This window comes from Camelina sativa, chromosome 5 (genome assembly GCF_030686135.1).
Source record: "Camelina sativa cultivar CO46 ecotype springtype chromosome 5, ASM3068613v1".
In the NCBI taxonomy this organism is placed as follows: Eukaryota; Viridiplantae; Streptophyta; class Magnoliopsida; order Brassicales; family Brassicaceae; genus Camelina; species Camelina sativa.
The window spans coordinates 19,532,166-19,671,951 of NC_141884.1; the positions used below are offsets into that span (position 1 = coordinate 19,532,166).

A 139,786-nucleotide genomic window follows, 5' to 3' on the forward strand; every position below is an offset into this window, starting at 1 on the left:
CATGTTTGAAACTTGTTTATAATGTAACAAAAGTTGATGTTAGATTTGTAATGTAAAACATTGGTTTTCCAATTTGGGGCTATTGTTAGATTTGTTGTAAATTTATTTTCTTATTTGCTTTTGGGTTTATCTGGTTCTCCTTTGTTTTATTCTACTAGAGTTGGATTATGTTTATAACTTATGGATTTAATGGTTGAATCGAGCTATAGAGATTAGGGTTTTCTCTAATCTGCAGTTTTGGGCACAAGTGGTATAGTTGATACAACAATGGTACAACTGTGAGAAACGGACAACTGTTGTAATGCTGCCTTTTCTTCGCGAATAACCATGTGGAGTGGAGGTAGCCTAGGAGAAGAGAAGCATTATTTTGACCGGAAAATCTAACAGAGACATTACTGTCGAGATTCTGACCGAAAAATTAGGCTAGTTTTTTTTTTCTATCTGAGGGGGAAATGAATAATAATCGTCATACATTCGTTTATTAGGAGTATGGGAGATATTATCTAAACAAAGGAGATGAAATACAATGGATTTCAAGAGAAGATGTTCGACACGTTCTTTTGATGAAGGCATTTATTGAGGAGGTTACTTATTCTGCACTGGTTGATAAAATACGCAGTAAGATGATGATGCAGCAACAACTGAGATGAAATTTAGTTACATGGCAGTTTCAGCGAATCCGAGGAAACCTATATATATCTTGGATAATATGATCATTTGTGTTATTCTTTGGTTGAATAAATTTTGCATGTGGAGCTGGAATACGAGGACACAAAAAATCATTAGTGTGAGAAAAATTGAGCTAATGGGGTTATCATTGGTGAAGTTTATGAAAATGGTGAAAATTGTGAAATTGGTGAAACTGGTGCAACCAATGAGAGATTGATTTCAAGTTTAAGAACCCGTAGAGTTGATGATGGTATCATGAGTCTCTATGCAGGTGAAACGATTAAACATCAGCTGGTTGAAACGGTGAAAATCTTGCATGTGAAGAACAAAAAGGCATGTGTAACGATGCTATGCTTCAAGGTACTAAGGTAAACGTGGAATGGAAAGATGGTGTGAAATCGAGATAGAAAGATAAGGATCCGGTTTTAGTGGATAACAGATGGGTAATCCAAATACTTGGTTAAGTTGGTAAATGAAGGAATTTGTTAAAGTTTTATGGTCTTTTGACGAATTTTTTTATCAAAGAAAAAGAGAAGAAAATCAATTATTATAAGAGGAAAATACGAGAAATGATTTTTACAAAAAGGTGCACAATAGAATAACATCGTTAATTTTATACAAAACAGCTTAATAACACTTAGGGTCGATCCTAATATTAGGGTTTTTAGAACCATAAAGGATCACATGCGTGTGAAGACATGATTGGCTGAGAAAAAAAACTTCTTTTTTTGTTATTCTTCGTTGTCGTAAGAAACAAATCGCGTCTATCTCTCTCTCTCTCTCTCTCTCTCTCTCTCTCTCTCTCTCTGTATTTGGCAATTGGATCGAAGGCAAAAGGTTTGGAAATGATCCCGAATTGAAAGGTGAAACAGTTAGAAATTGACTTTCTCCGTCGTCATCATCATCTCCACCAACGGTGACACTATCGACAATTTCAGTTCATCAAATCAGAACTAATTTGGTGAATCAAATTGGAGATTCAAGTGCGCAAATGTGAGATTTTCGTTCAATGATGCTTCAATCTGTTTCTCTTGGTAAGAATCTCTCTAATTTCATTTGTCGATCAAGATGAATTTATTTGATGTGATTAGAAATTAGGGTTCAACGTATTGGGAATTGATGTTAGCGAAATTAGGTTTCAAACCTTGTATTTGCTTTAGAATAAGAATCTAAGTTTTTGATAATTGTTTTCACATCCAATTGGAACAAAGCCAGATTGAATAACGAAATTGGCTTTTGTTGCAGATTAAACGTAACAACTTCACCCATTGTGATATCTGGTGGTGGTGCTAAACATTTCCATAATGCTTGACAATAAGGAGAAATGCATCACATAATCTTTGTATCCAGATCTTTCCACTCCTGAGCTTGAAGTTTTCTAGCTGAGGTTTTTTCATTTCCTTTCAATGTCCCTTTTCTTGTTTAGATAAAATATAGTCTCTTGACTCCTCCTTGACTGTATTTCTCTTCTTGTTGTGAGGTGAGAAGGATGTTGTGGTTCTTGTCTCTGGTGATATAATCATGATCAAGCTTGGGAATATTCTGGTTTAACATGCACATAGTGAGAGAAGGAAGCATTTGTTATCGCAACAAGGTACTCTCTATTCTCAATGTTGATCATGATTTAGATCTGTTATATTATTTGCGCTTTTATTAGGTGAATGACTTATAGATAAACTTTGAATTTTCCTTCATCATGATCCATCATCTAAAATTAATCTCAGGAGCTCCATTTTCTCAATTCACCATTAACACAATTGTCAATGCTTATTGAAGGCTTTGAATGGGTTTTTTGTTTAATTATGTACTCTTTGTAGCTTACTGTCAAATCATTATTAGTGCACCATTATACTAAAAGACTTTAGTGCACCATTGATTGCAAGTTATGTGACCTTTAACCATAATCTTCAATTGAACCTCTTGTTATATAGATAAATCCTTGTTGTTATTTGTTTCTCTTCCTTCTCCTTTAAACAAAAACGATTCTTGTTACTCTTCCTTCTCCTTTTAAACAGAAACCATAAACTCTCATTCCCTCTCTTCCTTCTCCTTTAAACACATCCGAGAAACTTAATTATGGATCCATATAGTCAAGCTTCATGTTTTATGGACCTGTTAACTAGTCAAACCACAATCCACACTCTTGAAACCAATGACTATGATGAGGATCCAATCGCAGGTGAACACAAACCAAAGGATTGTCAACAAAGAAGGAAATGGTTTCACACCAAAGACGTGGTGCTCATCGGTGCTTGGCTCAACACTAGTAAATTGTTGCAAATGAGCAAAAAGGTAATATTTTTTTGTCACGCATTCCATCTTATTATGCTGCAAGTCATAAGCTTGTTGGTCTAGAGAAGAGAGAGCCCCTTCACTATAAGTAAAGGTGGCAGAAGATCAACGAGATGGTCTGCAAGTTTGTAGGATCTATGAGGCTGCAAGAAATGAGAAATCAAGTGGTTAGAATGACGATTATGTCATGAAATTGGCTTACCAGATCTTATTCAACGATTACAAGGTGAAGTTCACTCTTGAGCATGTTTGGAGGGAGATTATCATGGCTCGTGAACTAACTGAGAAGGATAGGTGGTAAGCAGTTTGATGCGCGAGCACGGAGCCTACAAACACTAGCTATCCGATAACCACTCATATGCCGAACGTTCAATTAGCCCAAATTCACCAATCATTCAACCTACTCTTCCAAAGTATTCGGTCGAGCAGAGAGAAGACGGACGAAACCAGGCCAAAGCCGCACAAGCGCGAAAACCAAGCCGGGAACATCAACGTGAAGGTGAATGACGCCTAGGCAAAACATCCGAACGAATCAACTCGAGAGTCGAACGCCATCAGTGCATCCTTGCGGTATTGCTAACCTTACTGTATCCAAACCTAGCCGCAAGGTGGATCGATGCCCATGGGAGACATTCTCGCCTTGCTTTCCTCGGGACATTTCCTCGGGATATTCTAGGTGGGATCCATGCTTTCCCATGAAGCACGCCCATCCAACCTAGGCGACAAGGGTTCAAACTACAGTCTTCACCCTTGGCCAACTGTCGAACAGCTGGACTCCCATCGAGAGATGGTTGCCGAGAACATCAACGTGATGGTGAACGACGCCTAGGCAAATCATCCGAACAAATCAACTCGAGAGTCGAATGCCATCTGTGCATCCTTCCGGTATCGCTAACCTTTCCGTATCCAAACCTAGCCACAAGGTGGATTGATGCCCATGGGAGACATTCTCACCTTGCTTTCCATGGGACCTTTCCTAGGGATGGACTAGGTGGGATCCATGCTCTCCCATGAAACACAACCATCCAACCTAGCCGATAGATTGCGGAGGGGCTCCGGCTTATCGATAAAGCCACTTTCCAAAGCCTGAGGGTCCAGCCATACGAGACAAGCACAAGTGCTGATGACCGTCTCGACACCGATGAGCACCACGTCTTTGGGCCAATGGTGTGGGTCTTCTTCTACGAAAGGTAATAGAGCATCAAAGAGAAGCAAGTGTGGTGATAACCCTTCACGGTGATCAAGCTATGTGCCAGTTATCCATGAAGAGGATGAATCTCGTCCTCCTAGTTTTAAGGCAGCAAAGGCCAAAGGTAAAAGGCATTTGAGCAAGCCAACAACTAGGGAAGAAGATGCAAAATTTCAGACCAAGTGGGAGATAAGACAAAAAGACTTTGTATTGAAAAAAAATCAAAGTTTGTGTAAAGAGAAGCTTACCAAGCATAAAAATCTTGATAGTCTACTTGCAAAAGCATAGTCACTTACTGAAATAGAAATGAGTTTAAAGGATAAGCTAATTAGTGACATGTTTTGAAATTAGTTGTATGTTTGTGTTTCTGTTTATGCTTGAGTTGTAATATAATGGAATCACAATCAGTTGTAAGTTTCTGACTTCTTGTGTTATGTAATGAATTTCAGTTATGTTCTATATTTCATTTTGACTTCTATGGTTGTTGTTTTGTGATATATCATCTGCCACTCTTCTATTACTCACTCGATTATAATATTTTGCATGCAGTGTATACCAAATTCGAGAGGTGACCCAAAGTATGGGTTATATAATTGACTAGTATAACATTATTCAGAACCACATATTGGTTTAGAACACCATGCGATATGTAATTTGCTTTGATAGGAACCACATTTATTACAAGAGATGTACACCATAAAGTAACTTTGCATTTGATATGTACTTTGTTTCTTTATAAACCACATATATTGCAAGAGATGTACACTACAAAGTAGCTTTTCATGTGATTGGTACTTTTTAATGTAAAAAAACACAATCCTTTATACGATAACAAAATAAATAAAAAGGGATTGTGAATTCAAAAAAAAAAAAGGACAGTTACAACTGTAAACAAATAAAACAAAAACCAAAAAGATGAAGAAATCATAATAACTGTACAATCCCTTTTACAGATTTTTACAACATGTACGGCCAAACTGCCAATCACCCCATACAAAATATTGAAACAATTAATTAAATTATTATTGACATAAAAAATATTAAAACAATCATCTCATTTTAAGAATGATGATTATATCATGAAATTGGCATACCAGATTTTCTTCAACGATTACAAGGTGAAGTTCACCCTTGAGCATGTTTGGAGGGAGCTTCGCCATGGTGATATAGAACACCATGTGATATGTACTTTGCTTTGATAGGAACCACATTTATTACAAGAGATGTACACCACAAAGTAACTTTGCATTTGATATGTACTTTGTTTCTTTATAAACCACATATATTGCAAGAGATGTACAACACAAAGTAGCTTTGCATGTGATTGGTACTTTGCTTCTTTAGGAACCACATATATTGCAAGAGATTTACATCACAAAGTAGCTTCACATGTGATATATACTTTGCTTCTTTATGAACCACATACATTGCAAGAGATGTACACCACAAATTCTGAAAGATATAGTTTCACCACAAGCGTATTTATATAAGTCACAAAAAAGAGACAATATACAATGACCAAATATTTATCTTCTTCATTAATTTCTAGTTTTTTTACCACAAAATAATATCAAGAACAAACATTTTACTCTTTATTCCTAAAAAATGGCATCTTCTTGTAATACTTTCGAAGAATGATGGATGACTACTTTGATCAATCTTTCGATCAAGCATTCGAGGATCATTTCGAGCAAGCATTTGGTAATCGTCAAGAAGCAACCAAGATGAATAAAAAATGAGCCTACATTGAAAGAGGACCTGAAGATGGACACAAGCACTTATGGAATAATTATTTTCATGAAGATGCAACATATCCTCCTCAACTCTTTCGCAAGAAACCTTTATTCATGAGTATTGTTGAACGACTCTCCATTGGAATTTCTGTAACATCCATAAACCAAAAATTGGTTTTTCTGGGATGGGTGTCAATCGACACCAAGGTGGTGTCGGTCGACACAAATGTTATCTGGTTCGATCAGATTGTTTTAATCATCGATTTTGGTCGGTTTGGTTTAAGGAGAACCATTAAACCGTGATATTTAAGTAGGAGAACGACCTAGGTCGTGTTTTGTTGTTGTCTAGCCGCTGGAAACAAAGAGAAAGAGGAGAAGGGAGAGTAAACTTGAGTGTTCAAAGCAAAACGAACAGAATCGTCAGGATTTGGGAGAAGGAGGATCCGACTGCTCAAATCGTTTTGAAAGGTATTGATATTTGGTATGATTGTACCTAAGAGATGTTCATACACTCTCCTTTTTACAGAAGTGAATTTGAGTTAGTATTGTAAGAGATATCGGCAGTTTGGTGGGGCGTTTCTTCTCAGACGCGGTTTGAGACCAGCGGGTGTTTCGGGATCGATTGCGGTTTCATCTGAGATCTGATCGTGCTGAAATTTTGTGGGAAGGTTCGTGACGTCTAGGGATAGCTTTTCACCGGAGGGATTTGATAGTTAACGGTTGGTTTTCATTTTAGGAGGTGAGTGCATGACCATGGCTAATCTAAGCCTTTGATTCCCTTGTTCTTGCTTGTTGTTGCTTGTTTGTATGTTTTTTCTTGCTGTGATTGATTGATACAGGTCCCTACGGATGTACAAGGTTTGGGTTCTGAGTATTGGACGATTTGGTGGTGATTTGGGAGCGAGATTCGACTCTCGACTTCGCGCAGATCGCAGTTGCAGAGGGAGTGTCGATCGATACCACTTGGTGTCGGTCGACACCAGCAAGTTGGGCATCGATCGACACTGTGAGGTAGTGTCGGTCGACACCAAGGCCAGTGTCGGTCGACACTAGGCTGGTGTCGGTCGACACTAGGCTGGTGTCGGTCGACACCTCCCTTCCAGCGAGACGATGTCTGATTTCCCGGTTTGTGTGTTTTGTTTGATGCTTGTTTGGAACTTTGGAATCATTGTTGCTTGTGTGTATAGCCCAGTAGATGGGAGGATTGCCTCACTGAGTGTTTAAATACTCATGCATCTCAATTTTTGTTTGTGGTGCAGGTAAAGGCAAAGTGTGATCGTGGAATCAAGGCAATGAAGAGGAGGATATTTCAGGGACTCGATTGGATGTTGTCCGGCATTGCTAGGTTGTTAGAGTTGAGTCATTAGAAACATTGCTAGGTTGCCGGTTTCATGTTTCTTGTTGTTTGGTATTGGGATATTGCCTTTGCTATAATATTGGATTGCTATCGGTTATTATTGGATTATTATTGGATATTGTTATTGGTATTGTTATTCTGCTGTTGATTGTAATTGTGGTTAGGTGGCTAGTGGGTATGGGACCACTAGTTGTAGTTTATTTGTATATATTATTATTTATTATTTATTTATTAAAAAAAAAAAAAGGTCGTGCCTTTCATTTTGGTATCAGAGCCTTTACGGTTCTAGGTTTGGGTTCACTAGGCTTTGTGCTGTAGATTTTTGGGATTTGCATACTTTGATTGATTATGTGAGTTAGTCAATTGTGTGTGGCATGGAGTCTTAGAACATCCTCTTCGAGCCTACAGTGTGATTCCACGGTGAGTTTGTGTTTTTGTATTTTGTGTTATGTTAAGATTGCTTGTTAGCCTCTGTTCCTCGAAGTACAGTGGTTAAAGGTGTTTGAGTTGTTGGTAGTGGACGGGGACGTGGTTGTGGTGATGGTCGGGTGAGTCCCGAGGCCAGTGAGTGTGTGGTCCAAATTTCCACGGGGAGGTACGTCAGAGGGTCGCAAGCGTATCAGGAAGGACCAGGGAGGGTTAGCCAGTGAGTGTGCCGGGGGTGCTGGGAACCCAGTTTTGGGGTTGCAGCAGGTGGAGCCCAGGGTCGAGATGATCATTTGGTGGATCTGTTGGCGTGCTGTTGGAGCGGTTACCGAGAGGGGTACCAGTGCAGGCTCAAGTTGTGCCGCAGGTGGCGGGGTGCAGCTGAGGGCTGCGGATGTTGAGGACTTTCCATCTTATGTTAAGAGGATGGAGCGGTTGTAGATGACCGGTATGAGATTATTCTCAAGGGGTATCGGGCCTAGAGAGGCGGATAGGTGGACATATGCAGTTGGAGCAGATATTTCTCTGCTTGGTGGTTAATTCAGTTGGATATTATAAGTTAAGTGGGCAGGTGTAACATTGCAATGTTATACTCGGACCACAGGAGGTAGTTGTGTCAAGAGATGTTTATAGTCGTTAAGGATTGTTGCTCCTGAGGGGATGGTGATTCCCCTGAATACCGATAGCTTGAGGGGCTGAGGGCTCCGAGAGTGGCAAAGGGGATGTTGTTCTCCTGAGGGGATGAGTAGTTCCCCTGATACCGAGATCTTGAGGATTGTGGTCCAAGAGTGAGACGGTATAACTCGAAGACGCTGGTCTGAGAGTGAGATCGGTATGACTCGAAAGTTGCGACCTAAGAGTGGAAGAGTTGGGAGCAAGCAATTCCTAGGGCGTGAGTATAAACATAACGATTGAATGTAGACCTCGAGAGATTGACGGTGGTTTAATCTCGGGTTTTGGATGTGTTGACCTTTGGGACAGGGTTTTATGACCAGAGCGGTTATGAATGTTTGGCTGTGCGCCAGGATTTTGAGGCCGGTGGTGCTGGAGTCCCGAGAAGGGGAGTTACAGCAGGTTTGAGCCGGGAAAGGCATGTTTGCCAGATACATAAGTTCACGAGAAGCCTTCATGGCAGGATAAACTAATCGTTGCGATGCTGGATGAAGTTCATTGGAGATGGACAGGGTTGCTAGATTCAAGGTTTTGGTAAGCTTGTTGGAGGGAATAAGTCAAGTGGTTTGAGTTAGCTGCCTGCAAAGCATTTGACGCGGTGAATCAGAATATGCGAACGTATGGTACTTGTTTGTTTTATTACGCTCATATTGATGATTTACTGTGGAGAATTGCCAAGTAGAAAAGCTATTTCTGGAATAAGTTAACTTGTGGAAGTTTTCCTAAGTGGCAAGTTACTAGAGGTTCTTGGACGAACAAGAGGGTTGATATTTAGGTGGCGGCGAGTTGATGTCGGCATACTTGAGTATTTGTTTAGTTGAGTTGAGGAAGCAACTAGAGGATTTATGGAGCAAGGGATTTATACGTTCTAGTGTATCACCGTGGAGAGCACTGGTGTTATTTATTAAGAAGAAGGATGGGAGTTTCCGCTTGTGCATTGACTAATGGGGTTTGAACCGGGTCACTGTCAAGAACAAGTACCCTCTTCCCAGGATTGATGAGTTGTTGGATCAACTGGGAGGTGCTACTTGGTTCTCCAACGTAGGTCTGGTGTCGAGTTATCATCAGATACCAATAGATGAGGCAGATGTGAGAAAGACGGTTTTCAGGACGAAGTATGGGCATTATGAGTTCATGGAGATGCCTTTTGGGTTGACTAACGCGCCAACAACGTTTATGAGATTGATGAACAGTGTGTTTCAGGAGTTTCAGAACGTGTCTGTCATCATTTTCGTTGATGATATCCTGGTATTTTCTAAGAGTCCTGAGGAGCATGCAGTGAATTTGAGGGCATTTCTGGAGAAGCTGCGAGAGCAGAAGTTGTTTGCTAAGTTGAGCAAGTGTAGTTTTTGGCAGCGTGAGATGGGTTCTCTGGGTCACATTGTTTATGCAGAGTGAGTTTCTGTAGATCCGGAGAAGATTCAGACTATCAGGGATTGGCCTAGACTACAGAATGTCACTGAGATCAGGAGTTTCCTTGGTTTGGCAGATTACAACATGACCAGGAGATGAAGTCTCTGGTAGGAGAGATCAGTGCGTTGAGCTTGTGTGCGGTTTTCTCGAGAACCATTGGGTTAGGTGGCGGCTTATAGAGCGGATCTTCTGAGCAGGGTGTGGTTGGCTCAGGAGAAGGATTTGGGGCTGGTGAATGTCTCTAAGGATGTTGATTCAGAGTATCAGGTCTCAACTAATGGTACTATCTTGGTGCACGGTCGGATTTGTGTGCCCAAGGATGAGGATTTGAGATAGGAGATCTTGAGGGAGGCTCATGCAAGCATGTTTTCTATTCATCCAGGAACGACTAAGATGTACCGTGATCTCAAGAGGTACTATCATTAGGTCGGGATGAAGAAGGTTGTGGCTAGTTGGGTCGCGAGGTGCGACGTGTGCCAGATGGTGGAGGCTGAGCATCAGGTTCCAAGCGGATTACTAAAGAGTCTACCCATTCCAGAGTGGAAGTGGGATATGATCATGATGGATTTTGTGGTAGGATTGCCAGTGTCACGGACTTTTGATGCTATTTGGGTCATTGTGGACCGGTTGACTAAGTCAGCATATTTTCTGTCCATTAAGAAGATTGATGGAGCAGCGGTCTTGGCTAAGAAGTATGTGAGAGAGATAGTCAGATTGCATGGGGTGCCAGCGAGCATTGTGTCTGACAGGGATTCTAAGTTCACTTCGGTGTTCTGGAAGGTATTTCAGGCAGAGATGGGCACTAAGGTGCATATGAGTACAGCTTATCATCCCCAGACAGATGGACAGTCTGAGAGGACGATCCAGACGCTGGAGGATTTGCTGAGGATGTGTGTGTTGGAATGGGGTGGCCATTGGGCAGATCACCTGAACCTGGTAGAGTTTGCTTACAACAATAGTTATCAGGCAAGTATTAAGATGGCTCCTTATGAGGCTTTGTATGGGAGACCATGTCGTACACCATTATGCTAGACTCAGGTGGGGGAGAGGAGCATGTTTGGTGGTAGTTTCGTTCAGGAGACCTCCGAGAAGATTCGGGTTCTCAAGCTAAACATGAAGGAGGCTCAGGATAGACAGGGGAGTTATGCTGATAGGAGGAGGAGAGATCTTGAGTTTCAGGTAGGAGACAGAGTGTACCTCAAGATGGCCATGTTGCGGGGTCCGAACAGGTCATTATCAGAGACTAAGTTGAGTCCAAGGTATATGGGTCCATTCAGAGTGATTGAGCGGGTTGGACCATTGGCATATAGACTGGAGTTACCCGAGGTTATGCGTGCATTCCATAAGGTTTTCTATGTGTCTATGTTGTGAAAGTGTCTCCGTGAGGGTGAGTAGGTGTTGGCTAAGATTCCTGAGGATCTTCAGCCTAACATGACATTGGAGGCGAGACCAGTGAGGGTTCTCAAGAGGAGGATCAAGGAACTTCGGAAGAAGAAGATTCCTTTGATGAGAGTCCTGTGGGACTGTGATGGTGTTGAGGAGCAGACTTGGGAGCCTGAGGCGAAGATGAAAGCAAGGTTCAAGAAGTGGTATGAGAAGCAAGCCGCGACTTGAGCTTGTTTAGCCTGGTCCCATCTGTAATCTGTGGCTGGAGCGGGAATGGAGTATTCCAGCCCATCTCTCTTGTTACTCGGTCGCTTGGGGTGGTTGGTTGTGCGACTCAGTAACAAGATGAGGTGGTGTTTGGGGTACAAAGTTTCCGTGAGGCGGGGTTTCTGGAGGAAAGTTTCCTGAAATAGAAGTTTCCAAAGTGGAAAATATCCAGAAATGGAAAGTGCTAAATATGGAAAGTTTTTTGGGAGTTTGAATTTGTCCATTTTAGCGGTAAATAGCCTTGGAGGGGCTTGTGTGGCCTTAGTGGTGGACTTTTGAGTCAGTGTGCCCGTGTGTGGCGGTCTTTTTAGACATTGTGTGGCCTTTGTGGCGGGCTGTTTAGCCGTGTGTGGCCTTTGTGGCGGGCTGTTTAGCCATTGCGTGGTCTTTGTGATGGGCTGTTTAGCCAGAGTGTCTTTGTGACGGTCCTTCGGGACAGATGGTCTTTGTGATGGTCCTTCGGGACAGATGGTCTTTGTGACGGTCCTCTTTAGGACATTTGTTTGGCCTTGGTGGCGGTCCTCTTTAGGACATTTTGTTTGGCCTTGGTGGCGGTCCTCTTTAGGACATTTTGTTTGGCCTTGGTGGCGGTCCTCTTTAGGATATTTTGTTTGGCCTTGGTGGCGGCCCTTGTGGCATGTATATGATCCTTGTGTGGTCATGAGGTATTCCAGTGAGGGAATATGTGGTTGGTAGGACATTGAGATGTTTTACGCGAGCCACGGGAAGGAAACCTGAATAGGGATAGGACTCAAACGTGTTCAGAATTGTTTGCTTGCGGCTCTTGGAGGACTTAGGTTCTCCTAGTACTGCCATATTCAGAGACTTTGTGGCTTGGGAGTATGGTTGGTATATCGAGTTCGGATGACGATCCGGGGGCGCGCTGTAGGGTGGCAACCCGAGAGACGAGTTTTGGATTTTTCCTTATATATATATATATATATTATGGCATGCGGGTCTAGGCCCGATGAGGAGCCAACATTTGGCATGCAGACTTAGGTTTGATGAGGAGCCAATAAAAATTCAAGGTTTAGGCCTATGAGTAAAGGAAAATCCAAAAAGTCGAGAGCAAATAACGCCTGGAGCGTGAGTCTATCGCCTAGAGGTGACCTTCTGTAGATCGGTCGGAGGAGTGTGGACCGTGGGGACGGTTGCACAGGAGTCCTTGACTGATGGTTGTTTGAGATTCGAGGACGAATCTATGTTGGTGGAGGAGAATTGTAACATCCGCAAACCAAAAATTGGTTTTTCTGGGATGGGTGTCGATCGACACCAAGGTGGTGTCGGTCAACACCAATGTTATCTGGTTCGATCATATTGTTTTAATCGTCGATTTTGGTCGGTTTGGTTTAAGGAGAACCATTAAACCGTGATATTTAAGTAGGAGAACGACCTAGGTCGTGTTTTGTTGTTGTCTAACCGCTGGAAACAAAGAGAAAGAGGAGAAGGGAGAGTAAACTTGAGTGTTCATAGCAAAAGGAACAGAATCGTCAGGGTTTGGGAGAAGGAGGATCCGACTGCTCAAAGCGTTTTGAAAGGTATTAATATTTGGTAGGATTGTACCTAAGAGATTTTCGTACACTCTCCTTTTTACAGAAGTGAATTTGAGTTAATATTGTAAGAGATATCAGCAGTTTGGTGGGACGTTTCTTCTCAGACGCGGTTTGAGACCAGCGGGTGTTTCGGGATCGATTTCGGTTTCATCTGAGATCTGATCGTGCTGAAATTTTGTGGAAAGGTTCGTGACGTCTAGTGATAGCTTTTCACCGGAGGGATTTGATAGTTAACGGTTGGTTTTCATTTTAGGAGGTGAGTTCATGACCATGGCTAATCTAAGCCTTTGATTCCCTTGTTCTTGCTTGTTGTTGCTTGTTTGTGTGTTTTTCTTGCTGGGATTGATTGATACAGGTCCCTATGGATGTACAAAGTTTGAGTTCTGAGTATTGGACGATTTGGTGGTGATTTGGGAGCGAGATTTGACTCTCGACTTCGCGCGGATCGCAGTTGCAGAGGGAGTGTCGATCGACACCACCCTAAGCTGGCCCTGCAGGGCATCGATCCTAACCCCTCACCGTGGAAACGAACTCACATCCAAATCCACCAGTAGGTTATTGGTGCGCCAGGTGTTCCTCGAATCCTGGTCCCCATCCTTTAACAACCCTCCCACAGGACAAGCTGTCACCTGCAGATCAATTGGTGACAGCTTGTCCTGTGGGAAGGTTGTTAAAGGGTGGGGACCAGAGTTCGAGGAACGTCTGGCGCACCAATAACCTACTGGTGGATTTGGATGTGAGTTCCTTTCCACGGTGAGGTGTTAGGATCGATGCCCTGCAGGGCTAGCTTGGGGTCCATGGGACGGCTAGCCGGGATTAGTGGGGTCTACGGGACAGGTTGTCACACAAGATTACAATTAATCGTTTTGTAATCTATTTTTTATATGTTTTTATGTCATGTTTGTTTAAAATTTTATGAAATGCAACCATTTTTTAAGTTTTATTAAATATATAATATTTAAAAATTTAAACAAAATAATTCTACTTAAAATATAATACTTTCCAAAATAATATTTTTGTTAAAGGACCCCAAATTTAGGATTTACCGTTGGACCCATGAAATTTAACATTTTCTTAATAAAGTTCTTAACTTAACTTTTTAAAAATTGATAATTAAAATTTGCTAAACAACTTTGTTAAGGACCAAGCAATAGAATAGAAATGCTCTAAGTATCTTGCAGACAAGAGGGCAGACCCAATAAGCGCTGAAGGGCCAGTTGATCCCACAAAAACTTCAAAATTGTGTTATTGCTTTTAGAGTTTTTTAAAGTATTATAATAATATAATTTTTACATTTTCTGTTTTTAAACCCATAAAATTCCAAATATTTGTTATTATCTTTGTAAATTTTCTATACTTTTATGTTTTGACTCTATTATATAAATATTTTCATAGATTTCTTTTAGGGGATGTTACTTGTTTGTGATTTAATTAGATTTTTAAAGATTTTAAATGTTATGTATGAATTAAGATTTTGTTAAAGTTTAGTGTTATTAGTTTGTGATTTGTAAAAAAAATCATTTAAAATCTTAATTTGGGGCTATTGGATTCAGATTTTTGTAAAGTCAATAAAAATTTTGTTTTACTCAATTAAAACAAAAGAATATCTAGAATTGTTAATAAATTTGATTATTATGTTATTGGTTCATGATTTTATACACTTTCTTTTCACAAAATAAAGTTATGGAAAATATCACTAAAAATACATAGATTGTTTAGAAGACTTTACAAAATTTTAGAAAACTAATCAATAAAACAAATAAAGACTCTCTAGCAATCATTAAAAAAATTTCACTTATTCACTTTTGGTGATTTCTTTTGAATTTATTCTTTAGGGTACATTTCATATTTATACGTTTGTGTTGCATATGTTGTATCATTAAGAGTTTACCAGTTTTTATTCGACGTGCGTTTTAACTTGGTCTTTTGATTCCTTATGATGTATCTCTAGGAGTATACCCTTTTTACACATTGTTTTGGGTTTAAGTAAAGCTTTTAGATTTAGGGTTCAATATTTTTAAGTTAAGGTCGATTTATGTAAATTAGTGAAAATAATATAAAACACTGATCTTTATACTTTTAATTGAAACATCAATATAGTTGAATTACTAAACCACCTGATTTAAAAGAAAATTTCATAGAATCTTTAAGAAAACAGACTGGGGAATGGAGACTGGTCCTACTAGCGTTTGAACCTACTCAAAGTTAAAGACAAATATGATCTGCATTTATTTGGCCATCTCTTATTCTCTTAACATTAAATATCAGAAATATTATATCGCAAAAATGGGGTAATACTTATTTTGGTTTAAACACTCATAATGATATCAGATTTTTATGCAACTTTTTTTTTAATTTGTCCTAATTAAATGAGGATCTTGGTAAAGTGAGAAAGCATGCTTATTTCGTTTTTTGTTCTTGTTTTATGTCTCGGTTTCTCTTAGGGGAGTCTCTAGATTGAGTTTGCTTCATATATCTTCTTAGCAATATATATTCTCTTCACGGAAAGTTTAATTAATCTCAAATGTTTTATGCTTCCATGTTTTTTGAACTTTTGTTTTGGTATGAGACCATCCTTTTTCATATACAAACCTAAAATGCCATTTCCTAAATGATATTTACATTCTTTATAATAAAACAGTGCGACAAAAAACCATAAGGACTAAGGAGAGCCACCGACGGTGAAATGACAATTGCATGAAAATAGAGTAAGGAGTACGGTGGAACGAACGCAACAATTTATTGCTCTTATTAAAATCATGTTGACTAGTATTTTGCATACTCGGACTTCGCTTCTGTATTTAATTCTTGTGACAACTATAATACTGTTTCATTTTGAGATTTTATTTTTCCCACCACAAATGTTACTACTTTTACTTTTTGTTCAAGAATATAATTTTACTCTTACGCAAAATATTTTAATAAGTTAACTCTTATATCATTCGAATACTTCATATGAAAAAGTTAATAGTATTTTTTCCTGTTATATGCTTTTGTCAATAAAATTAATCAAAAACTGGACTAGTTCTGCGATGTACGCGAAGATAGTAAATTAGAAAGTTTTATGTTTTCTATCGATGGCTTGCAATCTTTGAACAACTTATACTATTAAAACGTTAATTAGCACCAACAAAGTTTTATTTCCGTCAAATTTTCCTAACTTATTAACTGACTAGAATTCCCATAAATTATCATATACCAAAAAGTTATACTATTAAATTGAATTGCATGGAGATAAGATTTTAGATACACGTTCATTTAACGCCAAGCCAACTACCATGCTCGTTTTTTGGGACCCATTCAGTAATGAAGCAATTGTAAAACTTGTGACTGTCCTTGTATCGTTAAAATATCTCTTTTTTTACTTATATATACACACACATCTTCTACATAATGTATTCCTCAAGTGATTTGTGCCTTCTCCAATGGCTTGGCAGTTAAATTTCTTATCTTTGTTCCTTTTCTCGGCAGCGCTCTCATCTTGCCTCGTGGTATATGCTTCACACGCACACGTCGAAGGAAAAGTCTCTTGTTTCGACTGTCCCAGCGATTATGATTACTCAGGTAATTTCAATACAGTACCAACTCTCTTATGGCTAAAACATCGTTTTAATAGTATACACTTATCTATACTCAAAACAACTCTTGACTAGACTTTATATCTTCGTTGTAGGGATTACGGTCAGGGTTAGCTGTAGCCACAGAAACACACGTTTTACCGTCACAACTGACAAGAAAGGCGAGTTCATGTCAGAACTTCCCTCTAGGGTAAAATCGAACTGTGAAGCGGAACTCCAAGGAAGCTTCAAGCAACTCTATGCTTCCAAAAATAATGTTAAGTCGAAGATTGTTAAGCTCGGGGGTGACAAATATGGTCTCTCTTCAAAGCTGATCTTCTTGAAGTCATGCCCAAGAAACCTCGGCTCTTTTGGTTCATCCAAGACCGTTGATATTCCTGTTCCTCCCGAGTGGGGGTTGGCTCCTACCAGTTATTACGTTCCTTTCTTCCCCATCATCGGTATCCCATAAGAACCCACCGTTTATAATCTTTATATTGTGTCTTTCATGTAATATGTAATATAATATATGTGTGTAGAGCCATCTAACTATATAAGTTGTTCTTTTCAAGTCCATGCTTGAACTGAAGTTTGTGTGTTATCTTAGTGACTGAAGATGGTTTATGTTGTCCTTTATGAAGCATAATTTAATGTCAAATTATTTAGGATTTGTGTTTACTTTTTATTTTTTAAAAGTCTAATAAGAAGATGAGACCAAATTTACTAAGGAGTTATAGACAAAGACGACAATACCCCTTCTCGTTGCAACATTGATCCTACAGACAACCACCATGACTCTCATGTGTTCATTTAACACCAAAATACGCAAAATCGTCTGGCGCTATCCGAAGCTGCTCAGTGCTTAGAGTATATCAACATGAATTCCAACAAATCTCCTTGAATTTTTTCTTGGAATTTGGTCGAAAATTGCCCAAAAAAGTTTTAGTTACTAACTCACAAGATATACCTCCTTGCAAATATTAAATAGTATTATATATATATATAGATATATATATATATATATATATTAATATAAGTGGTTCGCTTCATTTGGTGTCCATTCTGTAATTCCATCCTCAAGATGACTTAAAGTTTGGGTCAGAAATGTTTCGTATTTCTTCAGATAATAATACAAATTAAACAAGGAACATGTTCTCTTTATCATACAATTTGCTACTAAACCATACGAATATGCTATTCATTATAATTTCAGAGAGGGGTGGAGTAGTGTTTGGTAGATACTGAGTCTGATTTATGATTTTTTTTACTGTTAAATTAAATATATATATATATATATATATATATATATATATATATATTAGAGCAGTTAAGTATAGAGCTGCCAAAATTGTTCTATGGAATTCAAGTTTGAACTTTAATTTATAAAAAATCAACATAGTTTATTTGAGGTTGATTATCTTAACACAAAACTTACTTTCGTTGTTAAAAATTTTAGAAAATGCGAACATAGATAACACTTCAACTCAAAGTATGGCATACCATTCTAAGATATCAAGACGGATCTCGATTGTAACATTTTTATAAACAACCAACTATAAAACTTTCTTTATTTTACCACATAATATGCAGTACCATATGTAGCTTTAACTTACACATCCTCTGTGATAGAAAGCCTTTTTGGCCATAATTTAGGAAATATCTATATATTGTAACTTGTTTCTCTAATTGCTTACATCTATAGGATGCAATACATATGCATATGGAGGCGGAGTACCGTATCCACCTTGTGGAGGCGATGGAGTAGTAGGTGTTGGAGGCAATTGTATTGGTGGTGGTTTTACGGGAGGGCTGTATGTTGGTGTTGGAGGCACTTGTACTGGTGGTGGTTGTACAGGAGGGCTGTAAGTTGGGGTTGGAGGCACTTGTACTGGTGGTGGTTTAACAGGAGGGCTATAAGTTGGGGTTGGAGGCACTTGTACTGGTGGTGGTTTTATAGGAGGACTATAGGTTGGAGTTGGAGGCTTTTGGACTGGTGGTGGCTTGATAGGTGGACTATAAGTTGGTGTCGGAGGCTGATGCACTGGTGGTGGCTTGATAGGTGGACTATATGTTGGCGTCGGAGACTGATGCACTGGTGGTGGCTTGATAGGTGGACTATATGTTGGCGTTGGAGGCTGATGCACTGGTGGTGGCTTTATAGGTGGACTATATGTTGGCGTCGGAGGTTGATGCACTGGTGGTGGCTTGATTGGTGGACTATAAGTTGGCGTCGGAGGTTTCACTGGTGGTGGTTTAATAGGTGGACTATAAGTTGGTGTTGGCGGTTTTTGTATTGGTGGTGGCTTGACTGGTGGACTATATGTTGGTGTCGGAGGTTTCTGCACTAGTGGTGGTTTAACAGGAGGGCTATAAGTTGGTGTTAGAGGTTTTTGTATCGGCGGTGGCTTGATTGGTGGACTGTATGTAGGTGTCGGAGGCTTCTGCACTGGTGGTGGTTTAACTGGTGGGCTATAAGTTGGTGTTGGAGGTTTTTGTATTGGCGGTGGCTTGACTGGTGGACTGTATGTTGGTGTCGGAGGCTTCTGTATAGGTGGTGGTTTAATAGGTGGACTATAAGTTGGTGTTGGAGGTTTTTGTATTGGCGGTGGCTTGACTGGTGGACTGTATGTTGGTGTCGGAGGCTTCTGTATAGGTGGTGGTTTAATAGGTGGACTATAAGTTGGTGTTGGAGGTTTTTGTATTGGCGGTGGCTTAACTGGTGGACTGTATGTTGGTGTCGGAGGCTTCTGTACAGGTGGTGGTTTAATAGGTGGACTATAAGTTGGAGGTTTTTGTACTGGCGGTGGCATGACTGGTGGACTGTATGTTGGTGTCGGGGGCTTCTGCACTGGTGGTGGCTTGACCGGTGGGCTGTATGTTGGTGTAGGAGGCTTTTGCACTGGTGGTGGCTTGACTGGTGGACTGTATGTTGGGGTCGGAGGCTTTTGTACTGGCGGTGGCATGACTGGTGGACTGTATGTTGGTGGCGGGGGCTTCTGCACTGGTGGTGGCTTGACTGGTGGGCTGTATGTTGGTGTAGGAGGCTTTTGCACTGGTGGTGGCTTGACTGGTGGGCTGTAAGTTGGTGTCGGAGGCTTTTGTACTGGCGGTGGCATGACTGGTGGACTGTATGTTGGTGTCGGGGGCTTCTGCACTGGTGGTGGCTTGACAGGTGGGCTATATGTTGGTGTGGGAGGCTTTTGCACTGGTGGTGGCTTGACTGGTGGGCTGTAAGTTGGTGTCGGAGGCTTATGTACTGGAGGTGGCTTTACAGGGGGACTATACGTTGGCGTGGGAGGCTTTTGAACCGGTGGCGACTTGATTGGGGGGCTGTATATTGGCGTCGGTGGCTTTTGTATTGGCGGTGGCTGTATAGGGGGACTATAGATAGGAGTGGGAGGCTTTTGAATTGGTGGTGGCTTGATAGGAGGACTATAAATTGGTGTTGGAGGCTTATGCACCGGTGGTGGCTTTATCGGGGGACTGTAGGTTGGTGTTGGAGGCTTTTGTACTGGTGGTGGTTTGATAGGTGGACTGTAAGTTGGTGTTGGTGGCTTTTGCACAGGTGGTGGTTGAACAGGGGGACTATAAGTTGGTGTTGGAGGCTTGTGCATCGGTGGTGGTTTGACCGGAGGACTGTAAGATGGTGTCGGTGGTTTGTGTACCGGTGGCGGCTTGATCGGAGGGCTGTAAGTTGGTGTCGGAGGCATTTGCACCGGTGGGGGTTTAACAGGTGGACTGTAAGTTGGTGTTGGAGGTTTCTGTATCGGTGGTGGTTTAATAGGAGGACTATAAGTTGGTGTCGGAGGTTGTTGTAATGGTGGTGGATATATCGGAGGACTGTAAGTTGGTGTTGGTGGTGTTGGGTAGCTGGGTGGGGCACCATAAATTGGTGAAGGAGGTGTGTAACCGTAGTTATCAGTTTCATACCTATTAAAGTGTTGCCTCGCCGTTGCATCTGCAGAAACTAAAGGGCCACTAAGAGAAAGAATGAGTACTAAGAATCTCAAGAAATCTATTAGTGGGACTCTCATCTTGTAAATGACTTACTTGGGAACAAAAGATACACACCCGTTTTAGAGCTTATATAGTTGAAGTTGTGAGAATAGCTTGCTGAAACGACGGGCCTTGCTTGGTATGAATGTTTTATTTCTACAGAATTTGCGGTAGGTTCAAAAGACTCTTTACCCTCATATTTTGGCATGGGCGGTTATGGTTCGTGTCAAGAGACCCTTGAATTACTATGTCCATCTTCTGCTCATCTTCTAAACCCGTGTAGGATCTTTTTTCTAATACCGGACATTTGTCATGTGATTTGCCTTAAAAACGTTTCTGATTATGTATTTATTTGTCTTGTTATATTGATTAGATCCCTTAATGGCAGCTTTTAGTTTTTGTTTTGTAGTATGGATGAGACTGGAACGAGCTGGATCCTTTGGTTGCTTGTACTTCACTCTTAGGTATATAAGCCGTGTATGATAACGCCTACTTTTTCAATATGATGATTTTATTTTCACTTTTAAGTTTTTTATTTAAAGTTTATTCGTAATTTTTTTTTTGTTCACAGTTTAGAATAAGAATAAACATAAATATTTAGCAGAAATAAAACAAGACAAATGTAATATTGGATTCACTGGTTGTATCGTTATGTTATCTTTATCTTATAGCAATTTATTGAGTGGAATAATATTTCCTACTGTCAAGAAAGTAATGACAAAGCTCAATATCATTGAATAATGAAGACAAAAATATTATAGCATTTGTTAGATTATTCTCATTTGTTCTATCATTCATCATTTCTAAGTTTTTTTTTCCTGCCGACTGAGGGAATCAAGGAACCAAAAACAAAACTTAAATACCAGATTTTTTGCAGGGAACCTGTAACAGTTCAAATAATTTCTTCTATATATGTACAATGAAGCTGTTTTACACCTTTAACGTGTCTTTTAAGTTTCGTCGATCATTTTCACTCATAAGCTCGCTTTTTCTGCCACACCTATCGACTGTCGTCATCTGCAATCTGCATGTTTCATAGTCATTCCAAGTGTACTTCCATATTCGTATAGAGATTATCAAACTTTTTTGGAAGTGAGCGTTACGTTTCCATCACAAAAAAGGTTATAGATTTAATTTGAAGTTTTTGTATTTATTACCACATATACTGTATCTTTGTTTTGATTGAAAGGCTTTCTTACGATTTAATCTTACAACAAGGTTTAGAGCACTTTTTTGTTGTCGAGCACTTTTAATTGTCACGTTAAGTTTGCCTTGGTCCTTCACACTTTTGATGACAATCAATATATTCTTGTACTTCCTATACAATACTAACAGTGAGACAGAAACAATAACATACATACATATATGTTTTATTGATTTTCTGGAAGAGAAATTATATATATCATATCTTAATTTATATATTTTTCATAATAAAACAACACATTGAGATTTTAAAAAAGGAAAATAAGTCTAGTAGCCAAAAAAATTTACCAAAATTCAAGGAAGTAACTATACAATAGGCCAAAACTACTAAACTAGGTTAATGACAAATTAGACGAGTTGGTAGAGATTTTTTCTATGTTATGGCATTTTGCTTCTATGCCATGGTTGTAGGTGACACAAAAATTGACCTAAAGCGTATTTCACAATTGACATGGTCATTTCTCTGAAGTTCTACGATATACTAGCATATAAAATTCCATGTTATCTTTATTGAATGAAATTCTATATTTAAAACTAATTGAAAAAAATAAATCTTATTCAACTTCGTTCATAAAAAAGTTCATATGCATATTATAACCATATTGTGAAATCAATATAGTATAGTTGCATTTTTATATTAAGAAAATAAACTTTATTTTAGTATAATCAGAAAGCTTAAAACTCATTATGGAATTTAACGACAAAAATGGATTCTACTTTCTACACTATACAGTTCGGGATCGACTACACTATCTACAAAGACCAGGTTACAAGATCATGAAGGATGGGCTAGCTAGCTCATCGTTCTCTGGTTTGGATCACGTACCTGATTCAAGCATTCTCTGTTTCATTATAAATGTTTGGGGTGATTCCAATGCTAATGAGCCAGCAAGCTTCCTTGATGATGGGTGGAATTAAACTTTTTGAGTCTTGTACCGCTAGATTTTATTTGGGTCAATTAAGTGTCCAACACCAACAAATGGTTCCAAAAAAAGCAGAGAAGATGTTCACAACTAATCTCACTGTTATAGCACACCACCATCATTGCATGGATTAATTCATGTCTCGGAAGTCCTTAAGTCAGAAGAAACCTATGGATTTACATCACAATTTTACCATTACGGTGCCGTAATGGACACACATATGCAAGGATGCAAACCCCATTCCACATGCAGAAGGATCTACACATTTTATTATTAGGGATATGCTCATCATTGGCCATTCAACGCAATACTTAAGAAACGAACACCAGTTAGAAACTAGATTGACAAAATATATTGAAAACTTAACAGAATTAAATTACAGGGATAAAATTAACATTAAACTCAATCTAAATAAATTATAGGGATATTTTGTTTAAAAAAAACCACTTGATACCAAGCTCAAACTTCAATCGTGGCAGAATGTTTTTTTTATATTTTTATTTTATGTCCAAATACACTTTTTTTTTTTATGTCCAAATACAGTTAACTATGTAGTTTTCCATATGTGATGAAAGAGTCTTACGAAGATATGATAGAGGAGAATGAGCGCCATAATTCTTGATATTAAAAAAGAGCCCACAGACTAATTTGGAATTATACAATTTTGCTCGATTGTCTTTGTTTCTCTCTCTCATCTGTAAAACTTCACAAACTTACCTTCGCTTCAGTTTTTTCTTCTCATACTAGGCTTGTATGCAAACCGTGACTAGAAAAACTTAATATATATTTTTGAAATCTAATGTTAAATAATATTCAAAAAAATAGAAGAAACTGTTTTTACAACATTTTTAGATTATATCCTACCACCCTGTCTAACATTTCCAAATTTTTAGATAAGAAAATATACAAATAGATTTGTTGCCATCCATTTAAATTATTATACATCCATTGTTCAATATAATATTATTATTTTGTAAAATTTGTTCTTAAATGTTATCTATTATATATTTATAATTATAATTTAAGTTTAATGTATCCATCTTTAGATATGTTCATATATAAAAGAATTGGAGGAAATGAGATGGGTTCATGTTTTATTGATGTGAGATTGCAAATTGTTACATTTTTACAAATCCTGCTGATGGAGAGTTTTTATGGATAAACTTTCAAGAAGGTCATCTTCCATACACCTTCCTGAAAAAGACCTTGCAAAAAACTCAACAAAGAAGCACTTAAAATTCGTTTTATTGTCAAAAATTCATCATTTGCTTCTGTGAAAATCATGTCATATTCAAAATTTTAAGTATAGCCATCTTGTAATCCCAATTCAGTAACGAACACACACATAGAGAGACTTTGTCTCCTTCTTCTCACTGCAACCAAAAGACAAAAATATAATTATCCATCTTAGCATTTAATAACAATAATCAATGAGCAACTAAAATTTACTTACACAGGAGGCAATTCAACATTGATTTTGTAAGCATTTGTGCAACTCTGCCACTAACCTTTTATCAACATAGTTCCTAAAAATCTCAAAGGACCATATGCATATGCAGTTACATCTTTCGATTGGTCCCGCCAGATACAAGCTTGTCTTTTAACACGTTTTAATTTAATAATACTGAAAAAGATAATTAGATAAACATATATCTATTTTTAAATGCTTGTATTTGGATGACACGTTTGGAGCTTATAATATTGTGATGTCTGTTGGTTGGCTAAATCATGTGATATCTAGATAAGTTTGATTAAAAGGATAAAATGATCTTCTAAAAATGGAATACTTTGAGTTAGGTTACAGATAATTAAAATATTAAACAATCCCCTTTACAATAAAACGGAAGTACACAACATTATTTTGTAGACTATATAATTTTTATAAATTGATCACAAATAGGGTATAGATTAATTGGTTACAAATTAAATAGTGGGTGCAACCTTAATTTATTTTTGAAAGATTTTATTATTAGAGCATGTTGTTTCCGAAAATCTTAAAAAGAATATTCTAAAAAATCATTTGATATCATCTAACTTACCATATTAATTTCTTTATTAAATTATTCATCAAATAAAATCCTTTGATATCTAACTTAACATATTAATTTGTTAATTATCATTATACATCACCTCTCATTTTTATATATGAGTCTATTTTGTGAACAAATAAAATTATCATATTAATTATTATAATTAAAAAATATTTTTATTTCCAGATATACCATAAGTTGAATTCTTAAAACAAATATAAATTGTTCAATCTATAAACTATTCAAGCTTTAGTAATATTATTCTTTAAAGATAATATATATTGAATTAAAAATTTTACTGAGTAACGGATCAAAATTTGAATATTTAAATTCAATTTCATATTTTTTTTCAATTTTATAATTTTATATAAACTTTAAATAATTTATTTTGAAATATTTTTAATATATTGAAACTTGATATAAAAGTTATAAACTATAAACACTCTAAATTGATTTGTTATAGCAATGTCAATAATATGTCACTATAATATGAAAGAATTTCAAGAAACCAAGTACATTAAAACAAAAAGTATAACAATATATTAAATTACTCATAATATAATAACTTATCTTTTTAAAAACCAAATTACAAAATTATGTCTTAGAATGACATTTAATTCATGATGTAGAATATACATTGTTGAAATAAATTCACATACATAAACTAATACAATATATTAAAATTTTATTTTAAATTTTTATTTTTGTAAAAAATAAAATTTAACCAGTGTTATAACACGGGTAATTATCTAGAATCATTAACAATATAAAATTTACAAAATATGTGTCTTTTTTTTAGCCATCATATTTAGCATATGATTTTATTGCATAATGTTCTATCCAAAAAAACTTTTAAAAACAATCATATAAATTATATTTTATATAAAAATTACAGTATAAATAAACGAATTTATATCCGTGCTCTAGCACGGGTCTTAATCTAGTTAATATGATGAAATATCAAATGCAAACTAACAGAAGAGGTGGACAGATGATCAAATTTATGATCTCAACCCAAAATATCTACCAAATACCATATAATTAAGCACGCAAACATTATATTTTAATTCTCGATATGGTCCTAACATGGCTATATGAATTTTCTAGGTTTTTTTTTTTGTCAACCATTAGGCCACAACTGGCCGGCCCATTAGCCAAATTCCTACATTCTTAGGAGCCGGGACTCGATCCCGAGTGTGATGGTGCCTTCTACAAATAGACTTACCTCCTGCCACTGCACTAAGGTCACTTCACTGATTTTTCTAGGTTTTGCGGGCTTTTCTCCAAAATAGAAAAACAAACTTATAAGTTTGTAACATCTTTTGGAAATAGTGAATTTACCTGTAAAATGAGCTATTAAATTCACAAGTATGTATTAAACAATTTAATTTAAACGCAAAAATCTTAAGCCAAATTAATTGTTTCAATTCTAAATTTTTTCTCGTCAACAAGTTCTATAAACTGATTCTGATCAAAAATTATGTAAGAAAATAAAAACTATGTGTGACGATAGAACATTGATATATTTTTTTTGTTTTCTAGCACAATGAACATTGATTTACAACATTTTTTTCATTATACAACCTGAGCACAGCACAACAAAACCAAATCATACATAATAACAATTTAAATTTCACACAAATGAATATCAGAGCACATTGAAATTTAATCGAGAGGATCAATCCAAATTTTCAGGTCGATCTCTTGAGAGCAAAAGCAGAAAGGATGACGAGGAACATGAGTAGAGTCGCTGCAATAAAGGACGCCACCACAGCGCCACTCGTTCCTTGGCAAAAGTCACCAAACTGCTGGCAAACTGGAAGCCAGTTCGAGCTGGAATTCCCGTTGTGCGCCAAATAAACTATGGCGGCAGAAGCGGATGCCGCCATCATAGTGAGACCCATCATCGCCTGGACCATAACAACCGTACAGATTAGTTAAAGAGATATGTCAGATTAATTAACATACATATTCATTGTATTTTGTGATCGAAATATAAGTTCGTTATAGATTATTGATACTTCAATATATTCAACCATACTGTATGCATTAACGAGTATCTAGAATAAGCCTAATGAAATACAACCGTTGGAGGTTAATTTCTTTTCTTTAGCGTTTGTGTTAGTGATTCGTTTAACTTTTACTTTCTATCGTAAGGTTCCAAGAAATTATTGTTTGTACATGTTTGGCATTTGCGTTCATGTTTTAGTACTATGTTAAAAAGTATTAATTTACTGGAAAATAATTAATTACCGTGTCACATAAGATCAGGAAGAGCCTAGGAGGCACCGCGAGAGGACGGAGGATACATACAATTGAAAAAGGCAATGAGAGGGTTAGGTAGCCGCCCACGATTGAGTTTACTATCACAAAAGATCTGCAAAACAAACAAAAGAAATAATTAAGTTTGAATCTTCATATAATAAAGTATTATGTACCTAATTCATGATCCTTCATATGTACCAAACTAGTATTCGTATGCCTTATAAATAGGTCGAGAACATATATATTTCTCTCTTGGCAACTAGTGCTCGAACATAGGAAGTAGCCAGCTGAAACCTTCAAAAAAGCCTACTACATTCTTGGCTTAATCTATATTAAGACTAACGTTTGGGGAGTAACTTACGACATAGTTGGTAGATCAGTGTAGTCAGCTTGGAACTGCAAGAACTGAGTGAAGAAAGGAAGGGTCTCTTCCGTTGTCGCCATCTTTGCTGCAGCAGCCATGGCAGTGATGGCTGCGATGAGTCTTAGAACAAAGTCCAAGATCGCAACACCTCTTTTCCACCCGGGGGTGCCCACCTTTTCTTGCTTGTGTTTCTCCATGATCCGACTGTAGTTCATAGGAGGAGCAAACACATGAGCTTTGCATTTGCCTTTGTCTAGCTTTGGCCTTTGGACAATGGGTTCTTCTTCTTCTCTTCTGCTCCCTGCCTTTTCGATATCCATAGAAGACAATTCAGAAGAAGAGGAAGAGTAGATGTTACGGTACGGTTATCTCTCTTTTGGAAGTTGAATTTGGAAAAGATTAAACGGAAGAGCTAAAGATGAGAATGATGAAGTTTTGCAAGTAAGATATATATGCATACTTGTAATTGAGTTGTTGTAGTGGATATGGAATGGTTTTAGGGTTGGGTGTGTATATTATTATTTCTTTTATTTTACTACTCGCTGGTTAGCAAAAATATAGAAGGCGACTTGCTCCATTTCCTCATAAAGCTGTATTTGACTATTAATAGTTTATTTTACTTAAAATTCTCTTCCAAGTATAAAATGTTTCTATGTCAACAACCATGTCCCTTTTAGTTATAACCAAACTAGTTCATTATACAATACATAGAGAGGTTCTGTTAAAGAATTAATACTTTTTGACCACTCTGAATGGAACATTATACTTTTTATGTAGGATTAGGTCACGTTGAATTGTTTACAAACTTTGCTTTAGGTTCAGTTATTGTTAGGTTGACGTAGAATATTAACGAAGATATATATCAGATATCTCTATTATATTATTTAAGTAATGTTCTAAACAATTAACCCTACTCTCATGTGGTATATTATACAAAATGCCATTGTAATTAATTACAAAATATAATAACCGAATCTTATTATTAATTTGTTGTAATCAGAAAATGGTTACTCAAAAAAATAGCAAATGAAACATAACTTATTGTGATAAAACGTATGTATTTATAAAATGTACATATATATAAACGTTTTCAAGTACATGGAAATGTATAGTCCATCCCCATATGCATTTATTTTATATTATACACAAAAAATAATTAGTACTATATAATATGACTCAAAAAAATATTATATTATATAATATATCAAATAATTATAGTACATAATAATATAATTTTATAAAAATAAAACAAAAAAGGTTATTTTCCCGCACTGCAGCACGAATTCATATATAAATAACAAAATGTATAAATAACAATCATTTTCTATTAAAAGTAAAGTTAAGTTGAACTTAGGCTTTAACTTTTATTCTAGAATATATATATATAAATTATTAATAAATGATAATACTACAAAATATTAACGGGTATTTACAGGTTGGGTAACAAAACGGATAATGAGACGGGTAATGGCACGAGTATCAAAAATTAAATTAATACCCGATACTCGATCCTTACTCACAAATAATATAATAATAATTCTTTTACTCGACCCTAAAGCTGCGGTACCCTTTTTCGGGATGGATAAGAGCTGAGTAACGGATCGAATATGGGTAACGGTTATAGTTTCCAAGCCAACCTATTAGTAGTTTAATATGACTCAAAACTCACCATATAGTACTATATTATATAACATGTAAATGAATGATACAACATAATCATAATCTGAACAAATAAAAACAAATAACGAAAAATAAATTCTCCGCAGTACCAGCGCGGATCATTATCTAGTATCTATATACTTATTTAAACAATATTATTAGAACTTAGAAGTTTAACTTTGTGGCATATTACAAAAAATGCAATTGCATTTTAATTAATTTAATAATATATAAAAGAAATGTTTATATTGGTTTATAAAATAATAAAATAATATTTCTAAAATTATTTAACAAATTCTATTTATTATTTCAGAAATCTTAGGAAACAATAACAAACTACTTAGAGTAATTATAAAACTTAATTTTATTAATAAAACTAAGATTAAATAGAAATATTCTTAAATGGTTTAATAATGACATTGACATATATATTTTAAAACTAAGATACAACATTGCTTATATTTTAAATATATAAAATATTATATTTAATTTATTGAATACTTTTTTGCACTGCATATTAATGCAGTGACATCTTATTAAAATCTAAGAAATTACAAATATTATATTTCGTTTGGCACATATCATAAATATTTAAAATATTTGTATAAATATACTCTTAGTTAATATATAATGATTAATGATTAAGAAGATAAATTATTTAGTGTTTGGTTCATGGCGTACACGTGGAACTGAGATTGACTAAAACGACATCGTTTTAGTCATTTTTTTGGTGTGTTGTGGTTACTATGAAATAACTAAAATGACGTCGTTTTAGTTAGTCTCGGTGCTATGTGGACGCTAAAGGTCGTCTATCTCAGCAACATTAAACTCTGACTTAATACCGTTAAAATAAATGTTGAAATTGTCAACATTTCATATAGTTCAGATAGCAAATTTGAATTTTAACATTGTTCAGATTGTTATTTGCAAAATATTAAAGTTTATGTATGAAAAAGTTTTTGGCAAATAGTTGAGGTCGAATTTGGTCATTTTCCCGATGGTCTGCTCTCTATTGGTTTCACACTAAAGGCACCATAGGACTTTAACTTGTTTTGAGAATTGAGACTGTGTTTTTCAAAACTTATACTCGCTAAGCTGCATCTAATGTAATAAACAGTTTTTTATGTGGAATAGATTTTTACATTCATACAAAGAAAAAAAAAACGAGGTGTTGAACGGGAGGTGGCAATGGAGTGAACCTCTTTAGTGTTTCCCTCTCGCACACTATTTTGGATATGGGCTTTCTTTTAAGTTTGGCCCAACGATTAAAATCCACAGATGAGAAAACAACATCCGCAACGATGAGAACACGTGGCAACGCAAATGATGAAAGTGCGTCGCTGAGTCCACGTCATCACCTTGGCCGTCTCGTCCAACCCCAATGACGGTTAAAAAATTTTAAGAAACAACAAAAAAAAAAAAAAATCATCGTTCCAGTTTTATATTTCTTTTTTATCTGAGAGCGTCTTCTTCGTCTTCTTCGTCTTCTTCGTTTTGCGAAACCCTAATCTTCTAGTTCTGCTACATTCTTCCGGGAGACTTGTACTCTTTCCGGTGGGATCTCGAATCTGTATTCTCAGCTGCTGAAATCTCCGGTAAGTTTTCCTTTACTGAGGTCAACTTCTTAGGGTTTCGATTATCGTTGTTTGATTATCGTTTCGTCTGATCCCTTTCTTTGATTGATTTTTAGGTTTAAAATGTCAAATTGATTGCTTTTTAGGTTAAAAATGTCAAATTGATTGGTGTTTCTTTTGTTTCGTCATGTTTATAGCCTCGTACTGTATCGTTTCCAAGAAAATATTGGGGGAAAAGAGGGGAGTTTTGAGTTAGAATTACCGCAGCTTGAGTCAGTTTCATGTTCGTTTCGGGGATTGATTCGTAAAGTAGAATTAGGTAGAGGTTGTTGTGTTTTTGGGGAATGTTTTAGATCTAATTTTCCAAGAAACTAGGAGGTGTTGGATTGTTTGAAAAAACTTGGGGAATCTTGATGATTGGTAGGGGAATGCAGAGAACGTTTTGCTGCGAGGTGGAGAACGGTTGGAAGGAGTCCCTCTCTCAAGGGATTGTAATCGTAGGGCCTAAGGCAAGAACAAGGGACAAACCTTGGGATCATCTCTAATCTTTGGTATTTGATTAGTACAGAAGCAACATGACTCGGATTTTGGTTCAACGTGGTTCATCCGGCAGTTCTTCCAACTCAACCCGCTCTTCTTCTTCCTCTGGCTCAGCTTCTTCCTCAGAAACAGAGTCACAGATAAACAATAATATTCCGGTAACGATCGATGAAGAAATTCCTGATGAAAAACAAGAAGAGGTTTCCGTTGTTGATCAACCGGAGTGTTCTGATGCTAAGAATGTAGTTGTGGACAGTGATGTACCTGTGGATAGAGAAGATGATGAAAGTTTGGTTGTTTCAGAAAATGTTCATGTTGAGAGTGAAGGAATTGATTGTGATTCTCCAGTTAGTGGTGGCAGTAACCCTGATTCACCACCCGTACCAGCTCCGCCACCAAAACCTTCTCCTACTGTCAATCCTGGTAATAACAGATCGGTCTTTGGAAGTTTTGACGCTATACGAATTGGACCAACACGAAGAGGTGCTGGGCCTCGCTCTCTTGTTAATAGGAGTTCGCCAACTGGATCACATCCTTCTTCTCCAAGATCACACAGTGAGAACGAAGGCTATAATAGTTCTGATGAGCATATGCCATGCTATGTGTCTTCTCATCTTGGCTCCAGCTCTGGCCCGGTAAGTTTGTTTTAAATTTCTTGACTGTATCGATGCCTAGCATATTTTATCTGGCTCTATTTTCAATTAATTAGTTTAAGTACTATCTCACAGGAAAGAGAACACCAGTTTGAAGCAGAGATTAATGAATCAAAAGGCTTTGAAATTAGGCGGATGTTGGAAGATGGAAATTGTCTTTTTCGGGCTGTTGCAGATCAAGTATATGGGGATTCAGAGGTATATGACCTGGCTAGGCAAATGTGCATGGATTACATGGTAATATTTCTTTCCTTTCCGAACTAGGTAGCTTTGACGATATCTTAGCATTTGAGACCATTACATGAGCTAGATTAGCGAACTGACTTGCATCTGAGAACAACACGCGAGAAAGGTATACTAAAAAATCGATAAATTAAGTAAACATGCCAAGATTGTACTTTATGGATAAGCTATTAACCATGTTTGGTAGACTGTGTGTTACCTTCTTAAGTTTCTAGCCATCCAGCCACAGTCTTAGGTAAGTTGAGTGAAACAGAGAGTAACAACAGCATGTACTTCTTTGGTATTGTGAATGTAATCATTTTTTTGTATGTATCTTGTTTTGGACGGAGCACAGAATTAGGTTTTTTAGTGTGGTAAAAATTCGTAGAACTTACTGGTTTCACAATGAATGGTTTAGGAACAAGAGAGGGATCACTTTTCTCAGTTCATAACCGAAGGCTTTACCTCTTACTTGAAGAGGAAAAGAAGAGATAAGGTGCTTTGCTCTTAGCCATGACTTCACTTTGTTAGCTTTTGGTTCCAATCTCTTTGACGCCTATTTTGTACACTGGTGCTAGGTCTATGGAAACAACATAGAGATCCAAGCTTTAGCAGAAATGTATAATAGGCCAATCCACATTTACTCATATAGCACAGGTGCAACTTAGATTGACATTAAAAGTTCCATGCTCTTTACTGTTAAATAAAAAAATATGAAAACAAAATGTAATGTTTCTGTACAGAGCCTATCAACATATTCCAAGGAAACTACAGCACGGATACACCTCCCATAAGGCTGAGCTTCCACCACGGCAATCATTATAATTCTTTGGTGGATCCACATCGGTTGACAGTTGGTGCAGGGCTTGGATTTAGTAGTCTCAGTGGGGTAAGTATAGTTTCTTCTCTTCCTCTGTCTCTATTCAACTGATGCAATAGAGCACAACCCTAATTTGAAATGTAGCAAGCACTTCTTTGTCTCTTCACATCATATTTCTTGTTTTGAATCCAGAGACACGTGGACAAAGAACAGGTGAAAGCTGCTATAAAGGCTCAGCAAGAACATCAGATTGATAATGCAAGTAGCTCTTAATCATCCATGGACAGATTCACCAATCCGCCTGAGTGTGTGACTGCTAACATATCTGTCTTTGTTCCAGGCGCTCTTAGCAGAAGGGAGATTTTACTCTGACCTTGAGCTTACGGAAAAAGAAATCGAGCGGTCGGTAATGGAAGCTTCCCGTGCTGAGTATCTTATGGAATGGTCTAAGCCACGAATCGGTCCAAAGGAATCATCCACCTCTAATGCTGAGACGTCATCTTCTGGAGCTAGTAAGTATTTTTCCCTTTTAAATCTGCTCACCTAGAATACTGAGGACAAGCATTTTTTGTGACCTTTTTTGTTTTCGTTTATTGAAGCAGGACCTTCAGGCAGTGATTCGAAACCAGATGAGGCAGTAAAAGAAAAGGTGGTGCTGAGCAGCAGCATCGAGATGGTATTGTCGATGGGATTTAGCTACACGCAGGCCATGGAAGCTTATAGCATTTTTGGGGATGACGTTGACTCTATGGTCTGTTACGTAGTGGAGACGAGCTGTGGCGGCAACAATCGACGGAAAGGCAAAGCAACGGAATAGAGAATGTATCTGTATTACTAGTATATGAAATACCAATTCGTATTCCTACCAACGTTGGGCGATTACCCTTGTCAGAAGAATAATGAATAAACTTGTGCATCATGACATAGACATGTATTATCATGTATGCGTATGTTTGTGGCCTCTGTACTATAGTTGTTCAAGTTGAATAAGAGAGAAAAAGCACTTGCATCTTTTTGCTAAAAGTAAAACGAGCAGAAGACTTGCGAATTAAACTCGAATTTTAATTAAAACAACCAAACATAGAGAACCGGATTTATATTGTCTACTCTACCATTATCACCGTTAACGGTTAAAGAGTCAAATGACTCAAATCTCACTAGACTACTAGAGCAACACTACGGGGGTAAGTTCAGATAACTCCTACCGAATGAACCAAAAAAAAAAACAATACTAACCATAACCGGAACTGAACACATAACATGGGTCTTAAGGCACACTACTATGCCATCATATATACCGATAAATATAGACATAAATAATAAAAGACGGAATCAGCAGAGCTTGGTGTCGAAGTTGAGAGTGATTCCCATGCTGAACAGCTCCTGACACAGAAGCTTAGCTCCATAAGGAACATAAACCCTTACCACATGGTCTGAGGATTCGCAGACTCTACAGTATGGCCCTCTGATCTTTCTTCCACTGCTTGGAGTCCTCTCGATCACATTCGCATAGGCCTTACATTTCCTGCAGATGTGCATCTGAGAAGAGTCACTAAGGGTGTAATGACTAATATTGCACAGCTCACACCCAACAGGAATGACAGGTCCAGTTCGCATTAATGCGTGTAATTGTTTGGTTCCTTCAGAAGATATTGATTCCCCATGCTGTATTACAGTCTTCTTCTTCCTCAATCCCGATCAGTTCGAGAATTCCTTGGTCAAGAAGATGCTCAAAAGGATCTTGGTTTGTCTTGGTTGGTTATGTTCAGGCTCTGGTTTATTGAAACAGGTTGTTGTAAGGTTTAAGTGGTTGTTAACGAGCTGATGAGATTGACTGCAAGGTTGAATCAAAAAGGGTTTCAGGTTATGAAGCAAAGAAGATTCAGTTTCTGCAATATTTGATTCAAGTGATTCAGAAGATTTTGATCTCAGTGCACATGAGTAAATCCTAGAAGCTAGCAAGGGAATCATGTTTTGCAGAGAATTACTGGTACATCAATCACTGTAACATGCGTATGGTCTGAACAGAGTTACAGAGAGGCCATGGTTTTAGGCAAACCTTTTTTTATTTCTTAATCCTTACTATATCTATATGGTCTGAACACAATTACTACTTAAGCATAGGATAATTTAGGTAATTAATTGTAAGCTTCTTTTGTCAGTTTCTTTGATTCGTCTGCAAAATCAGAGAAAATGGGTTGATTGGTTTGTCTAATCTTCGTCTTACAGTTACATGAAAGTGAGAGAGAGAGAGGGAGAATAAAACTGATGTTAATGCTGAGAAGGACTGTTTGTGTTGGCTATGAGTACTTGCCCACATGACACTTGACTAACTACGTATTTTTGCCTTTACAATGATCAAATCCGGTTTCAGGTGAGAAGACAAAGTAATTGATGTAATGACGTGGATGGTGATCTTGATCTAAGTATGGCAGCTAATACTCAATTTAAATGGTGGAGTAAGCACATAATCTCAATATCACATTTGTATTCTTGATTTTTGGGAGAAACCATACCCTGAGTGAGTGATCCGGTTGCAGAGAAACTTCTCTGTCTTGTTTTATGCTTCACTACCATCTTACACAAAACATCTCTTGAGATTTTACTAGGGACTTAATTACTAGGGAAAACAGACACTGGTTTTGAGAAACTTGTCAAGAAAGAAAGACAAAAGTGTGGAACTAAACTCAACTTTTCATCAAAATCTGGTACAAAAATATACATCGGAACAGTAAAAAAAAAAAAACTCAAATTTTCATCAAAATTAAATCGAATACAAACAGATACATCGAGACAATACTAACAGGATGAGATGTGTTGTTGACTAACACTAAACACATCAAAAAGCTAAGAAGGTAAGGACTAATTAAGCAGTGTTTTCCTTGAGATTTTAATACATACATAAGCTAGGCCCATAGCCAAAATCACCAAAAGGAGGAAACCCAGGAACAAACATCGGAGTTAGTAGCGGAAACGGCGGTGGTGGTGGAGGTGGACCGTAGCATCTGGTCATCATCACAAGGTGGATCTGTTGTTGTTCTCTGTGCTTTAGACGATCAGAGATGATTCTACAGCCGAGTCCATAAACAAAGCCTTCAGCCTCTTGCACATCGTGGAAGATCTTAGTCATCTTAACGAAAACCCTAGCGGTTAATTCGCTATCTGAACCGGCGTGGTGAGCAGTACCAACACGGTCAAGTCCCAACGCATCTGCGAGATGCTCTAAACCTAAACGGCAACCAAGCCCTTCGTATCCACCCGCGATAGCTTTCAGATCAAAAACAGAGCCGCCGAGGGTTCTAGCTACGGCTTTCGCAAACATCGCAGCAGTCACGGGTAAAGACTCTCCACCGGTGAAACACTTCAACAAATATCCAATGTCATACAACCCATGAAACGTCACCCAAGTGATGTTCCTCGTCCTCTTCAGAATCCAAGAGATCATTGAAAAAACCGGAGATTTCAATTCCTTGGGCCCTAATCTTCTTCAGATCTAGACCGTTGCGTTTTAGGAACTCGATGGATTTCTCGTTTCTCGCGTTTTCAGCATCTCCGAAATCGCAGAAGTTGATCTCCCAAGTTCCACCGACTCTTCCGTTGCTGTCGAACAGAGTTAGACCTAACTGGATCAGTTTCGTCTGGTTTACGCTGAACATCATGTCGGTGTATCGTTGATCGTCCAAAGCGTTGTGGTGTATCCCTCAAACTACCTGGAAACTCTGTATCAAACGCTATAAATCGGTAGTTTCTTAGACAATCTTTGATTGAACTCATCTCTTCGTCACGATTCCAACTCCAAATCTCACGACAATTTTTCATCGAACTCATGATCTCTGTTTTGTTTTCTTTTTTTTTGTTCGTATAGTAGGAGGAGCGTGAGAAAAAACAAAAATAAGAGAAATACAATATTTATAGTTTTAGTATTTTTGGAGAAAAGGTAAATTTCCTTTTTCCAGTATTGTTGATTTTATTATTCCCCTTTACATGACCGTTTGAATTTTTTTTTTCCTGATAATTACATGAATGAATACCAATTTCTCTTTTTCAAAAACAGATAGGGAGGTTCGAAACTTTTTTTTAGTTACTTTTAGAGAATTTCTTTTCCATTATGGAATTTTGGACATCCTTATTTATTTTTGTTTTGGTTATTAAAAGATATAAAAGTCAATTAAACCATTTTCTCAATATATGTCATCTAACTTTGAGTGTCACAAGACATAAAACTCAATATAATAAAAACAATGCTTCAAACTCAGATTACTATTTTTATTGTTGTCTAAAATCAAAACAGAATTAAACCTATTTTTCAACATATTTCATCACTAGCTATCTTAGTGTAAATGTGTAATAATACTTACCATGTTTTTTTTGGTCGACAAAAGACTCAACATGTTAAAAGAGGCCAAAGTCCAAATTTAACTTTTGACTTTGGGAGCTGTGGGAGCTGTTCGACCAAGCCTCACATCATGTGTCCATCTCTACAGATGGTACTCAACATTTGTGAACTAGAATGTCTACTTTTCAGTGTGAATAGCCAATCATTGGAGGCTATAGATGAAGCTATATGATGCTTTACATAAAATTGGATGGTTTAAAAGTGGCGATGAGATTTTATGTGTTTGGCTTGTGGGGGTAAGCGTATCTGTGATCAGTTTGTTAGATGGGTGAGGAAGCACTGGAACAATAAGTTGCAGGACAAATCAGAACCTCTGTGGTGGCCATTTCAGAACTTTCAGTCCACTAATGGAACTGGCGTGTTCTTATTAGTTCCTGAGACTATTCTTGAAGTTGTGTATGTGTTGAACAATACCAAATCAATTCTTCTGATGCAGAAGGAAAAGAGTTTAGACTCTTGGAAATTTACATTCGATCTGCAAACAGTTCAACACATTCTGCAACAGAAGGCTGTTGAATCAAGCTTTGACATTGAGTATCTAGTATGTCCACAGAATAAAGCCTTTTCTACATGGCACAGATGGAAAAGCAAGGTCCGCAACCATTTAACTTCTTGGAGTTGTTGCAAGGCTGGGTTTTGCCTCAGGAGCTTACAAGTTGGCGTTGCCAAGTTTCGCATGCTTGAGCTTTATACTGTGATTGGCCCATGACTCGGTGCATCTGCCAATGACAATATCGCCAGTACTCATCTTCAGGAGGGGAGTATTGATATGTATTGATCTACAATGCAACAGAGAAAGCTCAGAGCTTTGTGAAAGATGCTCGTTCCGGTGGTCCCAAAAAGCTGCGACTGAGTACAAATGTTTCGTTGTGACTAACTCGGTTAAAGTCTGGGCTAAACTCAACTAGTATACAAACCAATTCATGCAGTGGGCGAAAAAGCTTTACCCGTGGCTGTGATAAGCTTCTAACTTGTAAACTGTGAATGATCTAAAGCTTATCCTGAATAATACTTGCTTAAAAACCCAAATGAAATGATCCAACAAGTTTCTCTAAGAGATGACAAAGCAAGAGAATGAAAACGTGAAAGATAAGATCGGCAACCCTCGGGTTTCAGCATATACATGTGCGTGAGTCCTGCCTCTTTGTGATGCTTCCTTTCTTTATTTATACACACTCTTAACTTCTGCTCCAAGCTCGACCTAATCTCTCTCACGTGTAAAGCCAGCCATTTCTTCAGTCAACAAGCCAGGTGGTCCTTCACACATACTGATCCCTGATATTTCTTCACTCATTAATCCACTTGATCCTTCAGAATACTCCCCTCCTGAAGATGCAGCTTGTCCCCAAGCTGAAAGTAGAATTCTTGCACCATTCCGTCCACAACAGCAGCTGTTTCAAGATTTAAGACGGCTTGTAACTCAATATCAAATGCACAACGGTGGCTGCCCTTGCGTCTCCATCGGTGCCACAGAGAAGAAAAAACTCTCGTAAATTTCCACCCAAAGGCAAAGTGCTGAAACTGCATCACGTTTTTGCTGCAATGGACTCTTCCAAAACACACTATTATGTGTTTATACTTGAAGTGCCATGACTTACAACACTTGCGCTTCCTCCACTTCTTTCTTGTGCTAAAAAACTGAAGCCAAATTGCCAATTCCAAACTGAAATTGCAGGCTCTTTATTTTTTCCTCTGTCCCAGATCTGTTTGTGAACCTCCAAGATGTGGGTGATTTGCTCCTCTGAAAGTGTTGCAGCATTTGTTTGTCCACAAAGAAAAAATGTTGCAAGGTTCTGAGAGACGACAAGAACCTCATGTTGCACATAGTGTTCTTGCTTCCTCTGAGTTTATGATGTTCAAAAATGTATGATTGTGTTCCTTGAAGAACCGTACAAGCATTTACTCCATCACTAGATGAGAAACCAGCAAAAGCAAAACTAGAATGGTACTGGAATTTATGTTTGTCCAAGAGTGCAGATGTCAAATCCCCATGAACGTATAATGATGCATCGAAACAAAATAATGTGTTCTGCTCTACTGCATCAATCTCTGTCCAAGCTTGTATTAAAGAATCACAAAGCTGCTCAAAATCAGAAACAGATAAGGACCCATTGGTGACTTAATTCTTTGCAAAAACCAGCTCTTGAACGAGAACATTTCACAGCATTTACAGTCCTTTATCAAGACTGCACTAGAAAGGAAAATTCGTAAATTGCCATACTCTTTACTTGGCTGGAAACTTATGAAAGCAACCCACTGAAATCCATAAACAATATGCAAGTCCTTAAAATTGTTCTTTCTCCAAGACAGTCTTTCACACCATGACTCTCTATGCATGTCATGTCTCAGCCTGTCCAACCAAATCCCACACAATATTGTAAAATACAAAACCTGATTGTGTAGCATCCTTTGGTGAACTCAAATGAAGTCTATGTGCACATGTGACGATAGCACCTCATCCTCTGCCCATTTAATCACAGTATAATCAGTACTATAGACAACACATATAATTAGTCCTCTCCAAAGCCACAAATAAGCTTTGTCATGCCCGTTGTATCCCTCCTCATGTGACACTGAAAATCTGTATACAGTTCCACAATCCACCTAAAGTGAGATATAATGACCTGCTCAATAAACTGCAGACTTGGTAAACATGGTAATTGGTTTTTCTTCATCTTCTTTGAGTCAAAGACAAAAGTCGCTGCTTGAAAGGTACATTGGGTGGGTTGAAGACTGACCAAGTGCAACAATTTAAGGTCTGCAACTTCCTGCAACAGCACAGTCCAAAGATGAAGAGTTGCAATAAGTCCTCTTGTATCAAATAACAATTGTTCTTGTAGCCAATCTCTTATCCCATTGATGATGATGACTGTCTCGTTTATGTTTCTTCTTACTTATTCTTCTTAGAAGCATAAGGACGAAACAGTTGGTTTGCATTACATTGAAACCTGTTGAATGTTGAGCCAACCCATCCACCTCCGAGACATAAAACATGTGTAATTGCTCCATTTTCTCCCAAAACAACTATATATATGACTCCTAGCTCTCTGCAGAAAGTTTTTCTTGAATTTGAAATGCTGGGATTTGGGCGTTTTCCTCTTTTGACAAAACTCTTGAGGCAGTTTGCTTCCCATTGACTACAAACTGAGAATAAACTCTTGTGGCTCCTCTATGTTTGAATTTGTACCACCAAGTATATGTTTTTTTTTTCCACAGTGGTATTAAAGCAAACACTTGGTGAGCAACATATTTGAGCTGTATATCTCTGTTGATTCAGAGGCTGAGGCACCATACGATTCTTCTTCCTGAAACTGTAAATAGATAGGAGGAAGGCACTGCAGATTTCAAGCACATATGTTTAGTAAGAGAGGTAACTATATAGACTCCTCAGATGAGTACAATATATACTTTGCTCCAGGTAACTATGAAAGTTAAGCAAAGATTTGCTACAATGAATCGGATGATATAAACAAGCAAAGTTGTTAAAAGACATTCATAAAAGATAGACACGAAAATTTCATACAGACAAGACAAACAAAGTTGTTAAAAGACATTCATAGAGACATTCATAAAAGATAGATACGAAAATTTCATACAGACAAGACAAGCAAAATTGTTAAAAGACATTTCAAACATACAAACAAAATAATGCTAAGGCTAAGCGACCGGTTTGAGTTCGATCAATATCCCAAATCAATAGAGACAGTCATCATACATCCCCATATCCTTCCATACATCTTCAGATTTTGTCACAAAATCATATAATTGATCAACATCAAACTCTTGATTGCACCCATCGAAGCTCCCAAGTAGACCGTCGTCATTCGCTAGGGTTTGTTCTTCATCATCAGTATTGTTTTGAAATACTTGGAGACTCACACTTAAATCATCCAAATCCAAATTCTTCCATATATCATCAACATCAAGCTCTTCATCGAAGCTCCCAGAAACCGCTAGGGTTTGTTGTTCTTCAGTGATGTTGTTGTTGTGAAACCCTTGTAAATTCACAGATACATCATCTACGTCAACGCACAGACTTGAAGAACAGGGTTGATGATCTAGGGTTTGCTGCTGATGAGTTACGTGTGAACCACCCTTCTCCTTCTCCACGTCCGCACAATCATCATACATCTCCATATCCTTCCAAAGATCTTCAGATTTCGTCACAAAATCATATAATTGATCAAGATCAAACTCTTGATTGCATCCATCGAAGCTCCCAAGTAAACCGTCGTTGTTGGGTAGGGTTTGTTCTTCATCAGTATTGTTTTGAAACCCTTGCACATTCACAGTTAAATCATCATCTACACTGTTCTTGTCTTGAAACCCTTGGAAGTTCACAGATACATCATCTAATTCAAGGCACAGACTTGAAGAACAGGGTTGATGATCTAGGGTTTGCTGCACACGATCTCTTTGCTTATTTTGCAACTCCTTCAGATCGTGTAACATCTTCTTCATTGAATCAATCGCGGCACCCAATTCCTCCGGATTCTGTGAATTTGCGAGACTCTCATCTTCCCACCAAAACCCTAACTTTTCATCATCATCATCCCGACGAGGAGTCTGATCCGCGAGGAAAGCTGAAACAATATTGTCGACAGAGGAGTGGCCAAAAGAGTAGAAAGAGGCGTGTGAATTAGAAGAAACCGGAGTCGCTAAAATCGCAATCTGTGCGTCGGAGAGAAGACAAAGCTCTGAGGCTTTGTTGAAAAGACCCTTACGACGTTTAGAGAAAGCAACCGCTCGTGGATCTTTATTCTCTATCTTCTTCCCTGTATCAATCTTCCTCTTCAACCCACCCATTATTATGATTTGTTTTCTCAATTTCACAGACACAACGAGAACGAGACAAGACTCTGAGATTTTTTCTTTTTTTTTTGCGTGTTTGCAAAAGAATGAATGTGATGGAACTCACTCTGTTTCTAATCATATATATAGAGAGAGACTTTAACCTGAAGAAACTCAACTTCTAATTAATCCTAGTTGTTTTCCTTTTTCTGACTACACTAATCAGTAATTAAAACGACTTCAGTAAAATTGTTTTCCTTTTTTGTATTCTAATTACTCAACGCTCCTGTGACCGAACCAGGTCTGGTTTAATTAAACCATCGACTTTATTTCCTTTTGTTTTCTGATAATCAGTTAACCGGTAACTAACGAATAAGTAAAATTTGTTAAAAGGGTTTAGATTGTTTACCATTTTAATAGGTTTAGTGAAAACGTCTTAATTTATGGTTTTATAGCTGAATTTTGAAACACAATATGTAAACCGAATTTGTATGGCTAAAGGTCCTCCTAACTCCTAACCTTTATTTACCTTTTATAGGTTGGTGAAGCACCGTACATTACAAATTTGAGAAGCATGCTACTCCGATGGTTAAGCAAGTGGTGACTCACTCAAGCACATGTATTGATCTACAAGGCAACAGAGAAAGCTCAGAGCTTTGTGAAAGAGGCTCGTACTGGTGGTCCCAAAGCTGCGTTTAACCATGCTGCGACTGAGTACAAGTGTTTCGTTGTGATCAGCTAGATTAAGGTCTGGGCTAAACTTAACCGGTACAAACCAATTCATGCAGTGGGGGAGAAAGCTTCATCCGTGGCTGCAAACGTGTTTGGTGACTGATATGTCTCAGATGGGTTACTCTTTGGTTGGTAATCTTCCAATGGTACCTGTTGATATATGATATTGTGAAGGCTTGTGCGAAACAGGATGCAGAGCAGAAGAAGAAAGGAGAAGATACAGCTACTGTTGATGGAAACAAAGAAGAAGCTACTGCCCCTACTGATGGAGATAAATCATCTTCTGATTTTAGTGTAGGATTAAAAACATTGTGTGATTTGGTTTGTTCGGTTTGATGACCTTAGGACCTCTGCTTTTCCTTTTCGTACGATCACAAAATTTGTTGGTAGTGTGAAAAAAGTGATGTGTGTTTCTATCATTTTTAATCAAAAGAGACAATTTTAGCAACAAAACTTCACAATGGTCATATAGCAGAACTTAATATTTCATATCAAAGATGGACAATCAAAACAACTTTACTAAAAAAGCCAACAAGTGTATTTCTCTCCCATTCGCAAACGAGTCTTTGAGCTATTATTTGAGTTTGTACCAAGCTCCCTGAAGAACAATTGGAAACAAAGGGAGTACAGTACTGAGAAAAAATAGCTTGAGAATTACAGTCTTCTTCTTCCTCAATCCCGATCAGTTCGAGAATCCCTTGGTCAAGAAGATGCACAAAAGGATACTATGTTGGTTTGTCTTGCTTCAATTTGTGGAGATTTTCCACAACCAAGAGAGGTCGGAGTAGTCTACCAGCGTCAGTGAAGATTCTCACCTCATTGTCATCTTTATTTGATTTCCATCGATCTGCAAAAAAAGTTGTGATACATATATATAAATGGCACAGATACATTTCTGAAATAGAAAAAAATCCAAATAAACAATACCAAGCAGCACAAGAATATCGAAATAATACAAGACATTTGCTGAAACAGAAGATACCTGACGAAATAAATCATTTTTGGCGCCGCACGCTTTTTAACTCTGCGACAAAGGATTCAGAATTTGAACATAATCCTACCCAATCTCCATTGAGAAGAACTTTATGTTTGCCACAAAATGGTGTGCTAGTATTATCCATCAGCTCTTCCATTCCACAATCAAAGAACTTTTCCACCACAGGCTCCAAGAAGTGCTAACAAGTCCAAGAAGAGACATGTTCTTCACAAGACCACAATTTTCACCATCCGGAGTTGACAAAAAGCATACTCTGCCCCAGTGAGATGGATGCCTGTGGCCAACATTAAAAAACAATGAAGTTAGAGTTCAGATTCCAACACGATTTAACTGTAAGTAACCAACTTGGATAAAATCTCAACGCCGGCAGCAGGAGAAATATAACAGATAAATTGGCCAAGGCACGAACAACAGAATCATCTAACAAGATGAGTATTATACAAATATTGTATGGGATTCTGCAGAAACAGTGGTACGCCATCATATAGTAGGTTGAATAAGTTAGTAGGAATATCTTGAAAACATTCAGAAGACATGTAAAATTAAGTAAATACAGACCGAACAGTTTAGTTAAAGTAGGTGGGATATATTTCAATAAACCAGGGGAGGTGGAAATTTTCACTTACAAATACAGGCGGAGGCAGTCATCCACACTTTCAGCAGGAGGGAATTTGGTGCTTTTCATCTGCTGTTCAACATATGCTAGAGACTATTGGTAATGATTATATCATCGCCATCAAAAGCAATTAGATCAATTGCTTCTTTGTCTGACGAAACTCCCAGGGCAAAGAACAGGAGCTTCGTCAGACAATCCCCCTTTTTGCAGTTTTGTTTCCCTTTCTCGCTAGTGTTGAAAAGGACAGATTTCACCATGACAGGTATACTACAACCAATTAGAATGTCCTGCTTTTTGACATCTAGAACCTTCTTCTCGACATATTCATCTTGTCCCGTCTTGAATTTGTCGCTTCTAACAACAGTTTTTGTGAACATCTAGTCAATTTAGAAGTAAGACAATAAACTAAACCCGTAATAAGAATAAGATACATTGACTGAAAAAAAAAAAATAGAAACATCATCAAAATTCTGACAGTAAGTATAAGAAGAGACATTGCGTACAAGCATGAAACACTCAATTAAAGCACAGTGAGAAGAAGTAAACATATAAAAAAGCGTAAGATGATGTTATTCTTTTATATTTCATACCACCAGGTGTTCGTTCGACTACAAAGGTGATATGTAACAGAGGTTTAAAGCAAGGGGAACCGAATCATTCATTAATACCAGAGAAGAAGCTTACTACCTTAGGTACAAAGATATAGTTACCTCAACTTGGAAATTGACTTTCATCCTTGCTGAGTAAAGTCATGTTCTGAAGCCTGGCATGCCAAGGGAGAAACTCAACCTCCTTGTCATCAGAAAAGAATGTGCGCTTCTCCAGGGTAACCTCTCCAATCGTCTTCTTTCTTCTTTGTTGGATCAAAAGAAGGTTCCACGAGCATCTCACCAAAGGGATTCAAACACACTCTGAAGCCCGTGTTCAATAAAGAAGTTGTAGGAGTTGAGCTGATGGCTTACAAGTCCATGCTTATAGAAGAAGAACGATGTCGCAGCTCTTTTTGCAGAAACTCTGGAGATAACTTTCACCTATCTCAGATATATTCATCTATCTCGTCAATATCCATCTCTGAAATGCATCATTCATACATGATACAACCACAATTTTAACCGAATCCTTCTCCAAATCCAAAAACACGGGAAAAAAAAAAAAAAGCATATTCTCAGGAATTTTTTTGAACGCTTAAAAAGCAGAATCAAAGCGTAATACCTAAAAATGGATACCTAGATTGCACGACGGAGTAAAACGGCGGTGATGGAGGAACGCGGAGAGATTCGCCGAGAAAGAGAGAGTCAAAAATCCTTTTACCACAGTGCTTTGAAGCAGTCGAAACGAGAGAGAGTGTCGCTTGTTTGAAAATGACGGGTATGTCCTTACGATGTTCTCGCGTATTTGGTTTTAAATCAAGGGTAATTCCGTCAAGAACTCTGATTTTTATTTGTTTTTTTCCGATATAATAAAATCGCCTGAAGAATAACAGCGAGAAGAAAAGGTTGTTTTATAGAGATCAGTTTTGATTTCGCCGGCGGTGGGATCGCCGCAAACACAGCCACACAGTTTCCATCACCCTAAAACCCTAAAAAATGCTCAGTCATTTCCTCTATCGTTGCTCCACTCCTTCTCTCCTCTTCTCCAGAACCTTCTCTTCTACGCTTTTCGTCAAAGGTCCACTCTCTTCCTCCCCTCTTGTAATAATATCATCTTCGATTGGCTTTATCTTAATCCTTTAATCCATCTCACACGAATACTAAGAATTTCCAATTTCTTGATTGGGTTTGTGAAAAAGGTTGTGACTTTGACTGTGCCATTTTGAACTGATTGTTTCTGAATCTTAGATTAAGAATTTTAAAAAAAAAAAAAAACAAGGGTATGTTTGAATTTGTTGCTATTAAGGTTTTAGATGTAAAAAGCATCGTCTTTGTTATGATCTGAGTCTCATTTGTTGTTTCTTTGTGTTGTTGTTACAGTTAACTAAACATGAAGGGCTTGTTTTGTTGCAGGTGTATCTTTCTCAAGCACAGAAGAAACATTAGCTCAAGCATTTTCTCAATATGGTCAAGTTCTCAGAGGTCTGTGTATCTCTAATCCCCCACAGCAATTAGTTCTCTTCAGCTTCACTTACATTATCGTTTTGTTAGTTTATGAGGATAGTAGTTAGAGTTTACTTGTATACTATTAGGTTGTTTCTGTGTAACAAAACTTCACCTTTTTGGTTGTTGCTCTTCAGTGGATATTATGATGGACAAATTCAAACGCAGACCAAAAGGGATTGCTTATGTCACATTCTCTTCTACTGAAGAAGCTGAGAAAGCTTTATTAGAACTCAATGGCCGGGTATATATGAACTCCCCTTCTCTCCATCTTATCTCTCAGATCATTCTAAGAAGCTTCTTCGTCCGTTAATCTATTTTCATCTAAACTCTTTTCCCAATAATGTCTTGTGATGGAGCATTAGAACAAGATATGTCTGATAAAAGAAATGTTTTGCTTGAAATAATTTGAACACTCTGAGCTGGTTATGTCAATCTCATAAAGTTTTGTTGTATGGATAACAGTTGGTAGACGGACGGGTTGTGATCCTCGATACAGCAAAAGCTGCAAAACAGAATCAACCAGACAGCAAGCCGAAGCATACAGGTGGTGACAGTTGATACTTCTCTCTTTTGTCTTCTGCAACTTGTTAGATTAAATTTTTTGAGACAAAAAAAAACACTTCAAACCAATTGAGGTTATTCGGAAATAGGGTGTTTGTTAGTTTTATTGTACTCATAGAAGTTATTATGACAAGAAAAAAAGAGTTGGGAGCTTGTGGATGCATTATCCCAAATTCGAGGATTTGTATTTGATCTTAGTCATCATTGGACCGGTATACCAAATTGCTAAGTGTCTTCTCGAGTCTCGACTTTGTTTGACTCAGTGGAAGGAGTTTGGGGTTGCCAAAACAAGGTTAGTCCATAACGTCCGGGGAGAAGATCTATAACATTGTATTATTTTGAGTGGCAGAGAGAGACTCTTTACTTAGCACGAGTCTTCGACTGCAAGTCACGTAACCTTAAGAGTCTTGAGTCTTGTGGACGATTATGCTTCTTCTTCTTTCTTTCTACATAATGACCTATCCTTCTTCTCTTTACAAGTTTCTTTGTGTCTATGGTATCTTCATCTTATCACATAACTAACGCACCAATGAAGAACCTATGTGTAATTTGGCGTATAGGCATCTACTGCGATAGTTCGATTCTAATTTCCTTATATATACATCAATATGAAGCACACAGCTTGTCTCTGAACATTTGATAAAATTAGATTGATACCACTCAAAATTTTGTAAACATCTTTGCGTACCAAATAACCCAAATTTTTATCAAATAGACCAAGTTGCTACTCTTGTCTACATCATCGGATCCAAATTTGCCTACGAAAATACCCAAATTTCTAACAATTGGCCAGTTTCTATATTTGTACTACTAGCTCTTAAAACAAAGAAATGGAAGCTGGAGGGAATATGGAATTAGCCTAACATTTGTAGTGGACGAGGACGTTTCTATATCTTTAGATGTGCTAATTTTTTTTTTTTTGACAAAAGATGTGCTAATTTATTTGCAGTTGTAATTGTACCAATCCACTATACGGGCCTTGAAACCGGTTTAGCTACCTTCACTGGGGTTGAGAGTTGAGACTAATAGCAATAGACTGTAGAGCTGAATCAGGTTTTCAAGTTCGATTCCCGTTTTAAAACTTAAACTAGTAACACAATACATTTACATTAGTCAACTCAACTTAATGTAAGAAAGTTTAATACATTAACCAACATATGAGTTACATGTTGACGCAAATTTGAAACTGATATTGTTTCCTGTCCTATAAATTCGAAGCTTCTTCATGTATCCAAAACCATCCCAAGAGTCTAAATCTTAAACATAGTCCAAAAAAGAAAGGCAAAAATAGTTTTTTTTTTTTTTTTTCTCAAACAAAGGCAAAAATAGTTAACAAGAAAGATGGGAAGCAAAGCTGTTGTCTCAATCTTATTAATGGTTTCCCTTTGTGGTGCCATTTTTTTCACTCAAGGAGTAGCTCAAATGCAAAAGCCACCGACGATTCCAGGACTTTTGCCACCCGGCTTACCCATTGATCTGGTAAAATGTTGGTGCAGAAATCTCTAGATCAATTTTCTCGGGAAAATTTGAAAATGTTGAAGGCGCATGTTGCAAAGCGTTTTCGGCCTTAGATGCCAACTTTTGGCCCCATATGTTTCCGTTGAATCCGTTCTTCCCTCCTCTCCTCAAGGATACTTGTGCTCGCATTGTCCCAAACTCCCCTACACACAACTAAAGCAAGAATGGTTATTGATCTTCACTTTTAGTATAGTTGTTAGCTTCACATTCTGAGTTTTTAAAGTTAATTTTTGAAGGCTAAAATGTGAACTCATTGACACGTTTCTTAATAGAGTGAAATTTTCTAGTAGCAATATTCAGTCAAAATTTACCTTATTTATTTCTTCCGTAAACTGTTATCAATGCATGTGTCCGGGTCCCAAAATATATGCGAACTAGCTATAACCACATCATACACATGGGTTTAACTATCTTAAAGTCGGGGAAACGTCGGTTTCAGGGTGAATCCCACCACATTAAATGCAGAAATTGAACATACGTATCAATAGTCCTCATAAGAAAAACGTGACTATAAAATTACAGCAAATGAGAAAACATGATAAAAGTTGATGATACATAGATTATTTGTTGTGGTTTACAATTTTTAAAAACTCTAAACCAATAGTATTCAATTATTTTTCTTGAAGTCTACCATTCATCAATAATAATTCATAAATATTTGCATAGAAAACTCAAAAAATGTATATTTTTTAAGTATTTTATCGGTTAGATCATTCTTACACAAGTTAGTAAGTTAAGTAATACCATGTTGCTTGCAGATAGATGACGAGATGACAATCAATTCGATAACGTGTGCACATTAAACCCGATTAAGTGGAAGTGAGAGACTCTAGACGACTCAAAGGCTTGGGAGTAATTGCATTTTTAAAAAGATCCAAGTCGAATCCGGTTTTGGGTTGGGTTAAGAGTTTGTAAGCCGGTTTAAAGGCTGTTACTCTGTCATAAAAAAACAGAGCTTGTGAAGTGTGATCGAGTTTGCTAAATGATCTCATCCCTTAATCTTATTCTTGTAATCTATTCTTAAGCTAGAGAGAGAGATAGTTGTAATGGTGGATGTATAACCGCAACATAATATCTAGTGGATTGCTGCTAATTCAAGTTGGCCTTTAGACCCGTCACCCTTAAACTTTAAGTGGCCCCAAACGGACCATTAACATAAAGATAATTCGAAAAAAAAAAAAACATGAATTGTGAGTTGGTCTCATAATTTTAACCCTTAAGCGCCATATATGGACAATGAAAGCAACCAACTAATCTAATGGACATTTTACATATATAAACTTGAAATCGGTGTGTTTTTCGTTCTATATATCTTTTGCGGTAGAGTGTACACACGAAGCTATAGCGGAAGTGTCCGAGTGAAATCGTACCGACTTATTCTGGTTTACGTTCTTTAGATATCTTCTTATGTTGTTATGACTAATATTTCTATCACCAAAAAAAAAATATATATATTTGATGCGAAAACGAAAAAGATAATGAATCGGCGAAGCAAAACCAAACAAACATTAATACACAGACCAGAAGAATACAAAAAAAAAAAAGGATAATCTTGTCGTTGATGGAATAGAGAGGAACATGAACATTAAAGAGTTGTTAGACCATCTTTAGTGGGGAATACTCTTTGGGTTACTCTCACAATTGGACCCCAAATTCCAATTAAAAACTCATTTCCGAGAAAAAATTGAGAGTATCGTTGCTTTGGGAAGGAATTGAGCAACCTCCTGAGTAACGCGACGTGGCTTATCCCTATTAGTAGACGCATAAATATAAAATATTTTTTTTTCTCCATTTTTTCTTTCATTCTTCGCAACTCTCTCTCTCTTCTCTCTCGTTCCAAACAGCGATGGAAGAGACGATTCGTCGGAAAATCTGGAAATTCAATCGATTCACAGCGATGGAAGAGGACGGCGAGGTCTACCGGCTAACGAATCGGCGAGATAAGGTTCGTCGTCTCATCTATTTATTTGGTGAAAGAGAGCTTTGCTTTAGGGATCTTCGGATTTGGGATTCAATTATTGTGATGTGTAGTTTGTAATTGTGATTGCTCTGTTTTATAGTTGTAGTTATATATCACAAGGAGAGATTTTTTTTAATATATTATAGAAGTGATGACCATAGAATTGTGATTGATGAGAGTCAGAAGCAATGATTGGGTTATTCAAGGTAAAGGAAAAGCGAAGAGAGCAAGCTCAAAATGCTAACAGCGGTTGTGTTATCTCACTTGAAAAGGTATGGTACTCTAGATTGCAAATGTTGTTGTTAGGTATTGTTTGAGTAGAATGAGTAGGTTTTTTATGTTCTTGAAGTGTTAATGATTGTGAGCTTATGATATGTAAGGAACCTTCCCACTAAGAAATGAGTTGAAAATATAAAATTTGAGAATCTTAACTTACTTCTTGATTTTCTTGATCTTAGCACCAGGACTAGCAGCGACACACGAAGGTGCTCTCATGATTGTGGGAAACAACGTAGGAGTTACAATAGGACACTCAATTTTTGCTCTGACAATGCAATGGGGAGCTTGTGTTGTCTTTGTTTTGACCAGTCCTAATCCAGATCCGTCAATCAGAAAAGAATCATCCATCAAAAGAACAACCTCGGTAAGAAAAGATTCATTTGTTCAAATCTGTTTAGTATAAGAGTTTAATAACAAGTTCTCATTTTAATAAATATGATCTTTTAATATATATATACAGGACAAAAAGAATCCAATAATATGATCTTTATTATGTGTGAAGTCTGTTTGATTTTCTGGTTTTTTGCTCTCTGCAGAAGCAAGCGTAGAGGCGGATCCTAAGAACAAGAAACCTGCAGGGATTATGCTACTGACTCTAATTCCATTTCTCTTGGTGACATTGCCTGATTTATTTGATGCACAACCTTGGAGTGACATCATTATGTTGATCACACTCATAATCTCATGTTCTTCAACCATTATCTACTTTGTTTACTCGGTATGAGCTCTCTGAAACAAAAGTAATGCTATAACGCTTGCAAGTGATTTGCTTTGTTGTCTTACTGGTGGATTTCTTTTGTGGGAAACTTACAGTATTTTGATACGGCAGACCAAAAGAAGAGTTTAGATCACGCCAAGTTTGAGCTCATGTTTGAAGTTCATAAGCATTTGCAGAGCTTTTCTCCTCGAACACTTATTAGAGATGGACAACTATGTAAAGAAAGCTTGAAAAGGTTCAATTCTGTTTTTGTCTTAATCAAGAACTATTTCAGTTTGCTCTGTTTTCTGCTTTCTTACATTAAAGTTTGATAATTACTAAATATAAATTAAAAATTATTATGTAAAAAAGATTGAGCAACCTTATTTGGGTTCTCTAGTAAATGAATGATTTTGCAGAAATACTCTTAGGATTGCTTTACTTGAATAAATATTAATTATATAATTAATTAATTTGAGAGTAACTTAGGAGAGGTACTCCACTAATAATGATGCTTTTAGTCTTTAGGTTTATTTGTTAAAAGCACATGATTAGACATTTGGATAAGGACTACGATTTTTATGTTTCTTCTTTGGCTCCTTTTGTTTAATTTAATACTTCCTTTTAATATTTTAATTAATAATATTTCACTTTGCATCTTTTTTTTCTTTTTAATTCACTTAGCAGCTTTACCTCCACTTTACATCTATTGATTCTATTCTCAACAAACTGAATAAATAAAAAATAATTAAAAGCATTGAATTATTAACCAAAAGACAATATATATTCACAGTTTACTAAAATAGAAAATAGTATCAATTTTTATCTGTCGACTAATATAGAAATACTGAAATAGTAAGAAAAATAAGGACTGTCAAATTTACGTCTCAATATTAATCTCTATAGCAAAAACAAAAACAAAAAAATATAAACGACCCATAAGCCAATGAATATCAACACTGGTCCTTCTAATAACTAACACGAATATAACAGCTCACTCGCTAATCAGTAATCTCTGTTTAAGAGCAAAACACGTTTACGCTACGTCACTTAACACTTGCTATATTGATTATATGATATATCCATCGACAAAAAGACGTGTTCTCTAGAGGATAATAATAAAAGAAACTTGTATATATAATATATGTTAAGTTTTCACTGTTATATACTTTCTTTGTTTCTAAAAATTGATATTTTGATTTTTTTTTTTTTTTTTTATTGCTATACGTTGATTTAATAGGTTTTTTAGGCAAAAGTTATTTGTCGTGATTAATATGTATGTAGGCGGTGTTTAGGTATCGCTTAAACGCCTACTATTTATGCAACCTTTTACACCGTTTTTAACAACACTTTAAACACATTATCAACTTTTGATATTTGTTAGTTTGCATAAAGTTTCTTTGCTCTCTTTTTTTTCTTGATTGTAACTAATTTCTTCTTAACATAAAATAATAAATATATAAAGAAATTTTTTGAGAAATATCTTTTTTAATGTACTAATTTTTAAAAGTACGTTTTTATCTATCAACTAAATAAGGACCTGTCCGATGTGCGGATTTAAAGTTTTGTAAATAAAATTAAATTTTATAAAAATTTATTAAAAATTTATTATATGTTATTTATAAATTTGTTTTGTTATAATACACTGATTTATATCCGTATACAAATCTTTTATGTATGTTACAATTAAAAATATATTTTTTACACCTAAGTATATTGTATGTTACAAATATATTATTTACCACCACCTAGAAAACGTCTATATAAACAAACTAAGCCAACTATTATATGTTTCTTTACATTCACTTTTGCATAGTTTCTTTAATCACTAAAATTGTTGGCTCAAAAAAAAATTTTAATAAAAAATAAATTACATCACAATATAATTATGGAGAGAACCTCGGTTCTGCATTCCTCCCTTATGGAGAGAACCTTGCATCCAACTTCCTTCACCATGGAGAGAACCTTTGCTCTGCCTTATTCTCTTTGGGAGATAACCTTGCGTCCAATCTCCCCTATCTTCTTCCCTTAGGGAGATAACCTTACGTCCAACCTCCTCCACCATATAGAGAATCTCCGCTCTGTCCTCCTCCTGTGTGGAGATAACATGTTCACGTCTTTTAGCTATCTCAAAGTGGCTTGCTCCATCAAACAATGAAACTAAAGATCCTTTTCCAACTTCAGAAAATCTTTTGATAGTAACTAATGTTAAATTTCCCAATCTATTCATGGAAGTTTCTTTGACACACCATGATGTAGCCTCTGTCTCTAAGCTCCTATGCATCTATCAACAAAAATTTATGTTTTTCTAATCTATCTATGTTTGTGGTAGGCTTGTATTTGATTAGCCTATTTTATCCAACTATTAGGTTGATGACCTTCTCCTTTTTATCTCCTTTTGAGATTGAACGAATGGTAACAATTATGTTTGCACAAAAAAAAAGGTCTGTGACCAACCAATCAAGGTTGACAATAGAAGAAAATTAATTTGACATAATTAATAAAATAATAGAAAATTATAAGCACTGTAATATATGAATCTCAAATAATTCAAAGATGAAAATATAAATTAAATAAAACAATCTCAAACTACTATAATAAATTTTAAAATACAGTATTAGGAAAAAAAAAGTTGCATATATTAATCTTCCATTTTTTTGGGTCAACACATTAATCTTACCTATTCCAAACTGAAAAGATAGAAAGTAGAAGTATATTTTGGTTTATAAAATTAAGAAAAATTTGTCTTCCCATCAAAAAAGTTTGAGCAATAGAACAAAGTTGAAAGCAATATTTTTGAATAAATTATTTTGTTAGATGAATAATATGAGATGATCTATGTTTATATAAAAGTGAGTATTTACATTTTTGTAGAATTAATAATTTTCTGTATTTTTTCTTAATCCCTTTTGTATTTTATGAGAAAATTTATTCCAATGAGCTCATTATTTTTTTTTTAAAATTTCTTGCTTCTCACTTTCTTGTAAGACGTACTATCGTTCGACGTACTATCATTCGACGATAAGAACGCTTTCTGTTTAGTTGATCTAGTATTATATAATCTCTGTTGTTATCTTGCATTTGTGTATTCATATTTTTTTATGCTACATGTCCTGCAAATTAATAGAAATGATAATAACAACGTGAAAAATTTGTTAATCCCAAAAACCTTAGTTATTATGCATAAAAACTTTGTTAACAATTCATAGTCAAAGATTGCATAGTATGGATTATGAAATTGAGAAACGAAACAAAATTCAAAGAAACGACGACGAAAACACGTAGTAATACCTAAGGATCTTTGTATATAGTTGTTATGATTAGACAACAAACAAATTGCCTTCCAGACTTGTTCAAGAACAATGATGTGTCAAATAAAAGGTTAATAAAAAAACAAAGAAACAAATTTTACCAAGAAAAACAAAGCTAGTCGAAATTATTTTGTTTGGTAAAAAATAGGTCATCATCTATTTGCTTATATAGTGGGGGTGTATTTACAATCATTTTCCTTTTAGGATTAATTAAAATAATAAGATTACAATTATATTATGCATAAAAAACTTTGTTAACAATTCATAGTCAAAGATTGCGCAGTATGTATTATGAAATTGAGAAACAAAACAAAATTCAAAAAAATGACGACGAAAACACATGGTAATATCTAGGAATCTTTTTATATAGTTGTTTTGATTAGACAACAAACAAATTGCCTTCTAGACTTGTTCAAGAACAATGATGTGTCAAATAAAAGGTTAATAAAAATCAAAGAAAAAAATTTACCAAGAAAAACAAAGCTAGTCGAAATTATAATGTTTGGTGAAAAATATGTCATCATCTATTTGCTTATATAGTGGAGTGTATTTACAATCCTTTTCCTTTAAGGATTAACAAATTTATTTTTTTAATATAATAAGATTACAATTATCTTATGCATCGTTTTATCAAACTTGAAACCTGTGATTTCTAATCGTTAAAATTGACACGTGTCACAATCTGATAAATTACTAACTTGGATATTAAATCGTTAAAACTAACACGTGTCACAATCTGGTGAGTTACTAACTTAATAGCATTTTTGTTAAAGTTTTAGGGATGGGTAATTTTTGAAAAGTAGTATTAGAAAAAAGTATCTTTGAGATTCTCCTATTATTCAAAATTATATTGGAAACATCATATATATATATATGGAATTTATCTTTATTGTTAAATTTATTTAAATTACAAAAAGAATTGTGCATAGGCGCAAATATTTTTTTGAAACTAATTTGTAGCAAATATAAATTTGTGATAAGAATATGTAAATAGATATATTATTTTCATTAGCTATACAAACCAAAAAATGTAGTGGTAAAATTTTTATTTTGTTTTAGACTACAAATTTTAGAGGAATGTAGACTACATAGTAGTTGAACATCTATGTATCTATATGAAATTTGTCATGCTTGTATCTTTAACCATATTTTCAACGTTTTCTTTTTCATATAAATAAGCAATTGAAGGTTATTAAATTTTTATTGATGCATATAGCATTAATTCAATGTTGAAAACTTTTCTTTTAATTACAGAAAAAAAAAATCAACAGTAACATCAATGCACAAAACAAAATTAGGCTGAATGGCCTAATCTCTGCGTTACTATGAAATTTTTTTTCCCTTAGAAATCAATTTAATTTTGTTGAAGATCTTTGTTTAATGAAAAAAGCCACAACCTGTAGACAAAAAGAAAGAGAGCCAATAATTAGACCACCGGTTTTGACTGGACCAATCCGTCTAAGAGATATGAACCGACCATGAAAAATAAAAGTGTCTTGGCCAACTTTTTTGGTTTTAATATCAAAAGGTTTAATAAGTCAACCAAGAAATAAAGTAACGTGGAAAATATGTAGTTCGTTGCAGAACTAAAGATAAGCTTCTACTTTTTTTTTCTTTTTTTTTTTAGATAACCTTTTTTTTTCTTTGGACATGATAAAAATCCATATTTATAAAATAGGATAACATAAATTAAAATAAGATTAGACACTGTCGTCACTCACACCGGTACTGATTTTAAATAATAAGAGTTTCATATATTGAAATAGATATCAGAATTGTTAAAGTATCCGAATATGGAAAAAATGCAATCAAAATTCCTAAAAATAGAGAAGACCACGTATTAGTACTAAATACCATGAAATGTTGGATATCAAACTCGGAATACATAAATCTGCCAGATTCAAAGAACAACTATCTAAATTTTGACAAAACAGATACAAAGAACAATTATCTGAATATTAAAAAAACAAAATTTAATGATACATGCATAATATACACATGATCTAAAATTATACAAAAAAATAGATAAAATTAAATTTAAAAAATTGTAAAATACAATAAAAACTACAGTATTCGATCAAAAAATACAATAAAGTAAAAAAATGTATATTAATTTTATTTTCATAAATAGTTAACATTCAACATATCAATCAAACATATATTAATATAATTTTTTAATCATGAAATTCCCACTTTTTCATTATTATACTAGTGTATATCTAAAAATTCTACGTTTTTGGAAATATATATATATATATACAGATTCAAATGATATTTTAATATTCTGAATTTAAAATTAAGATGTATGAATCTAAATCCAAATTCAGAAAATTTTAATATCATATTTTTTCTAAAACGATCAGAATTTAGTTTTTGAATATATTTAACCCTACTCATGATTCTTTTTTTTTCTTTTGGAAATTTAACCAATATGTTGCTGGAAAAAATATTTTTTTTATCAGACAAAAAGAACCTTTTAGTTATAAAGAATGAAATATGAAAATATCGCTATAAAAAAAAAAAAAAAAAAGATAAAGAAAGAAAGAAATATAGATCGTGTGTATACGCGTGGGTATCTAAACTATGTATAGAAACTTAGAAAAACTATGTATCTAACTTTGATCATTCATGCCCCAACTTGAATTAGAATAGTCTGAAAGAGCCACGGTTGACTGAACCTGTCTCCCTTCTTTATCCTTTTCTTTATTTTCTTCTTTTAATCATTACCCCATTCATTATATTATATATATGCATCTTCTCTAATTTCTTAATCATTTCCTTATACTTTTTTTTTGAATAAAATTTGATCATCTATCTCCTCATTCAAAAAAAAAAAAAAACATGGCATCCGTTGATGATTCAATCACAACTCTGCATTCGGACATCATTCAAACCCAAATCTTGACACGACTCGATGGTCCGACGCTAGCCTCCACCGCATCAACGTCCTCTTATCTCCAAACTCTATGCACGGAACAAAAGCTCTGGCAAGAACTCTCAACCGCTACGTGGCCTTCGATCAAAGATCCACGTGTTGTCCAAGCTATCTCCTCTTTCCCTTCTGGTTACCGATCTTTCTTTGCTGACTCGTACCCGTTCACTGAACACACGACGTGCCGGTCCGAAAAACACGATCCACCCACGGCGGGATTGATCTCAGCCGTTGATTTGTATTACAGAGGAGAGCTTATATACTCGAAGGTACAAGAGATGGAAACAGAGAAAGGTAAGTCAGGATGGTTCTTGACGTCACCGTTTCGGGTGGATATACTCGACCCGAAAGAGTCGGTACAAACCCGGATTCAATATCCGGGTGGGGACTACGATGCGTGGGTGAAACATATGGAGGAGAGCATGAGACTTAGTTGGATAGTGATCGATCCGATCAAGAAACGGTCGGCTAATATATCGAGCCGAAAGGCGGTGTCGGCGAGGCGGAACTGGCTGACGGGTGATTTGGAGATAAGGTTTTCGACAATAGTGACGGCTGCAGCGGCGGCGGAAGTGGCGGCAGTTGTGTCATGCGGGTCAGCGGAAGCGTGGAAGGAGGTGGATGAGGAGGTGGGAGGAGAAGTGCACGTGAGGGACGTGAGGTTACAAGTAGAGGACATAGAAGGAAAATGTATGAAAGGGAAGGATAGTTTGGTAATTTTGCAAGGGTTGTTAGAAGGGAAGAGATGTTGTAAAGATGGTGAAGAGAGAAGAGCTAAAGAAAGGTATGAGGAATACGTGGGGACGAAGAGACAATGGAAAGAGAAGAAAGAGTGTAGAGAAAAAGCTCAAGACACGATTTGTATGATCTTTGGCTTCTCTCTGTTTGTGCTTTTGTGGAGTTTTATTTTGTTAAGGTAAATTACTAAAAACAGATACAAAGATACAATAACAGAAAATATATTAAAAAAACACATACACACTACTTTGATCATTAATGTTCTGTTTTTTTTTTTGTTCTTTTAATATGTAATAATGAAAATTATTGAGGAATATATACAAAGGTATTTGGTTATAGAAGCGTGACATACTACCAAATTTTTTTGTTTATTCTTTTACCAAAAAAGAAGTTTTGTAAAATAGTCGTTAACATGTCATTTGACGTAACACCTGATCTGAAAACGAAAAAGGTTAAATAAATATATTGCGGTCGGGAAAATTAGTCAATTAAGTAGCAAAAGAAGATTTTTGGTGGTTATGTAAATATTTTATTTGACTTTTTAATACTTGTATGAGTTAGATTACTGTTTCCTATTGTTACCAACGTATGTGGGCTTAAGCCCAATATAGTTTGCTAGATTAGTAGGTCAATTTATTTATAGCGTTATTCATATAGACAGACTCGAATAAGTGGGGAGAAGAAACAAAAAGAAAGTCCCTTTGTTTTTTCCGTTATCCGTCGCAAACTAGCTCTTTCGTCTTTTCGTCTTTTGTGAATACTTTTATGTCTTTCTCTTTTGATATTTACAGGAGAAGAGCTATATATAAAAAGTATTTGGCAATGAGTAAACTGTAGTAAAATTAAATTGAAATTAAAAATAAATGGTCGATGAAAATTGTGTGTTTGTCACATAATGCCTCTCTATGATGTTTTAAAAAATTTCTTGTTTCTAAAAGATTGATGTTGTACATTAAAAACCTGAAATGATTTTTTCTACTTTATTTTTTTTTCCACATGATATTTAATATTTATATTTTCTGTTTCGACTAAAAAGTAATTATTATAAGATAACTTTAAAAAAAAAGGACTAGATATTCATATAAAAAGGACCCTACAATAATTAAATAAATAACTGTATAAAGTGGTTTAATTCATTTTCGTTACTTTTGCAAACAAAAAAAAAAAAAAAGGAGTCAATTGTCATGCGCACATTACAAATACCGAGGAAGACACTGAACCACGTGTTAAGACATGAAGAGTCGATGAGAATCAATGAGAGAACTTCAGAGCTGGGTTTGAGTTCTGCCCAATAATACATCACCACGTCATCATTTTGTCCTTTACTATCTCATTACACTCTTCTGTTATTCGCCCGTTCCGCCATGTCATCCTTTTCCCCCTATGAAGCCGCCAAAATATCAAAAATAGACAAAACCTTTACACGAAGCAAAGTAGCTGTGCTCTGCTCGCTCACTTGCCATTTAATAACGCATGTTTCTTCATGTAAAGCAAAGCATTTTTTGAGTTCGTGAAAATAAAAACAAAAACAAAAAAAAAAAAGCAAAAAATGTCTAAGGAAGCTGAGATGTCGATCGCTGTGTCGGCTTTGTTCCCCGGATTTAGGTTCTCACCGACGGATGTGGAACTTATCTCTTACTATCTTCGTCGTAAAATCGATGGTGATGAGCACTCTGTTGCTGTGATTGCTGAGGTTGAGATTTACAAGTTTGAGCCGTGGGACTTGCCAGGTTTATATTTTTCGTTCTTTATTTTCTTTATATTTATAACTTTGGATATACAATCACCACTAGTTTGAATTTAAGTACCTAAAAACAGAGGAATCGAAGCTGAAATCGGAGAACGAGTGGTTTTACTTCTGCGCGAGGGGGAGGAAGTACCCGCACGGGTCACAGAGTCGTCGAGCCACACAGCTCGGATATTGGAAAGCTACCGGTAAAGAGAGGAGTGTAAAATCAGGGAACCAAGTTGTTGGAACCAAGAGAACACTAGTCTTTCATATCGGTCGAGCTCCTCGCGGGGAGAGAACCGAGTGGATTATGCATGAATACTGCATCCATGGCGCCTCACAGGTTCTTATTTTTTTTTATTTTTCTAATTCTTGAGTTTGAATGTTGTGAAGATATAATGAAATTTTGGGTTTCATAGGATGCATTAGTGGTGTGCCGGTTAAGGAAAAATGCTGATTTTCGAGCTAGTTCGAGCCAAAAGCATATAGAGGATGGTGTTGCGCAAGATGATGGATACGCTGGCCAAAGCGGTGGTTCGGAGAAGGAGGAGAAATCGTATTCGGTTTATGACTCTGAGCTTCAGTTATCAAATGGTGACATAGCGGAGTCATCAAATGTTGTCGAGGTCAGCTTGCTTTTGAGAAAGGTGTCCTTAAATGATGTTTAATACGGGTAAATCCGATCCAATCTTACACCGAACTGAACATAGCTTATCCGTTAACCAAATCAAATTCACTAAAGTTGGATCCACCTTCTCTTGAGCTGACCATCCTTAGTTACGTTGTCTTTTACTCGTTTGAGTATAGAGTTTTGTAACTGAGTTGATCTTTTTTTTTATTGGGATGCAGGATCAGGCCGAAATCGTTGATGATTGTTACGCCGAGATTTTGAACGATGATATAATAAAGCTTGATGAGGAGGCAATGAAAGCTAGCCAAGCATCTCGACCAACTAATCCAACTCAACAAGAAACGATATTCAGCGAAGCATCGAGTAAGAGGTCAAAATGTGGTATAAAAAAAGAATCAAAGGAGACAATGAATTGTTACGCTTTGTTCAGGATCAAGAACGTTCCCGGCACCGACTCCAGCTGGAGATTTCCGAACCCGTTCCACATCAAGAAAGATGATAGCCAGAGGTTGATGAAGAATGTTCTGGCCACTACTGTTTTCTTGGCCATCTTATTTTCTTTCTTTTGGACTGTCTTAATAGCTAGGAACTCTAGTTAGTTATATCATACATGTCATGTCCTCTTCTGAGTTACGGACTCGCACTCTTATTAGTTACCACTGTATAACTCCACGTGTTTTGTATGAATCACCAAAATGTAATCTTTTTAAAAACTAAATTTAGTATTTACAGTTACATTTAAGTTAAATATAATCAAAATTTTTTTTAGTTTATTGATTCAAAGAAGATTCACTGATTGTAATTAAAAAGTTATGTAATACATGTACACTTTTATTTTTTTTGAAAGTATTCACTCAATATTGTTTTTGATTTTTTTTTTCTTTACATCTTCTAGGACAATCATCATAACACTACTTTTGTTTATTTTTATACAAATTGTATGTGACCATATTAACAAACAACAACTTAAAATAGTATACTATTATTTTTGGGTTTACATTACCAATGAATTTCTACCAAATAGTATAAGATTCCATTGATGCCTATCTCACAACACTAAAGTTTATGGTTAAGTGCGTTGGACTGACTATTAGAAGATTTAATGTCGATGCAATTATATACTTTTACAGTGTACAGTACAGTACACAAACATTTTGGTTAAGTATATATATATATATATATATATATATATATATATATTTTAAATGCATTGATAATATTTTTTGTTTCCTGTATTTTTTTTTTAACATAATAGCTAGTTTACTTTGATGTTAGGTTTGAGACGTTCCAATTTAAAATTGTGGTTAGTGAATTTTGCTTTGCAACTCTGGTTAATTGCAAATAATGTAAATTGGAAAAAATGTCATAAAAAGCCTGAACTTTGCAAAAATGATGAAAAAAACATCAATTTTGTATATGTTGAAATAAAACTCTAATTTTAATTGACTTTCTAGTTTAATCCTAAATTTTCGTTGACTTTGCCAAATAAGGCACATCGTTAAATCATCTAACAGAATAAGTTAACGAAATTAAATATCTGTTAAGAAATTCTGTTAAATCATGAAACGACGTCGTTTTGTATTTTTAAAAAATTACTAAGATGGGATTCAAACCCGTTACCTCTAAGCAAAGCATTCATGTTTTAACCAATTGAGCTAAAGCATTTTCTTGTTGTAGGTACACAAACAAATATACTTATCCGTATGTTGCCTAGAGTCTTCTTCTTCAAATTCATGGTCGTATTCACCAAGCTGACTCAAATCCCTTGATTAGTTTCTTAATCTTCCAGATCTCAATATTCATATTCGATTCTTCTGCCATTATTTTTGCTTCTCTCGAGGTCGGAGATGGAGAAATGAAAAGTAAATATCACTCAAAAGTATTTTGAACAACCTAAACTTCAGATCCAAATCGAATTAGGGTTTCAACTGAAATAAAGATCGAAACTTTTAACAAAGACGAGTACGACAAACAGAGTGAATCGATTATGCAAAGAGATTGAAATCGACACACAATAGAAATTACGGTGAACAGAGTGTATCAATGGAGATTACGGTGACTTTCCAATGGTGGAGAAGAAGACTCGAGCGATACACAGTATAAATAATTACATGCGTTTCTAAAAGATGTCAAGAAAACACTTTAGGTCAGCTGGTTATTTCATGTCTTCATTAGCCTTTAGGTAAGCGGTTCGAGTCTCTTTTTTGTTTTTTTTTAAAACACAAAAACGACGTCGTTTTGTGATTTAACAGAATCTCTTATCAAAAAGCTAATGCTGTTAACTTATTTATTTAACGACGTGCCTTATTTGGAAAAGTCAACGAAAATTTAGGATTAAACTAGAAAGTCAATCAAAATTAGAGTTTTATTTCAACATATACAAAGTTGATGCTTTTCTTCACCATTTTTGCAAAGTTCAGGCTTTTTATGACATTTTCCCAATGTAAATTAGGCGTAATATTGCAAGATATGAATAGTATTCATACACACAAAAAAATGGCTGGAAGTCTGGAACATTCCTACATAAACATCCATGTATATACCATTTTATCTCATACTGATGAGTGATGAGTGATGATAACTTGAATTTTTGGGTTGCACGTTACTCAACATACTGTATATCTCTCTCTCATTAGTACTCAACATACTGTATATCTATTTTTCAATTATTCCTCAAAAAAGTAAGCAGTTATCACTTATCAATACATCCCTATAATTTTACAGTGTACAGTACAGTACGGTACACAAACATTTTCGTTATACACACATTCAAAAGCCAAGATACGTATAACGAAAATATCTGTATATACACAAATGTATTATACAGTATATACATAAAATAATGTGAGATGCGACTTGGCCTGCATTTTAGCCATACGTATGTTGAGTGTATCAAAACCAAAACAACCTCATCCGTTATTTAACTAAACTCTCTACACGTCATGAGTATTTTAATTTTAAAGTTCTTTTTATCCGAAATAATTTAACTTAACATACTTTTAATAGTTGTGTTTATGCGGTCAAAAAACAAGAAAATAAAAAAAACTTGTGTTTATTATAAAAAGAAAAGATAAATAAATTAAATAATAAGAAGGTGAAAAGAATTGGTTTTTCTATCTGGTGAGCTGAAAGAAGAAGAAAACAATGGCGATGCTTCTCCAAGTTCCTCCTTCTTCTTCTTCTTCTTCCTCCTTGTTAAACACCACCAACCCGAAAATCCGATTCTTCTACTCTTCAATTCGAGTTTCGTCGACGAGATTCAGATGCAGAGCCGTCCGTGAGAAGGCCGAAGAGGTTGAGAAGAAGAACGCTTCGTCGTCTTCTCCTTCTCCTTCCGCTGAGGAAGTTACCAAGAAATATGGACTCGAAGTTGGTTTATGGAAGGTCTTGTTTCTTCCTCCTTTTTCGTTTTCTGGTTTTGTTTCATTTGATTTTGCAATTTCTTAATGTTAATTCGTAATCTTGATGATATGAGTCCAAAAATTGATGCTTCTTTCGCCAGATTTTGCCAAGTTTTAGAAGCTATGAAGCTTTTAAGTCTACTAAATTGGTGCTTTATGATTGTTTCTGAGTTCATTGATAGGCCAATTTAGACAAATTTTTGGTGGATTCTGAAGCTGCGGAAGCTTTTAACTTTTAAGAGTACTAAATTGGTGTTTGGGATGTATATATGTGAGTAGATATGATCGTTTCTGACTTAAATGATAGGCTGATTTAGACAAGTTTTGTTTTGGATGAACATGTGATTATTAGATATTGAGCTCGAAAGATGATGAAGGAATTGATGGAGAGAACAATAAGAAGAAGAAGTCGAAAACAGATGAGGCTAAAGAGTTGCTTGCTAAGTATGGTGGTGCTTATCTCGCCACTTCAATTACTCTTTCACTCATTTCCTTTTCCCTCTGCTATGTCCTCGTCACTTCCGGTGTTGATGTTCAAGCTCTTCTTTTAAAGGTTTTTTTTTTATCATACTAAGTTTTATGTTTTTCTTCTTCTTGATCTTGGATTGAGTGAAAAAGCTGATTTCGATGTGTTTTTGTTTTAAAGGTTGGGATTTCGACGAATGAGACGGGAGAGAAAGTAGGAGCCTTTGCTTTGGCATATGCAGCGCATAAAGCTGCATCCCCGATAAGGTTTCCTCCTACCGTGGCTTTGACTCCTATTGTAGCCAATTGGATTGGGAAGAAAGTGGACAAGGAAGATGAAAAGTAGCTTATTTTGGAGGTTTGAATCAATGTAGATGTTATACATATTATAATCAACATACAGAATCCGATACATTTTGAACATTCCTGAATCTTAACTTTTCTACCTTCTATGTAATATGATGATGAGTTAGAAAGATATAGAAACCAAAGAGTGGTAGAATACAAGTTGTGAGGTAGCTTTAGACTTGTCCCTTTGAGATATGGTTGGTCGTAGATTAGGACTTTTACCCTTTTACCTATCTCTAGTGATGCAGCATAATTTACACTCTTGTTGGGCTTCGGTGTTGCGTTTCTTGCCCAACAAGTTACGGTGGTGTTGGCTTTGGTGTTTACTTATTTTCCAATTAGGCTTTATGTTAGGTTTCTATTTCTTTATGGGAGATGAATATTCTCTTTGCTTTTAGGTTTCGTTTGTGTTAATCTACTTTTCTATATATAGAGATCGTGGACTCCATTGTAAGATAACTGGCTTTAATTTTGATAAAAGAAAAAAAACCAAAAAGAGGTAGTTTTAACTACCCAAAAGAGCTTGTCTTAGAGCCCTGCAAGGAGGACTTGCACAACCCTTGTTGAGATCAATTCCTGGAAGAGATCCCAACTCTATCTCTTTTCTTCTTCACATCTTCTCATCACCATCGTTTTCTATCTCTTGATACTCTGTTTTTCTAACACAAAACAGAGCAACACTTTACCTTTGCTCAGCCTACGTCTTCTCCGTCTAAACGCCATCTCCTCTCTCTTGTAATAGCTTCCGCCCCTCATCATCTGGTATCAGATTCATACCGCTCCTGGTGTTATTTCTTCATCTTTCACGATGGCTCCAAAACCAGAAGACAAAGATTCGATTCAAAACTGGGATGAATTATCCAAAGCCTTACTCACGATGCAAGAGAATTTCCAGACTTCAATTGCTACTTCCATTCAACACTTGTGTGATGTGTTGACAGCGAATCAAACAAATCCACGACCACTCCAACAACAAGCCGGTGACAACGATGCTCGTATTGCAAATCCACGACCACTCCAACAACAAGCCGGTGACAACGATGCTCGTAATGTTTTGGTCAACATCGACCATCAGCAAGGTGACCTCGTTCATTACCGCCGTCAAGACCAGCGAATCCAGGACACACGTTGGGAAGGTAGCTTTCGCGTTGACATTCCAGAATTTCATGGTGGCCTTCGTGGTGACTCTCTGCTAGATTGGATTGTTGCTGTTGAAGAAATCTTAGAGTTCAAAGATGTTCCGGAGAACCGTAGAGTGCCTCTCGTTGCAACGAAGTTTCGTGATCACGCTGCCTCTTGGTGGCAATAGCTTAAAGCCACTCTTATACGTTCGGGACAGGAGCCAATTCGCACATGGGAAAAACTTAAAAAGAAGCTGCGTGCGACGTTTCTTCCACATAATTATGAACGCACCATGTATACAAGGTTGCAAAATTTGAAACAAGGTTCCAAGTCAGTTGATGATTATGCAGAGGAGTTCTACTTATTATTGACAAGAAACGACATATACGACACTCCAACCCAACTTGTCTCAAGGTTTATTGGTGGGCTACGTCCTCAAATCCAGAATGCAATGGCTCAGTTCGACCCTACTACCATTGCTGAAGCACATCGGCGTGCCGCGTCGTTTGAACAGCAACTTCGTTCATCTTCTTGGGTCTCGACATCGTCGCGAAGCCGCTTTGTGGACTCAACACCAGCGTCCATAAGCACCTCTCTTCATGACAAAACTGACCCCATTGGAGCTACTTCAGATGGCAAAACTTTTGATGACGATCCCACCTTGAAGCGTCCTCCACCGAGATTGAATGCGTTACGGTGCTATGCTTGTGGTGAAAGAGGTCATCGTCAAACCGCTTGCCCCAACCAGAAGAAACGTGGACTCATAGCGGATGTTGATGCTCAAAACGATGAAGACTATGTCTCTTCGGACGGAGACGACGTGGAGTCCGACAATCTTGTTCAACGAACGCATGGTGATCATGGCATGGCATTGGTTTCTCGCCATGTTTGTCTTACACCACAACAGCGTGAGGAGCATTGGCTACGGACGAATATTTTTCGTTCTACATGTACGATTAAAGATCGTATTTGCACCTTCATCATTGATTCTGGTTGTTGTCGCAATATTATTTCTGAATATGCGGTAACCAAGCTTGGTCTGCCAGTAGAGGTTCACCCAACACCGTACTCTTTGTCATGGATGCGAGACGGCGTGGACATGCGAGTAACACAAAGAGCACTAGTCCCGTTCTCAATTGGTCCTTTATATAAGGATCGATTTTACTTTGATGTTGCTCCCATTGATGTTAGCCACTTGATTCTTGGGAGACCATGGGAATACGACCGCAGAATCACGCATGATGGTGTTAATAACACATATGCCTTCACCTGGGAGGCCCATAAGATTTTATTGATTCCATCTCGCGAACCGTTACTCACTCCACCGACTCCATCGCTACCTGGTTCCTCTTGCTCTAGTTCGAGTAAGACATCTTCTACTTCTACCAAGCACGGACAGTCCTCACTTTGTTCTCTGGCTACTTTTGAGGAAGAATTTCGAACGGAAGGCATCGCATGGGCTTTGTTTGTTACCAACCCGTCATTGGCATCGTTGCCTTCCTCGCATTCTCCAATTTTTGAGTCAGTGTTGGCTGAGTTTGTTGACGTTTTCCCTGGTGAACTCCCCACTGGACTACCACCGTTACGGGATATTCAGCACCGTATTGATCTTGTTCCAGGTGCCACGCTGCCTAATAGACCTCATTACAGAATGAGTCCACAAGAACATGAGGAACTCCGAAGACAAGTGGAAGACCTTCTCACTAAAGGTCATATTCGGGAGAGCCTTAGTCCGTGTGCTGTTCCCGCCTTACTTATTCCAAAGAAAGACGGAACATGGCGAATGTGTGTTGATAGTAGAGCAATCAACAAGATCACTATACGGTATCGGTTTCCTATTCCACGCTTGGATGATTTGTTGGATCAAATTGGGAAAGCTTCGATTTTTACCAAAATTGATTTGAAGAGTGGGTATCATCAAATTCGTATTCAACCGGGAGATGAATGGAAGACGGCATTTAAAACACGTGAAGGCCTTTTTGAGTGGCTGGTGATGCCATTTGGGTTGTCTAACGATCCAAGCACATTTATGCGTGTTATGAATCAGGCTCTTCGACCTTTTATTGGCAAGTTCGTGGTTGTCTACTTTGATGACATTCTCATTTTTAGCTCTTCTGTTGCTGATCATGTGGTTCATCTTCGTGAGGTTCTTCAAGTATTACGCAAGGAGAAATTATTTGCTGCTAAACATAAGTGTGAGTTTGGAACTTCGGAGGTCTTATTTTTGGGATATGTGGTCTCTAATCATGGGTTAGCAGTTGATCCGGCTAAAGTAGAGGCTGTCCGCTCCTGGCCTATTCCACGCACTATCACGGAGGTGCGTAGCTTTCACGGGTTAGCATCTTTTTATCGACGTTTTGTGCATAATTTCAGTACGATCATGGCTCCCATTACTGATTGTATGAAGAAAGTCAAGTTTGAATGGACTCCCGCAGCAACCGAAGCATTCCAGCTGATCAAGACAAAACTCACCTCAGCTCCGATTTTGGTTCTTCCGGATTTTTCATTGACTTTTGAACTTCATTGTGACGCATCGAAAGTAGGCATTGGTGCAGTTTTAAGCCAGCATGGGAAGCCCATCGCTTATTATAGTGAGAAGTTATCTGGAGCTCGTGTTCGTTATAGTACTTATGATGTTAAGTTTTATGCCATTGTGCAAGCTGTCAAGCATTGGCGTCATTACTTAGTCCACCGTGACTTTGTCCTCTTCACTGATCATGATGCCTTGCGCCACTTAGACAGTCAAGCAAAGGTGTCATCTCGTCATGCTTCGTGGATTGCTTTCCTCCAACAATTTACATTTTCGATTCGACATCAATCCGGTGTGACAAATCGTGTCGCAGACGCATTGAGCCGACGACACTCACTTCTCATGACTGTTCACACTTCAGTTCCGGGATTTGCTTCGTTTGCGGAATTGTATTCCACCGATCCATTTTTTTCTAAGATTTTTCTCACGGCAGAACAGGGACTACACGCTGACTACGTAGTTCATGATGGGTTCCTCTTCAAAGGTTTGCGCCTTTGTGTTCCTGTTTGTAGTCTACGGCTTCAAATAATTCAAGACTTACACAATGAGGGACATGTTGGACGGGATCGTACGTTGCATTTAGTGTCAGCCACTTACTTTTGGCCTTCGTTACGTCGGGATGTGGAACGTTTTGTAGAACGTTGTCGTGTATGTCAACAAGGAAAAGGGAAATCATCTAATGCTGGGTTATATCTTCCATTGCCCATTCCAACACAGCCTTGGACTGATATTAGTATGGATTTTGTTTTGGGGCTCCCGCGAACACAAAGAGGTAACGATTCTATATTTGTGGTGGTGGATCGTTTTTCTAAAATGGCTCATTTTATTCCTTGCAAGAAGACGACTGATGCACTTAGTGTGGCGACTTTGTTCTTTCGGGAAATCTATCGCCTTCACGGGTTGCCTTTGTCCATTGTTTCTGATCGTGATACTCGTTTCTTGAGCCATTTTTGGCGCTCTTTGTGGAAACTACTCCGAACAAGTTTAAACATGAGCACTGCTTACCATCCTCAGTCTGACGGTCAAACCGAAGTGACTAACCGAGCCCTTGGAGATCTTTTGCGTTGTTTAGTGGGTGATAATATCAAAAGTTGGGATGCCAAGTTGTGCCAAGCCGAGTTTGCTCACAATCATGCGTTAAATAGAAGTCTTGGCTATTCACCATTTCGTGTGGTTTATGGAATTGTTCCTCGTTGCCCATTGGATTTAACAACATTGCCAGATCGCTCTCGTCTACATGGCCAAGCTGTTGATTTTGTTGATGAATTGCAGGATGTTCACCTTAAAGCTAAAGAAAATTTGGAACATGCATCGTTGAAGTATAAGACGGCTGCGGATGTTAAGCGTCGAGCATTGGAGTTTCAGCCAGGTGATTTAGTTTGGGTTGTCCTCACTAAGGATCGTTTTCCAGCACGGGAATATAACAAGCTTAAGTCTAGGAAGATCGGACCTGTGGAAGTGTTACAACGTATTAATGCTAATGCCTATAAGGTGAAGCTTCCACCGGACATGCGGACGTCAGACGTTTTTAATGTCAAACATCTTTCTCCATTCCACGGTGATAATGAGCCTCCAGATTCGTGGTCGAATCTTCCCCTACCCGGTGGGACCTGATGCAGCATAATTTACACTCTTGTTGGGCTTCGGTGTTGCGTTTCTTGCCCAACAAGTTACGGTGGTGTCGGCTTTGGTGTTTACTTATTTTCCAATTAGGCTTTATGTTAGGTTTCTATTTCTTTATGGGAGATGAATATTCTCTTTGCTTTTAGGTTTTGTTTATGTTAATCTACTTCTCTATATATAGAGATCGTGGACTCCATTGTAAGATAACTGGCTTTAATTTTGATAAAAGAAAAAAAACCAAAAAGAGGTAGTTTTAACTACCCAAAAGAGCTTGTCTTAGAGCCCTGCAAGGAGGACTTGCACAACCCTTGTTGAGATCAATTCCTGGAAGAGATCCCAACTCTATCTCTTTTCTTCTTCACATCTTCTCATCACCATCGTTTTCTATCTCTTGATACTCTGTTTTTCTAACACAAAACAGAGCAACACTTTACCTTTGCTCAGCCTACGTCTTCTCCGTCTAAACGCCATCTCCTCTCTCTTGTAATAGCTTCCGCCCCTCATCATCTAGACATCAGACTAGAGGCTGTATTAGTAGTCAATGGTTGGGACTTGGGAAAGATCTTTGTGATATAGTTTGGGTCGTGCATTTGAATTTGTACTCTATTTGTTACAATGGTGGAGTATGTGTTTCCTCAAATAGGCTTGGCTATGGTTTCATGAGAGCATGTCTAGAGATATACTAGTAAGGAAGCTATTTGTTCTCATTCTTCGACTTCATAAGAACTCCGCGGAACGAAGATATCTATTAACTAGTTTTGGGTAACGTCTGCCATTTAAATAAAAGGGGATTGCAAGTCAGTACAGTAAGTAAGTGGGCGTTAGAACTATACTACAATTTATCTATAACGGTGTGGAAAAAGTAGGGCAGTAAAGCATTTAAAGGATTTAAGCTGTCATTTATAACATATAAAGAGCAATTGGCAAAATTAACGCTCCACCATGTTGACCAAGATATACACAACTGTGAACGTGGTCAAATTCTTTATTGCTCCTTACTCTTCGAAAATAAATCTGATTACTCATTCTCCTTTAATCTCCTCTACTCTACTCCTAATAAAATAACACTTATATATAAGTTTTACCCTTACCAAACTGATACAAACCAAACAACAAAACCGATTTGTGACTGAATTGATTAATGAAATGAAAATAAATTCGACCAATCACATATGTCCACATATCATCATTCATCATCACCGTCGTGCATCTCGTGGCCGCCGCATCTCATCCAACTAAGAACGACGTTGTTCTTCTACCATTGGAAGCGAAGGTTTTCAGTTTCCAGGTCAGTTCCCCTTATTTTACTACTAGTGTGCTTACATCCATCTATGCTTTAGTCAATTTATGGTATGTTCTCATTTGATTGTTATGTCCGTTTTTTAAAAAAACGTGAATAAACAAATAAAACATCTCGGCCCATTAAATATCAAACAATTGGGCCGTAACATTATCGGTCTCCTCTACTGTTTCTTTTTTTTCCTAATAATCTCATCGACACTTTGATTAGTTGATCGATTTTATCTCCCTCTTCCTCTTTCACCTTCTTCCATGGCACATACACACCAATCAGTTTTTTGAATTGTAACCCTAATTGATTCTACAGCGAATCAACCAAGTTTTTTCCTTGGATTTTGTGATTAGGGCTTTTTCTTCCCCAGAATCTGCGAAGAGCAGGAATTGCCCTAATTTTCCCGAATTCTCAATCGATCTCGCAGAGAGAAATCGAAGATGAAGAAGTACGGATTGCAAATCAGAGCTCCTTCTCAGAAAAAGCAATCATCATCTCGACCTCCACTACGACCCGCTGCTTCAATATTTGGTGAAGATGAAGATCACGATGTCGAGAAGGAGATTTCTCGTCAAGCTTCAAAGACTAAAGCTCTTAAAGAAGTAAAAGCTTTTTTTCTCAATTCACTCTCCTGACTCTGTTTCTTTTTTTGTTTTCTTCAGTTTTATAATTTGATTTTGTGTTTGTTTTTAGATTGAGGAGCAGCATAAGAAAGCCTTAGAAGAGGATCCTTCTGCTTTTGCATATGATGAAGTTTATGATGACATGAAACAAAAAGCTGTTCTTCCTCGAATCCAAGATCGTCAAGAGCGCCAGGTTAATTTTTGTTTTATCTCTTGCTATCTTGTTAAGAGGAATGCATGATCTGTGGGGTCTAACAGTTTCTTTAGAATGTTACATCTTTAGTAATTTTCAGCATGATTAAGTGGTTTTGCTTATATGTTTCAATTTTACATTGTGTTTTGGTAAATTGCAGCCAAGGTATATCCAGAATTTGATGAAACAGGCAGAACGTAGAAACAAGGAACATGAAATAGTTTATGAGAGAAAGCTTGCCAAGGAGAGGGAGAAAGATGAACATCTTTTTTCAGATAAAGAAAAGTTTGTAACTGGCGCATATAAAAGGAAACTCGAGGAACAGAAGAAATGGCTGGCAGAAGAAAGGTTGCGTGAACTTCGTGAGGAAAGAGATGATGTAAGTTTTTACTTTCGTTATATATCTATCATGTTTTGTATTTCTACCTCTCTGGCTTTTCTATATTAGTGCTTACCGGAGTCTTAGTTTTGTCCTTTTCGTTTCCGTCTTAACTTAAGTAGCTCTTGTTTGGGAACTGGGAACTGTTTCAAGTTAGTTTGATATTTCGCAAAACTTTTCCCTGGTTGTGGCGTTTAGTGCGTAATGGGTGGGTCTAGAAATCATTCTCTTGTCTCAGGGTTTGCGAACTAGTTTGCTTGATCACAATCTTTTATTTGTACAACTTTATTTCATGTCGTGGCTAGTAGATGATGGGTGGGGGTAGAAATTATTTTCTTGTCTCTGTATTAGCAATGCGGGAAAAATATAAGCATATAGCTTTGGTGGAATTTAAACTGATCTGTTTTTTTTTTTTTTTTTATAGCTATAGAAAACTCATGTCAGCTCTGTTCATTTGTTTTCATCTCCTGTTAGGTTACAAAGAAGAAGGATTTGAGTGATTTCTACTTCAACATTGGGAAAAATGTGGCATTTGGAGCTCGAGATGTCGAAGCTAAAGAGGCAGAGATGCTCGAGGAACAAAGAAATGCAGAGAAACTTGATGAACAAAGAAATGCAGAGAAGCTTGAGGAACAGAGAATGACAAAGAAGCTCGAGGAGCTGAGAAAAGAAGAAACAAGGGAAGACAGAGAAAGGAAATCACTGGAGAAGGAAATGTCTCCTGAATCTGGAGATATTAGATCAAGCCATAGGACAAGTGTGGAACCACAAGAAGCAGTTTCTGACAAGAAGATGGGTACAGAAGGTACAGAAGAGAGAGAGTCATCAATCAAAGATGCAGCAAAAGAAGTACCGAAACCCATTAACGACCACAAGAAAAGAGAGGATGCGATTGCTGCTGCGAAAGAACGGTTCATGGCACGTAAGAGGGCAAAGCTTGAAGCATAATTGTGCTGTGCAACTTGGAAATTTTCAGTCCAATGTTTCTTGGTGAACTCGTCTTCTTCTGATTATCGACCACTTCTGTTTTATTAATGTAACTTTTCAAGATAACGCTTCTTAAATTACAGAGTCTACTTCCATTAACAAAATTCAATAGGTTTGATTGCGAATAAAGAACAGGAAACAAAAAAAATTCCTTCATAAACCAAAACTTAGTGTGCAGAGATGACATAAACTTGAGATATCCCTGTAGTTGCCCAGGGTTGGGGGAAGCTAGCCCCAACATGAACGGAGACGACAGCTTCACTTTCTTCGTATGAGGTTGCTCTTCTTCCTCTGCCTCAGGAATTTGGTACTGAGATCAATTGAATTTCCTAAATTGAATGATATAGAAAGACCCCAACACAAGTTGAAAAGGGTTTTTCAGTCATTGACGACCAGACAAAACCAATGGCGATTGACTCTGACATGGAGGAGGTGTCGAGGTGAGACTCTCGACGTTACCTTTTAGTGCAAGTTTTGATCCTTCAACTCCATTAGGGTTCTTGGAGAAAGTCCTTAAATTTATTGGGAAAGAGAGCAATTTTCTTAAGAAAGACACGGCTGAGAAGGACATCACTGATGCTGTTACGGCCGTGAACGAGAGGTTGAGGAAAGCGGAGAAGAAAAAGAAGAAGAAGAAGAAGAAGACGGAGTCCATGGAGATGGAGGTAGAGAAGGTGAGACCCTCGACGTTGCCGTTTAATGCAAGTTTTGATCCTTCAAACCCATTAAGGTTTCTAGAAAAAAAGTCTTTGACTGCTTCAATATTTGGTGAGGACGATGAAGAAAACGATGTGGAGAAGGAGATTTCTCGACAAGCTTCAAAGACTAAGGCTCTCAAAAAGGTTTGGTTTAATTAATTACCCCATCATATTCTGTGACTCTGTTTCTTATGTACCCTTCAATTTTATCTTCTTAATAAGTGATTTGGGTGTGTTGTTGTAGATTGAGGAGCAGCATATATAAGAAAGCTTTGGAGGAGGACGCTTCTGCTTTTGCTTACGATGAAGTTTATGATGACATTAAACAGGAAGCAGTTCTTCCACGAATGCAAGATCGCAAAGAGCACATAGTAATCCAAATCTCTTACTTTGGTGAACTTTAGAATCTAAATCTTCTTTCCATGTTTTTTAAGAGGAAAAAAGATGATGAAGAGATTGTGGATGCCTAACAAAAAGTAACTAAAATAAAGAGAGAATGGTGCCAACTGGCCAGTCTTCCCACAAAAATAAAAATAAAGTAGTTTCCTCAAAGTATGTTTTGTATGAATCAAGAGTTCAAAATTGTTGACATATAAATTTAAATAAGATGATGAGAGCAAGCAGACTTTAGTTTGGTATCTGCGGAGCTTAGATCTTTCAATCTGACCAAAACCGGACATGTGACTCGCAGACCAAACTTTGGTGACCTGAAGATCCCACTCTTCCATTGTATCTTCATATCTGCAATAACATCACCGTCGGCCTTCCCGTGTCTCTCCGGAAAAGCCCCGGTAGGCCTAACGTTGCCGTCATTATTTGCTACAACAGCTTTCCACGTGACATCTTTGCGTGGCTCCTGAAGCTTGCTTTCCAAGGAAACGCTCTCTGTCTCATAGTCAAAAATCTTTCGGACTCGTATGTGTAGATTCATATTGCTGTAGTAAACACTAGTCTTGTGGCTTGGGTTGGTCGATGACAGTTTCACCTAGATAAACCAGAACGAATCAAAAATCATATTCTTAATTAGGAGGGGTTAGAATGGTTTTAGGGATTGTATAACGAAAAAGGAAAATTTAAAATACTTACCATTACACTTGAGTGTTTTTCTTTTTAAAAAAAAGGATTTATTACACCTGATTTGTGATCATCATCAACGTAGAGATCTTCGAGCACAAACCGTGGAACTCGCGGTTCGATAGCTACGAGGCTGAAGACAACGGCAAGAACACAGGTTAGTAAAACTGCTAAACCGGAGACGACGTAGATTATTTTTTTTCTTCTTTTGTCTGAATAAGCAACGCGTATGTGTTTTGCTGCTGCGCCTTCTTCTTTTGCTCCTTCCTTCTTCTTAGTTGGTTCTTCCTTCTTATTCGTTGGTTCATTCTTCTTTCCCGTTGCTTCTTCCTTCTCCATCGTTTAGAAAACTAAGCGTGGCTGATTTATTCTCTTCAAGCTCTAATGGAACTTCTTTTGTGTGGTTTGCAAAGTAACTATGATACGTGGATTTTTATAGAAAAAGCTTAGAGGGTGGAGAGTTAAAATGGTTTTGGAAATCTTCTAAAAACAATAACTGTAAAGAGACAAAAAATGTTGAAAAGGAAAATGGAAAATAAAAACGTTAAGAAATAGAGAAATAGAAACATCCTTCTTCCTTTTTGTCATGTAATATAGAAACATCCTTATAATTTCAATTTTAGTCATGAATCGACACAACAGACGTTCATCTACAGCGCTTTTGATACATATATGACATATCATATTGGCTATTTTAACTGTTTTAACTTTTTGAAAATATATAACGATTTCTGGAAAAAATATATCATCACTAGGCAAATACTTACTAAGCCATTTCCACATCTATCATCATTCACTAAAAGATCCATAACCAGTGAGGTTAGTTTTTTAAAAATGATAATGACGCATATACAGATGATGATGCTTCAGCTTATGGACATATAAGTTGGGTCGTTTAAATTATTTTTTTTTGGTTTGTGCATTAGGCTTCTATTAATATATATATATATGCAGATTGTCAATGGTTCATCCGTTCATACAACATTTTTACTCAGTTTAGCGTTTTTTTTTTTTTTTTTTTATAATTACAAGATTACAACCAGGTGTCTAAGAACCGAGTGTGAGAAAGTTTTTTTACCAATTTACCTTTTATATGTCTTTGTTTGTTTGTAAATATATATTTATTTTTGTAATATATTACATTAAAACTGGTTAAATTTTTTATTAAAAAAATCATATGAATCACACAGTTTTCTTAAAAAGACTTATATAAAAATATTGTCACCACACAAACACATACAATCTATTTGATCCAGTTGTTGATGTTTATAAATAACGGTACAAACTTGACCCACCATCGACAAACTCTCCAGACACATATTTATTCTCAAACGAACTGTTGGAGTTCCAATGGTTTTCGAAATCTGCAAGATAAATAAATGAATTTATGATTTTTTTTTTTTTTAAATTACTAAATTGCTTATGATATAAACAGAGTTAAAAAAAAAAAAGAATTCGGACAAACCATAGTCAAAGATGGATGGAGTTGGTTTCTTATGCTCAAATTCGAGATCTTCCAAGTCTCCAAATATTTCTTCCTCAGTTTTGATAGCAACTGACTTCTTTGCCAATTAAGAATCAAACAATAATTTTATGTTTTTCAAGTACTTATACAAAATAGCAAAATCTAACGTTCTCACCAGCTGCAGCAATTTTAGAATCGCTCTTTACAATAATAACCTCCACTACGTCATCATTATCAACACTCTGTAAAAAAAACTATGGTTTAATGATGCAAGCTATACATTTTTATGTATGCCTACAACATACAATGTTAATATTTATCTAGAATATATATAGAATTTTTGCATAACTACGTGCAAGAATGCTAATTGAGATATTAGAGTTCGTAACACACCTCAATGTTGATTTTGGCCAAAGGTGGTTGAATTTGAATGCCCTGTAATGAATAGAAAAAGTAACCATAAATTCATGACTACAAATAGCTTGATTTATGTTGAAAATAATCAGAACAAACTAAGCTTATAGAACCAGAAATAACCCAAAGGATATAGTATATTTTAAAAAACGTTAATTATATATTTGAAATCTAGCAAGGTATGCATATCAAAATATTTTGTGTCTATAAAGAGAAAACCAATAACTTACATTATTCATTGTTTTAATGTCACTCCATCGACCGTATGGCTCATATCGACACTGTCAAAAGTAACATTTATATACAACATTAACTTTTGATATATACAGTTTGATAAAACATATTATCAATTTTCTAAATACTTATTAAGTTAAACTAATGTTTTGCGTAGTAGTAATTAAATATAACTTTAGTTTTTTTTAATAAACACACCTGATGTCTTGAAGTCAAAGAACATTTTCTTTGGCTGTGAACATCTCTACTTCTAACTAGACCATGGCTACCACTACCTTCATCATCTCGACCACGATCATGACCACCTCGTCCGCAATTTTTCTTAGGATATTCAACGTAGATAGGATCCACATTTGTAATCACTTCTTCGTCAGATATTTTCACTTCTCTTTCAACAGTTTTTTCAATTTTATCAAATCCATGAATCATTGGCTGCAACATATGTAAATAAAAATTTTAATAGATCATATATATGCCACAAAATTTTTAAGTTATCCTTCATCAAAAACTGAAATTATATAAATATGCTATAATATGAAACATAATTTTAAAATGTGTATTTAATATAAAACACCACCAATAGCTATCATATATAATAAAACAAATAACATATATATATATATATATATTCCTGCATAATTCTTACAAAAAGTTATATTTAAGTTACAAAAATATATATTTTTTCTTGGTTTAATTGGGTAAGATTCTTTTTTTTTTTGACCATACAATTGGGTAAGATTCAAGTATGGAAAATATGAACTAAATTGATAAAATTTTGATTTCAAAATCATTTGTATATAAATAAATATATAAAAATTAAAATATATAGCGTATCAATGTTTTTGGATACCAAACTTGTATTAATTTATACAACTTGTAAAAACGATAAGGAACTCGCAAAAACTATAGCAAATGAAATTAAACATAAAAATGGAAAAATCCGTAGAATATTTTTTGCATATAGAGAAAACTGGAACGTACCACATCTCGTTGCGATTCAGAGTAATAAGGAAAATTTGAAGGACCAAACATGTTTTAGACTAGTGTATATTTTTTAATTTATTGATGTATGAAAAATATTTAAGATTATATTTTGTGAAACTAGTGTAGATTATGAAAGAAATATTTACAGGCATATGTATTTATAAATATTGATGGATGAAAAGAGATGACATATATTTTAGTCAAACTTTAGAATAAATGTCTCAAAAAGTTTCAAGATACTTTTTGGTTTTTCTTTCCAAAGATAAATGTAGAATTAAAGTAAGTTCATAACTGGTTTTAGCGTTGGTTAGATAATCAACAATGTAAAATACAGTTGGTAGCCAATATTAAATCCCTTTCTATACAATTCTGCAAAAATTTTTTATTTGGTTAGTTATTTTAAAGTCATTTTGACAGTTGGAAATAATGAAATATTTCAAAGATGACTACAACAAATAAATTTAATAATTAAAGTATTTTGTCTAAATTAGTTAGTTTATTAATTAAGTGGAAACATTAAATCTAAAGCAGTAAATTAATTAGGTATACCACTAGGAAATAACCATTGAACTCATAAATGTCAACAGCCATCATATTTTTTATTTATTGGTGAAAAAAAAATTCTTTCCAAAACAAATTTATGAAAAGTGTTGACCAATAAAAATAAAGATTCACAAAAATAAAAAAATTCTATGATTACACCATAAATGGTTTCACTAAATATAAATATATTACTTATTTTTGTTTAAAATTTTACCTTTTGAATAAATTTATTAATTTAAGAGAAAAAATTGACAAGTGAAAGCCATGTTTTAAAAATCGTTAGGCTCTAGTCGACGGTTGGGGTGGGCTTAGCGGCTAGCGAGAAAATCAGAGATTAAACAGGGATTAATCGGGGACTAGTTTTAGGGTTATTATATTAAATGAATAGTAAAATATAAATATATAGTATTAAACATATGTATAATTCTATTTATGTTTTAAAAAAACATCAAATAAAATATAAAACTACAGTATTGTCTTTAAAACTAAAGTAAACATATAAAATCGTAATTTTAAAATAAAACTTTCTGATTTTCATTAAAAGTTTGTACATTATTTATTGTAAAACTAATTAAAATGTCCTAACCATACTCTAATCTACCTAACCATGATCACGTATCATTACTCCACCCTTAGATTCGGAGCTTGTCCTCAAGCTCCAACTCTTGTTGTCCAAGCATGTTGTCTTTGCTTGCGCTTGAGTCTCCGTTTGCTTCCGTTCAGTAGCAGACGCTGTAGATTCTAACACCGTTACATCTGGTGGCTCCGATTCTTTCCAACATTCTGGTTGCTTGTATTGGTTCCTCTCCTCCAACACCAGTTTCAGATTTTTGTGAGACAGATCATCCTCACCCTCGCCTCTAACAGCTTCATCAAAAACTGCAGCTTTTAACACCACCGCATCCGATGGTTTCTCTAACTCGATCATAGACGTTGCAGCTACTAACGCCACCGCCTGCGGTGGTTCCGAATTCACCGATTCCACCACCTCTCTCCTCACGTGGTTTGGGTCCACCGTAACCACAACTGGATCCAGTGTTGATGTCACCGTCTCCGTCACCACCGCTTGTTCTTTTGTCTTCTTCTCTTGCTTGGCCTTCGCTTGCATGTTCTTCACCATCTCAATCATCTCATCAATCCGTCTCGTTAATGAATCAAAGTGAAACTCCATGGTATCTTTTAGGGACTTCACAGGATTAGTTTCTCCCATTGAATCGGTCGGCTCTGATACCAAATTGTTATGGACCAACTATTTGCTTGAGAATTAAGAAAGATATGAAAGCTTAGCTACCTCTTAACCCTAATTCTCTCTTAGAGATTAAGGTTAATTCTTGGGGCTTCCTTTCTCATTAATTAATAAATACCATTATATAGGCCTTGATACAACTTGATCAAAACCCTAATGCATAAAGGAAAATACTTAAACCAAATTCATAAAGTAAACCACCAAAACTAATTAATTAAAATGTCCTAACCATACTCTAATCTACCTAACCATGATCACGTATCACAGTTACCTTGGGATATTATGGTCGATCTGGAAGGATAGGAATAAAAAGGTTTTTCAAGGTACGCAGCTTGCGCCATATGACGTTATTAATCAGGTTGTAAGTGAAAAACTATTATGGGAGGATGCACATTCTCCGCCACAGGATTCCTCGGGTACCTCAGGTCCATTGGATTCTTTGGTCCCTCCGGTAATCCAGGGTCAGGTAACCTGTTGCTAGATAGATGACTCATGAAAAGCATCTGACTCCAATTCAGGTTTGGGATGGTGGTGTTGTAATGACGATGCTCAGACTTTACTGTTGGGAGCTAGATGTCTGAGACGAAGTCCTTTCCTGCTCCATTCGGAATTGGAAGTTATGCTTTGGGCCATGGAGAGTATCCTTGTTGGAGGTGCTTGTCAACACTTCGAGGCGGATTGTGCAGAACTAGTTGTAATGATTCATGTCCATGAAAACTGGCCTGCGTTCTCTATCTTCTAGATGGTTTTCACCTGTTATGTGCTTCCTTTCCTCTTTTTTTCCTGTCTAAGATTTCACGCTCGTTGAATCAGAAGGCAGATTATTTTACTCAGTCGTCCAGATCTTTAATCTATGTAATTTCTTTTGTAAACACTTTTCCTCTGGCTTAGGCTACCAATTTTGGTGTTTTATTCTAATTAATGTTTGATTGACAAAAAAAAAAAGTTGATTCAAAGTTTTATTCTTTCTTCTTTGTTTAATATAGTTTTCTAAAAATCCTTTGGGAACCCCTCAATAAACTCATAACTTTCTCAACCTACAAAGATCATCACATGTCTCTAAGTTATGTGTGAGCAGATCTATCATTGAGTTTGGTATTTCAAAGGAAATGTTTACAAACATTATTGTTATTTTCTTTTTGGCTTAATGCTTATGTTGTCTTTCTTTGATTGATTTTCATGTTCTTAGTTGAATTAGACCAATTTAGTTATAAACCTGTAGTCAGAGCCGACGTTGAGGCCAAGCAAGCCAAGCATGTGCTTGCGCCTGTTTTTGGGATAAGTAAAATTTCGGTTTTCAATTTCTCAAAAATTTTCTTTAGCTCAGTTGGTCAAGGGTGTAGGTATTTTTGTTGAGGTACTGAGTTCGGATTTCACTGTCACCTGTTTTGCATTTCTATGTTTTTTCATTAATTTGTTGGCCTAAAATTTTTTTTTGCTTGCAGCCCATTTATTCTCGGCGCCGGCTCTGCCTGTAGTCAATTCATCAAACCATAAAAGTTAATGTTAATTGACGTATCTATATCATTAGATTGGCAAAGCTTAGGCAACCAACAATTTATGTTATTGAGTTTTGTGAACTAATTGAATTACAATTATAATGTTGGTTAGAATTGCTTGAAACAAACCAAAAATTTAGTATTTAAGTAATCTATTTTATATATAAGTAATTGCGAAAGTAAAATATTACAATACTAATCTAACTTCAAGAATTATTCTCATAATCGTATTTAGATATTTTTATAACTTTCTTTTATAATATTTAGTCGTAGGATAGCATTCTTAGCTTAAATTAGATTAACATTATTGATATAAAAGTGTCCTTTTAGCCTAAAAAATATCTGAAAAAAAAAGAAGCAAGAAGGGATATTTGAACTGTTTTGAGAAATTACAGAAGCAGAATAAACATAAAACACATTCAAGAGGGTCACGATAGCTTGATATATTACCATGAAGTAAGAAGTCAAAAAGGTTTGATTTTGCATTGTAATTTTAATTTTTATAGGTTATATAATTACCAAATGAATTAATATATGCTGCAGAATCTTAGGCAGTGAAGGGTAACCAAGTGAAAGCGGAATTGAGTTGTTTTAGTTCAAAACCGCAAAGCATTCACCAATCAACAACTTTTACACAAATTTGCGTTTTTGAAAAAAAAAAAAAAAAAAAAAAAATTTGCGGATTTGTCCAACAGATCATGTGTTGGACCGTCTTTTGAACCTCTACCCTCTCTTACCCAGCGTTTTCTTCTGAAAACCGCATAAAACAGTATAGCTTTTTTTTAATATTAAAATAGTACCTACTTTATAACACCAAAAAAATATAGTACCTAATTTATACAAAGAAAAAAAATACATTCTCTCTTTCTCTTTATCTTCTCTTTTTACCATTTAGTTTTTCACTTATATATAAATTTTCCTAAAAAATACAATTTAGGTATCTAAAGTTTTATTCTTTATGATTTTTTTAGTTCACTTAGCAAAATGCATTTATCATAATAATTTAGGTATCTAAAGTTTATAATTGTATGAAAATATTTCTTTATGAAAACAACACAAAAAAAAAAATTGGTATCCATATTAATTATTGATATTTTCTAACATTTTTATTAGCATCATTTTTGTTTTTTACCATTCAAATATTTTATTGTAAACCTAAATATTTTTTTTACCAATCAAATTTTAATTTTCAATAAATTTTGGTATTTAAAATTTTTATTTGTTAACAAATAAATTAAAATATATAATTATAATAATTATTAATAATAAATATGAAATCCGCACTGCAAATAGTTTTTCACCAATCAAACATTGTTTTGTACCGCTTATTTTGCATTAACCGCACTTGTCCCGCAAATACATTTGTCCCGCACGTACCGCAGTTCAACCGCACCGCACTCAAATCGTTTGTTCCGCACAACTAAATCCGTAGTTACCATTCGGACCCTTAGTTACCCACTTTTTGATATATATTTTACAGTTTTTATCAACTCAAGTAGGGTTGGTTATTAAACAAATAACCAATGAACGTAAAATGATTTCAAAATTTAGAATTGACCTTTGTGGCTTCTTCAATCAGTCTCTTGTCGCTTAACATTACACTCGTCTTTTCTAGTTTCTACTCTCTTCCCCCCTTCATTACATTTTCCAGGCTGTTTCATCTTTTTTTTTTGACATCACTGTATCGGTAACGATTCGACGACATGTAGACAGCGACATATTCAATAATGTAATTAATAGTTAGCAGCAAGTTTAATTTAGTACAATATTTTTTTTTTTGATGTTGGCTTTGTGTTCTGATGTAATAATTAAATTGAAAAATATAAAATGTAGATGGACTAAATTGTAAGAGATGAATAATGGGTCTATTAAAATGTTACATTTGAACCCAATAGTACTGATCGGATAGAATGGAATACAGAACATAAACTCACATTTTTCTAAATTCGATTTTAGTTATTTGTTGCGTGATTTTTGAGCTGCAAGATTCTAAATTTGTTTAAAATTACTGATCTATGTTTTTTTTTTTTTTTGAAATGACTAGGAGATTTCAGATCGAGGCTCATACATAGTAAAGTCCACACTATATAAATTAACAACGTGAATCGAATCCGTAATCTTTTAAGTTCTTACGTTTTCGGTAACTCAGAGGTTTAACCACTATCGTTAGTTTTTTCAATCGTTGTTGTGATCTATATGTTTAACATATGTTATATTCGTTTTCAATATATTTACATACCCCTATAATAAATCATGTTTTAGATTATCCATTAAAGCAAACTAGATACATTTTGTCCATACAAAAATATTATTATTACTATTATTATTATTATTATTATTATTATTATTATTGCTACAAAAACATATTGTATAGTGGTTGTAAATCAGTAAATTAGTTAAAAAGTAGTGGCACTTAATTGACCCAAAAGAGTAAGCAACCGACGAAACAAAACGGAATCTAAAAACAATTATCAAAAGGAGAGATAATCTAAAGGTAGTATTTGGGATGATCGGACGGCTGAGATCTGATGCCATCAGATTGACACGTGTCAGTAAGTACTCCAGGTATCATTCTCTCTGCCTCATGACATCAGCCGATGGTACCCTCGATACGGCGCCGTCAAAGACTCATAGACATGTATATAAATCCCTTTAATTATTAAATATTCTTTTCCAGCAAATATAGATTTGGCATGGATTTGATACTCAATTATATTCAGGTAATTCCCATATTGTTCAAAAAAGAAATTAATGCATGTGTTTTGGATACCCAGATTTCATGATCCCCTAGTAAAAAAAAAAAAAAAAACTTTGTAATTTCATATGAGATTTGTATCATTATTTCATAAGATATCGATAAACATAAAAGATGGCGATACATATCTAATAAAATGTTATGTAAGTTAGTCGTCAACCAAATCCAAGAAAGATAACAGATCAAACAAGGTCACAACTCACAAGGATGCCAAAATAATACTAACATATTCCAATTTCAATATAGTAATAAGCAAAAAGAAAAAAAGATTTGGAGACTGAAGCAATCATTTATTACCCGGTTAGTGACGTAACATCTTACATCTACAAGAGATCCTAGAAAAGATTTATGCATAAAAGGTCAACAAATGTTAGCCGAGAGACATGAGGGATAATTGTTCTCTCGCTCACGTACGAGGAACAAGTTCGGCATGCATGTAAGATCTTATCTAACAGTTAACTTTTGGCCATCTCCTATACGTGGATGCAACGCGGTTCCGTGTAACAATATGACTAGTGTCTAGTGCTAACCTTATTAGTTGATGCATCTTTGCTAAAATATTTGAATTTGAACGTAAAATCAGCAATGTCTAGTTATGAAGTTAAATTTTGGACATGGTACTGAAATCTTTGACCACACAAAACATATGGCGATCATTTTGTGTGTTTTATCTTCTTATTCATGTCGGATTCAAATTCAAGAGTATGTGTTTGACTGCCGGGGTACGGGGGTAGAATAAGGCTCTCTCAGAAGTTGTTGTTCAGCTGTAAAAATATTTAGATGTTACTATTATTATTTTTTGTTATTATTTTAGATGCTATATGCTATTGTGGCAAGGTATTAGTTTAATTTCTTTTTGATTACGATTTTTTTTTTGTCTAGAAACAGATACTATTTGTTTTAAATATCTCACAGTTTCTTACATTGGTAGGGAGAGTTTCAGTTAAAAGTATGAGTATTGATTTATATAGCTAAACTATAAACAAGTTCATGAGCTCTTAATATATATGAACCTTAAATATATATACTTTAAGCCCATTGATGCGGTAGATTGATAAAGATCCTATACTACATATAATAAATCATATATTATCTAAAAGTAACAAAAAAATATCTACTTTTATTAAAAAAAAAAAAAAAATAGGAGACCCCATTCCTTCTTCTAGGTTTACGCTATAAATTGGACTGTCCCCTTCTCATTTCATCACCACAGTGAAAACAGTTTATATCTTTCTCTCTCTCTCTAGCTCTCCATCTCTCTCATTCACTTCTCTCTAGAAAATGGATTCGAGAAGTCTTGTGCTACTGCTACTCTTCTGCCTCTTGTTCCTCCATGATGCTTCTGGTCTCAATCTCTCTTCTTCTTCTAAAAACTCTGTTACTCATGTTCACGCATTCTTATAACTATCATCATAATAACTTGTTTTGGTTTATTGTCTCACCAGATCTCACTCAAGCTCATGCCGACGTTCATGCACTTCCCACGCGCAAGGTCCGCTTCAACTTGTACTAATACCTAAATATTCATATATATAGTCCAAGTCCGACCACTGTTTCATTTGCTTTAGTTGTCATGTTCTTCATATGTTCCTCTATAATTACATACGCACACTCAAACATATATATTTATATACCATTTGTATTTATTATGGTGTGCAAGTGTTAGTATGAAACATAATAAAATGGTCTTTACTTTGGCAGATGATGATGATGAAGAAGGGGAGTGAACGGGGAGGAGTAAATGGAGAGAAAGAAGAGAAGCTCAAAGGTTTAGGGCCAAATGAAGAGCTTAGGACCGTTCCTTCAGGTCCTGACCCTTTGCACCATCATGTGAACCCACCAAGACAGCCAAGAAACCACTCTCATCTCCCTTGACCTCATCTCATCTTGTTGCTTTTACTTAATGTCATATTGTATATTAACTCTTATGTTTTATCGGTTTTATCATCCTGCAAGGAGACTTTTTTTTTCTTTGTGTATTTAGTTTCATTTTGCTAAGCTTGTTTCATGAAAGTGAATGTAAGATATGCACTACTTTTGTTGCTCATGTGAATGAAATCATCGTTATCTCTTTTGAATTTCTAAGTAAAATATAACTATAGCGTTACGTTTATATTTCACACCATATTATCTGTAGAAAAATACAGTTTTTACGTAGAAAGTGCAAATAAAAAAGACAAGTATATATCTCCAAAGGAATGTACCGTTGGGAAAATTTATGAGTACGTTCGCAAATGTCAATGCAAATAATTAATGGAAGTGATAGTCATAATTAACTATACAATGGTAATGATGATGATGATTTGATGATGTGGTGGAAAGAATTAAATTTTAAATCGGGTTTGGGGCAGAGACAGGCAGTGTCAGTGTCAAGAGATGACAACTTCTATCGGAGGTTGCAAATTGCAATTGTGGAGAGGATCATCTAAACGACGACACACATTACTTGAAAAAGGTTATTTAATAGTATGAAAATATTGGTGATGGCGTAATAACAAGCCTAGAGCTAATTATTATCCTTAATGATACCAAATCTATATGATACGATATTTGGTTGTAAACGAGTAAAGACTGACACTTGAGATGTGACACTGGCGATTTCGCTCACGTCACCACTTTTCCCACCTCAAATAACGCTTACGGCTTTATCCATTCGTTTAACTATAAATTTAAGTTCTTTTCTCTTTTTACTTGCCAAATCTAAATGCTTCTTACTAAATCGATGTAAAAAGTATACAGTTGTTGTCATAACAATTTCAGGTTCTTATAAAGTATGCAATTGTTGAACCGTAGAATTTAGAATTGTATAGGATATTTCTTCACATATTACCTTTTTATTGTACGTTTTGTAAGAAAACGAACTTAGATGATTGAAAACCAGCTATTTCAAAGAAAACAAAGAGCTATAAATGTAAAACAGAAAGAAGATAAATGGATCAAATTATTTCATATTACTAGTTATTATTTCTGGAGTTTAAAGTTATTAAACGGACATACCAAAGTAATAATCAATATTTAAATTTTACATTACCATATATTAGTTAGAATCAGACTGAAGTGAACAACAAATTTCATTCATCAATGGTGTAAATTATGACATAAAAATAAATTCAGCTCGTTTCAGCAATATAGCAGTACTAGGTAACAATCCCCACATATTGCAGGATAAATCAATTCAAATAAAATTATTATTTAGGAGCTAAAGTGTTAGAATAATAATTTTACTTATAATTTTTTTGTTTATTCAAATTTACATTTAATTATTTTTTGTAAAAATAATTTTCACCCATGAAATATGGAAAAAAATTTAAACATGGTGAAAAAAGTTTTGATAAAATGTTATCAATTAAAGTAATCTGTATTTTTGTGTTTTAAAAATCAGTTCATATATTTTATATTATACATTATTATCTACATATTGACCATTAAATAGATAAGACTATTTAGACTAATCAATTAAAACTAATCCTAACTTTAAAAATGCCAAGAGAAAATAAATAAAATGGTAAATAATAATAAAAAGTGTAGTAGTGATAGAAAATTTATAGAGAAAAATGAATATCTGGGATTTTCAAAAAATTCAATACCATGTTAAGATAGTTAAATAACCATATATTATTAAATTATTAAAAAGTCAATATCTTATCATTATGATTATTTTTAGTAGTTATTTTTGTAACATCCGCGAACCAAAAATTGGTTTTTGGAGATGGGTGTCGACCAACACCTAGGTGTCGGTCGACACCACTAATTTCCGGTTCGACCAGATTGAGTTTTTAATCGATTTAGACCGGTTTGGTTTAGAGAAAACCACTAAACCGAGATATTTAAGTGTTATGTCGACCATAAGGGTTTTGGGAAGTTCTTTTGTTGCCGTTTAACGCTTTTGAGAGAAAAAGAGGAAAAAGTGTGTTCTTGAGCTTTTTGGTGATTTTTGGTGAGATTCTTGGCTGTTCTTGAGAGATTGGAAGCTAGGAAAGATCTAGAAGTTTGCTAGGAAGAATCTAGAAGCTTGCTAGGAAGGTTGGATTCGTTGCTATTGGTCTGAATCTTCCTGCAAAGAGGTGAGTGCATGACCATGGCTTATCTAAGCTAAGATCTCTAGTTTTTATGTGATTTGGTGCTTATGTGGTTGTTTCTTTGAGTTCTCTATGGTATTTCGTTGCTGCTTTGGCTGGGTTTGGCTTCTGGGAAGGCATGGAGCGGATTGGAGGCGAAATTTGGAGTTTTTGATGAAGGAAATCGCTGCTCGGCATCGGTGTCGGTCGACACCAACGCGAGGACGGCTCGAGACTTTGGCGAGTGTTGATCGACACCATGTGGAGGTGTCGGTCGACACAAACTAGGGTTTTCGGAAGTGTCGGGCAAGGTGTCGGTCGACACCATATTGTCAGCGTCGATCGACACCATCTGGTGTCGGCCGACACCCTTCTTTCAGCTACGACGGATGTTGTATGCTTTGTGTATTGCCTGGTTTGTTTTATTGATTGTTGATTGTGGCATGTAGAGATCTTATTGCTTGTGTGTATAGCCTAGTAGATGGGAGGATTGCCTCACTGAGTGTTTATCAAATACTCATGCATCTCAATTTGTGTTTGTGGTGCAAGTAAAGGCAAAGTGTGATTGTGGAATCAAGGCAATGAAGAGGAGGATGTTCTAGGGACTCGATTGGATGTTGTCTGGCATTGTTAGGTTGCTAGAGCTGAGTCATTAGAAACATTGCTAGGTTGCCGGTTTCATGTTTCTTGTTGTTTGGTATTTGGATATTGCTTATGCTATGATATTAGATTGTTATTAGATTATTATTGGATTATTATTGGATATTGGTTTTGTTATTCCGCTGTTGATTGTGAATGTGGTTAGGTGACTAGTGGATATGAGACCACTAGTTGTAGTTTATTTATATATATATTATTTATTATTTATTAAAAGAAAAAAGGTTGGTCCTTTCATTTTGGTATCAGAGCCCTTATGGTTCTAGGTTTGGGTTCACTAGGCTTTTTGCTGTATATGTTTGGGATTTGCATGTTTTGATTGATTATGTGAGTTAGTCAATTTTGTGTGGCATGAAGTCCTAGAACATCCTCTTTGAGCCTACAGTGTGATTCCACGGTGAGTTTGTATTTTTTGTTTTTTGTGTATTTGTGTTATGTAAGAGTTTGCTTGTTAGCCACTGTTCTTGGAAGTGCAGTGGTTAAAGGTGTTTGAATTGTTGGTCGTGGACGGGGACGTGGTCGTGGTCATGCTCGGGCAGGTTCCGAGGCCAGCGAGTGTGTGGTCCAGAGTTCCACGAGGAGGTACGTCAGAGGGTCGCAAGCGTATCATGAGGGACCAAAGAGGGTTAGCCGGTGTGAATGCCGGGGGTGCTGGGAACCCAGGTGTGGGGTTGCAGCAGGTGGAGCCCAGGGTTGAGATGATCGCTTGGCGGATTTATTGGCGTGCTGTTGGAGAGGTTACCGAGAGGGGTACCAGTGCAGGCTCCAGTTATACCGCATGTGGCGGGGTGCATCCGAGGGCTGCGGATGTTGAGGAGTTTCCATCTTATGTTAAGAGGATGAGCAGTTGTAGATGACCGGTATGAGATTATTCTCAAGAGGTATCGAGCCTAGAGAGGCGGATAGGTGGATATATGCAGTTGGAGCAGATATTTTTGCAGCTTGGTGGTTAATCCAGTTGGATATTAGAAGTTGAGTGGGCAGGTGTAACATTGCAATGTTATACTTGGACCACATGAGGTACTTTTGGTCGGGAGATGTTTATAGTGGTTAAGGATTGTTGCTCCTGAGGGGATGGTGAATCTCCTGAATACCGATAGCTCGAGGGGCTGGGGGCTCCGAGAGTGGCAGAGGGGATTATGTTCTCCTGAGAGGATGAGTAGTTCCCCTGATACCGAGATCTTGATGATTATGTTCCAAGAGTGAGACGGTATAACTCGAAGACACTGGTCTGAGAGTGAGATCGGTATGGCTCGAAGGTTGCGACCTAAGGGTGGTGAATTTGGGAGCAAGCAATACCTAGGACGTGAGTATAAACAACCCGATTGAATGTAGACCTCGAGAGATTGGCGGTGGTTTAATCTCGGGTTTTAGATGTGTTGACCAATGGGTCAGGGTTTTATGAACCAGAGCGGTTATGAATGTGTGGCTGTTTCGCTAGGATTGCGAGGCCGGTGATGCTGGAGTCCTGGGAAGGGGGGTTACAGCAGGTCTGAGCCGGGAAAGGCATGTTTGCCAGATACATAAGTTCACGAGAAGCCTTCATGGTAGGATAATCTAATCGTTGCGACGATGTTGGATTACGTTAATTTTGGATGGACAGGGTTGCAAGATTCAAGGTTTTGGTAAGCTTGCTGAGGGAGACAAGGAAAGAGGTTTGAGTTGGCGGCTTGCAAAGCATTTGACGCGGTGAATTAGAATGTGCGAACGTATGGTACTTGTTTATTTTATTACGTTCGTATTGATGATTTGCTGTGGAGAATTGCTAAGCAAAAAGCTAACTTTGTAATAAGCTATCTTGTGGAAGTTTTCCTAAGAAACAAGTTACTAGAGGTTCTTCGATGGACAAGAGATGTTGACATCCGAGTGGTGGAGAGTTGATGTCGGCTTACTGAATTTTTGTTTAGTAGAGCTGAAGACGCAACTAGAGGATTTGTTGAGCAGGGGACTCTTTTGTCTTAACACTTCACTGTGGGGAGCATCGGTGTTCATCAAGAAGAAAAACGAGGTATGGGTTTATGAGTTTGTGGCGATGTCGTTCGGGTTGACTAACGTGCCAACAGCGTTTATGAGGTTGATGAACAGCGTGTTTCAGGAGTTTCTGGACGTGTCTGTCATCATTTTCATCGACGCTATCCTGGTATTTTCTAACAGTCGTGAAGAGCATGCATTTGAGAGCAGTTCTGGAGAAGCTGCGGGAACAGAAGTTGTTTGCTAAGTTGAGCAAGTGCAGTTTTTGGCAGCATGAGATGGGTTTCTGGGTCACATTGTTTCTGTAGAGGAAATTTCTATAGATCCGGCGAAGATTTAGGCTATCAAAGATTGGCCTAGACCGCAGAATGCCAGAGAGATCAGGAGTTTCCTTGGGTTGGGAGGTTACTACAGGAGTGACTGGAGGGTTTTGCAAGCCTGAAGGAGATGTTGACTACTACGCTAGTGTTGGTTTTGCCTGAGCAGGAGATGGAGTCTCTGGCAGGAGAGATCAGTGCGTTGGGGTTGTGTGCTGTTTCACAGGAACCGTTGGGTTTGGAAGCAGTTGATAGAGCAGATCTTCTGAGTAGAGTGCGGTTAGCTCAGGAGAGGGATTTGGGGCTGGTGAATGCCTTTAAGGATGTGGATTCAGAGTATGAGGTCTCAGATAATGGAACTATCTTAGTGCACGGTCGGGTTTGTGTGCCCAACGATGAGGAGTTGAGGTAGGAGATTCTGAGAGAGGCTCATGCGAGCAAGTTTTCTATTCATCCAGGAGCGACTAAGATGTACCGTGACCTCAAGAGGTACTATCACTGGGTCTGGATGAAGAAGGATGTGGCTAGTTGGGTTTCGAGGTGCGATTTATGTCAGCTAGTGAAGGCTGAGCATCAGGTTCCTGACGGTTTACTGAAGAGTTTACCCATTCCTGAGTTGAAATGGGATATGATCACCATGGATTTTGTGGTAGGATTGCCAGTGTCACGGACCTTTGATACTATTTGGGTCATTGTGGACTGGTTGACTAAGTCAGCATATTTTTTGGCCATTTAGAAGATTGATGGAGCAGCTGTCTTGGCTAAGAAGTACGTAAGGGAGGTAGTCAGGTTGCATGGGGTGCCAGCGAGTATTGTGTCTGATAGGGATTCTAAGTTCACTTTGGTGTTCTGGAAGGCATTTCAGGCAGAGATGGGCACTAAGGTGCATATGAGTACTGCTTATCATCCCCAGACAGATGGACAGTCAGAGAGGACGATCCAGATGCTGGAGTATTTGCTGAGGATGTGTGTTTTGGATTGGGGTGGCCATTGGGCAGATCACCTGAACCTGGTAGAGTTTGCTTACAACAACAGTTATCAGGCGAGTATTGGGATGGCTCTTTATGAGGCTTTGTATGGGAGACCATGTCGTACACAGTTATGCTGGACTCAGATGGGGGAGAGGAGCATGTTTGGTGCTAGTTTTGTTCAGGAGACCTCAGAGAAGTTTCGGGTTCTCAAGATAAACATGAGGGAGGCTCAGGATAAGCAGAGGAGTTATGCAGATAGGAGGAGGATAGATCTTGAGTTTCAGGTAGGAGACAGAGTGTACCTCAAGATGGCTATGTTGCAGGGTCCGAACAGGTCATTGTCGGAGACTAAGTTGAGTCCGAGGTATATGGGTCCATTCAGAGTGATTGAGCGGGTTGGACCAGTGGCATATAGACTGGAGTTACCTGAGGTTATGCGTGCATTCCATAAAGTTTTCCATGTGTCTATGTTGCGGAAGTGTCTTCGTGAGGGTGAGCAGGTGTTGGCTAAGATTCCGGAGGATCTTCAGCCTAACATGACTTTGGAGGCGAGACCAGTGAGGGTTCTCGGGAGGTAGATCAAGGAACTTCGGAAGAAGAAGATTCCTTTGATGAGAGTCCTTTGGGACTGTGATGGTGTTGAGGATCAGACTTGGGAGCCTGAGGCGAAGATGAAAGCCGCGACTTGAGCTTGTTTAGCCTGAACCCGTCTGTAATCCGTGGCTGGAGCGGGAATGGAGTATTCCAGCCCATCTCTCTTGTTTACTCGGTCGCTTGGGGTGGTTGGTTGTGCTACTCAGTAACAAGATGAGGTGGTGAGAGGGGTACAAAGTTTCCGTGAGGCAGGGTTTTTGGAGAAAAGTTTCCTGAAATAGAAGTTTCCAGAAGTGGAAAGTTTCCAAAAATGGAAAGTGCTAAATATGGAAAGTTTTACGGGAGTTAGAATTTGTCCATTTTAGCGGTGGAGAGCCTTGGAGGGGCTTGTGTGGCCTTAGTGGCGGGTTTTCGAGTCAGTGTGCCCGTGTGTGGTGATCTTTTTAGACATTGTGTGGCCTTTGTGGCGGGCTGTTTAGCCGTGTGTGGCCTTTGTGGCGGGCTGTTTAGCCATTGTGTGGCCTTTGTGGCGGGCTGTTTAGCCAATTGCGTGGCCTTTGTGGCGGGCTGTTTAGCCAGAGTGCATGTTTAGGCGGTCCTTCAGGACAGATGGTCTTTGTGACGGTCCTTTGTGACGAGTGGCCTTAGTGGCGGTCCTTTTTAGGACATTTGTTTGGCCTTGGTGGCGGTCCTGTTTAGGACATTTGTTTGGCCTTGGTGGCGGTCCTCTTTAGGACATTTTGTTTGGCCTTGGTGGCGGTCCTCTTTAGGACATTTTGTTTGGTCTTGGTGGCGGTCCTCTTTAGGACATTTTGTTTGGCCTTTGTGGCGGCCCTTGTGGCGGCCCTTGTGGCATGTATATGATCCTTGTGTGGTCATGAGGTATTCCAGTGAGGGGATATGTGGTTGGTAGGACATTGAGATGTTTTACGCGAGCCATGGAAAGGAAACCTGGATAGGGATAGGACTCAGACGTGTTCAGAATTGTTTGCTCGCGGCTCTTGGGGGACTTAGGTTCTCCTAGTACTGCCATATTCAAAGACTTTGTGGCTTGGGAATATGGTTGGTATATCGACTTCGGATGACGATCCGGAGGCGCGCTGTAGGGTAGCAACCCGAGAGACAAGTTGGATTTAAGAGTTTTTAATCGATTTGGACCGGTTTGGTTTAGGAAACACCACTAAACCGAGATATTTAAGTGTTTTGTCGACCAGAAGGGTTTTAGGAAGTTTTTTTGTTGCCGTTTAACGCTTTTGAGAGAAAAAGAGGAAAAAATGTGTTCTTGAGCTTTTTGGTGATTTTTGGTGAGATTCTTGGCTGTTCTTGAGAGATTGGAAGCTAGGAAGGATCTAGAAGTTTGCTAGGAAGAATCTAGAAGCTTGCTAGGAAGGTTGGATTCGTTGCTATTGGTCTGAATCTTCCTGCAAAGAGGTGAGTGCATGACCATGGCTTATCTAAGCTAAGATATCTAGTTTTTATGTGATTTGGTGCTTATGTGGTTGTTTATTTGAGTTCTCTATGGTATTTTGTCGCTACTTTAGCTGGGTTTGGCTTCTGGGAAGGCATGGAGCGGATTATAGAAGATTGGAGGCGAAATTCGTAGTTTTTGATCGAAGGAAATCGCTGCTCGGCATCGGTGTCGGTCGACACCAGTTGGGGTGTCGGTCGACACCAACGTGAGGACAGCTCGAGACTTTGGCGAGTGTCGATCGACACCATGTGGAGGTGTCGATCGACACAAACTAGGGTTTTTGGGAGTGTCGGGCAAGGTGTCGATCGACACCATATTGTCAGCGTCGGGCAAGGTGTCGGGCAATTAACACTATCGAAAATGTCGGTATATTCATTTAATGTTTAAAAAGATGATAGCAAATATACGCATGCGATAGCTCTGAGACGGATCCGTATCCGCCGTATTTACGTTATCACTATCCGTATCTGGCTCCGAAACCTCGGATATCCAGATTTTGGGTATCCGTAAGAAAAATTGGATATCCGTGGATCTCCATATCCGCTCCGAATTTCTGTCATCTCTTCATCTCTCGCTCTCTCTACGTCTTCTTGTTTTCACCCTCCTCTCTCTGTTTCTCTCTTTTGTCGGATTTCATGGCGAGAAAACAAGGATTTTGTTCTACATAGCTGATTCGGTGAACCTCCTGTCGCGGATCTCAGATCTATTTGGTCGGTGAATTGGAGTTTTATTTCAATCTTATATCAAAAACAGTGAAATAAAATCAAAAAATAGGAATAACAAACAAATAAAGCACACCATTACTCTGCAGATTCGTAACGGAGGAAAATGGAAGATTCATATGATGGTGGTTTAATGGTGGAAAAGAAGAAAAAAAATGTCGAAAAGAAAGCTTTCGTAGGCGAAAAAGGAAGAAAAAGAGACTTGACCAAAAAAAAATCTGAAAAGCTAAATGGACCTATTATAGGCTTTGGCCCATAAGTTTATCTCATTTATCTATTGCATAGTCTATTAACATTTAGTAGTCCACTAATAATATTAGATCCACTAACAATGCAACCAGATTAGGGATATCTATCTTACCATTTTTGGAGTACAAATTTGTGTCATTTTTTCTGTTATCCGGGTCGCATTTTTTTTGGCTTTTAAACCGATTCAAAAAATCGGATCTTTCCTTTCCTTATCACACGGGTCGGGTTTTTTATAAACATTTAATCCGCTTATGAAAATCGGATCTTCCCTAAAAATATAGCTAATACAATTTGCAACATCCCTAAAATATCGAAAGTAATTTAATTCTTAAAGAAAACGATTTCGGTCCTAAAATCTCGCCTAAATATGATGTTTACTTATCTACATTCGATTTTTAGGTAAGATTTTAAAGACTTATTATTTGTATTAATTATTATTATTATTACTAAAATCTCGATTATTTAATCGAAACATAACAATTTAATCTAAAATAACTATATTCCCTTATCTAGAAAGATATTTGGGTTATGATTTAGCACATATATAGTAAATATTTATGTTCATACACTTCATATTTAATATTTCTTCCTCCTAATATTTATAAAACCGATTATATAGAAACAAATAAGTAATTGCGTTAAGATTTTATTCCAATTTTGTTATAGTGTCAAATATATTATGCTTGGCATCAAGATTTTTTTTTACCTACTTTCGTCTACTATAAATACTCTATGGAATTGCATTTCTCATATCATCAAACACACAAATCTACTATTTTTTATATCGTGAATGCACCATTTTATTAAAAGCAAGAGACTATCAAGAAGATGACATATGCCTAAAGAAGCTTGATTTAATTTGCAAGCTGATATGGTTGTTGGATTTAAATTTTATCTTAATATCTATCTTTGCGTTTGAACGGCTTCTTTTTAATGGCTATCATTTAGTCAAGTTTTTATATAATTATTTTCCATGTCTATATATATATCTTTGATGGAAGGAAAATGTAAATATCAAATATTTTGCAGTTGCTAATTCCTTTTTTGTTTATAGATTTTTTTTTTTGGTGTAGATTTTAGTTCTTGAATATTAATTTGTTTGTTTGTCAAAAAAAAAGAATATTAATTTGTTTATTTTTAGTTTTTATCAATAACTATTTTTAAAAACGTTTCTAAAGTTTTTTATTTTCATTTTTCCTTTACACTACATATGGGGTTATATAAAAAACACCTCATGGGGTTATATGAGGGGACAGATTTGATACAAATATTAATAAAAATAAAACCTATCATTATAACTCAATACTACAATAAGGGTTAAATTTATTTTGTTAACATTACTAATATCAGATTATATCAAATCGTATTAGTTTAATTAAGAGTGTTAAACAAAAATTGTCTAGCGGTATAACATATATATATATATATATAATCAATAAATATACTCATAATACAAAAGCATAAATTTTTATACAGAAAAATTAAATACAAAAATTGTCTCGTGGTGTACCACGGGGTAAATCCTAGTTTGGTTTACAAATTTTGAACTATTCGGAGTTGGATCTGTATCTACTGGTTCTATAATTTTAGTATCCGGATCTGGAACCGCTGATCCTATTTCTTGGAACAGATATGACTAAATCATGGATCAGATCTCGGATACCAGATAATTGGTCTCAGTCCTAGTAGCATGCAGGTAGAGTAAAATACATAATCCCCCTTTTAATAAAAGGGAAGTACACAACTTAGTTTTTGTAGACTTTATAAAAAATATAAATGGTTACAAATGCATAAAAATAAAAAATAGGTTATATATAGGATATACATTAACCCTATACTCTTCATAAGATAACTCTTCATAAGATAACTCTTCATATATAGATAATAAATGATAAATGATAAATGATATCCATAAATCGTGGAGCAAGATTTAGTTATAATATATATGAAGATCCTCCTTTCGTATGTTTGTATCAAATCGTAGACTTTATAAAAAATAGAAATGGTTACAAATGCATAAAAATAAAAATAGGTTATATATAGGATCTACATTGACCCTATACTCTTCATAAGATAACTCTTCATATATAGATAATAAATGATAAATGATAAATCCTCTTTTTAATAAAATGGAAGTACATAACATTGTTTTGGTAGACTTTATAAGACTTTATAATTTTAATAAATGGTTACAAATAGGTTATAGATTAATCTATATATTAATTAGTTACAAGTTGATAGTTCATATATTAAAGGTAACAAATAAAACCTTAATTGTAACAGAAAATCTTAAACGTGATATTCCAAATTAATAGTTCATGGATATTCCAAACTTTATTTTCGAAAGATCACGTTGTTTCCAAAGATTTACAATTACAATATTACCAATTTATTTTCCTGAGATTTTATTGATAGACCACAACGTTAACCAAGTTATTAAAGGGGATAAAAATATACTCTCAATCATAAATAGAAAGTACACAACTTTTTTTTGTAGAATATATAATTTTTATAAGTTGGTTACAAAATAAATAATATATTAAATATAGGTTGGTTACAAAAAAAAAGTTATAGATGAAATCCGTGGGCTATATGAAATTACAAATACACTTCAGAATATCTCAAAGAATCCTCTTATAGATAATATTCCAATGATTTATACAATTTCCAAAAAAAATCTTACTTATTATATATATTGTTACACTATATATAGTGTTAGGCACAAAAATATACTGTTAGGTATAAAAAAGAATAAAATCTTGGCAATTAATCACACTTAATCGTGATTTCTGAGATTTTATGTGGATTTCAAAATAAAATATGACCTAACATCCTTCCAAGCTTTTAATATAAATCAATGTCTTTAAAACCGGACCGGAAGGTGAACCGGAAGTTTTTCGGGTCACTGGGTCAACAAGTCGGACCGATTGAATTACATGTTAATTAGTTTATTAGTTTGATTACATTTTATGAATATAACATCTACTTTTTATAAATATATGAACAAAACATACATAGTTAGGTACTAAGCAACTAAAATTAAACTTTTAAATGATTAGATAAAATAACTAACTGAATCTTTTATAAATAACAACATTTATTTTTAATTTGGTTTGAGTTTAAAGTGTGACCAAACTAAAATATTTTAATTTGAGATCGACAACACGGTCCGACCATCCTGTTCAACCACCGGTTCACGGGTTTTTCTATTTTTTTGCGGGTTTAATTTTTTAGGTTTTTAGAGGTTACCATGACCGGAATATCTATCGGGTTGTGGTTGGATCGAACCGACCGGCCGGTCTGGTCCTGATTAAAAAACATTGATATAAATCATTCAGATCTCCATTCACCAAAATACATATTCATACAAAAAAAAAATAATAATAACAATCGTTTCTCAGTTTATAATGCTAAACCGTCTTCTAAATTATATTTTATTTTGAAATTATAATAAAGATAAAAGAAATTTTAATCCATGCTCTAGCACGGGTCCAAATCTAGTAATATATAAAGGATTACACCCGAAATGTAACTTTATGTTGGATAATATGGATACAACATAATGGTGATTCAAATATATAAAATCACTAGTCTGAGAGGGTAGACGATCATATTCGTGGTGATTTGGTATTTTGCGTAATTAAAAAATAATCTTAGATAATTTTTGTAAAATTAACTTTGAGATCATTTTAATGATTCTAATAACTTTAGAATACTTGTAGTTGACATTCAAAGTTTTGCCAAAATAATTCATAGGTATGCTAGATACTATTCAAAATAAAAAAAAATTCAGGAGTCCAAGAGTCCTTTAATCTGATGAATATGGAGCGTAATGACTTGATGATAGTACCAACGAGAATGCATGTGCTATGCGATATGCACCATCATTGCTCTGACTCGCGTAGTATGTTTGTTTCGATTACATGCAGTATATTCTTTAACTATGGCAAACATCTAATATCCAAACATGGAAACTAAATAAAAATGATCATTGCTCTAACATAATGCAAAAATTTTGTGTGAAGTGACCTTAGTGCAGTGGCCAAATGTAAGTCCTTAATACACAAGGCACTATCACACCAGGGATCGAGTCCTGCTTCCTACGAATGTAGAGATTAGGCTAATGGATCAGCCTGTTGTGGCCTAATGTTGAAAAAAAAAAATGCAAAAATTTTGGTATTGCAAATAATGATCGCAAACCCCTATGGAAAACTTATATCTATGGCTTATGGGTTGGAAAGCTACTCACCAAGTTTTGTGCATACCGGAGTTTGTTTGCCTTTTTTTTTTTGTATCATCTCTCAAGACTGGTTACTTGGTTAGATGTGTCTTTGATCTACTCATCAAGTTGTGGACGCATGAACTAGTATCTTCTATTCTTCACCAAGAAAGGGTATGACTTTTAGAAAATGTTATTTTATCACTGTTGTGTTGAAAGACATTGTATACAAAGGCCACGCAGTAACATTAATAATCTTTTTTTTTCAATTGAGATTTACGATTTTTCTAGGAACTGTCCTCTCATAATACTCCTCGTTGATATATGTCTAATTTCCTCCTCATTAGTTGTTTAATGTCTACACTACAAGGATGTTGTTATTACATGCTAGTTCTGCAAATTAACCAAATCGAACCGGAACCAAAGTGAAAAGAAGAATCAAAATTTTAAAATACTATAAGAGATAAGAAATTTTACAACAAAATTTTAAAATACTATAAGAGATACTAAATTTTACAACCAAAAGAATCAATACTTATTTGGAAAAAAGTAATCGATTTCTTTAAATACTACATAAAACAAGAAACAGATGTTGAATAGTCATTTTTATTCATCAAAGTTTTGAGCTCAAATACAAGAATTCATGGCACAACAAATCAATATATAACCCTAGATGCATGTTAGAGTTGAGTCGTATATCTTGTGTTTTAAGTCTTTTGCTTTTCTCTCGATTATGTCCCTTGTTGAGGTCTCTCTCCTTTATAGAGAAATCTTTTTACATGGAGAGTATTGAGGTCTACTCAAGCCTTTAGAGAGTAGCACTCACTTGACATAGGAATATATTATGTATCTTAATATTGTAAATTGTAGTTAAAATGTTATGTACAAAGATTGATATGATTTAATTTTTTAGTCCTAATTTTTTTTAATGTGATGTGGTTTAATTTCTAGATATATTATGATTAATTGATTATTAATGGGATTATATGTACAAAGAAAGATGTTATACTTAATTCTAGTGATCATACATAAAGTTTAGGCTCTAAAATATACTTCACAAATCATATGAGTAAGGACTTGAATAAGTGATAGATATATATGAGTAAGGACTTGAATAAGTGATAGATATATCACAACATATATTAGAATCAATAAAAATTATAATGGATCATTATGAATTCTTTTAGGACTACCATTATCTACATTCTACGACATCACAAAGACATTTTACGTGTACATGTGTATTACTGTCTTCACGTTTCTCATGGTTCGTAACCTCGTTCGAGCGATTATCATTTTTTGATGTGTCATCATTATTACCATCATCTTCAATAATTGTAACCACATGATCATCATGACATTTGATTGGCCGGCCACAAACAATGCTTTTTGCATTTGTTTTCTCGAAAGACAAAGGCCGTTCAGTCTTGTCCTTAAATTTTGCAGCGGATGCTAGTTCATGTAGGGATTCCAAGATTTTCTCTGTCAGATTAATAATATCGATGAGTAAGGAGATCGCGGTCAGAAGTGAGATCAATTCTAGTGGCTCAACTTCTTTCAAGATGCCTGAATTAAGTAAGTTGGTGAGAGATTTGCATGCAGATCGTGCGTTTTGGACATGAAGATCACATGAAGATGGTTTGGTCATTTTCTTTAACGACATTGACATTTCTTTCATCGCTTTGCCTGACTCCAAACTCATTCTTTTCAAAGGTTCTCGTAGTTTATTTTTTATTTCAACTGGTACCTGAAAAATTATAACAAACGAATGAATAACTTTTAAAATAAATAAATGAGGAGTTTATAGAAAAGTGGTTTAGACAAATTATTTCGTAAGACTTTGAGAAGGCTTCTAAAGGCAAAATTGTTTTTCAATTTAACTTACAAAACCTACATCAAGAACATTATATTGGTTTCAAGTTTACGAATTGATTTGGTGTAACAATACCTTAGTATCATCAGTATTAAGATATGAATTGAGGGCATGAATACGGTAAGCACACTGTCGGATGAGTTCACCGAGAGCTAGATATTGTTTCCAAGGGTGTCGGAATCTGAATTGGCCGTGACCAGGCTCCCATTTTGCAAAATTAGCCTATATAAGAAAACGACAAAAAAACATAATGAAATGAGATATAGTGGTGAAAATAAAGCAAGAAGTGAAAATTTCAGGGTACACCACTAACCAAAGATTCTTCATTGCTTTTTGAGTTGAGAACACTTTTATAGTTGTCAAAATCCTTTTTTCGTTTGTCAACCTCTTTGGTGTCATCATTTCCTACAGCTTCACAATACTTGTCCCCAAAATCTGCCAAACTCCAATTTTTATTTTTCTTGATAGTAAAAATAAATATTCCATTCCATATCATAGTGTCAATCCAATGTAATATATATAGTAGGATTTTATATATACACCAACTTTTTAAAAATACCTAGAAAAAAAACATATTTTGATGTTAACTTTGTAAACTATTTTAAGAAATTAGCACCCAATCAAGGAGTTTATGTTTTAATTTAAGTGTGCTTGACAGAAAAAGTTACAAAATTCTTTAAAACAAAAAGAAAAAATAAACGGAGATCTCAAATCTTTTTTTTTTTTTGATAAAGTATATCAAATTTCATTCCATGAAATTGTTTTGTTTATAATATTTTTTTATCAGCATTCAGTTTTAACATAATTAAAGACTTTTAATATTCTTCTAACTTGAATAAAGTTATAATTCTTACAAATAAAGATTTTAACAGTGAAACAAAATTCTCTAACATGTTATAGTTGTTAAAGATCATTATCAAAAATATCCTTATTAGTCATCACACAAAATGGAAGCGAATAAGAAAACTTGAAACTTTTCCCACGAGAAAGAAGCTCGTGACCAAGTGGCAAAACATCTGCCACGCATCTAGAGTTCCAAACTAACCTTAAAAGAGTTATACTGTTCAAATCAGAAAAAAATCATAATGAAAGGGAGATACCTAACAAGAAAAAGGAGAGTTTCTCTAAGTTAGAGGCCAGGAGTGAATGAAGATCTTGGCCGGCCCAAACAGGGCAGACAAAGATGGAGATAAGGACACAACTGAGCCCTCCGATAATCACTGTGGATATTCTCTTATGGGTCAGCATTAGAACCTGCTCCTCTCTGAACCCCGACACTGATATCAACGCAAAAGTGAGTATGAATATCAACAGGCTGTAATCGTATCTCGCCTTCACCCGCGGGACGAACCTCACAAACGTCGACAAGGCAGCTATATAACACCCAACCAAAAGAGAAAAAAAATACATTAATCCGAGTAGTAATTATCAATTTTTGGCTGTGATCTGTCTCAAACGCTAACTTTTAGTGTTATATATCTTTCCTTTTCCCAACCCCATAATTAACTATAATCCGGACTGGAGGATAAGTGTTTCACTAAAAATAAATCAGTAAACCGAATATTAACATTACGTGCTCAAACGTTTAGCACGAATTGAATTAACCCATACTGTTCAAAGAGATGATCAAACTCCGGCCAATGAAAAGGACTCAAGGAACAATAGCCAATAAATGTTATATAATAACATGTAAATACAAAAACAAACTTGAATGCAAAGAAACAATAATATCTTCTTCCTTATGGTTATATATATATATATATATATACAAGACTTAATTTATATACATATACCTTGTACAAAGACAAATATTGCAAGAAGAATGGGTTCTCCTGTTGCACCAGACATGCTGGCCAGGTGATGAGCTCCGATTCCAAGTGCCCCGGCGAAGAGTGTCGCCGCCACTCTGTTAAATCCTTTACCGATCGTGGCCCCTAATATATATATACACACCATCTAAGTATATTATTACAAACGACAATTAAAGTGAGATCTTTAACTATAACACGTGATCATGTTGTTATCCAAACTTTGGTTCTTGTAATATTTACTTATTGCATGGCATGCATGCTGGATGCAGAGATCATGAAGGAGAGTAATAATAAAAAGATAAAAATAAAGAATACGAATTAGACGGACCAACAGAGAACTCGAAGACGACAACAACCGTCATAACAGCCCACATTGCATTAACACCGAAGCTGTCGTAGAGAGGTTGGTAATAATAGAAAGAAGAGACCAAGGCAAGAACCAGACCCACTTTAAACGAGTGAACAACTCTCCTCGGGTCTTCTTTTGCCAGTCTTTTCCCTTCTCTCACAATCTCTCTCACTTTTTCCATATCTGTAGATTTGTCTCAACAAACCTTTTTGATTACCAGTTACCAGGGAGAGAGAAAGAGAGTATATTAGGAGAGATATTTGTGAGTGTGGGTTTTATCACATGTTATCATGATCCAGCTATTATTTATAAGGAGACTGTAAGAGAGAATCTGATGGACACCTTATAAAATGATATTAAATTATATCTTGGCTTTTGTATACCACTTATCAAAAGAAAATATCATGTGTTTTCTTTACATACTTTTCAGGTATTAATATATCAGAACTTGGCTTTCAATATTATATTTTACTAAATGAATATCTAGTTTTTTAAATGAATAAATATGGCCTCTCTTTATCTAATATATCATCTCATTTCATTTTAGTAAATGCATTCCAACTAAAAAATTTGATAAACAACCTAAAACTAGCAAAAATAGTTTTAATTATAAAAAATTTTCAGTTTTATATTAATTCACTCATAAATATAAAATTCTCATATTCTTATGTATAAAATTAAATAGAATTAAAATAGGGTTTAATATTCATACTTTACTAGACTTGCAAAAATGTTATAAGAAAAATAAAAAATTGTAAAACACAACTTAAAAATTAACTACATCAAAATAATGCTCGTTATTTCTAAAGATACAGTAGTATAATTTTTTCGGTAATTTTCGATGTTACTGTAATTGGATTTTTAATGCATTATTTATACATAAAAATTGATATTTATTTTGTGGAAAACAAATTTTGATTATATATCATTGTTATTTTCTTGATTTCCCTATATTTCATTTTATTTATAGAAAGCAATGCCTATAAAAGAAATGCCCCAAATTTTTTATTAACAAAACATATGCTAAAAGTTTAGAAAAGCTCGTAATATTTTTTGATATTTTGTATGATATTTTTTTTTTAATGATATTCCACGAAACAATCAAATTACGATCAGGTAACTGATCCACATGCACACATAACTGAATCAGGTATAATGAGCTAATCCTGCAAATATTTTGTTCTCCCAAATTTGGCAACTTTCTAAGGTGTTGAGGGTGATTCTTCGTTCTTGGGCTTTACCACAAGCTATTTTTCTTGTTTTGTTTTTATATATCTCCCTCTCCTCTATTTTAACTCTTGCATCATATAGAAAAACAAATTAATCAAACGACTCCCATATTAGAATTACTATACCTTAGTGTATATTGTACATGTTCAAATCTCAGCGTTACAAATATGCTGAGTTTAACTCATTAATTAGTGACATACATACTATACTTCCACTTTTTGACAGATGTGTGATACTTCTTTATTAAATCTCAGTATCAACACATGTCATATATGATCAGCTTATAATTAAGTGTACAAGAAGCTGTTAATGACTCTCAGTACATTGATTTGTATCGTACTTTATTTAAGCTTTAAATAGTTCTCCGTTGCGATATATATAATAGAAATTTTAATAAAAAGAAAGAAAACTCTCCAAGCACCTAAATATATGTGTAAACTGATTTTCGTGAGAACATTGTCCTTGTATTCCTAACATATGAGAGAGGTGTTGTACAAATCAGGGATGGACCGTGGTAAGTTCTTGCATCACTGGGCTAGCTCAACTTGTAGCCTCCACTCCTGTACTCCATACCCAAATGAGGAAAAAGGTGATTGTACTCTTTTCAACTCGTCAAATTATTAATTTTTAGAATTAACTCATCCATATGATGATCCTTTATGAAATTTTTAATCGTGGACTATATAACTTAGTGAAAGAAGCCACATAAACTCTATTTCTATCAAATTATATGCTTCCTATACAATATAAGAGCTCAAACTACGAATGACCACTAAAATTTAAAATGTAAGGCCACTAATAATAGATCATCTCTATTTGGATTACGACATGTGCTAAAGTAGATGAGTTGTCTCTTTGCCGCATTCCAAAACTATACTTACCCAACTTCTTATCAAACCGATTTGGTATGTGGTAATGGGAAACAGAACCTCAAGTTGTCCTATAAGGACTAAGTAGCGCATGCCCTTAATTATATCGTGAATTTCCTACCTATTTCCTATTAAACCACTTTGGTTTCATAATTTTCCTAATTCATGTCAAAACATCTTTAGACTGAATTTATCTAGTTTTTGCATGCGATACCGAAGATTAGCAGATTTCAACCTATATAACAAATTAAGAATATTTTAAATGCAAAATAAATAATTCACTAACAGCTAAATGTCATTGACTCTAGCTTGGTTTCATGATATTGATGGTTTCGTACTTCAATTTATAACAAGTGGCGCAGTAGGATCGGATGACATGGAAAATGCAAGCGCTGAGTCACCGCACTCACTATCTATGTTGTAAGTTGTAACAAGGAATCAAACTCCAATACCATTTTTTCTTCCTCTTTCATAATTAAGTCGATGTCTAGATTCGTTTCAGCCTCAAATCAGACACTTTAATTCTTCATTTCATTCTTTATATGTTTCTGTTGAGTAAAAAAGTTACATCGCATTAATGACTAAATAAATAACAAACTCAAAAGATCACAAGAAGAAAGAAAATCTCGATGAACAAAGAGCTAATTAAGAGAGTAAACCAAAAGGTAAAACTGTAAAAGTAGACAAGTAGTCATGTACGATTTACACTACGTACGTACATGAATAAGCTTTGTGATATTTCGGAAGTCAGTGTGCATACAGAAAATGAACATCACTATATATGATCTTGGAAAAAAAAAAACTGACTTAATTAGCCTAAGAATTGCATGTACATACGAGAACAAAATTACTTATAAGTCAAACGAGCATGCATCATCTTCTAATAGATCCAGTGTCTACTTCCTCAAAAGAAAGATGATATGTCCTTGAAAGAACTTGTCACTTACAATCCAAGAAAAAAAAAAAGGCCAAGGGACATAGATCCTTGATGTTTGAACTTTGAACTCACTGCACAAACCAAACATAAGAGATTTTAAAGCAATATAATTAATTCTGGTAATAACTATCTCATCAGTAAAGCAAGAAAGATGCATGAATTATTTCTATTTAAGAAACAAGGTAGTATCAACCAAGGACTACGTGAAACCATACGTAAAATCTAAGATCCATTGTCGTGAAGCTTGTTTCAACCTAAAGCGTGACTTATGTAGTCTATAAACAATAAACTTTTTTTTTGTGTGTAGAAAATAAGGTGTATCCAAGATATATATCCGTGAGCATTTATATTTTGCAAGAAAGCATTGATAACATCCATTAGTATCACTTTTCATAGCAGCCGTTAGTTTCTAACAACATGTAAAAGATATACATCAACTGTTTGCTATAATAGAATTCTCTATAATGATAACTGGGGTAGAATAATTGCTTTACTGCCACAACATTATATAAATATTTAAGCAAATAGTATTTTCGTTGCTTTTGCTTTTACTCTACAAGCGATTTGCCATAAGGAAAATAAAAATAAAAAACGAGGAAAAGATAAAATTTCACTGGAGTAAGAAAAGTTTGGTATTATTAAAAGACCTTAATCCATTTATATTTTATTAAATATACATATGTTATAGTTGACTTAAAAGTTATGTATGTTGGGAGTCATTCTTGAGTGAGTAGAGAAATGGCATGGTTCATAGGTTCCCACACGGTATAATAATATACTAGATAGAGATAAGACATTCCTCATTTTTATTAGTATCGATTTTTGAAGCTTAGGTAAGGATGCCTTAATGGTTTGTTATATATTATTATCCATTACAGAATTAATAAAAGTATAAAATCCTAACTTGATGTAGTTTTTGTGCATGTATTAATGTTATATAGACAATCGTATAGGTCGTAAACTTCTCATCAACATCATCATCAACGACATTTGATGCTTCTATTGAAACATTATGCCAAAGATATCCATCATTAGGCAATGTTTAAAAACATTCGATTCTTTCAGGGCCGGCCGGCGTATTTAAATGCCCTACGCAAACGAAAAAAAAAAGTTGCCCTTTTTATTTTTAATAGTATAAAATAAAATAAATTTTCATATACTAATTTCCCTATCAGTATATATAACTTTTTTTTTAATCTCAAACAAGACAAATCTTGCTACATCCCTTTAGAATTTAATATTCGTATCTATTTATTCAGTTCACCTATATAAAAATAATAATACAACTTGCGGTTAATTTCTACAACTGAAAAAGGTGCATATTGTATATATATAAAAAGATATAAAGAGAACATACATCTGTAGCCTAGTGGGGAATTATCTCTAGTAGACTGTTTGATAAAGTATTATTGGAAGCATATTTTAAAAGTGAGGAAGAAAATTGAAGGGCCCAAGGAAAAAGAAAAAAAAAAACTTATAATGTGAATTTTTGTGAATCATAATGTGCTGTCGATTATCCCATCATAATCTGTAGAGTGGAGAGAAGGCTAAAGCAAGACACAAAGATGTTCATGCACCTTTTGCAGCAAAGTTTAGGTACCTCAAAAGGGTAAATAAAGCATATTGAGACAACAAACAAAAACACATTCTTAAATTTGTATCTTGAGGTCAAGAGTCTCAAGACTAGTTTTGATCCACTAATCAGTATGCAAAAAAAAAAATGTGAAACTTAGGAATGGATTAAGACATCCATTAGAGATCAGATTAGTGTAGTTTTGAAGTCACATGACAGCACATTATAAGGCTGTTAACTAAAGTATTATATTTTATAACTAACCATTGTTAGCTTTTTCTTCTATAGGCCTCACATTTCTTAACAAAGAAGAGTGGATTTTATTGAAAGAAGAGCTTCTTGTTTTTTGTTTTTAATAATAATAAGCTAATTATATACATAGAGTTACTAATCAAAGTAACATAAAGTTACTTGTAACATGTGTAGCTTTGTTGTGTACTGTTAAAGCTGTTGATGGACCGGTTCTTTTACCGGTTTTGAAATCCGTGAATCTTTTGAACTCTTACTGGTCGAGAAATAAATTTAACTAAAAAAATTACAAGTCCAAAACATAAATTAAAAAAGTGAAAATTCCACACAAAGGATAATTCCCAAAAATCGCAAAAAAATGTACAAACAAAAAGTTAATAAGAAAAGAAAACACTTAAAAATCATACATCTCTGTTTCAGACTGACTTTTTTTAAGTTAGTCATAGCGAGCCTAAGTCCTTGAGAGCGGTCCGCTCGTAACCTCTATATAAATCAAAAGCTTTAACCAAACCGGTACGGTCATTACATAGAACAGCCACCAGTAACCGGTAGGGGCATTGTAGCTTTGATACCATCCAAAATAGTTTTAGAGTTGCCTCCACATTTCATTGTCTGCTCCAAGATATTCACTAGCTGCATGAATATCTCCATCCTCGTCACGTCTCGACTTGCCTACGATACAATATCAACCCGGTTTCGGTTTAGATAAGACACATTTCCAAGTTAAACAAACTTGTAACTTATATAATATACCTCAACGGTGAAGCGAGCCCAAATCTTGTCTATTCGAGTTTCGATAACACCCTTCAAGATCGTCAACCCTAAGCTTCTAATCCAATCAGCGATTTCTAGAAAGAATCCTCGCTGTTCGCACAGCATCTGTGTCACGCAAAAAAAAAAAAAAAAAACGGATTTGATGAAAACTAATCCGAGACTATGAATGGTTTCTTTTAATACATTTATTTAAGGCAGCAATGTTACCTCAACTTGGAAAATGCGAGGTGGGTTTACATCCTCTACGACGATAGGACACACCATAGACTTTGACCCGACTTCAAAAGCCCATGTTGCTCCTCCACCTTCCTCTTTCAAAATCTTATAACAGCACAACAAAATGTCAGAACATACAAGACTTCAATAGAGAAACCAAAATCTTGATTACTCATCGTTTTACCTTGGATTCCCCGGTATGTTTCAGCTTATCAGCATGCTTGGAGACGTTTTGCAAGAAGAGCATGTGCTTTATTGTTCGTTCGAGGAGTGCATCAATGCTACACTGTTAATCAAAAACCACATTTACTATTTGTTAGTAACAATCTTTATAAGATATTCTTGTTTAATTTGCCGAGAATACTACAGATATTCCTTTTACTTACTTTTGCACCATTTGGTATGATTTCACGCAACTCCTTGACACGATCTTGAATCATCTGGCGATCTTTAGGCCTTGGTCTTGGATTCTCTCCTGGTTTAAGCCTTTTACGGTTATTAGTTGGTTTTGCAGTTTCGTTCTTATTCATCATCCTTGGACTATCCTCACGCTTCAAGCTGTGTGCTTGTTCAACCCAAGAACTGATCTGAGACCCGTAGACCGATGATGGTCCCGGTGGTTGCACGTGTTTCTTCTCAAATAACTGGCTACCTTGAGGGCTACTGTGAGATGGAGTGGTAACCGAAGAATTACTAACTTTAGTCAAAGTGGTTTTGCAGGACTCAGATGTTTCATCCGAGATCTGCTTTGATGATGAGCAAGCACCCGAGACCACAGCATCTAACAAATGATCAGTTCCTGAAAGTTCATACCCTGAAGAGACAAACTCAGGATCCATTTCTTGAATGATCCTAAAGTCAGATAACTCCCTAGTGAGTACATCAGTTCTCATCTGTGAAACTCCCCAACTGTTGTCACAACCTTTGTTCTTATCATCCAAACCCAACATATCGAACAAGTCATCGCTTCCAAGCGAGCGTTTGGAACTGATGTCGTCACATTGGAGTTGTTGCCCTGCTGCATCCACATTAGACATACAGGAGAAGTTTTGATTCAGCCATGCATCTGGATTTGTTGAAGGTACTGCAACTTCAGCAGCTGTTAGATAACCCATTGTATTTTGCCATCCTCCTTCATTTCTATCTCTCAGATTTGCTTGCTTGATCCGTTCATCCACTATATTAGAGGGAGCTTCTTCAACCATTTGATCTGAAGATCCAGTGGAGTTGAAGTGTGGCTTGCTAGTTTCAGCTACGAAAGCCGATGATTGAAGGATCTTGTGTCCTTGAGAAGGTATCATCCGGGACACTGGCACTCCAATAAAATCAGCAGCAGGTTCATATGTTCTGTAATTTTCAGATAAGAGAGCTCCCGGAACACATCCTAGTTGCAGGATAAGAGCCTTCACATCATTCACAAACCCCAAGTTCTCCATAATCTGAACACAAAACAGTTTAAAATTTAGTTAAAAAACAAGAATCTCCGTTTACATAACAATGTAACTTGTAACAAACTAAATAGCCAAAACTTACAGGCAGAGAGGAACCGAGTTGAACAACACCGTGAGGAACAACAGGAAAAACTGCAACAGTCTGAAGATCGAACGAGTCAAACTTCTGATTAGCTTGAACATGTAATATAGTACTCCAGTATACAAATTAAGAATAAATTGTCACACCTGAATACCAGCAGAGAATTGGAGAAGCATCTCATTAATAACCTCAGGTGGATGAACATCGCGGTTGAAACTGTTTGCTAGAATCCATTGATGATGTCCAGTAAATGCAGCTCGGCCAACTAACCTGAAAATGCAGTTCATTTATAAATCTGTATGAGCTATGCAGATAATCAAACCTGAACTTCACAACGATACAATAAAAGGGCAAGGCACAGATACATACCCTTCGCCTACCAAAATGATTCGATTGTTTAACATCATTCTGTTAGTAAGCAATTGAACCTTATCATTCCCTTGTGCATCAATACCAAGTCCAGACACTCTTCGCGGATGTGAGCTTGATGCGGTATCATTATAGCATTCCTCCCAAATCAACAAGCTGCACAAAAAGAAACACATCCAAAAGTATATGATTAAATGGAATATAAAGAATACACACACGACAAAAAGATGCAACAATGGTCAAGTTAGAATACAAGAAGAAGACGATTACCAAAAGATTTTGAGCTAAACAAAGACAAAACGAACAAAGACAAGAAAATAAAAATGAAATGACAAAGAGAGTTAAGAACTTGAGACAATCCATAAAACACATAACCAAAGGAAAAGGATATGGTTTTTGGTCGACAAAACAACAACAAATCGAAAGATTCTTTAAGACAAACAAGATCAAACCAAACACAAAACTCCAAGAAATCAGGAAAACAGAGATAAATAATTCTAGTCATCCTCGAGATCTGAGTTTTATACCCACTCAAATTCCCAAACTTTAAACTAACAAACAAGTCTTTAAAAAAATAAAAACTGAATATGTTTGACTGAATATTCAAAACTTTTGGCACATCTAAGAGACATAACAACAACATATACCTAAAAATACCCAAAAAAAAAAAAAAAAAAAAAATCCAATTTCAACAATAGTAATGAAGAGAAATGAAAAGTGGTATACCTAGAATTTTGACAGCCAATCTTCCAGAAAACAGCATAACACCATTGATTATTAACACACATAGACCTCAAAGCTTCTTGTAGTAAAACTCCCATAGCTTTCTCTCTCTCTCTCTCTATCTCTCTTTATAGCTCCAACAAGAACAACGATCTTTTCACTTACAACAGTGCAATTTCAAACTGCCCAGAAAAAAAAGAAAAAAAATCAAAACTTTTTTAACTTCAAAAAAGAAAAATCTCTAATAAACTATAGAGAAAAAAAAACACATTAATTACATTCTGTAAGGAGATTGAGGAACAAAGACTAACTTCCACGGCAAGATCCTCTTCCAGCTTGTTTTGTTCTAAGTCCTCCACTTTGTTTCCTCTCAGGATCTAAACTAAAAGCGATCATACTCCGACATGCCATTACTTCCGGTAATAATTAAGTAAGGAAAAGAAAAGAAAAACTCAAAAACCCAGAAAAAAAAAAAAACGAAAAAGTTTGGGTTTTTTTCTTCTTCTTCTTCACAAGATACTCCAAGCTTCAAGCTTTAAGATTCCAGTAATACCAGCCATTTGATATTAGCTTCTTCAAAGAACTTTAACAAGAAGAAATCAAATGAAGCTTATTTCTCTCTTTGTTTCTCTCTTTTGTGTGCTTCTTGGTGAAAAATAAAAAAAAAAAGGTAATGAAAATGGAGGAAAAAGGTACTACTGTCTTAATAAAAAAACAAGAAAAACAAAGAAGACGATGAATTCGAGAAAGGGTATTGATGTTTAGTAGAAATTACAGGATTGTGCCACTGAGTGGGGTAGTCGAAGTCTTTTGTCTTTTTCCGATGGTGGTAGACGAATAATTTAATTTCTCTTTTTTTTTTTTTGAGGTAATATCCTAAAAGTTTTGTTTTTAGATAAAAACAAAAGAGATAAAGGAAGAAAAAATTAAAAGACGTTCCCATATATATTTATTAAACCATTAGAATTTAGAGGATTTATGTACTTTGTAGTTGTAGTTGTTGTTGCCAATAAATTAAAGTAGATTTTTTTTTTTTCTGTTATTGCTTCCCGTACACACACACAAATAACAAATTCTCATAAGTTCAAGGTGTTTTATTTACGGGTTATTTTTAATATATATTATCATTTTATATATTTCTAAAGAAATTCACTAATACACACCCTTTGGTTCAACCTCGATCAACTAGTAGTAACTAGTTCATTCTCATATTACATGGACAAACAATTAAATGAGGTATACTCAAATGAATCTTGTGAATAAACATCTCTCCCAAATTGCTTTCCCCTAGATAAGAACCAAATTAAATGCTTAACGTTCCAGATATACACATCATAAGCATGGTAAGACAAAACCCACCACAAGCCTCTCAAGATTGTAAAAACTATGTTTGGTGCTCCTTCACGTATATAGAGTTTCTTATTAAGTATGCTTGGCTTGTAAACCATATTTTATACTTTCCCAAACCGTTATACTGACTATATATATCCAAGAGGTGCACCTTCACGCATACCGTGATCTAAGATTCTTATGTGCTTGGTCTATTATTTTGCTAAACAGTTATCAAATAGCGAATCCATCAAGATCAGAACCCAATAACCTAATACAAACTTATATATACTTTTAGTGATCCGACTCAAATTTTCGATAGAGATAACTATCATGAATATTACACAAAATCACTAAAACAACATCATAATATTTTGACCACCGTTATATAAAAGAATTATGATTCGAGCTTTCAGGTATCTTTACAAGGCACCATGCCGAATTTTAAATTATTTTTAACCAATATTGCATGTTTATTATTGTTCAACAAATTGACCCCTATGATTTTTTTTTTTTTAAATGCAATTGCTACAAAATTAAGGATAATGAAGTTCTCACGAGAATAGACCATACACAGCAGCTCCTTATTGTTTAAATATACAGATCTTTAGTTTTTTTAAATTTTCAAATGAATGCAATTTCGTAATGGATAACATATCAATTTTGTAGTGTTCATGATCTTGGAAAGCAAAAAAAAGAAAAAGAAATAGTTCACATGTCATCAATCACGATCAAATTTATCGTATTTGATTAATAGACCAATCCTAAAAAATCACTGTTTTTTTCTTTTTCTTTTAGTCATCATAGTTATCAGAAATAACTAAATATAATACAAAATTTTCTGCATTTCTGAATTGTATATCACATAATCATCGGTCACAACATTTCATGTGGTTACTACTATTCTCGTCCATGTTCAGATGAAGAGGCAAACGAACAAAACCTCCGCCTTTTTTTCTCTTATTGTGTAAGAACACACATAACACTTATTGTAAATTTGCGTCGTCCATGTTTCTTGTGGGAAAAAACATTTGCTATATAACAAATGAATATAGACATATCCCTAGTTACTTACTTGGTACATAAACTATAGGTGGTAGTAAAGTAAAAAAATTTGTGTGGTAGGTTGCAACTTTTCGAGTGAAAAATGAAAAAATGAATTTTATTTGATATCAACAAGAAAATGCAGAGAAGAAATTTGGAGAAATCACAACAAAAATAAAATAAGATAAAAGATGTTTAAAATGCTTAGGTGTAGTCTCGTAAACCATCAAGATTGAATTAGTGGTTGTTGCTGTCTTGATGACGTCACCAGTGACAATTTTTGCCATTTACTCTCTGAAATTTTCACAGAAGTGGCAGTGCCTTTTTTTTTTATTTTCACAGAGAGACCCCTATATATGACAATAGAGGTCCAAACTATATTCTCTTCTCAATTACATCCACTGAACAATAATACTTTATAACAAAGAATATATATAGAGCGATCGTAAAAAAAAAATACATATATATATAGAGCAAAATTAAGATTAATGTTATTCTGTTTTTAGAAATTATCTTCATTTAACTTATCATAAATTAAAGGTAATCTTACATTTTTAAAGAAAAATTTCATATAACATAGCTGTAAATGTTATTATAAATAATATATTTTAACAAATAAAATATATAAATAGAAATTCCATGTGGTAGTTAAGTAGGTGTTTGAGGATCCAAGTTGAACGTAAAACTCCCCAAAATACCAGATTCAATTCAATTTCGAAAAGTGTATTTTTACAAATTTACGTCTGTATAATTAATCTGATGTGGATTTACGGAAATGTTTACATGTTCATTTTTAGATTAGTCGAGTTTGATCTTGAAACATGTATTTATAATATATGTTACATAAAGTGTTCGGTGAGTTATATATTAGATGATGTCTAGTTGCTGAATATTTAATATTTTGGAAACTTGAAAGAAACCTAAAATGTGACAATGTTGGTTGATAATCGTATGTTCATACTGTTGGATAAACTTCAAGAGTTTAAAGCTCAATCCTTACCAAGGAAGATAAGGACAAGAGAGGCTTAGGACAATTTCTTAAAGGATTAGGAGTTAGTTAATCCAAATAAAATAGGAGATTAAGCTCTATATATATCAATGATTGAGGTGTGATCATGATATAAGAAAAGAGCAAAACATTGTTTAGTTTTTGAGAGGAGATTTTTCTAAGCAATAACATAAGAAAATGTTTTCTTATAATTCTAAAGTCTTTTCTATCTTATATTTGGTATCAGAGCTTCTAGGTTCAATCGAACAAGAAGTGTTTCGATAACAGAAGTTTTGGAAGTCGAATCACAACTATGGGAGAGATAGTTGAAACATCACGTCCGAAGAAGCTGGAGAAAGGGATATCTCTGCAGTGTCCTCTTCTGACTTCAACGAACTACACGGTATGGTCCATGAGGATGAGGATCATGCTGCGTATTCAGAAAGTTTGGGAAACAATAGAACCAGGATCCGATGATCCAGAGAAGAACGACATCGCTACTGCTTTGTTGTTTCAGTCGATTCCAGAATCACTCACCATGCAGGTTGGTAACTTGAGTACTCCTAAAGCGATATGGAACTCAATTCAGTCTAGGAATCTTGGAGCTGAACGTGTCAAGGAGGCTCGTTTGCAGACACTTATGTCAGAGTTCGAAAAAATATGAATGACAGAGGGAGATAAGGTCGATGTTTTTGCTGGAAAATTGTCGGAGATCGCAACCAAGGCAGGAGCACTTGGTGAAGTCATTGAAGAACCAAGACTTGTGAAGAAATTTTTAAACAGTCTACCTAGAAGCAAGTTTATTCACATGGTAGCTTCGCTTGAGCAAGTTCTCAACCTCAACACCACAAGCTTCGAAGATATAGTGGGTAGGTTAAAGGCTTTTGAAGAAAGAATTGCAGGAAAAGGGCTTCCTGAAGATTCACAAACAAAACTGATGTTCTCCAACTCAGATCAGTATCAATCAAACTCTAACAACGGAAATACTGGTTTTAGAGGCAGAGGACGTGGTAGAGGGAGAGGCTATGGAGGAAGAGGCTACCGAGGAAGAGGTAGAGGAAGAAACAATTCGCAATACAACAATCAATACAACACACAGGATTGGTCTAATACCGAACAAAACAAAACACAAGACAAGAAGGAGAAGAATATTATTTGTTTCTATTGTGACAAACCGGGTCACTATGTCTCGCAGTGTCCGGAGAAGGTTCAGAGAAATCAAGAAGCCAATAAAGTCGAAACATTAGAAACAGAGGAAGCAGATAAGGCTCTGTTTTTACATGAAATTGTCTACTTGAATGAAGAAAGGGTTATTCCAAGGAACTACACCAAGGAGGATGGGATGTGGTACTTAGACAATGGTGCTAGTAACCATATGACAGGCCATAAGGATTATTTTTCTGAGCTCAATAAGAACATTGGAGGCAAGGTGAAGTTTGGAGATGGATCTTGTGTGGAAATCAGAGGTAAAGGCTCAATAATCTTTCAGAGTAAAGATGAGGAACAGGTTCTAGTAAAGGATATTTACTATATTCCTGACCTCAAAAGCAATATTTTGAGCTTAGGACAAGCAACAGAGGTTGGCTGCGACGTTCACATGAGACAAGATTGGTTAACAGTTCATGATCCGAGAAACAGGTTGTTGGTGAGGGTTATGAGATCGACTAATAGGTTGTACAAGATTAGTCTAACGGTTGGAAGACCAGTTTGTTCACACACACGCATTGAGGATGATACCTGGAAGTGGCATGTGAGACTTGGCCACATAAATTTCAGAACTATCAAGTCAATGTTTCAACAAAAGATGGTCCTTGGCTTGTCTCAAGTAAGAGATGAGAAGATGCTGTGTGAGTCATATCTTGTCGGGAAGCAGACAAGACAACCCTTCCCAAAAGCTACAAATTTTAGAGTTTCTAAGCCTTTGGAGCTTCTCCATGCTGATTTGTGCGGACCAATAACACCTGCAACTCTTGCGCATAACAAATACATTTTTGTTATTGTGGATGATTTTTCTAGATACATGTGGTCCATCTTATTAAAGGAGAAAAGCGATGCATTTGGAAGCTTCAAGTCTTTTAAAAGTGTGATTGAAAAAGAACTGGGAAAGGAGATTATCACTCTTAGGACTGATAGGGGAGGAGAATTCACATCAAGTGAGTTTAACAGTTTCTGTGAATCAAGTGGAATTAAGAGACATTTGACTGCTCCATACACTCCACAGCAAAATGGTGTGGTTGAAAGAAGGAACATGACCTTGATGGAGATGACAAGAAGCATTCTCAAGGCTATGGAGGTTCCGAACTATCTGTGGGGTGAAGGAGTTCGTCACAGTACGTATGTGATCAATCGGATACCAACTAAAGCTTTGATCAACATCACACCATATGAGTGTTTGCGTGAGAGGAAACCAAACATTGAGCATCTGAGAGTTTTTGGATGTTTAGCATATGCAAAAACTGAAACTGCAGGTCTCAAGAAGTTAGACGATCGATCACAGTCGTTAGTCCATCTTGGAATCGAGCCTGGTTCCAAGGCTTATCGACTGTTCAACCCGTCTACAAGGAGAATTGTGGTTAGCAGGGATGTAGTTTTCAGTGAAACCAACAAGTGGAGTTGGAGCAGAACAGAGGACAGCCAAAACAGAGAGCCTGGGATGTTTCATATGCGTTGGGGTGAGATAGAAGATGTTGGTAGTGGTCCAATATCATCGCACTCTACAGAGCAAGATAAGGAAATATCATAACCAGAACCTGAACCTGAAACTGAAAGAAGTGACAACAATGAGAGTGTTGTTGTTCAAGAGCCGATAATAAGACGATCAGAAAGACAAGTTAAGAAGCCAAAACGGTTTGAGGACTATGTTCTATTAGCATCTCTCGAGAGTGAGATAATGCTTTTAATGATCAATGACGAGCCACGGTTCTATGAAGAAGCAAGAGGAATGCAAGTGTGGAGATTAGCTTGCAAGGATGAGATTGATTCTATCAACAAAAACAAAACTTGGTTTCTTGTTGATAGACCGCAGGGTGCGAAAGTAATTGGTCTCAAATGGGTTTTTAAGATCAAGAGGAATGCAGACGGTACAATAAACAAGCACAAGGCTAGGCTTGTTGCTAAAGGCTATGTGCAGGAGAGTGGAGTTGATTACGAAGAAGCCTTCGCTCCTGTAGCTCGTATGGAGACTATAAGGATGTTGATAGGATTGGCTGCATCAGAAGGATGGGAAATCCATCATCTAGATGTTAAGACAGCTTTCTTGCACGGTGAGCTGAAGGAGGATGTTTATGTGGATCAACCAGAAGGTTTTGAGATCAAGGGGGAAGAACATAAAGTTTATAAGCTGACAAAAGCTCTATACGGCTTAAGACAAGCTCCACGAGCCTGGAACACCATTGGATCAAATCTTAAAGGATATGAACTTCAAACGATGCTTAAAGGAAACTGCAGTCTACCGAAAGGAAAAGGGAAGAGACTTGTTGATTATTGCCGTGTATGTTGATGATTTATTCATCACGGGAAACAGCCTCAGATCAATTGAAGAATTTAAGACAGGGATGTCATCAAAGTTCGAGATGTCTGATCTCGGAAGACTCACCTACTACCTTGGCATTGAAGTGAATCAAGGAGCTGATGGTATCACTATCAAGCAAGAAGGATATGCACTAAGGATTCTGAGAGAAGCTGGACTACAAAGCTGCAACTCGACAGTGATTCCAATGGAGTTCGGGTTGCAGGTCTCAAAGTCTCTTGACGAAGCAGAGATAGATCCTACTCGGTTTAGAAGAAACGTTGGTTGTTTGAGATATCTCTTGCACACTCGACCTGACTTGTCTTTTGCGGTGAGTGTTGTGAGCAGGTACATGCAGAGTCCAAGGAAGCCTCATGGAGAAATTATCAAGTAAATCCTGCGATATCTCAGAGGAACAACGTCTTACGGACTCAAGTATAAACGAGAAGGTCTAAAGGAGATTGTTGGCTTTAGCGACAGCAGCCACAACATCGATCAAGACGATGGGAGAAGTACTACAGGGCATTTGTTCTTTTTTGGTGAAACTCCGATCACATGGTGTACAAAGAAGCAAGACACGGTTGCTATGTCTTCATGTGAGGCTGAGTTCATGGCAGTTACAGAAAGTGCTAAACAAGCTTTGTGGCTGCAGGATCTGTTCAGCGAGGTTACAGGCAAGAAGGAAGCTCAAATTATGATGTATGTTGATAACAAGTCTGCAATTGCACTTGCGAAGAACCCAGTGTTTCATGGGAAGAGTAAACACATACATAAGAGGTACTATTTTGTGAGAGAATGCATTGAGAGGGAGCTCATCCGTGTGGAACATGTACCAGGAGTGGAACAAAAGGCTGACATCCTCACTAAGGCACTAGCTAGAGTGAAGTTTGCAGAAATGAGAAGCTTGATAGGAGTTCATGAAGTAAAGAAGGAAGACTTGAAGTTTAAGGGGGAAAATGTTGGATAAACTTCAAGAGTTTAAAACTCAATCCTTACTAAGGAAGATAAGGACAAGAGAGGCTTAGGACAATTCCTTAAAGGATTAGGAGTTAGTTAGTCCAAATAAAATAGGAGATTAAGCTCTATATATATCAATGATTGAGGTGTGATCATGATATAAGAAAAGAGCAAAACATTGTTTAGTTTTTGATAGGAGATTTTTCTAAGCAATAACATAAGAAAAGGTTTTCTTATAATTCTAAAGTCTTTTCTATCTTATACATACAGTTTTTCTTTGGGCAAAGTGTTTATTCGGTTATTTTAGCATAAAATGTAGACCATATTGGTTCTATCTTCAGTTTTATACTAGGTGGACACAAGTATTCAAAGGAAAAAAAAAAGTATGAGATAAACTTGCTATAAACATTCGATAGAGGTGTAATAATTTGTGAAAACAATAGAATGTAGAGAAATGATAAAATATACCGACATGTATAGGAATGATAGAATGATCGATGTTGGAGGGTTGGAGAGAGGAAGAATGCCACGTGGGTAGAGTGGGTAGGGTAGAGTGGTGTAATAGAGTGCGAATAATGAAGAATGATGAGAGCCTTTGGCTTTGCCTTTGTTTCATTTCAAAATTCAATCTTCATCTTCCATCTTATTTGTATTTGCCATTAGTTAAAAAAAAAAAAAAATTCAACATCGTCCTCTTATTTTACTTATATATATATATATATATATATATATATTGGATAATTGTGTAAATTATTTAATGAGATGTTGTAATTTAAGTCGACATGCCTACATAAAAGAAAATTTGTATAATCGAGTTTATGAAACATGCACGCTCTATATATAAAAGTTAGTCCATATAAATACCACCTAAAATATCTAAATACATTTGATGTGTCATTTAAACCTGAACATAAACTTTGAAAAGGTGAATAAAAAGTTTCAAAATATTTATAATGTTAAATCGTAAATAGAAATAAAACACAATCATTTTGGTGCTTTAGTTTGACGTCTGTATTTCTCATTTTTATAGTATTAAAAAAATTCATAGAGCATTTAACAACTCATTCATAATTTTATGTTGGAGTTACTAACATATAAAAAACTTTACGTCAAGGTTATCACCAAATTATGGTAAAAAGAATGGATAAAAATATGATCGAAAAGCAATTAAAAAAAGTTAATACCGTCAAAGTGTTCATGCAACCAACAAAAATAGAGACGTCTGGTTTAGACATCACAACGGGAAAACATTTCATAGATGTTCATGCATCTTGGTATCAAAAATACATTATCCAAAACAAAATTAGTGACAATGCTAAATACTCTTAAAATTCTTGATTTTTGGATGTTCAAAAAAATTAATTGACTGATTTTTGCTGTTAATTTGTGTTCATTTTTATGTGTGCTATTATGTAGTTAATAAATTAGATCCAGATATATAGTTACAACTTGTATGATTAGACTCATCTTCGACTCCAAATATAAATTATATTTTTCATGTATAAATCTGATTAAATATAGAAAATATGTAGAAAATAACTTTAAAACAAAATAGAATTAAGTAAATGATCATGTGAAACAATATCCTGCAGAGGAGCAGGTGAAATTGTTTAAGGATCCTTTTACAGACACAATAACTGTGGTCCAGTCTTCGTCACCAGAAGTCTAGCCGGAACATCAATGGCTTTGTTTCTCGCTGGATCTAGCAACAACTCCCTCACTCATCTCTCATTCTTTTCCTTTATATTTATGTCGCTACTACTTGTTGTAACGATTTTCAAAAGAACATGATACAAATCTTTTATATATAGAAGCATCAAATCGACAATATTCTTAGTGACATCCAATAAATCTCCTAGAAAAAATGTCTACACCACCCACCAAGTCATATCAATAAGTTTGGACAATGATTGGCTACCTCACTATTGCGTTACAATCCTTTTTCTTACACGGTCCATGCCTCAGAAGATTATCAACTATCTTTTCCTATCCAGGCATGAGGATGCAAAGTCAGTGAGAGATTACAAGCCATTCGGTGCTATATATATAAACTTGTAATTTCAATAATATTTGCATGTAAATCGACTCTCTCAGATATGGTAGAACCTATATAATAAATCTGCCGTTTCCAATAGTTTTCCTGTACTTGAAAATGTCATATTAACCACAAAACTTGTAAAGAACTAGCATTTATGCTCGTTGTGTCCATTCATTATCATTTTCCTCCACACTATGATTTTTTTTTTTTTTTTTTGAATTATATGTTTTACACTTGATTCAGATGTCTATGATATCCGGTATATGTTGTAAAAACCACACTGATATGAACCAAGGGACTGGAGGAGCAAATGGCTGAAAGCTCACCATTACTAGTGCCTTCTTGTTATAATAATATGTCAATTTTATAGAGAAGAGAAGTAAAACAGAGGATATATGTGTAATTATGATTGTACATAACCCTTATGTAGATAACTATATATACTGTAACAATCTCTATCAATAGAATTATGCCTTTCCTTACATGGTATCAGAGCAGTAAAGTCCTGACCTAAAATTTTTTTTTTCTCTCCTCTCGTGTTTGCTCTCGCCGCTTCTCTTCATCTTCTTGTTCTTCAAGATTTCTTCTTACCATGGCTGAGAATACTTCTGCTATCATCAACACGGCTTCTGCAACTCAACTTCACCATGTTAACATGTCGAATGTTACCAAACTCACTGCCTCCAACTTCTTAATGTGGAGTCGTCAGATCCGAGCCTTGCTCGCCGGGTACGGTCTTGCAGGCTATCTCGACGGTGCTACGGTGGCTCCTGCTTCCACTATTCTCCGTGCTGGCACCACCATTCCAAATCCCGATCATGATCTTTGGCAACGTCAAGATCAACTTATTGTGGCTAGTCTCCTTGGTGCGATCTCTGTTGAGATCCAACCCATCCTCTCCAAAGCTTCTACCACCAAGGAGATCTGGACTCTTCTTTTTTCCACCTATGCGAAACCAACCTGGGACACATCAAGCAACTTCGGGAACAGATCAAGTTGTGGCGTAAAGGTACCAAAACTATCGATGAATACGTTCAAGGTCTCGTTTCTCGCTTTGATAAGCTTGCAACGTTGGGCAAGCCTTACAAGCATGAGGAACAAATTGAATATTTGCTTGGTGGTCTTCCGGAGGATTATAAGCCTATTGTTGATCAGATTGAGGGACGTGATTCTCCACCCACCATGCCCGCCATTCATGAGAAGCTTATCAATTATGAGCTCAAGCTTCAATCTCAAGCTTCGGTTCCCTCTGTTGTTCCTGTCACGGCCAATGCTGTTTTCAACAAGTCCTATAGCCAGTCCAACAACAACTCACGTGCACCTCGCTATTCTTCTCGCGGATCTTCTTCCTCCTCGTCGCGTGGTGGTCACGGTAGAGGATATCAGGGCTGCTGTCAGTTATGCGGCGTATTTGGTCACAGTGCACGCCGGTGTTCCCAGTTGCCGGCCTCCACATGTGGTTTCCAACCATCGGGTGGTAACTACACCCCTTCTCTGGGTTCCCAAGGGAGTCCTCATGCTAATGTTGCTGCCATTCCGTCATTCAATCCGGTCAACTGAGTGATGGACAGTGGTGCTACACATCACCTTACATCGGATTTGTCCAACCTCTCTCTCCATCAGTCGTACTCTGGTGGTGAAGAGGTTCAAATTGCTGATGGCTCCGGTCTAAAGATCACTCATACGGGTTCCGTCTTACTCCCTACACCCTCTCGTTCTCTTGCTTTGAAAGATGTTCTTTATGTTCCTGATCTTTGCAAGAATCTTATTTCGGTGTATCGGTTGTGTAATGCTCATAAGGTTTTTGTGGAATTCTATCCTGCTTATTTTCAGGTGAGGGATCTGAGCACGGGGGTCCGGTTACTCCAAGGCAGAACTAGGAACGGGTTGTATGAGTGGCCGGTTAACAACGATACCATTAATGTCCTCTCCGCATCACTCTCACCAAAAACCGACCTCTCTTCTTGGCATCTACGACTTGGGCATCCGTCTTTACCCATTTTAAACACTCTTGTTTCTCAATTTTCATTACCTCTTACTTCTTCTTCACAAAAACAATTATCTTGTTCTGATTGTCTTCTTAATAAGAGTCACAAGCTTCCATTTTCATCAAACACAATGTTGTCCACGAAACCACTTGAATATGTTTATACTAATGTTTGGTCCTCACCCATCGCATCCTCAGAAAATTTCAAGTATTATCTTGTTTTAGTTGATCACTTTACCCGATACACATGGCTTTATCCCTTAAAACTCAAGTCCCAAGTCAAAGATGTTTTCATTGCCTTTAAGGCATTGGTCGAGAATCGGTTTCAAACGCGGATACGTACCTTATATTCTGATAATGGTGGTGAGTTTATTGCTCTCCGGTCGTTTCTGGCATCATATGGTATCTCTCATTTCACAACACCGCCACATACTCCTGAGCATAATGGTATCTCGGAGCGGAAACATCGACATATTGTCGAAACGGGTTTGTCCATGCTTAGCCACGCCTTTGTTCCATCAAGCTACTGGCCGTATGCGTTTGAACAGTGGTATACCTCATTAATCGTCTTCCAACGGACGTGCTTGGCGGTGATTCTCCATATCACAAGCTGTTTCAAACGCAACCCAATTATCTCAAACTGAAGGTGTTTGGCTGTGTGTGTTATCCTTGGCTCCGACCCTATCGCCACAACAAACTCGAGCCTCGTTCTGCTCCATGTGTGTTTCTTGGATACTCCTTAACACAAAGCGCCTACTTATGCTTTGATGTTGTCAATGAGAGACTCTACACATCTCGCCACGTACAGTTTGTTGAGACGCGTTTTCCGTTCGCTGAGATTAAAGTGACCACCCCTGCTTCTTCACCGTCGATCTCGTCTATGTCTCATTCTCCATCGACTTCGATCCCGGTGTCATAGGTGTCATCTCCGGTCTCGCCTTCGCTCTCCCCCCGTGCAATGATCCTCACTGATATATCATGGTTTTTACGGTTTTTAACCATGATATAAATGTGCTTTTTGAGTCTTTTGATTTGTTTCTAGGTTGTTTTTGAGTCTTTACAGGTTATCTAGGAATTTGGCATGGATGGAGCAATATGGAACAATTTGGATCATTTTGGAGCATTTTACCGAAGGAAATCAAGTTGGAGTTGGATCAGAGACCTGGCATCGATCGACACCACACAAAGGAGCATCGATCGACGCTTCTATTTACCCGACGAGAGAACAAGAAATTGGAAGTTTTACAAATTTGCCCAAAGTCTTCTATAATTGCAACATAAGCCTCTGGACGTATTTTAGGATGTATATATATTGTTTTTGGGTTTTAAAAACCCTTAAGTTATTTTCTAGCAGTTTTTGAGAGAAAGGATATTGAGAGCTTTTGGGAGAGATAGATCTGAATTCTTTGTAGAGAGAAGATTTCTTGAACTCCCTCTTTTACTTTTAATATCTATTGCAAGTTATTCAGAATTATGATTTGTGCTTTATTTAACATGTCTGAGTAATTTACTTGTTAGGTTTAGGGTTTTTCATAGGGTCTTTATAATTTATTAGATCTGTGATTTTTAGGGTTCTTAATCTTTTATGATCTTCATTCTTGGTTGTTCTTCACAATAATTCTTGATTGATCACCTAGAATTGTTATCTTAGGGAAATAAATTGATATGAGAATATAATTATTTTCCTGATTAAACCGTTGATGAACAGAATTGTTTCTTACAAAGAGATTTGAATTTTCAATTCTGTGAACTTATCTAAACCTGTTCTTAAAGCTGATTTTTAACTTAGAATTTTACAAAGAGATTTAGATTTCTGGTTTTAAATTTAGATATTATTTGTAGTGAGAACTGATTTAATTTACCAAAAGTTTAGAGTTCTAGATCTGATCTTTATTGCTTGAACCTTAATTAATTTATCTGATTTAATATTTCATAATTTCCTGAGAAATTCCCTAGGCTTAACTCTTTTGATTTTCTGGATTTACAACACTTTCTTTTAAATATTTGCATTGCTTTAATTTTAATTCAATTTAACTTGTTTAGCGTAATTTACAAAACTCTATAATCTATTGTGTTTGATCTTGAGTCTCTGTGGATTCGACCCCTAAGTACTGCAGTGATCTCTTGGTTGAGAGAGTAACTCTAGGGATTAATTTGAGCTTATCACTCACCCGTCGTCGTCTTCACCGGCTTCGTCATCACAATCGTCGTCATCGACTTCCTCATCGTCGTCTGCCTCCCCCGATTTGGCTCATGAGACCAGTTCGAAACGGGCTCATGATGGGCCTCCCTCAATAACATCTCCAGGCCCAACAACTGATTCTCCATCTCCAAGCCCATCTCCGAGTCCACCACGTTCAGACCCAACAACTCCATCGACCCCTTCCACGGGATCGTTGTCATCCTCTTCATCTGAACGGGTCGCCTCTGAGACCTCTGCTCCGGTTGTTGCTTTGAAACCTACACCGCCTGTACAATGACCATGCCACTCTATGCAGACACGGTCCAAGAATAATATTCATAAGCCTAACAACAAGTTTAGTCTGGTTGCTACATCGACCCCATCGATTCCAACAACGGTGGCTGAAGCACTTCGTGATCCGCATTGGCGAGCTGCGATGGTTGAGGAAATCAATGCTCAGCTCCGCGAACACTCTTGGGATCTCACGCCTCCGGCTCCGAATCGGAATGTTATAACCTGTAAGTGGATATTCACTCTTAAGTATCATTCGGATGGATCTATTGCTAAGTACAAAGCTCGTCTCGTTGCACGAGGATTCAACCAGCAATATGGGATTGACTATTCCGAAACGTTCAGTCCAGTGATTAAATCAACAACAATTAGACTTGTTTTGGAGATTGCTGTGAAGAAGAATTGGGTAATTCATCAGGTTGATATCAATAATGCCTTCCTACAAGGCACTCTACATGACGAGGTGTATGTCTCACAGCCTCCCGGGTTTGTTGATCGAGACCGTGCTCATCACGTCTGCAGATTACGGAAGGCTCTCTATGGGTTGAAACAGGAACCACGTGCTTGGTACCAAGAACTGCGTCACTTCTTGCTTAAATCTGGTTACAAGACGTCGGTCGGGGATAATAGCTTGTTCGTCTATAAACATGGCACCTCTCATGTTTATGTTTTGGTGTACGTAGACGATATCATTATCACGGGTCCTGCTTCGCTGGTTAGTGCTTTCAATTCCTCTCTCGCTCATCGTTTTTCTCTAAAAGACCTTGGTCCTTTGAGCTATTTTCTGGGAATAGAAGCAACACGCACGTCCTCTGGTCTCCATTTGATGCAACGGATGTATATTACGGATTTTTGGTCAAAACCAAGATGCAGGATGCTAAACCTGTTCCCACGCAAATGTCTTCATCCTCGCAGCTCACGGTTCTCTTTGGTACACCTCTAGCAGATGCAAAAGAATACCGCATGGTTGTGGGAAGCTTGCAGTACCTAGCCTTTACACGACCCGACATTGCATTCTCTGTGAACCGGCTTTCACAGTTTATGCATCGATCTACAAATGCACATTGGCAGGCCGTGAAGAGAGTCCTACGATACCTTGCGGGAACACGGTCCCATGGTATTTTCCTGCGTCGTGATGCACCTCTCACCATACATGCTTTCTCTGATGCGGATTGGGGACGTGACAAGGCCAATTATGTTTCCACCAACGCTTACATCATCTACTTTGGTGGTAGTCCTGTGTCATGGTCTTCCAAGAAACAGAGAAGTGTCTCTCGCTCTTCCACAGAGGCGGAATACAGAGCCGTTGCCAACACCGCATCGGAGCTTAAATGGATCTGTTCACTTTTGAAAGAATTGAGAATTGATCTACCACTGGCGCCAATAATCTATTGCGACAACATCGGAGCAACTTATCTTTGTGCCAACCCGGTTTTCCACTCTAAGATGAAATATGTTGCCATAGACTACCATTTTGTTCGGGAAAACATCCAATCCGGCACACTCAGGGTGGCTCATATTTCAGGAGATGACCAGCTTGCTGATGCTCTCACCAAACCGCTACCACCCCCACGGTTTGTGGACTTGAACTTCAAGATTGGAGTCAAGAAATTGTCTCCATCTTGAGGAGGCGTATAGAGAAGAGAAGTAAAACAGAGGATATATGTGTAATTATGATTGTACAAAACCCTTATGTAAATGACTATATATACTGTAACAATCTCTATCAATGGAATTATGCCTTTCCTTACAAATTTTACACTCAAAGACTTATTTCAAAATTGCTCTATTCACGTTATTTTGATGTATATATATTTTGGTTAATGAACTGTTAACGTTTTGTGTTTCTCAATTCTTTGTTAACTAGTAATGAACTATTAAAGCAGTCAGTCACTAGTATATTAATTCTACATTGTTTTCTTCTGTTTGCTGTCATACATGTCAGTAATATTGTCACACTTTCTTACAGGAGTGACTAGTGAGGAATGAGGAGTCAGCATATCAAGATTCCCCCATGGAAGCTTATTGCCTGTGTGCTTTTTTGGTTAAATGTTAACTAGAGAGTAGAGAGGTGTTTGATCCGGATAAACCAAATCAGACAATATTCAAATTAAACGAAAAAAAAAAACAATTGAACCGTTTTTTTAAATATGATTTTAGTCTTTTAGTGATTCACTTTTTTATATATACCAAAAACCAATTCTGGATTCAAACCGAAAAACTGATGTAAATATTAATTTTCTGAAATTAAATTATATGACTAAAATCGAAATTTGAACTAAACTAATTATATAAGATTCAAATACTATATTAAATTTAATATTATAGAATATTTTTTGTTAATCGAAATTTGGAACTGAAATATAATAATTCCATCTAATAACGCTCTATTGTATCACATACATAGGGTAATCACCATCTAGTGAAATGAACCCAAATGGAATGTGGTTTTTACTCATCAACCAGTTCAAGCTTTTCTAGAATATTTTGTCACGTCAAATGATTCGTCCATGAAAGTGTGAAATACGAAGTTTTCTATTATAGTTTTCATATGTACAATGCGCAGAAAAATGCTAAGGAGACCCTCAGACCCATATATCCACCAAAGAGTTAATAATACCAAACGCTTGACAATATTGACTCTATGCAAAAGTTAATAGGAGAATGATGATTCTGACTAAATTAGACGTCTTATGTAAAGTCGCTTAATTTATGACCATTGTATGTAACGAATGGACAAGATGCTGTCATACACAATACACTAGCACCAAATGTGTACCTCATTGTCTTTTTATGCTAACGTGCAGTATATTGTAGAGTTGTGGGCTACTATTTTGAATTTATGTTTATTGGGCAAGGCCCGTGAATGTATTACGGAGGTTTCATGGCATACTTTCCATACTCAACTATATAAAGCACACCAACATAGCTTTTGTTTTACAGTTAACAAGAAATCAGAAAATGTCATGCTGTGAGAAATTTATAAGGGAACAATAATGATGGTCTTAACTTAATATTATATCATCATGAGAATTATTTAAAAAAAAATGTCAAAGCAAGAAATTCATTTTGGGTTCAAACCTTCAAATAAGTTAATGATTCTAAAACCTAAGGTTGCAGCAAAAATTAAAGCATAAGGGTTTCTAAAACCTAAAATGTAAATATATACATATATATCTATATGTCTTAAAATACATCGGAAACTAATGTTGCAATTAGAAAAAACTTTAGAGCAATTTTGTAAATTTTCAAAACTTGAGTTTCTTCTTGTTTCGCAAAGAGTGTCGAGCGACACCAATGAGATGTCGATCGACACCATTATATGAGATTGTCTGTAAGTTTTTTGCTTCAGCCTCAAAGCTCCTATATTTGCCAAATTGTATCTAGTCCTACAAAGACTCAAAAAGATTCTAAAAACAAATCAAAGACTCTAAAAACATATTTCTATCATGGTTAAAAACCATAAAAACAATAATATATCAATTGTCAATAAAAAAGAATTAAGGTAACTGTTTATCGCACCTTGCTAGTTGAGGATGATAAAAGATAAAACCTCAAGTCGTCTAATCAAGCATCGAGTCTCCTATATACAAATCGAACATAAGAACAAGAATGTTAAATAAGTGTACTATCAAGATAAGTTATAGGTAAAAAAAGGCAGATGATCATTCATATAAGGTTTAGATATGATTTGGAATATTTAAAAATAAATGTATTAGTGGATTATATACAGTTAGATAAACTTGTTCTCTCAATTACAAAATTACAATCGCCATTTTTCTAATGTCAAGGTATAGCATAAGTTGTAGGTTGATTAGAACAATCTCCATGGCGGCACAACACGTTTAAAGAAAAACAAATCCAATGCAAGACCTATGCATTCTACAATATCATCACATGATAACAATGTTGCAATTAAAGCAAGAAAACATGAAAAATATGCAAGAGAGTCTATATATAGGCATATAAATTAAAGTGGATACTGAAAAACCTTAAAATATATGCAACACTACCTCCCAAATTGGGTAGAGATGCAACTAATTTTATGCAAAATGATTTGAGCTGTAAGAATTCGTGATGTTCAGCCAGCGCAAGTGTTGTTGCCACATTGCGTTATTAACATCGAATTATTGGCATAGCAGAACTTCACATTATATGTTTAACCTTGCAAGGTCATAGAGGTCATCAGCAGCTGCCAAGAGATGTTTAATCATGTTCGTGAACGAACTGGCACAAGTTGACCAGTAATTTCATGCACATCAGGAAGTACAACGGTAGATGAAGCTAGGCATATCCTACAAAATTTCAAGATCCAGAGTTAGCAGAATTGTAGTTGCATGTACAACCAAGTACTAAAATTGTAATGTTGAACAAAAATTGAGAAAATATTACTTTGAAAATAATTATTTTATCCACATTGTTATTCCCAATTCGTCCAAAAAATTGAGCTCTAATAACTAGGGAACGTGCCGCAAGAATCAGTTTATGAGCTTCGTATGTTTCAACTCCGACTTGGAAAGCTATGTCACAACCAACTTCAGAATCTAACAAGTCTTTGAATCCCTGACATTTGACAGGGGAAGCACAATGCCATACTGTTTTGGACCCTCAAGTCGACTCTAACAGCGCTAGCAATTAACTAGCAAGACAATCATCCTTTAAGTAGTCAGAGGTTTCTATTATTTTAAGTTTGACATTTATAGAAGCAAAGAGCCTCTCAAGAATTTTGTCAAGTGGATGATTCTGTAAATAAATAACTAAGAGCTAACCATAAGTATGAAATTGACTATATTAAAAGTCAAACGACAATAAAATATTAGTAGAGGCAAAATGATAAAGAGAGTCTATATATCACCTGTTCACTTAAAATTGAAAACATTATTTTGCTCTATGCCAACTATATCTCCCTCGACGCATCAAGAGTCTCAACTTCAAATTTTGGAACTAATTAGAAATACGTATCTCTTTACTGGGTTGTTCACCTTCTCCAGTTTGGTGGAATATTAATCTTGGTTTCGATGACCTAATGTCATTATATATTTCTCTTATACCTCACTGTTGTAATTTAGGTTTCGATGATCAATTTCACTATGTATATTTCTAAACGGGAGATTTCATATCCCGTTTAGTAAGCCTCTTTGTTTTGAAATTGTATATTTTTGTCATTTTGATTAGACTGCCAAGTTTTCATATATTTTTTCTCTTTTATATATATTAATTAAAGTATTATTCAACGATTGCGCATATTCAAGTTTTGCAAATTAAAGACAGCCGATTATATTAAAAAAAAAAAAAATCAATCTCCTAAACATCATTAAGTAACCATAAGTCAATAAGCAAAAGTTCCTTGTAAAATGACAAAGTAATGACTAATGAGTTGTTTCCATAATGGCTATCTAAGATTAGAAGTTGCATGATAATGCAGGCACACGAGATGACTACTTTTTTAAAGACCTACTTCTTTTCCACTTTATATTTTACGTTGCTCTATAATGGCTTTTAGTAATCTAAGCTTTAATTAGCTTTATAACTCACTCTTAGCGTTTTAATGATGGTCGTTGATCAGTTATGATGGTTTTGACAAAGTAAATAATACACTTGTCGTTCTCTTATTCCAACTTGGCTTTGGATTAATTCATGCTAACTTGCTAACCCAACTTTTTCAATACCGTAGTGGACTCTCCTTGTCATCCCCTCTTAATATCCCATCAATATAATCAACAGGATATGTTTTCAATGTTATCGTGTCTAAAGTTGAGGTTTAGGTGCTATATTTTGTGGACCATCCACAAATATCATCTCATAGGTCAGAGATCCGAAACTTTCACATCAGTAAGTTATCAAATGGACTAAAATTTTATATACTATATTGAGTTTTCTGTATTTTTTAATGAAAAGAAATTTGTTTTATCCGAAATATTTTGTACAATGAATATAACTTTATGCTAAGAGCATTTTGTACAATAAATAATTAGTAACTTATCTAAAAAGTAATTAATAAAATAATAAATAGTAGTATTTAATTGTGAAAGTTTCGGTTTAAATATATACAATTTGTTTCTATTCTTTTTTTTTTTAAGTTCTTTTAGTTTTTTTCCTCAGTCCTAACTACCCTTTACAACACTCTTTTTCCAAAGTTCTACTGCATGCATTGGTCTTTTTATTATTTTGTTTTTACCTTTACATACTCTAGTGAAGAATTGTGAATTGACACAAATACATGCATATAGCAATAACGCACTATATTCTCTCTTTTTGCAACAATAACGCATTGTACTTCCGCACAGCTGTGGTCCAGTGGTAAGGAAGAATTGGGGAAATGTTGGAAGGAACTAACCTACCTAGGTTCAATCCACCGTGTAAACAAAAATCATGGTTGTGTGGGAAGTCTGTCAGTTGGGCCTTGGCCCAATTGGTTTACCAGGTAGTCAGAAATGCAGACGGCCTGACTACCCTTGACATTAGTCGGAAAGCATTCCAAACTCGGGACAGATAGTATGGTGGCCCTTTGGAGAAAAGTCCACTCTAAAACATTTCGGTGCATTTCTATCGAGGTAGACCGGATCAGCCGATAGGGTTTATAAAATTAAAAAAAAAAAAAAAAACGCATTGTACTTGATCAATCTAAAAAAAACACTACTATTGTAATAAAGTTAAATTGAACGGTGATGAATGTGCGCAACTTGGATCCGACCGACACGATTGGGTCTCTCATACATAGTCTCAATCCACCAAACTCTATAATAATTCTCACATTGAATAGGAGAAAATGTTGAGGCGCTCATCAGTTCTGTTGATATTTAATATAATAATTTCCAAAACGTCTTTAACCATATATACGTACGTATACCTACTTTGATGTTCCAAGCCATGCATATTATTCAAGTTTAAGAATTTTTTTTACATTAACACATCTGATCTTCAAGCAGATCCCATGTAAACAAAAGATTTACATGTCCCAAATGTAAGATCCAGATTATTACAAAGAGAGTCGTGAAATTGGAATGCATTTTGAGGCAAGTAACAGTACTGGTATCATCAAAGAAAAAATACATGAGAAAAGGTACAACAACGGAAATATCTCCACATATTCATCAAAGAGTAAACAAGGTCGAGTAATATAGGAATAAATTCGGGATTTTATATTATTGGTTACAAGGTGAATATGTCGTTTAAGTATGGATTGGTGCTTTGCCTAACTTACAATAGTGTATATATAATATATTACATAACAGAGTAACCCCAGGTTTGAGAAAATTTACGAATCTACGCCCATAATCTTTTGTTAATATATATGTAGTATTTTTATTTACAAACTAAAAAAGGTAAATGGAAGAAATTTTGGAAACAAAAAAGAGGGGCCATGCAGTGAAACTTTATTTATTTCTGGCTGATAAAGTTTTACTTTCTTATATACTAGCGGGGGTGTATTCAACTTGACATTTTAAGTGATTTAGGTGAAATTTACAAATTCTGTGTTATTCAATCATGAATTTTAAAATCCACTGTTATTGAACTGATGATTTAAAAATCTACTTTAAAATCCATTAAAATCCTTTGTTATTGAACTGATGATTTAAAAATCTACTTTAAAATCCACGGTTATTCAAAACAATTTTGTGGATTAGGATTTTAACAATTTTTAGGATTCTGGAGGATTATGGAGGATTTGTCTAGTTAAAAATACAGAAATCTAAATCTCATGGTTTTAGGTGGGATTTGAAAGAATTTTACAGAAAATCATATGAACTTCCCTAAAATCTATCAAAATTCTAAATTTCCTAAATCCCATCAAATTTTCCAAAATCATGGTTTCAATACACCCCCGTAGAAGTCATTCTGTGCTAGCCACAAATTTAGCTTACATTGTTATTCAATTATAGTAATTTGGAGATTGTTGTTCATTTTTTTTTTTATAATAGTTTAATACGTTTTTTTTTGTTTTTTTGCTTAAACATGAAGACTAATAAGAAACTAATTTTACAATGGAGAGACTCATATGCATCGTTTAATTAGAAGAAGTTTTAGCCTGCTTTACCACATGAATGTTGATAGAAAAAAAAGTTTCTAAATATAAGAAATGAACAAAACCTAACATGTTCAACAACAATTCTGAAACAAGGTTTATTAGGTTTATGTAAAAACCTATCTCATCTTTTGAATTGTTGGTGAATGAGCATTAGATTATTATTAGTTAAACTTGTTGTTAATGAGATTTAAAGTAAAATTTTATTAAAAAACAAATTTGAAACTCTAATAAAAAGTTTCCATATTCGAAAAGTTTTAAAACAATAATGAGTTATTAGACAATATTATAATTGTTTCCGTATAAATATTTAAATGAACATGAAAACATTGAAGATATAAAGAAAAATGTGAGCAAGCAAAACAAACTATAATATGGAAATAATGAAAATAAGTTTTTATGTTACTATTTTTATGATTTTATTTACAATAATACAAATAGTTTTTAAAAAAACTTTGGTGTATGGCATCCAAAATTGTCGGACCGGCCCATGGAGAATAGGAAAGACGTACATAAACACTCTAGTGAATAAATTAATTTGCCAAACATTCTAACATGATTTTTTACTATGTAATATTAATGCGAACAACAGACATGATAACTTGCAAAAAATTAAATTATTCAAGAATACCTATTGAAATTTGGAAAGATATATAAAATAATATTATTATTTATAAGAACCCAATGACTGAAATTAAATAATAATGACTGAAAACTTAAATAATAATGAAAGAAAAAATATTTTATAAAGAGAGTAATTATGTATTGAATTTCTAATTTTATGGAAAACGGAATGAATTCTACTTTTATGGAAAATAAATTGGTAAGATCTAATCGGAAATAAATGAGTAAGCAATTATCCAATTACTTGGGGAAAACATCCCACCATTAGATTATATAAGATTAAAGGCTAGAAACTCAGAAGGAATGAAAACCAAGAATTTAAAATTTGAACCAAAAATTTATGAATTTATAAGAGAATTTTGAGAACACATAAAACATCCCAAAATCTAACATAATCTAGAATCCACTCTTGCCCATGAATCATTTATAAGATTGAAACTCAGGAATAAATTTTATACATAATTTAGAATCCTTTTTTTGCTCCTCAATTATACATAAGATTGAAACCCATATTTATAATTTCAAAATAAACTATAATCAGTTTTTTCCTATGATGAAATCACAAACTGATAAATGGTGGCTTTAGATCAGAAGGGACTTACAACATGTTCTTATTGAAGAAGTGAAAAAATAAATATTGAGAGTTTTTTTGTTTTGTTTTATAGGCCTGTAGTTACTTAGGTCCAAAGTATAAATAAAATACTATAATTATTCATAGGAACCTAATGACTGAAATTATATAATAATGACTGAAAAATTGTTTTAAAAGGAGAGTAATTAGGGATTGAATTTCTAATTTTAAGGAAAACGGAAGGAATTCTACTTTTATTAGAAAGAAATTGGTAAGATCTAATGAGAAATAAATGAGTAAACAATTATCAAATTACTTACGGAAAACATCACACTATTAGATTATATAAGATAAAAGGCCATAAACTAATGAATGAAAACCCAAATTTTAATTTTGAGCCAAATGTTTATGAATTTATAAGAGAATTTTGAAACACATAAACATCCCACAATCTAACATAATCTAGAATTCATTGTTGCCCATGAATCATTTATAAGATTGAAACCCAGAAATAAATTTTATACATAATTTAGAATCCATTTTTGTCCCTGAATTATACATAAGATTGAAACTCATATTTCTAATTTCAAAATAAACTATAATCAGTTTTTTCTTATGATGAAATCACAAACTGATAATTGGTGGCTTTAGATCAGAAAGGGCCTACAACTGGTTCTTATTGAAGAAGGAAAACAAAAATATTGAGAGATTGTTTTTTGTTTTATGGATCTGTAGTTAATTAAATCTAAAGTACAAATGAATTTAGTTAATTAGGTTCAAACAACAAAAGAACACATGTGTTAGATAGATAACACGCCAAATGTCATCTCTTTATCTAAAGTTGTGAAAAACTTTCTCATATTATATAAGATGTTTCTCACTGCAATACAGTTAGTTGTTTAGTTGTAGAAAAGAAGAAAAGAGTGACTTGTCGCAAACTAATATGGTTATTTATTATTCAAATACAAAAAAAAGTAGACTTTTGATGTGTGGAGTGGAAGTAGACGTTTCCTCGTTCTTCAACTATCTGTCTATCTCTATGGTTCTGCTGACCCACTTCTTACTTCTATTATATTTTTAGTTTCTACATACATTCAATTATACACATATATGGATTCGTTGTAGATTTATTAACAATAACACTAATATAACTAGTAATAAATGTTGACCTAATAAGCTATTCATGTAGGGGATCATATACATGCGCTGCCAAGTATTAAACGTGCGTACATCGTATGACAAGATAATACCATCTATAATACTCTCATTTCGTCAACGACCATATATTATAATCTTATTTCACCTTTAGTAAACAAATGGCAAAACGAATGAAAATGGTACAAGTATGATCCTAAACATAAAGGCATGGTAGCTACACTTATACTTAGATTGTCTTGGTAGATCTATATATTGTCGAGCTTAAACAAAATATGCTAGCTACACTTTTCAATATTTATCCGGATTTCTAATCATATAAACAAGTCATTAGTCCTTGACAAAATAAAAAATAAAATAAATAAATAAATAAAATAAACAAGTCATTAGTTTTCAACTTTTAAAAAACTGATTTCACTTTATACAACGTAATATAAATATAAGAAAAATATATTTATTGTTATAAAGAAATCTTTATGATTAAGCTATATATTAAAACTATTCTATGGTTCTTTTGCATAAACTCTTGGGTGTGATTGTGAATCGTCTGATTCATGCCTAAGATGCCTTGGATATATCATGTTATGTAAGCTAAGATAAAAATAATCTTTGTAATAGAAACTTTGAACTTCGAAACACCATCACAAAGAAGACAAATAATCGTGAGTGTCACTGTTTAGTTGTCCAATGAGAAAGAAAAAAGAAGAAAAGTATATATTTCTCATTTCTGAAAAGTCCAATCACATAATTTATTTATAAAGGCGACTTATTGGTCTTTCTAGTTGACAGACGGATCATTGAAGCAGAGAACAGTATTAGATGATCATCGCAAGCAGAGAGAACGACACGTTGAAGAAGACAATGAGAAACTCACACCCATAACTTGCTGCTCATCATATCATTTCTTATTATATATTAAAAAAAGGGTTAGTTAGTTTTCTTGATGTGCCACATATCTTTAATTTCATGATCTTTTGTTTACCTTTTCTTTCCTATGCTATAGGAGATAACGTCAGGTCAGTTTTATATTATAGTTTGAGATTGTTCTTGAATTCCATGTTTTTTTTTTTGTGGCTAATTCTTCAGAATAAATGGCTTCTTTCTTTCATGGAGAATCTAATATGAGAGAACCCTCTTCTGATCTTTTTATGATGAATCTGAATCCATTCCCCGAGCCGACGATAACCACTAATGCTCATAACTATCACTCCTACAACTTGTGCTTTGGGTCTCAACAACATGGACCTCGAGATGAAGTAGAAGATCATATAGTACAAGTAAATTCTTCTGTCTCTACGTATTCATACGAAGAAGTCTTCAGGGGTTTGACTCCGATCTACTTGAGAGCTGCTCAACAATTGCTCAATGAGATTGTCAATGTTGGAAACGGTAGCCCTGGCGCCAAACAAGAATCAATAATGAGTAAAGAGTCAGCGATTTATGGAAAAGGGGACATCGTTGGTGGCCATAAGCCTGGCGTGGCGGCTTATCGCCAGGAGTTGGAGATGAAGAGAGGAAAGCTCATCTCCATGGTGGAAAAGGTAATTCATTTGTACCTACCTATATAGATATATGTGTGGCATAAAACAATATAAGAAATTTTAAGTGTATAACATCAACTATGTGAGAAATGCTAAGAATGTACTTTTATTTAAGGTTGAGATTAGGACTCAAGTGCAATCCATCACGCTGTTTTTATGTTGGCCATTGTGGATTTTTTTACCTTGACAAAAAGACAGTGTTTAACATATTTCGGACTTTTGTTAGGCATCAAAGGTTGGTCCCGAGCACATGGGAATAGGTCCGGAACTTTCTTGGCTAAAAAGAAAAAAAAAAAAAAAAAAAAGAAGAAGAAGATTTAGTAGCTCACTAAAAGAATAACCTTTACATGAGAAAGGGAAAAAAATTCCTATACATGTTAAGCCATGACGAAAAAAAATGATCTAGTGTTAAGTATATTTTGTTGATAAGTAAACGTTTAAATTAAGATTGGTAACTGATTTGGGAGATGTACACAGGTTGAACAAAGATACAAGCAATACCATGACCAAATGCAGACTATAATCTCATCGTTTGAGCAAGAAGCGGGTTTAGGCTCAGCAAACCCGTACACACATACGGCGTTACAAACAATATCAAAGAAGTTTCGTGTTGTAAGAGACATGATTTGTTTGCAAATCAAACACGTAAACAAGCTGTTGGGGAAAAAGGAATCTGACGAGCAGCTTATGCATTTGGGGAAGATGGCACATCACCATTCAAATGCTTGGAGACCGCAAAGAGGTTTGCCCGAAAAAGCTGTTTCCATTCTACGAGCTTGGCTCTTTGAGCATTTTCTTCATCCGTAAGTAACGTTTAGTTCTATCTTTAGTTTTTGTTTCGATTATAGTCGATATATTAGAATGATGGGACCTTGAAACAAAGGAAACTATAAATAAGGTTATGGAAGAATCAATGGTTCTTGTTTTGGTTTGTATAGATATCCGAGGGATTTGGATAAGGTAATGCTTGCCAAACAGACTGGACTTACTAAGAGTCAGGTAAATGATTTTGATTATTAGAAGTTTGACGAGTGACAACATAATTTTGTTTGTTAATGTTAAATGTCCCATATTTTCTATACAATTTTCATAACATCATCTAACAAAGAGACTCGAGAACACGTAAAACTATAGGTAAATTATATATTCTAGCAAATTTTATGCTGATCAAAATATTACTTTGAATAAG

The 139,786-nt window shown here is 35.7% G+C and overlaps 13 protein-coding genes, 3 long non-coding RNA genes and 6 pseudogenes across 37 annotated transcripts in view; 11 read left to right on the top strand and 11 right to left on the bottom strand.

Moving 5' to 3' along the window:
* Nucleotides 1-16,321: 16,321 nt before the first annotated feature.
* On the top strand, nt 16,322-17,182 carry LOC104789279 (uncharacterized). The gene is made up of 2 exons (XM_087450448.1): nt 16,322-16,521; nt 16,631-17,182. Exons 1-2 carry the CDS (start codon nt 16,383-16,385, stop codon nt 16,984-16,986), a joined length of 495 nt encoding a protein of 164 aa, XP_087306574.1. The 5' UTR covers nt 16,322-16,382; the 3' UTR covers nt 16,987-17,182.
* An 868-nt stretch (nt 17,183-18,050) lies between these two features.
* Nucleotides 18,051-20,975, bottom strand: LOC104786989 (uncharacterized). The gene has a single exon (XM_010512477.3). The coding sequence runs from the start codon at nt 20,546-20,548 to the stop codon at nt 18,197-18,199; it is 2,352 nt and encodes a 783-aa protein (XP_010510779.2). The 5' UTR covers nt 20,549-20,975; the 3' UTR covers nt 18,051-18,196.
* Nucleotides 20,976-26,170: 5,195 nt separating this feature from the next.
* Nucleotides 26,171-27,721, bottom strand: LOC104786992 (casparian strip membrane protein 3-like). Its single transcript, XM_010512478.3, has 3 exons — nt 27,293-27,721; nt 26,920-27,043; nt 26,171-26,576 (listed from the first exon to the last, which is right to left on the bottom strand). Exons 1-3 carry the CDS (start codon nt 27,613-27,615, stop codon nt 26,358-26,360), a joined length of 666 nt encoding a protein of 221 aa, XP_010510780.2. The 5' UTR covers nt 27,616-27,721; the 3' UTR covers nt 26,171-26,357.
* A 2,567-nt stretch (nt 27,722-30,288) lies between these two features.
* LOC104786993 (OVARIAN TUMOR DOMAIN-containing deubiquitinating enzyme 6) lies at nt 30,289-33,786 on the top strand. Of its 10 annotated transcripts, none has more exons than XM_010512479.2 (9): nt 30,289-30,549; nt 30,953-31,703; nt 31,797-31,958; nt 32,362-32,439; nt 32,522-32,600; nt 32,687-32,832; nt 32,956-33,021; nt 33,104-33,275; nt 33,363-33,786. In XM_010512479.2, the coding sequence occupies exons 2-9, from the start codon at nt 31,104-31,106 to the stop codon at nt 33,578-33,580; spliced, it is 1,521 nt and encodes a 506-aa protein (XP_010510781.2). In that variant the 5' UTR covers nt 30,289-30,549; nt 30,953-31,103; the 3' UTR covers nt 33,581-33,786. The 10 variants fall into 10 exon arrangements, 6 of the variants coding, with proteins under 6 accessions (XP_010510781.2, XP_010510783.2, XP_087306571.1 ...); XM_010512481.3 differs by having other exon boundaries at nt 30,335-30,549; nt 33,366-33,786; XM_087450445.1 differs by having other exon boundaries at nt 30,355-30,549; nt 30,726-31,703.
* A 1,846-nt stretch (nt 33,787-35,632) lies between these two features.
* LOC104789280 (putative CCR4-associated factor 1 homolog 8 pseudogene) lies at nt 35,633-36,595 on the bottom strand (annotated as a pseudogene).
* Nucleotides 36,596-40,702: 4,107 nt separating this feature from the next.
* Nucleotides 40,703-42,031, bottom strand: LOC104789281 (agamous-like MADS-box protein AGL97 pseudogene; annotated as a pseudogene).
* Nucleotides 42,032-43,121: 1,090 nt separating this feature from the next.
* On the bottom strand, nt 43,122-45,667 carry LOC104786994 (uncharacterized). Of its 7 annotated transcripts, none has more exons than XR_015557212.1 (5): nt 45,522-45,667; nt 45,006-45,366; nt 44,306-44,649; nt 43,665-43,953; nt 43,122-43,529 (listed from the first exon to the last, which is right to left on the bottom strand). It is a non-coding gene; the product is annotated as an uncharacterized LOC104786994 (long non-coding RNA). The 7 variants fall into 7 exon arrangements; XR_767748.3 differs by having other exon boundaries at nt 45,006-45,414; XR_015557213.1 differs by having other exon boundaries at nt 44,306-44,672; nt 45,522-45,661.
* A 51-nt stretch (nt 45,668-45,718) lies between these two features.
* On the top strand, nt 45,719-47,431 carry LOC104786995 (small RNA-binding protein 11, chloroplastic). Its single transcript, XM_010512483.3, has 4 exons — nt 45,719-45,963; nt 46,299-46,367; nt 46,526-46,632; nt 46,854-47,431. Exons 1-4 carry the CDS (start codon nt 45,882-45,884, stop codon nt 46,947-46,949), a joined length of 354 nt encoding a protein of 117 aa, XP_010510785.1. The 5' UTR covers nt 45,719-45,881; the 3' UTR covers nt 46,950-47,431.
* A 701-nt stretch (nt 47,432-48,132) lies between these two features.
* On the top strand, nt 48,133-48,718 carry LOC109133022 (uncharacterized; annotated as a pseudogene).
* A 1,347-nt stretch (nt 48,719-50,065) lies between these two features.
* Nucleotides 50,066-51,830, top strand: LOC104786996 (uncharacterized). The gene is made up of 4 exons (XR_015558528.1): nt 50,066-50,702; nt 50,889-51,073; nt 51,246-51,427; nt 51,523-51,830. It is a non-coding gene; the product is annotated as an uncharacterized LOC104786996 (long non-coding RNA).
* Nucleotides 51,831-57,278: 5,448 nt separating this feature from the next.
* On the top strand, nt 57,279-58,723 carry LOC104786997 (F-box protein At2g27310 pseudogene; annotated as a pseudogene). Its single transcript, XR_015557214.1, has one exon. The product of XR_015557214.1 is annotated as an F-box protein At2g27310 pseudogene (transcript).
* Nucleotides 58,724-59,799: 1,076 nt separating this feature from the next.
* LOC104786998 (NAC domain-containing protein 40) lies at nt 59,800-61,520 on the top strand. 2 transcript variants are annotated; one of them, XM_087450450.1, is made up of 4 exons: nt 59,800-60,117; nt 60,206-60,459; nt 60,536-60,789; nt 60,966-61,520. In XM_087450450.1, the coding sequence occupies exons 1-3, from the start codon at nt 59,937-59,939 to the stop codon at nt 60,782-60,784; spliced, it is 684 nt and encodes a 227-aa protein (XP_087306576.1). In that variant the 5' UTR covers nt 59,800-59,936; the 3' UTR covers nt 60,785-60,789; nt 60,966-61,520. The 2 variants fall into 2 exon arrangements, with proteins under 2 accessions (XP_087306576.1, XP_087306575.1); XM_087450449.1 differs by having other exon boundaries at nt 59,809-60,117; nt 60,536-60,742.
* Nucleotides 61,521-63,706: 2,186 nt separating this feature from the next.
* On the top strand, nt 63,707-65,091 carry LOC104786999 (uncharacterized). Its single transcript, XM_010512487.3, has 3 exons — nt 63,707-64,131; nt 64,501-64,701; nt 64,795-65,091. Exons 1-3 carry the CDS (start codon nt 63,892-63,894, stop codon nt 64,957-64,959), a joined length of 606 nt encoding a protein of 201 aa, XP_010510789.1. The 5' UTR covers nt 63,707-63,891; the 3' UTR covers nt 64,960-65,091.
* A 6,584-nt stretch (nt 65,092-71,675) lies between these two features.
* On the top strand, nt 71,676-73,813 carry LOC104787000 (uncharacterized). Its single transcript, XM_010512488.3, has 4 exons — nt 71,676-72,129; nt 72,221-72,343; nt 72,504-72,722; nt 73,197-73,813. Exons 1-4 carry the CDS (start codon nt 71,968-71,970, stop codon nt 73,668-73,670), a joined length of 978 nt encoding a protein of 325 aa, XP_010510790.2. The 5' UTR covers nt 71,676-71,967; the 3' UTR covers nt 73,671-73,813.
* Nucleotides 73,814-75,005: 1,192 nt separating this feature from the next.
* LOC147944046 (NDR1/HIN1-like protein 1) lies at nt 75,006-75,820 on the bottom strand (annotated as a pseudogene).
* Nucleotides 75,821-76,623: 803 nt separating this feature from the next.
* LOC147944047 (uncharacterized) lies at nt 76,624-78,704 on the bottom strand. 2 transcript variants are annotated; one of them, XM_087512820.1, is made up of 7 exons: nt 78,576-78,704; nt 77,793-78,026; nt 77,591-77,641; nt 77,340-77,381; nt 77,122-77,188; nt 76,947-77,040; nt 76,624-76,845 (listed from the first exon to the last, which is right to left on the bottom strand). In XM_087512820.1, exons 1-6 carry the CDS (start codon nt 78,624-78,626, stop codon nt 77,021-77,023), a joined length of 465 nt encoding a protein of 154 aa, XP_087368946.1. In that variant the 5' UTR covers nt 78,627-78,704; the 3' UTR covers nt 76,624-76,845; nt 76,947-77,020. The 2 variants fall into 2 exon arrangements, with proteins under 2 accessions (XP_087368946.1, XP_087368945.1); XM_087512819.1 differs by lacking the exon at nt 76,624-76,845 and having other exon boundaries at nt 76,970-77,188.
* A 7,198-nt stretch (nt 78,705-85,902) lies between these two features.
* LOC104789283 (protein CLAVATA 3-like) lies at nt 85,903-86,497 on the top strand. Its single transcript, XM_010515008.2, has 3 exons — nt 85,903-85,966; nt 86,067-86,113; nt 86,323-86,497. The coding sequence occupies exons 1-3, from the start codon at nt 85,903-85,905 to the stop codon at nt 86,494-86,496; spliced, it is 285 nt and encodes a 94-aa protein (XP_010513310.1). The 3' UTR covers nt 86,497.
* Nucleotides 86,498-100,960: 14,463 nt separating this feature from the next.
* On the bottom strand, nt 100,961-104,204 carry LOC104787001 (aluminum-activated malate transporter 7-like). Its single transcript, XM_010512489.2, has 6 exons — nt 103,863-104,204; nt 103,517-103,657; nt 102,824-103,096; nt 102,037-102,158; nt 101,799-101,945; nt 100,961-101,597 (listed from the first exon to the last, which is right to left on the bottom strand). The coding sequence occupies exons 1-6, from the start codon at nt 104,062-104,064 to the stop codon at nt 101,046-101,048; spliced, it is 1,437 nt and encodes a 478-aa protein (XP_010510791.1). The 5' UTR covers nt 104,065-104,204; the 3' UTR covers nt 100,961-101,045.
* A 2,404-nt stretch (nt 104,205-106,608) lies between these two features.
* Nucleotides 106,609-107,240, bottom strand: LOC104787002 (uncharacterized). The gene is made up of 2 exons (XR_767755.2): nt 107,135-107,240; nt 106,609-106,990 (listed from the first exon to the last, which is right to left on the bottom strand). It is a non-coding gene; the product is annotated as an uncharacterized LOC104787002 (long non-coding RNA).
* Nucleotides 107,241-108,984: 1,744 nt separating this feature from the next.
* LOC104787004 (transcription factor LHW) lies at nt 108,985-113,343 on the bottom strand. Of its 3 annotated transcripts, none has more exons than XM_019245947.2 (10): nt 112,635-113,343; nt 112,360-112,538; nt 111,634-111,789; nt 111,411-111,534; nt 111,265-111,324; nt 110,118-111,170; nt 109,916-110,017; nt 109,723-109,836; nt 109,495-109,620; nt 108,985-109,413 (listed from the first exon to the last, which is right to left on the bottom strand). In XM_019245947.2, exons 2-10 carry the CDS (start codon nt 112,452-112,454, stop codon nt 109,264-109,266), a joined length of 1,980 nt encoding a protein of 659 aa, XP_019101492.2. In that variant the 5' UTR covers nt 112,455-112,538; nt 112,635-113,343; the 3' UTR covers nt 108,985-109,263. The 3 variants fall into 3 exon arrangements, with proteins under 3 accessions (XP_019101492.2, XP_010510793.2, XP_010510794.2); XM_010512491.3 differs by having other exon boundaries at nt 112,668-113,137; XM_010512492.3 differs by lacking the exon at nt 112,360-112,538 and having other exon boundaries at nt 112,668-113,090.
* Nucleotides 113,344-130,243: 16,900 nt separating this feature from the next.
* LOC109132860 (BTB/POZ and MATH domain-containing protein 3-like) lies at nt 130,244-131,559 on the bottom strand (annotated as a pseudogene).
* A 6,239-nt stretch (nt 131,560-137,798) lies between these two features.
* Nucleotides 137,799-139,786, top strand: part of LOC104787005 (BEL1-like homeodomain protein 5) — a 3,294-nt gene continuing 1,306 nt past the window's right edge. The window contains exons 1-4 of one of the 2 annotated variants that reach the window (XM_010512495.2): nt 137,799-137,982; nt 138,143-138,597; nt 139,075-139,400; nt 139,536-139,596. In XM_010512495.2, coding sequence (XP_010510797.1) covers nt 138,148-138,597; nt 139,075-139,400; nt 139,536-139,596 — 837 coding nt within the window. In that variant the 5' untranslated portion in view covers nt 137,799-137,982; nt 138,143-138,147. The other variant, XM_010512496.2, reaches the window with a different exon arrangement.

Excerpts from the sequence above, each read along its gene's own strand:
- LOC104789279 (XM_087450448.1), top strand. The coding sequence starts at position 16,383 with ATGGCTTGGCAGTTAAATTTCTTATCTTTGTTCCTTTTCTCGGCAGCG. Across the intron at positions 16,522-16,630 it reads CAGCGATTATGATTACTCAG|GGATTACGGTCAGGGTTAGC; the intron begins GTAATTTCAATA and ends TCTTCGTTGTAG.
- LOC104786989 (XM_010512477.3), bottom strand. The coding sequence starts at position 20,548 with ATGAGAGTCCCACTAATAGATTTCTTGAGATTCTTAGTACTCATTCTT.
- LOC104786992 (XM_010512478.3), bottom strand. The coding sequence starts at position 27,615 with ATGGATATCGAAAAGGCAGGGAGCAGAAGAGAAGAAGAAGAACCCATT. Across the intron at positions 27,044-27,292 it reads ACTGATCTACCAACTATGTC|ATCTTTTGTGATAGTAAACT; the intron begins GTAAGTTACTCC and ends TTTGTTTTGCAG. Across the intron at positions 26,577-26,919 it reads TCCTGATCTTATGTGACACG|GCGATGATGGGTCTCACTAT; the intron begins GTAATTAATTAT and ends GTTATGGTCCAG.
- LOC104786993 (XM_010512479.2), top strand. The coding sequence starts at position 31,104 with ATGACTCGGATTTTGGTTCAACGTGGTTCATCCGGCAGTTCTTCCAAC. Across the intron at positions 31,704-31,796 it reads TTGGCTCCAGCTCTGGCCCG|GAAAGAGAACACCAGTTTGA; the intron begins GTAAGTTTGTTT and ends ACTATCTCACAG. Across the intron at positions 33,276-33,362 it reads GACGTCATCTTCTGGAGCTA|CAGGACCTTCAGGCAGTGAT; the intron begins GTAAGTATTTTT and ends CGTTTATTGAAG.
- LOC104786995 (XM_010512483.3), top strand. The coding sequence starts at position 45,882 with ATGCTCAGTCATTTCCTCTATCGTTGCTCCACTCCTTCTCTCCTCTTC. Across the intron at positions 45,964-46,298 it reads TTCTACGCTTTTCGTCAAAG|GTGTATCTTTCTCAAGCACA; the intron begins GTCCACTCTCTT and ends GTTTTGTTGCAG. Across the intron at positions 46,633-46,853 it reads TATTAGAACTCAATGGCCGG|TTGGTAGACGGACGGGTTGT; the intron begins GTATATATGAAC and ends TATGGATAACAG.
- LOC104786998 (XM_087450449.1), top strand. The coding sequence starts at position 59,937 with ATGTCTAAGGAAGCTGAGATGTCGATCGCTGTGTCGGCTTTGTTCCCC. Across the intron at positions 60,118-60,205 it reads TGAGCCGTGGGACTTGCCAG|AGGAATCGAAGCTGAAATCG; the intron begins GTTTATATTTTT and ends ACCTAAAAACAG. Across the intron at positions 60,460-60,535 it reads GCATCCATGGCGCCTCACAG|GATGCATTAGTGGTGTGCCG; the intron begins GTTCTTATTTTT and ends TGGGTTTCATAG.
- LOC104786999 (XM_010512487.3), top strand. The coding sequence starts at position 63,892 with ATGGCGATGCTTCTCCAAGTTCCTCCTTCTTCTTCTTCTTCTTCCTCC. Across the intron at positions 64,132-64,500 it reads TCGAAGTTGGTTTATGGAAG|ATATTGAGCTCGAAAGATGA; the intron begins GTCTTGTTTCTT and ends TGTGATTATTAG. Across the intron at positions 64,702-64,794 it reads TTCAAGCTCTTCTTTTAAAG|GTTGGGATTTCGACGAATGA; the intron begins GTTTTTTTTTTA and ends TTTGTTTTAAAG.
- LOC104787000 (XM_010512488.3), top strand. The coding sequence starts at position 71,968 with ATGAAGAAGTACGGATTGCAAATCAGAGCTCCTTCTCAGAAAAAGCAA. Across the intron at positions 72,344-72,503 it reads AAGATCGTCAAGAGCGCCAG|CCAAGGTATATCCAGAATTT; the intron begins GTTAATTTTTGT and ends GGTAAATTGCAG. Across the intron at positions 72,723-73,196 it reads TTCGTGAGGAAAGAGATGAT|GTTACAAAGAAGAAGGATTT; the intron begins GTAAGTTTTTAC and ends ATCTCCTGTTAG.
- LOC147944047 (XM_087512819.1), bottom strand. The coding sequence starts at position 78,626 with ATGTTTGGTCCTTCAAATTTTCCTTATTACTCTGAATCGCAACGAGAT. Across the intron at positions 77,382-77,590 it reads ACATTAAAACAATGAATAAT|GGCATTCAAATTCAACCACC; the intron begins GTAAGTTATTGG and ends TATTCATTACAG. Across the intron at positions 77,189-77,339 it reads TGGCCAAAATCAACATTGAG|AGTGTTGATAATGATGACGT; the intron begins GTGTGTTACGAA and ends TTTTTTTTACAG.
- LOC104789283 (XM_010515008.2), top strand. The coding sequence starts at position 85,903 with ATGGATTCGAGAAGTCTTGTGCTACTGCTACTCTTCTGCCTCTTGTTC. Across the intron at positions 85,967-86,066 it reads GTTCCTCCATGATGCTTCTG|ATCTCACTCAAGCTCATGCC; the intron begins GTCTCAATCTCT and ends TTGTCTCACCAG. Across the intron at positions 86,114-86,322 it reads ATGCACTTCCCACGCGCAAG|ATGATGATGATGAAGAAGGG; the intron begins GTCCGCTTCAAC and ends TTACTTTGGCAG.
- LOC104787001 (XM_010512489.2), bottom strand. The coding sequence starts at position 104,064 with ATGGAAAAAGTGAGAGAGATTGTGAGAGAAGGGAAAAGACTGGCAAAA. Across the intron at positions 103,658-103,862 it reads CGTCTTCGAGTTCTCTGTTG|GGGCCACGATCGGTAAAGGA; the intron begins GTCCGTCTAATT and ends TATATATATTAG. Across the intron at positions 102,159-102,823 it reads ACTCTCCTTTTTCTTGTTAG|ATTTTGGGGACAAGTATTGT; the intron begins GTATCTCCCTTT and ends GGAGTTTGGCAG.
- LOC104787004 (XM_019245947.2), bottom strand. The coding sequence starts at position 112,454 with ATGGGAGTTTTACTACAAGAAGCTTTGAGGTCTATGTGTGTTAATAAT. Across the intron at positions 111,535-111,633 it reads ATCATTTTGGTAGGCGAAGG|GTTAGTTGGCCGAGCTGCAT; the intron begins GTATGTATCTGT and ends CTGCATTTTCAG. Across the intron at positions 110,018-110,117 it reads TCATACCAAATGGTGCAAAA|TGTAGCATTGATGCACTCCT; the intron begins GTAAGTAAAAGG and ends TTTGATTAACAG.